This window comes from Mauremys reevesii, linkage group 24 (assembly GCF_016161935.1).
Source record: "Mauremys reevesii isolate NIE-2019 linkage group 24, ASM1616193v1, whole genome shotgun sequence".
NCBI classification, from domain to species: Eukaryota; Metazoa; Chordata; order Testudines; family Geoemydidae; genus Mauremys; species Mauremys reevesii.
The window spans coordinates 19,872,087-19,985,281 of record NC_052646.1 but is presented as its reverse complement, the minus strand read 5'-3'; the positions used below and the strand labels follow the sequence as shown (position 1 = coordinate 19,985,281).

Below are 113,195 nucleotides of genomic sequence, written 5' to 3'. Positions count from 1 at the left end.
GTAAGTGCCACCCTGTGCTGCAGTCACACCTGCATCTGGCTGTTTAGACCAGATGTCCCCAAACTGTGGGGTGCGGAGGAACATCCTGGGGGCGGGGCGGGCAGGGCCAGCCCCCAGAGGGGTGAGGAGGAAGCGACACCCAGCCCCGCTCTGCCCCCCTCTCTGCTTCCATCCCATCCCCAGCCTCAACCCCTGGCTGCAGCCCTGGTCCCGGGCGCCAGCCTCGGCACCCTTACCCCATCCACATCCCCCCCGCCCCCGGAAGTGTGGCCATATTCCCAGCCCTGGCTCGGGGGGGGGGGGGGAGGACGGGGTAAGTGGGGGATGTGACCCTGAAAAGTTTGGGGACCACTGGTTTAGACACATAGCGGGGATTCAGGGCTTTCCCCCCCCCCCCCGACCCTTCCGCTGAGCCACAAAAGTCTTCCCCCATCTCCACATGTTGCTAGGCATCATTATCTCACAAAGGTCGGGGTCCCCCTGACTAAATCTGCGGGCCACATGCAGCTGTTACAGCCGTGACCCCGTTAGAGCAGCAGAGATCGGTTCTGTGTAGAGCCATTGACGTGCAGTTCAGTGTTTAGCAGCCATTTTTGAGGTGCCCTTCAGCAGGCCTTAGAAACTTATTTTGGAGAAAATCCCAGCAACAAATCAGCCCCACATGGGAGAGGAAACTCTTACCTTCCACCCCTTCCACCTCAAACCCTCCGATCTTCTCGGTGTGCCGGGAGAAATGGAATAATCCCTGTTTGTTCCACCAGCACCCGCCCCATCTTTCCCCCCGACGAGTGCAGCCTCTGAGTGGCAGGGAAAGTGAAAGTAAAAGGCAACCGTTTATTGAAACAGCACAAAATTCACGCAGCAGCGCTGGACAGCCAGCTAGTTTAGCTAAAGGAGGCCCAGCCCTGGAACCTGCGTCCTGAACGCCACCAAACGCCGAAGCCCTAATGTTTGCAGGTGGCGCTTTATGGATTCAGGACAGGGACCTCGAGGCCTTGTCTAGACACACAGAAGTTACACGTCTTCAGCTGATGCATTTCAATTGCTTCTTAAATGCTTTCAGAGGCTCCGTGCAAGGGTTTACACTCAATCAGCTACATCGGTTTAGCAAAGAAACCTGAAGTTAAACCGCTTCAGCTCTCTTTCGTCCCTGTAAAATTCTTGCCCAGATGTTCAGCAAGGTTCCCTGGCACACAGCAGCCTTGATCTCAGTGCCTGGGTGGGACATCAGAAAATTTAAGGTGGCTCCAGGGTGTGGGGTAGGTGACTCAGTAGGGGGCGCTCTCCCCTTGCAGTCAGTGCAATGAACCAGGGCAGCGCTAGGGGTGCTGCGCTGTGGGGGGCGCTCTCCCCTGGCAGTCAGGGCTGCCCCTATTCCCCAGGGTGGCGCTAGGGGGCGCTGTGCTGCAGGGAGCAGGGTGGGGGCTCTCCCCTGGCAGGCAGGGCCTGCCCCAATACCCCGGGGTGACACTAGGGGGCGCTGTGCTGCAGGGAGCAGGGTGGGGGCTCTCCCCTGGCAGTCAGGGTGGCCCCAATGCCCTGGGGTGGCGCTAGGAGGCGCTGTGCTATGGGGGAGCAGGGTGGGGGGCTTGACAGACCTATCTGAGCACCTCTAGCAGTTAAAGCGTTACTGATTTCTGTATGTTTGCCGGCTGCTGAGCTTGGGTTTCCTGTTTGTTCTGGAAGGGGAAATGGGTGGGGACGTGTTCAGAGCTAATACTGCCCTCTGCAGGCTGCCAAACGACATAAACTCACTGGACTTGGACAGCTCAACTCAGGGCTTCCAATTTCTTTTCATCACTGAAAGGTGCAGAACTCGTGGGTGAGTTGCAGCTTCTTTTATAAGGGACGTTCCCTTTTTTGGACCCTAATGTGTCTCCATTCTGCTCCCTCCCCCAACACACGCAGAGTGTCTCTTGATTTTTTTTTTAATTATAATTGCATTTCAAAACACAAAATCCTGCAATCACAGTGCTAGCAAGTGATGCTTCCTCACCCATTGATTAGCTGCTGATGTATCATTTTGTCCTGCCTTTGGGAGTCTATTGGTTCTGCTCTTGGACATTGGCTGGCTGAGATGAAGCTGTTTGGGGAATTGGATAATATCCAAATAAACAAGAACCAGGAGTAAACATTTCAAAAGTGCTTTAGGAGCTCAGGGCTAGATTTTCAACGGTATTTAGGTGCCTGGGGATGCAGAAAGGCACCTAGTGGGGTTTTCAGAAGTGCTCCAGCAGGGTAACCACCCAACTCCCATTGATTTCCAACCCCTCTTTGCATCTTTAGGTACCTAAATAGCGATGGAAATGTTGCCCTCAGTCACTTATGAAAATAGAACGTTGGTGCCTAAGTCCCTTAGGCTTTGCTATGACCTGAATCAAACAGCCTCCATTGTCTACGTGCTTTCTCTGAGAAGTCTCCATTGTATCCAGTTCCTAGGAAAGTCCTTGGGAGCGTGAATTCCCTTTAATGGCCAATCAGCGAATCTGGCTCCTCCTTTGCAGCCTCTGAAAGGCTGGTTGTGGGTGTTCTCAATAAGGCAGCCCTCCCCAGAAACCTCCCGGAAAGGATTGTAGAGAACCTCCATGAAAGTTTCCTAGAGATCTCCATGGAGGATTCCTGGGCCATCCCTGTGCACATAAACAGCCTTTTTTGGGGAGAACCCTCTGTGTAGCTGGGACGGCCACTGGGAATCAGATACCCACTGCACCTCACTTTTCCTTCATATTAAACACAAAATATAAGAGCATGTAACCCCCACAGTTTCATCGGAATTGCATCCTCACCAGAGATGCCTTCTCCAGCGTCACGCCTGACCACAATGCTGTTCCAGGAATAGCTGGACTGCTCTGGGGTTAAAAATACCTCCTGGCTCTCAGGAAGAATGGATCCCCCGCTCACCTGCCTCCCATTCTCCTCCTCCTGCTCTTTGTCCACGGTGTCCTCCTCGTTGTTGCCTGAGGTGGCTCGGGACTCCTGGGAGGTATCCATGCTGTGTTTGGGGGTAGTGGTGGGATGGCCGCTGAGAATCGCACACAGCTCGCTGTAGAACCAGAGCGACTGTTTGCCTCCCTTGTCTTCCGGTACCTCTGCCTGCTGAAGTGCTTTGGTTTTCACACGGCACTGCTGCGTGTCCCGGGTGTAGCCTGTCTCCCCCATGTCCTGTGTAATCTTTGCGTAGATGTCGACGTTTCTTCGGCTGGATGGGAGCTCTGCCTGCATGGCCTCTTCTCCCCACACAGCAATAAGATCCACCACCTCCTGTGCTCTCCAGGCTGGGCCACGTTTGGGGTGTTGAGTCACCATGCTCGGCTGGGCTGGCGAGCTCGCCACGCCGATCAAACAGGAAACAGGAATTCAGACGTTCCTGGGGCTTTAACTGGAAAGGGACTGTTGTCTGTGTACCGGGCTGCCATGCAGCAGAGCTGAAAACGATCTCCAGAGCGGTCACAGTGGAGCATTGTGGGACACCTCCAGGAGGCCAATTCAGTGGACGTACACAACGCTGCGTCTGCACTGCCTGTCTGTCGACCCATCAACATCGAATTCATTAAGTAATTAAGTCAACGCTACAGGCGGATTAGATCGGCAGAAGAGACCTCGCAGTGTAGACACAGACATTATTAGATCAACGTAAGGCGGCTTCCTTTGACCTAACTTTGTTGTGTAGACCAGGCCTTAATTAATTAATACAACGGGAGCTTCATTGCCACTCATCAGCAGGTCTGCACCACCCTATGGAGATGGCCCAGAGGGCAGCTCACAGTCTGGAATCCAGGCCACCAGTGGGTGGGTGTGTTACTGGCTGTCCATGGGGCCCAGCTCTTATCGGGGCAGAAAAGGGAATGGAGCCAGGATCAGGGGGACACCAGAGTCCAGAGAGAGACAGGCAGTATGGGAGGGTGAAGAAACTAGGGGCTGAGGGCAGCAGAGCTGGACAGGAGCGGTCTGGGGAAGTAAAAGGGGCAGTGACATGGGGGGATGATTTGGGGCAGGTGGGGGGGTGGATTGTTTTTACGTGTGGCAATTTGCACCCCTCCCCAGGAGCAGGACAGGGTTAGGAGTAAGGAGAGGAATGATTGTGGGTTGGAAGCCAGGCCCCCACGCTCTGTCAAATGACAGGACCCCTTGTTCAAGGAGACTGAGGAGCCAAGGGGAAGCTGTGGCCGGGGCTTCGCAGAGCAGAGGGCTCCTGCCCGGGACGCTTCACTCTGAGGAGGGGTGTTTGACCAGAGAAACTCCTGTGTGTGGTGTTGGGTGAGGAGCCCTTAAGAAGGGAAACTGAGGCAGGGAGCTGTGGAGCTGCTATGCCCACAAGGGGGTGCTCAGTGGGCAGCTGGTCTGGTTACCTGGAGGCTCTGGGTGCCAGGAGAGAGCACAGAAGTTGCTGAGGGGAGTTTTGCTGGTGTTTTTGTCAACAAGGCGAGGAGAATGTCCGAGCAGTCACATCCCCTGTCCTCTTACTGCGTTCACCGCCAGCTGCAGGTAACTTCCATATGGTGCTTGTGCAAAGCTGAAGCACCGGCCTGGCTTGGTCAGTGTTGCTGACTAATTGCCAGGTGGAGTGTGACCCTGATAACGAAACACCTGCACTTTGCTCCTGCCTCTCTCTCAAGAAAGCTGGGAGCTGCTGTGGCTGCAAGGCGGAGGAAGCTCTGAGGTATCTGGGGTGGGGAGGGCACTGAGGGGCAGGGAAGGGGGCACAAGGGAGATGATGAGGAGCCCTGGAGGGCGCCTGAGGGGCCGGGTGGGGCAAACAGAGTTGTGGAGCTCTGAGGTACCGAGCTGGGGAATTATAGGGTGGGAGGAAGGACTAGGGAGATTCTCAGTTACACTCAATCCCCTTCATGCTGCTCGACGAAGCATCACTGAGATTTCAGACCCCACGTTCCTCTCCACAAACCCAGAGGCTGTTCCTGTCATTCACCAGGCCCGAAAACGAGGCATTAAGGACGTCAGAAATCTCGCACCCCGCACAGAACACACATAAAAATACAACCACCAGTTTGGGCTGTTTAATCTCCCAGAGATTTAAAACCCGGAGCTGGACTGGAGCCAGCGCGCTGGAGGCGAAAGACCCATGTCTAGGCCTGGCAGAATGTTTAGTTTTGTTTGCTTGCAAGGTTTGTTTTAAAGAGTTGATTTTATTTGTTTTGATTTCAGTTTTCTCAGTTGTGCACAATGATGGGCTTTCAGCCTGTTCACTGATTGAAATTTTCGCAGTTGCGGGAAGCCAGGGAAGGTCAGACAATCGGGGGCAGGGGGGTGTCAGACAATAATGTCAATAGACATCGAGACTCAGAAAGTTGAAACTTTGTAGCTGTTAAAACACGAACTGTCAACGCCCTGCGTCAAAACTTTGACCTTAAATCGAATTCTAATCAGCTCGTTAGCAAAGTACGGAAAATACTGCTGATCTGTCCATTTCAGTTATCGATGGCAACATTTTCCATTCCCAGCTCCCATGAGCCAGCCAACGCCCTGGAGAACACAAACCAGACAGGGGCACGTTCTCCTGGCCCTTCCTCCTATTATAGTGGCCCAGCAGCTCTGCTAGAGTTAAGGTTTAGACCAGCTTTTGGTATCTTCTAAGTGCTCTAAAATCTGCCTGGTTAATCAGACTGCTTTGAACCAGGGTGTGCCTCATGGGGGTACTGGCTAGGGTTACTGGTCCAAATTTGGTGTCATTTAAGCAAGGGATTCCCAAGATCCAGTGCTCCCCCCCCAAAAAATCCTTTTCTTAAGGATCACGGGTTCTACCAATGATTTTTGGTGCCAGACCTGATGAAGAGCTCTGTGAAGTTTGCAAGGTTGTGTCTCTTCCACCCAGAAGCTCATCCCATAGGATATTCCCTCACGCACAGAGGCGGCGAGTTTATCGGCCCATGGTGCCCGTACTCCACCAATATGAGAACACGGGGGCCCGGCTCCACCAAAGTTCGGAGCCAGGTCTTTTCCGCAGCCCCGCCTGCCACCCCCACATACCTCCCCTGGCCTGGCCACCCGGTCCCTGCCTGCCGCCCCTGGGCAATTTAAAGGGGCCTGGGGGCCCCCATTGCCACCAGCAGCAGCACAACGTGGCTAAGGCGGCTTCCTGCCCACCCACTCCGCTCCCGGAAGCAGGTGAAAGCCGCCAGCACGTCCCTGCAGCCCCGGAGGGGGCAAAGGGGGGTGTCTCCATACACTGCCCAGCCCCGAGCACTGACTCTGCGAACTGCATCCAATGGGAGCTGCGGGGGCGGCACCTGTGGGCAGCAGTGTGCAGAGACCCCTCCGGCCCCACATCTAGGAGGGGGCTGCAGGTCGCCTTTGGGAGCTGCCGAAGGTAAGTGCTGCACCCCTCACCCTCTCCCGCACCCCAACTGCCTACCCCAGCCCAGAGCCCGCACCCCTTCCCATACCCCAACCCCCTGCCCCAGCCCAGAGCCTGCACCCCAACTCCCTCCCAGACCCTGCACCCCATGTCCCGTCCTGCACCCCAAACCCCTGCCCCAGCCCAGAGCCTGCACCCCAACTCCCTCCCAGAGCCTGCACCCTGTGTCCCCTCCTGCACCCCAACCCCCTGCTGCAGCCCAGACCCTGCACCCCAACTCCCTCCCAGACCCTGCACCCCAACCCCCTGCCCCAGCCCAGAGCCTGCACCCCAACTCCCTCCCAGACCCTGCACCCCACACTCCAACTGCCTACCCCAGCCCAGAGCCCAACACCCGCACCCTCTCCCGCACCCCAATCCCCTGCCCCAGCCCAGAGCCCATCCCCTGCAACCACTCCTGCACCCCAATGCCCAAGCTGACTGGTCTGCAATTCCCTGGGTTGTTCTTATTTCCCTTTTTATAGAATGGCATTGTATTTGCCGTTTTCCAGTTCTGGAATCTCTCCCGTCTTCCATGACTTCTCAAAGATAATTGCTAATGGCTGAGATACCTCCTCAGTCAGCTCCTTGAGTGTTCTAGGATGCATTTCATCGGGCCCTGGTGATTTGAAGACACCTTGTCTAAGTCATTTTTAACATGTTCTTTTCCTATTTTAGACTCTGATCCTGCCTCATTTTCACTGACATTCACTATATTAGACGTCCCATCGCCACCAACCTTCTTGGTGAAAACCGAAGCAAAGACGTCATTAAGCACCTCTGCCATTTCCACATTTTCTGTTATGGTCTTTCCCCTCTCGTTGAGTAACGGGCCTACTCTGTCCTTGGATTTCCTCTTGCTTCTAATGCATCTGTAGAATATTTTCTTGTTACCCTTTATGTCTCTAGCTAGTTTGATCTCGTTTTGTGCCTTGGCCTTTCTAATGTTGTCCCTACAGACGTGAGTTAGTTGTTTATATTCATCTTTTGTAATTTGACCAAGTTTCCATTTTTTGTAGGACTCTTTTTTGAGTTTTAGATCATTGAAGATCTCCTGGTTAAGCCAGGTTGGTCTCTTGCCACCCTTCCTGTCTTTCCTACGCAGTGGGATAGTTTGCTCTTGTGCCCTTAATAACGTCTCTTGGAAAAACTGCCAACAGTCTTCAGTTGCTTTTCCCCTTAGACTTGCTTCCCATGGGATCTGACCTACCAGCTCCCTGAGTTTGCTACAGTCGCCTCCTTGAAATCCATTGTCTTTATTGTGCTGTTCTCCCTCCTACCATTCCCTAGAATCATGAACTCTATCATTTCATGATCACTTTCACCCAAGCCACCTTCCACTTTCAAATTCTCAACCAGTTACTCCCTCATTGTCAAAATCAAATCTAGAACAGCCTCCACCCCCAGTAGCTTTCTCCATCTTCTGAAATAAAAAATTGTCTCCAATACATTCCAAGGACTTGTTGGAGAATCTGTGCCCTGCTGTCTTATTTTCCCAACACATGTCTGGGTGGTTGAAGTCCCCCATCACCACCAAGTCCTGCGCTTTGGATGATTTTGTTAGTTCTTTAAAAAAAAGCCTCCTCCACCTCTTCTTCCTGGTTTGATGGTCTGTAGTAGACCCCTACCATGACATCACCATGTTTTTTACCCCTTTTATCCTGACCCAGAGACTTTCAACAAGTGTTTCTCTTATTTCTATCTCAACCTCAGTCCAGGCGTACATATTTTTAATATTTAAGGCAACACCTCCTCCCTTTTTTCCCTGCCTGCCCTTCCTGAGCAAGCTGCACCCTTCTATATCAACACTCCGGTCATGATATCAGTTTTCAAGTACATAAAAGATTGTTACAAGGAAGAGGGAGAAAAAATGTTCTCGTTAGCCTCTGAGGACAGGACAACAAGCAATGGGGTTAAACAGCAGCCACGGCAGATTAGGTTGGACATTAGAAACAACTTCCTGTCGGGATGGTTAGGCACTGGAATAGATTCCCTAGGGAGGCTGTGGAATCTCCATCACTGGAGGTTTTTAAGAGCAGGTTGGACAAACACCTGTCAGGGAAGGTCTAGATAATACTTAGTCCTGCCATGATGCAGGGGACTGGACGAGATGACTTCTCGAGGTCCCTTCCAGTCCTACGTCTATGCTTTGTCCAAGTAGGTTTTTATTCTGGTTATTGCCGTTTAGCAAGGGGAGGGGGATAAGTGAGGTGGGGCTGGGAAAAGGTGGGGAATAGAGGGGCGGGACGCAAGGATAGGTGACACGGAGGTGAGTGGCAGGGAAAGGGGGAGGGATGACGGGTGAAGGAGTGTGTCAGCCCCACTTAGTCTCCTCCCAGGTGTGTACCAGGATCGGGAAATGTCGGAGTCCTTCTCCTGACCACCCCTCATGTCAGCTAGGATCTGGGGGGGCCTGCACTCTAAAGGTGCCTGCCGCCCATGTGGGAGTCGGGAATTAGGAGCATTTTGATCTCAGGGTGTCGTCTGAGCCCTGTGCCTGTGCTGGGTGGTCCTTGGCTTTTACTCCCATCTTCAACACATCCCGAAAAGCAACACATACGCCAGACATCATCAGGCACCCCTCATGGCGACCTCCTGCTATCCTGGCTCCACAGAGCAGCACATCAGATGGCCCCATGGTCTACTCCTGGGAGAATTCTGCGCCAAAATCTTAAAAATATGCACAGCTCATTAATTTTGTGCACACACGGTAGCGCAGAAATCCCCCAGGAGTAACAGTCCATGCACCAGGGAAGTTAACCCGTATTAATAGTGCTTAAGGCTTGTGCACCGTGGTGATGAGGATGCAATTTTCAGCACATGTGCTGGTGGGGGCTGCAAATCTGTAAGTTGCTACATGAACAGTTTTGTTTTTTTAAGGCTACATTTACACTAACCGAAACATGCCTTTCCCTTTTCTTGTCTTGGGAAGAGGGAATCTCTTGTAGGTGCCATGGATATGGAGCTAGTCTCAGTGCTCATGAAGGGTATGGAGTCCGCCTCAGTGCTCAGGAAGGGTATGGAGTCTGTCTCAGAGCTCATGAAGGGTATAGAGTCCGTCTCAGTGCTCATGGAAGCTCTGGATCTAAGGTTGGACCCAAAGGAATTCTTCAATGGCTCCATAAAAGTGTTTGAGGAGTTCATGGATCTTTTCAAAGATAAAGGACAGGATGAAGTGGCTTCTATAGTGCAGGCGGAGCTGGATTCATTCAAATCCACCATACTCAACATCGCCATCACGGGGGAGACGGGCGCCGGGAAATCGTCCTTTATCAATGCCCTGCGGAGACTGACCGCTGAGGATGACGGGGCTGCCCCAACTGGGGTGACAGAAACGACGACGGAGCCAACTGTTTATCCCTATCCGAACCACCCCAATGTGAGGCTGTGGGACCTGCCCGGCATTGGTGCCCCGGATTTTCAGCCAAACACGTACCTGTGGCAAGTGAACTTCAAACGCTATGACTTCTTCGTGATCATCGCTTCGGAGCGCTTCAAATGCAACCATGCAGCCCTGGCCCAGGAGATCGAGAAGATGGGGAAGAGGTTCTATTTTGTGCGCTCCAAGGTGGATGAAGACTTGCGCAACGAAGAAAGGGATCATCCTAGAACGTTCAGTCAGGAGAGCGTCCTGGAGCGACTCAGGATGGACTGCAGGAAACACCTGCAAAAGGCAGGGATGAGCAACCCAGAGATTTTCCTTCTCTCCAGCTGTGAATTCACCAAGTATGATGCTCCTGCCCTGGTCAAGGCTTTGCAGGATGATCTCCAAGGTCTGCAGAGACTTGCCTTTCTGCTCAGTCTGCCAAACCTGTCTGCAGAAATCATAGAGGAGAAGAAAGCTGCCCTGAAGAAGCTGATATGGCTAATCTCTCTCGCGTCGGCTTTAGTCAATGTCATTCCTATACCAGGGCTCTCTGTTGCTTGTGATATTGGCATCCTGCTAGCATCCATGATTAGCTTCTACAAGTACTTTGGCCTAGATGACAGATCCTTGGCTAATCTGGCCAGGCAGGCTGGAATACCGATAGAGGAGCTGAAGGCCGTTATCATATCTCCCAGGGCAAAAGAAATAAACAGAGATGTTGTAATCAAACGGCTTCTAAAGGAGGAGAAGGGTTTGCCTAGATTAACTGCAAATCTACCAGTGCTTGGTCTCATGTTAACTGTGGGAATCTCTTTTTTAACCACCTACCTCATGCTGTCCAGCTTTCTCTGTGAAGTGGCTGAAGATGCCGAAAGGGTTCGGAAGACCGCTTTGAAGGAAGACAAGAAAAAGCGTAAATGAGCAGCAGACGTGTTCATGAATCAGAGACCCAACCCCAGCTGGAGATTGGGCCATCACACTCCAAAATGCGAAAAATCAAGCCGAAAAGAAGCAGCCTTTTCATTCTTTAATTTCCCGCAGCGAGTCGGGTTTCTAGGCTTTCTGTTGGACTTGTTAGGGAAGCCAAACCGTTTGTCTAAAACAGAAAAACCAACAAAATGCACCAAGATCCTCAACTGATGTAAATCAATGTAGCAACCAACCTTGCCATCAGCTGCTGTCTCTTTAGTACCCGGCCTGCACAACCGTCCAGCCAGTGCCTACAGCAGACTTTGTGCACCTTAAACAATGCCTTTGATTTGAAGAACTGAAGATGATGGCTAATTTGTGCGCTAGCAGCTGGGTTACAAATGAATAAGGGGGCTGGAACCAGGATTTCCCAGTAATGTCATTGCAAGCATTCAAAAATCACCATTCAGGCCCCTCAAAATCATACCATTTTTAAAAATGTTTGGCCTTTTTTCATTTGCCTCCTGTTTTGAGAGTTTGCTGGTCACCTTGTTCTGCTGTTCTGCACAGCCACTAGAAACTAGGGCCAGAAACTTCTTCTCTTTTAAAATAAAATCTGAGATTCTCCTGTGATCACATGACTCCAGGAAGCTTTAAAGGGAAATATCAACAATTGCAAGAATCACAAGAGTTTGCAACACTCACATATCGACTGTTGCTATCTATCGCCAGTGCAACTGCATTTATGCTGTATCAATAATTAGTGTGCTTGTTTCTTTATGATTACTGCTCATGCAGATATAGTCGTATCATGTAATAAATTCACTTATAACCTGAATTAAGCCTCTATGTAGATCATGATGACAATGGTCAGAGAGAAAAACCCAGTGGTAGGGAGTCCCATGGGTTAACTGCAGTAATTCCCAGTGGCAGGGAGTCCTGCTGGTTAACACCGCTAATGCCCAGTGGCATGGAGTCCCGTGGGTTAACCCCACTAATTCCCAGTGGGAGGGAGTCCCACTGGTTAACACTGCTACTTCCCAGTGACAGGGAGTCCCATAGGCCAAACCCACTAATTCCCAGTGGCAGGGATTCCTGTGGGTTAACCCCGCTAATTCCCAGTGGCAGGGAATCCCACTGGTTAACACTGTTACTGCCCAGTGGCAGGGAGTCCCGTGGGTTAACACTGCTACTCCCCAGTACTGTTACAAAACACTTAGGCATCACTTTAAACACAAGACTTCAGTGACTTTGCTGCTCAGGGGGTTAAAGTTCTGCAGGCCTTGAAATGCTTTGCTGAACCAGGGCGCCAAGGAAGGGGGCAGACAGTCATCCAGGGGGCGCGTCCTGTGACGAGCTTTCAGATCAGTGAGGAAATGGAAGGCGAGAGCAGCCTCGTGAGTTCGAAATGAGCCAAAGCTTTGTCTGGACTTGGGGAAAAGCCAAGGGGTGCCTTGCTAACTGGCCTGGCCTGCGTTAGGATGTTAACACCAGTGAGCTCACACACATTAACAACACCACACCTTTCCTTCTAGTGCCGACAGAGCCCTAAAGAGTGTGTGTCCCTGCTGTGTGGGATGAGCCCTGCTCTGTGTGTGTGTCTCTGTCCTTCCAGCCCCCAGCTGGAGGGGCTGAGCCCTGCAGTGTGTGTGTGTGTGTGTGAGCGTTGCCAACTTTCTAATCTCACAAAACCAAACACCCTAGTCCTGCCCCTTTCCTGAGGCCCCGTCCCCTGCCCTGTCCATCCCCCCGAGGCCCCATCCCCCACTTCCCTTGGTGTCTCACTCTCCCGCACCCCCACTCACACTCACTGGGTGGGGGCAGGGGCTTGGGGGCAAGGGGGGTGTGAGGGTGTAACGAAGTGAGGGGTTTCCTTGGGGTTTTCCAGTTGGTTGCATGCAGAGTGTCCCCGGGTGTTACTGGTTTAACGAGGGCAGGGGAGAGGGAGTTTGTGGTGACACAGGGCCAGCGACAGAACTTGGGACCCGCCGATGGCCTGGAGGACGGATACCCCAGCGCCTGGTGACCCAGAGACTCCACTCAGGAGTCGCCACCGGTTCTGGCCAGTGGGGGGACAATGGGCTGCGGGGAGAGGACCCCGGTGACCTGACCAGCCGGCTCCAGCCAGAGGGGCCAGAGGACAGAAGAGGGGAGAGGAGGCCCAGGCGACCCTGTTTCCCTGGAGAGAAGCCAATGGACAGAGGGGGCCTGGGGCAGGGGGTATCTGAGGCCCAGTTGGGAGCAGGGGGGCTCAGGGCTGGAGAGGGGGAGCAGGCAGAGCCCCCCTGGCTGCAGGGGGACTGGGATGTGCTGGGCTGAGGGAGGCCAGGCCTGAGGCCGGAGAGTTTCCGCTGCTGGGTTCAACCCTCAATAAACCTCCTGTGTTACGCTGGGGGAGAGTCGCTCCGGGCTAGAGAACAGGGCGCGGGGGGGGGGGGATCATCCCCTTCGGGGGTGAGGAGGCCTGGGGGGCCCAGAGCGAGGGGACTCCCTGGGGGGGGGCCACGGCAGAGACAGACGCGCTGAGGCTCAGAGAGGTGTGGCTCCGGGAGGTGGAGGGGCCTGACCCCAGGAGAGAGTGGACCCCCAAGACGGGCTGTTGCCCTGAAAGGGGCACCCCCCCACGGACCGCATGGGGCCAAGAGTGGGCCCGATCTGTGAGTCCGTGACAGAGAGCTCTAGCTGGGATTGCAGGCTCTGAGGTGGGGCTGGGCCTGAGGTGTTTGTACTGCAGGAGGGGGCTCTGGGCTTGGTGGGGCTCAGGGCTGGGGCAGGGGGTTGGGGCTCGGTGTGTGTGTGTGCTGCCCCCTACTAGGGGGGCTGAGCCCTGCACTGTGTATGTGTGATAACTGCACACTGTCCCCCCCGACTGCATGGCAACATTTAGAGCTGTGGCCACCTGGAGATGCGCTGGGGGGACGGGGGCGCATGCTGCAGCCAGCCTGGGGAGATGTCCCTCAGCCCCCTCCAGCGGGGCTGGAGTCTCTGGAGTGAAGAGTTATTGTGACTAAGGCATAGACCCGGCGCTGCACCTGACAGCAGGTGTCCTCATGCCACCTGTGCAAACTGAGAGCTCCCCCACTTTGAGAGCAGCTCCTGCTCTGTCCCTACCAGGCTCCAGCCCTTGGGCTCTGAGTGACGGGCTCCTGCCCACAGGCCAGGGGTGCAGCCACTCTGCTCCTGCTGCAGGTCTCCAGCCTTTCATCTCTGACCGGAGCCCAGGGTCATTCTGGGCAACTACACCAGGACTCCTGTCTCCTGGGGCTCATCGATTCCCCTCCTCCTCATTCAGCATCTGCAGGAGACCAGCAGGTGCGCTGCCAAGATGCCCAGGCTGAGGGGCCAGCAGGGCACAGACCACACCTGGCTTTGCTCTGGCTTTGTGGCCAACGTTACCTGCCCTGTCTGTTAGGCCTCTTGCTGCCTGGCCAACATCAGCACTGGGGTGAGAGGAGCGGCAGCAGCCACCCCACATGAGGCAGAGCTGACTCTGGCAGTGAGAGGGGAATTAGGGTGACCAGATGTCCCGATTTTATAGGGACAGTCCCGATTTTTGGGTCTTTTTCTTATACAGGCTCCTTTTACCCCCGACCCCTCATCCCGATTTTTCACACTTGCTGTCTGGTCATCCTAAGGGGAATACTTTGGAGAACTCTGCCAGAGCAACCCCATCCCTTGACAGCTAGATGGACCCATGGCCATGGGCGCCTCCCGTGTTGGTTTAACTGGAGCGGGTATTCCTGTGCCAGGCTGTGTGGACACTCCTATCTTGGAAGCAACGTGGCTAGAATGGAGTTAGCTAAACTGGGTTTGTTACCAGCCATAGCTGACTCCACCCTAAGCCAGGTTTATTCCAGAGTCAGACCATCCACACAGACCTGCACCAAAATACCCACATCACCACCGGGAATCCAGTTTAGCTGAACCGTCCGCATCTGTGCAGGCCAGTCTGCTCCTGCGCCCTCCCGCAGCAGAACCCCCTCCCATCTATCTGCAGCCTGTGAGCAGGTCACACCTGATCTTATCAGCTGCTGAGCTGGCCACAGAGTTAGGTGGGAAACGCCCTGATAAGACTGCTGCAGTTCTCTGTCTTCAGGAAACGGAGGCCAAGCTCTGCGAATGCGCCGCTTGGTTCACAGTGCGGCAGCGTCTGCCCAGCCCCACGGCTTCTTTGCTGTTTGCTGTGGCTCCCCACTGAACCCAGAGCTTAGGCACCTGGCCCTCAGTTTCCAAGCCCCGCGTGACACTGGCCCCACCTGCTTGAGGTATCGGCTTCCTTTCTCCTCAGCCAGGACTTCCCACAACAGCTGCTCACTGAGTGGGGAGACGAACAGTCGGGTCTGACAGAGTCCTCACGGGAACCAGAGCCGGACTACGCAGAGGAAAGCAGGATGGCCAGCCTGGCTGCCTTTCAAGCTAACGCAAAACCCATCCCTGTGGCCAGCACCACGCTCCTGCGCCTCTGCATTCAGGAGCAGCCGGAGCCTGCCTATGGCAAGCAGGTGTAAGGGGACTGTTGCCCCCTTACTAATACTCAGTGGGGGTGTTTTGGTTGCTAGCTCCCAGCACTAAAAAGGGGAGGGGTCGATGGGAAATCAGGAGCCTGAGACTGACAGTCTCCAGGAACAATGTGGAGAGGCCAGTGCTCCAGGTCAGCCTGATTGACAGGGCGGGCAGCTAATCAAGGAGTCAGGAGGCCAGGGGGGTCCCGTCCTCCCTGTGAGCAGGAATGTGCCTGGGTCAGACAGAGTGGGGCCGAGCTAAGGAGAGAGCAGGGGCCCAAGCTGAGCTGATGGGAGCGGAGCTGCAGCCCAAAAAGCCAGAGCACAGCCCAGAGAGAGCAGCCCTGCCCTGGGAGCAGAGCTGCAGCAACCAGAGCCAGAGGGGCCAGGCAAGCAGCCCAGGGAGCTGAAGGCAGAGCAGCAGCAGCAGCTGTGCTGAGGCAGAGTGGAGCTGGAGCTGGAGCCGTCTGGAGCCGGGTGCGGGGAGCAGCTGGGCAGAGCGAGAGGGACCCCGGGCAGTGGGCCCAGCGCAGGGAGACGCCTCAGCCAAGGGGCTCCACAGGCCAGACTGGAAGGGGGATCGTAACCCTGACAGGGCGGGGGTGACGCTGGGGAGAAGGGTCCTGCCACCCAGAGCCTGCGAGCGTGTGGCCACCGCCAGAGCAAGTGTCCAACCCGCAGCGTCCCTGCAGCACAGCCAGGGCCTGAGGAGCGGCCTGGGACCTACAAGGAACAGACTGTGAACTGCCCTGACGTTCCAGAGACACTGTTTGTGATGTTCCCTGCCACAGAGCGGGGTGACGTGTTTCCTTCAACCTTCCCCATTTTTCCTTATTCTTTTTTTAAATTAAGTGTTAATTAAATAACTTGTATTTGCTTTAAATTGTATGATGTGATCAGTGGGTCAGGGAGGTGCCCAGTGCAGAGAGGGTAACCTGGAGTGGGGACACCCTAGCCCCTGTCCTAGGTGACCACAGCAAGGTTGGGGGTCGAGCCCCCCAGGAATCCTGGGCCCAGTCTTGTTGGGGCTACAAGAACTCTGCCAGACAGGAGAGTCCTCAAGGGCATGGAGGCCTCTGGGTAAAGGAAGTGGGCACGAGGACTCAGATCCTTCCGCTCGCCCACTTCACTGGGGTAGTGCAGAAGTCAGGAAAGTTCCCCACAATAGCGGGACCATTCCCCCGCTTACACAGGGAAGAAAGACAGAGAGGCCCTGGATGCCATTATTTTCTGCTGGGAGATGCTCAGACACTGCAGTGATGGGCCCAGTCCAGATGAGAGAAAATGGATGTGAAATGTTGCAGCATCAGCATGGGAGCACATTACACTTGCTCTCAGCTCATGCACCTTTCTCTTTTCCTCAGCAGGATTTGACTTCCAATTTTTAAAGGCTGCCTTTCTGCCTCTGACCGCTTCTACTCTGTTGTTTAGCCATGGGAGCACATGTTTTGCCCTCTCACTATGTCTTGGGTAACATTTAATTTGAGCTTCTGTTACTCTGCTTTACACTGTACACATTTCATTTCGTGTTGCATAACTTCCTGCGGTGTATTTGAAAGACTCTGGTTTCCTGCCAGTCTATGGTGTGCTAACAAGGTGGAAAGCTACGGGGGCTGATTTAATATTTCTTTACTGGAATGAGTAAACGAAGATACTGCTTAGGGCCGTGGAAGCTGCAGGCACTTTGCTGACTCCTGCTCCCTGGGATGTGGCTGAGATGGGAGTTGACATACTCAAGCCCCTGGTGAAATTAATCAGACAAATGAATTCACATCAAGGCCCATCTCAGTACTGTCCCCACTGCGGTGTGCTTTGAAAATCTAACTCAGCACTGGCGCTTCTGGCAAAGGCCGAAATATTGAGCTGTGTTGCCTCCCACGTCAGCCACAAGAGATCAGAACCAGACTATGCAGCTCCACAGACAGCTGTGCTTCGAGCTGCCCCTCATGCACTGCTGCAAAAGACGCCACGCGGCACTGCTGAAGCAATCGGGTTGGAAAGTGCCAGGAGCTGCGTGATCATGCATTAAAATAAACAAAACGTGGCAGTGCTGCACATGAGCTGTTGTGCATGGGGCACAGATTACACGTCTGGAATTGTAAGGCCAAGATTTCAGAGAATCGCTCTCTGTTATCGCCAGGTGCAGCAGATTTAGAATTAGCATCTTATGTCGCTGAGTCACGTGTCCTGTGGCTCAGTCACCGCTGAATGGTGGAAGCACAGTTCTGTCCTGACTCTAAATCCTGCTGTTATTGGAATGGCAGGGAGGCGTCTGAGAGACTTTCTGGTACTGCTGTGGCCAGAGCAGAACTATAGCACAGTGCGTGACTGTCTTCATGTACATTTTCCAATACAAAAAGCAGCAGGATACTTTTAGTGACCATGACTTTCATGAGGACAGTGTGTGCCTCCTCTGCAACAAGCTGCAGCCACTCTGCTGCACAGAATGGCAGCTGTCTCTGCAGCCTATAGGAGCTTCTAGCTCCTAAAGGCTCCTATACCATGTAAAGGTATGGTACACAGGACACATAGCTACATGTCCCTGGCTTATACGTGGTGCAGAATGAGGTCCTGATTCCTAATGTCTTGTATCTGGTGTATTTATAGAGAGAAATCATATCTCCCCTCAGCCTTTGTTTGGTTAGGCTAAAGAAGGCAAGCTCCTTAAGTCTCCTCTCATAAGGCAGGTTTTCCATTTTTCTGATCATCCTCATAGCCCTTCTCTGCACCTGTTCCTGTTTGAATTCATCTTTCTTGAACATGGGAGACTAGATCTGCACACAGTATTCCAGATGAGGTCTCACCAGTGCCTTGCATAACGGTATCTTTGCTATCTCTACTGAAAATTCCTTGCGTGATGCTTCCTAAGATTGCATTGGCCTTTTTCATGGCTGCATCACATTGGCAGCTCATAGTCATCCTGTGATCAACCAACACACCAACTCTTTCTGCTCCTCTGTTGCTTCCAACTGATACGCCCCCAGTTTATAGCAAAAATTCTGATTAATCCCTAAGTGCATGATCTTGTACTTTGCACTATTCAATTCCAACCCATTTCTATTACTCCAGTTTTCAAAAAGAACAGGAGTACTTCTGGCACCTTAAAGACTCTCAAATTTATTTGGGCATAAGCTTTCATGGACTAAAACCTACTTCATCAGATGCATGGAGTGGAAAATACAGTAGGAAGATATATATATATATACACCCAGAGAACATGAAAAGATGAGACAAATCAGTTAAGGTGGGATATTATCAGTAGGAGAAAAAAAACTTTTGTAGTGATAATCAGGATGGCCCATTTCAAACTGTTGACAAGAAGGTGAGAGTAACAATGGGGGGAAAATTAGCATGGGGAAATAGTTTTTAGTTTGTGTAATGACCCATCCACTTCCAGTCTTTATTCAAGCCTAATTTGACGGTGTCCAGTTTGCAAATTAATTCCAGTTCTGCAGTTTCTCATTGGAGTCTGTTTTTGAAGACTTTTTGTTGAAGAATTGCCACTTTTAGGTCTGTAATTGAGTGTCCAGGGAGGTTGAGATGTTCTCTAACTGGTTTTTGTATGTTATAATTCTTGACGTCTGATTTGTGTCCATTTATTCTGTTGCGTAGAGACTGTCTGGTTTGGCCAATGTACATGGCAGAGGGGCATTGCTGGCACATGATGGCATATATCACATTGGTAGATGTGCAGATGGTGTCCCTGGAATAGATATGTGGACAGAGTTGACAAAGGGGTTTGTTGCAGGGATAGGTTCCTGGGTTAGTGTTTCTGTTGTGTGGTGCGTAGTTGCTGGTGAGTATTTGCTTCAGGTTGGGGGGCTGTCTGTAAGCAAGGACTGGCTTGTCTCCCAAGGTCTGTGAGAGTGAGGGATCGTCCTTCAGGATAGGTTGTAGATCCCTGATGATGCGCTGGAGAGGTTTTAGTTAGGTGCTGAAGGTGATGGCTAGTGGCGTTCTGTTACTTTCTTTGTTGGGCCTGTCCTGTGGTAGGTGACTTCTGGGTACTCTTCTGGCTCTGTCAATCTGTTTCTTCACTTCAGCAGGTGGCTATTGTAGTTTTAAGAATGCTTGATAGAGATCTTGTAGGTGTTTGTCTCTGTCTGAGGGATTGGAGCAAATGCGCTTGTATCTTACAGCTTGGGTGTAGACAATGGATCGTGTGATGTAATCTGGATGAAAGCTGGAGGCATGTAGGTAAGTGTAGTGGGCAGGAGGTTCCGGTATAGGGTGGTGTTTATGTGACCATCGCTTATTAGCACTGTAGTGTCCAGGAAGTGGATCTCTTGTGTGGACTGGTCCAGGCTGATCTTGATGGTGGGATGGAAATTGTTGAAATCATGGTGGAATTCCTCAAGGGTTTTCTTTTCCATGGGTCCAGATGATGAAGATGTCATCAATGTAGTGCAAGTAGAGTAGGGGCGCTAGGGGACAAGAGCTACAGATAATAAATAATGATTAAAACCAAACAGCTCCTGTTTTTTCCGTACTTCCACTGCCTCCTTCAGCGCCCGGGCCAGATACGCAAGGGGCAGAGTAAAGGTTGCATGGGCTACCATAAATATGCCTTTTCCAAACTTTGAGGGCTTGATGCTGCCACCATAAGTAATGGGCTGTTGGCGTAGGATTTTCCAGAGTAGCATTAACTAGGACCTGAAATGTTTCTTCTTCTCTACAGCAGATTGAGCACACTGGCTCTCGATGGGTTCAGTGCCACTGTCTATCACGAGAGCCTGACAGAAACGATTGCTAATGTGCAGGAGTTTTACAGACACACCCTCAACATTGCCGTCACGGGGGAGTCGGGCTCCGGGAAGTCCTCTCTCATCAACGCCATGCTGGGGCTACGTGCTTGTGATCATAGCATCATATAATCATAGAACTTAAGATCAGAAGGGACCATTATGATCATCTAGTCTGACCTCCCACAAAATGCAGGCCACATAAGCCGATCCACCCACTCCTGAAATAATTCTCTCTCTTGACTCGGCTGTTGAAGTCCCCAAATCCTGATTTAAAGACTTAAAGTAGCAGTGATCAAGGTGTTGCTGAAACCGGGATGCTTGATACTGTGATGGAGCCAGTGGCTTATCCAGATCCTGTTCTTCCAGGCGTCACGCTCTGGGGCCTGCCAGGGGTGGGCACATCCTATTTCCCTCTAGACACCTACTGTGAGCAGCTCAATTTGAGCCGATTTGAGTTCTTCATCATCGTAGGCTCCCAGCACATCTGCTCTGACCTAGCCAGGCTGGTCTGTGAGATCCAGAGAATGGGCAAGAGGTTCTACTTTGTGCACTCCAAAGCCAGCATGGACCTGGATGCTTCCAGGAGGCAGCGTCCCTCCAGCTACAACGAGGAGAGGATCCTGCAGCAGATCAGGGAGGGCTGCAGGAAAGGCCTGGGAGTGGAAGGAGTGGGTCATTCACCGGTTTTTATCATGTCCAGCTAGGAACCCAACCACTATGATTTTCCCTCCTGCGGCAAACTTTGCAGACAAAGCTGCAGTGCCTGAAGAGACACGCCTTCCTGCTTAGCCTGCCTGCTGACGCCTCGCCCACCATCAACCAGAAGAAAGCCACCCTGAAGGGGGAGATTTGGAAAACAGCCCTTTTCTCATGTCTTTTTGCTGCCTTTCCTGTCCCAGGCATCGCTTTCTTGTGCACCTTCTTCATCTTCAGGGAACACCTGTTCCGATACTACAGCAGCTTCGGTGTGGATGACAGGTCCCTCTCTGCTCTCGCCCGGCAGATTGGGAAGCCCATGGGGGAGCTGACAGTCATGATGACGTCCTTGGGAACGACCCCCATGATGGCCCTGAAGCTGTTGTTGGATTCGGTGGGGGCCGCCGTGATGGTAGCGGAATATTCGTGGAAGCGCTTCCCTCTATTTGGTGCCCTGGTGTCTGGAGGGGTGTCACTGGTTACCACGTACTTCATGCTGCAGAAGTGTTTGGCCTCAGCAGCTGATGATACCCAGCGGGTTCTGAGCAAATCTCTGGAGGCAGGAGGGGAAAACACCATGTAGGATTGGATGTCGTGTTGGATGAGCCTGCTGCTGTCTAGCAGACGTGGTCTTGGACTTCAAGCAGGAAAGCTTCATGCTTCTCCATCCAGGAGTCCCACATCCAGTCCCCATAAACCATCCAGGGGCGTCGTTGCACTTGGGTCAACATGAATGGACCGATCCCCACACTTGGGCAAATTGGCCGTCGCTCCATTGGAGTCAATGGGGCAGATCCCAGCGGGGGTCAATGGGCCGTAGTACAATACCTGGGGAGCAAACAGCTGTGCATCTCTCTCTATCGGTGTTATAGAGGGCGAACACTTTATGAGTTTCATCTGTATAAGCTTTATACAGAGTAAAACAGATTTGGGGTTTGGGATCTGAGTATCTGGGTTCTAGAGACAGGAGCAGTTTCTAAGCCATTTTCTGCTATGTCTGCAGCTTGTGGGGGACGTGGTTCAGACCTGGGTCTGTGTTTGTAGCAGGCCAGCGTGTCTGGCACAACCAGGCAGGGTACTGAAGTCCCAAGCTGCCAGGGAAAACGGGCTCAGAGGTAGTCCCAGTGCATCAGGTGGCAGTTCCCAAGGGGGTTTCCGATCGAGTTTTCAGTCACCTGGGCAAGTCACATTTCTGTCAATGATTCAGCTTTTTGCAGGCCGACATCATTGTTTATGTTAGTTTGAACGTTCCCAGGAAAGCTCAGATGTGGATTGGTGTCTCCCAAAGTCCATTGTCAGTTAAGTGTTTTTTTCATTGGGCACTTACTGAGAATTGTCCTTTCTCAAGAAGCCGACCAAATGCTTCACTGAGGCTACTTAGAATCAAACAAGTACATAGCCAATATTCATAACTTCAAATACATCCCTACAGACAGCATAATAATAACCAGCAAACTACAACCTTCCCATAGATACTTGGCCTCCTCTGTACAAGACCTGGTGCAGCCATAGGACCCTAGTTGAAACAATGATCTATATGGTTTGTGTAGGAAATCAGTTCCCAATAGGCAATTCCTTGGGTCTGCTAATTTCATCAGTGCAAAGGTATGAACTTTCTTAGGTGACCTATCTGTACTTCAATGGGTTTAGAAAGTGAGGTAACACCTGATTGCTTGCAAAAGTTGAAAGTGTCTTTGTACAACCTGATGACAAAGAGGATCTAGGATCCTTGACATGGATAATGCTAATTGCTGCCCTCGTATCTATAATAAAATTCCTATGGCAGCCCCCTACCACTGCAGATATTGTGGGTCTCCCACTGGCATCCCTGCCTAAAGGGGCTATGACGACACTCGAGGCCGGTTAGCCTCCTGACAAGTAATTTGTAGAGTATGCAGACAAATAATCTACGGGTTCTCCTATCTCTTCGGAGGCAGCCAACTCTGGAGGAGGAGAGGCTGGCCACCGGAGAGAAGAAAATGGGTCTGTCATACACAGATAGTTAAGGGTTAATGCCTCTTTTACCTGTAAAGGGTTAAGACGTTCACCTAGCCTAGCTGACACCTGACCAGAGGAACCAATGGGGGAACAAGATGTTTCAAAAGGAAGGAGAGTTTTTTCCTTTGTTCAGTTTTCAGTTTCAGCCGGAGTGAAAAAGATCAAGGAACCAGCCTCTTATCAGAGTAGTAAGTTTTAGAAAGGAATAAATAGGTCTATGTTTATTTTCTTTGTAACTTGTCTTGGTACCATTAAGGGAATTATCAAATTTGGGTATTCTTGTGCGTATTAAAGTTTTTGCCCAGGGGAACATCCTCTGTGTTTGGAATCTGTTGTCTGTGAGAGTAGCTGGTATGCTAATCTCTCCCAGAGGGTTTTGTTTTACCTTTCTTTTCTTTAATTAAAAGCCTTTTTCTTAATACCTGATTGATTTTTCCTTGTTTTGTTAGATCCAAGGAGGTTGGATCTGGATCCACCAAGAGTTGGTGGGAGAAAGGAGGGGGGATGGTTAATTTCTTCTTGTTTTAAGATCCAAGGGGTTTGGATCTGTGTTCACCAGGAAATTGGTGAAGTTTCTCAAGGCTGCCCAAGGAAGGGAGTGCTTGTGAATGGTGGCAGCGATACCAGATCTAAGCTGGTAATTAAGCTTAGAAATGTCCATTCAGGTCCCCACATCTGTACCCTAAAGTTCAGAGTGGGGGAGGAACCTTGACAGGGTCCATGGAGGCCACTGGACAGTTCGAGGGTGCTGGGCCTTGGCCTTCTCCTGGATATCCCGTTGTTGAGCCTCAAGCATCTGCTTCACTGTTTTAAACATGATTACAACTGAGTCCTCATCTCTGTGGGGAGGCGGTGACTTGGGTCTCGGCAGGTGTGAATTGTTCCGGGCGGCATCTGAAAAGAAAGGGACACGGTCCCAGGCCCCTACATGGGGTCCAAACGCATTACCCCATCAAAGGGCATGCCTACTCGAAGGTCCAGGATTATTACCTGAGTTAGGGTCATTTTGCCAGCGTTGTTACCTAGGGAATTTAGGAACACCTTGGCCTAACCCTGGGGGTCCCTCAGTCCCTCAGTCCTCACAGTGGGATTAGCTTGTGGTTCCTGAAGTATTGCAACAGGGGCTTCAAGCCGACCTATGTTAGGGCCTCCCTGAGAATATGCCTTGGCCAGTAAGGCTAATGCCTCCTTCAAAGAAGTGCTATCTGCTACATGCATGTTAACCTTTTCCTGCAAATGGGGAAGAGAGTTATCGACCAACAAACTAACGTATGGTGGCTCATCTGTTTCCTCTTTTATGTGACTGTGCCATGCTGCACTTAACTGCAGGTGAAATTGATGTGAGGACTCATTAGGTCTCTGTTTTAGGTACATACCAGCTTGCCCCAGATGCTGATTATGTTCCAATAGGGCTACTGTGTCTTTAAAAGATCTCTCTCCTACTCTAAACTCAGGTGGCAAAGTACTTCATAATGCTCGATTTACTGTGAGTTGTACGATTTTAACCCAGTCTTTCCTTGCTAAGCCAAACACTTTTGCTGTTTCTTGTACACTGTTGTGCATGCATTGCAACTGAAGAATCCTCCATCATCCCTACTTGCTTAGCTACCAGATCTAGGGTCTTAACATCTGTAACAACTGCTACAGGGCAATCAGAATTAGAATCTGAGGATTTTCTCTTCGGATCAGGATCTGGGCTTCTATCTAAGTTTGAATTTATAATTTTTATGTTTTTACTTCTCCTACCCAAATCCACATTTTTCTTATCAGAGCTATTAGAACTTTCCTCTGGAAAGAATCCTGGATGAGCAGGGTAACTTTCCATAAAACCTTTAGTTCTACACTCAAGGCATCTCCACAATGAGGCAGGACATCTTTTAGTCCATTAAGATCTGGTGTAGTAGGGTGTTTTACCAGTAGACCAGGTGATACCAGCATATACCAAGGGAGTGTAGAGGGTCCACAAAATTCTAGGGACCTAGGCAATGTTTATGATCACCCAAATGTCAATAAGTGTCCACCCAAAGGGGCTGGGTCTCCTGATCTATATGGTGCCAATGTAACATTGGGTGGAGGAGCAGGAATTGCATCCTTTACATCACTAGTTGCCTCCTCTGTGATGACACTTAACTCCACCTCCTGTGATGCCACCCTGGGACTTCCCTTTTCTATCTGCAGACTGCTAGTAGCTTCTGCACTGCTAGCTTTCTCTTTTGACTCTCCCTGTGGCTCCTGAGACTCATCTCCAACTCTGCTCCTAAAGGTACCGTACCAACCTGAACTAACTCTTTCGCCCTACTTCTAGTAACTGGCCCTGCAGGGTTTTCTATCTCCATCGGTTCCACCATGCCAGTTGGGATGGGAACCAATTCTTTGTTGTCCTTTAACACATCTTTTATTTTTTTCAACACTTTGATTCTTTCCAACAGCCGACCACGGTCTGATTTATAGCCTTCCAGCGATTTTAAGCTGGCATCCATTCACTTCTGCCAACAACGTGCTTCCTCTCCTGCTTCCTATACCTAGTACCTACACCGTTTTAACATTTTCTTTAACTTCTGCTTCTTTCAGAAAAGTCCTGACCGCTTCTTTGACACTACATGTAGCCGATTTGTTAAATCCTGAATAACCTTTCCTCCCTCATCCAAAGCTTGCTGGGCTTTCTTGAGTAACTCTAAATTGCTATTCAATTTCTTTCCCAGCGAACTACAAGCCATGAGCAGATATTTAACAGCTATTTCCTTTACCAGTTTCGGTTTTTGTTTTTTGTTTTGCTCTGTTTTTACATCAAACATCTCACTTACAAAACCCCACGGGTTACAAAGCTCAGAGATCACCTTGCTATTTCTCAGCTGTACTAAATCTCCTCCATGTTCCTGAATATTTTCTGGCAAAGTTTTCTAAAGCCAGGGTAAGCGGGTAAATCCAACAGTCTCTACTCTTGCTCTTGCCCCACTCATCTTAACACGTAACATAGAACTAATTTCAATTCTAAAACTTCACTATTGACTAGCCTATGTCATAAACGATATACACTTCCTCTTGCTTCTAATGTATTTGTAGAATGTTTTCTTGGTACCATTTATGTCTCTAGCTAGTTTGATCTCGTTTTGTGCCTTGGCCTTTCTAATTTTGTTTGTGTTAGTTGTTTATATTCATCCTTTGTGATTTGACCATGTGTCCACTTTGTAGGACTGTTTTGAGTTTTAGATCATTGAAGAGCTCCTGGTTAAGCCAGGCTGGTCTCTTGCCAGACTTCCTGTCTTTCCTATGCAGGGGGATAGTTTGCTCTTCTGCCCTTAATAACGTCTCTTTGAAAAACTGCCAACAATCTTCAATTGTTTTTCCCCTTAGACTTGCTTCCCATGGGATCTTATCTACCAACTCCCTGAGTTTGCTACAGTCGCCTTCTTGAAATCCATTGTCTTTATTGTGCTGTTCTCCCTCCTACCATTCCTTACAATCATGAACTCTATCTTCTTGTCATCACTTTCACCCAAGCCACCTTCCACTTTCAAATTCTCAACCAGTTCCTCCCTATTTGTCAAAATCAAATCTAGAACAACCTCTCCCCGGGTAGCCTTCTCCACCTTCTGAAATAAAAAAAAAATGTTTCCAATACATTCCAAGGACTTGTTGGATAATCTGTGCCCTGCTGTCTTATTTCCCAACAGATGTCTGGGTAGTTGAAGTTCCTCATCACCACCAAGTCCTGTGCTTTGGATGATTTTGTTAGTTGTTTAAAAAAAAAGCCTCATCCACCTCTTCTTCCTGGTTAGATGGTCTGCAGTAGACCCCTACCATGACATCACCTTTGGTTTTTTACCCCTTTTATCCTGACCCAGAGACTTTCAACAGGTGTGTCTCTTATTTCTATCTCAACCTCAGTCCAGGTGTACACATTTTTAATATATAAGGAAACACCTCCTCCCTTTTTTCCCTGCTTGTCCTTCCTGAGCAAGCTGTACTCTTCTATACCAATACTCCAGTCATGTGTATTATCCCACCAAGTCTCCGGGATGCCAACTATGTCATAGTTGTGTTTATTTACTAGCATTTCAAATTCTTCCTGCTTAATACTTCTCGCGTTAGTATGCAGACATCTAAGATACTGATTTGACACCCTCACCCCAGTTCTGTCTTGTCTCTCCTTTATCTCTGCTATATCAGCCCATTCTCACCCCAGATTCTGACCTTTCTCCCAGGTCTCCATGTTTTTCACATTAACATACATTAAATGTCTGGGATATTTATATACTGGTCTCCAGCTTACAATGTGCTGATGGAGCCTTTGTGGGAAACAAGACTAACCGTAACCATTTCTTTTCCCAGGGAGATGGGTGATCTCAATCCTACCTGTGATGACCTATATGCAGAATGTAGACATATTCTTCCTGGTATGTCTGTGGAACAAACTAAACAGATTGAGGCTGCTATCAAAGCAGGAAACTTCTTAGAAGCAGCTTCTGTGGTGCAGACATTCAAGAATTTGTCAGGCATTGAGTTCAATATCGCCATCACAGGAGAGTCAGGATCTGGCAAATCATCTTTGGTCAATGTCATCCGGGGCCTGGGAGATGAAGACAAAGATGAAGATGCTTCTGAAACTGGTGTGCTGAAAAACACCACAAAACCAGTACCATATTGGCATCCTATGTGTCCCATAATGATTGTCTGGGACCTGCCCTCGATTGGGACCCCAGATTTTCGGCCCGACACTTATCTGAAACAAGTGAAGTTCAGCCGCTATGATGTCTTCATCATCATCGCTTCAGAGAGGAGCAGATTCTGCCTCACTGAGCTGGCCCGGGAGCTCACCGGGATGGGAAAGAAGTCTTACTTTGTACGCTCCAAAGTGGACTTGGACCTGTTTAATGAGAAACACAAAAAAAGCTTCAATGAGGAGAAAACCCTGGAGAAAATCAGAAACGACTGCGTCAACAACCTGTCCAGAATAGGGATGAGCTCCCCGCAGGTTTTCCTTGTCTCGAATAGGGAATTTCAGAAATACGATTCTCCACAGCTGCAGAAGACTTTGCTAAAGGAACTCTACCATCACAAGCCTGAGACGATCAGGGCCACTGAAGCCCCCAGCAGCAGTGGGTAAGAAAAACCCTTTTGGTCTGTTCCTTGGTCAGATCTTTAGCGGGTGTGATACATTTATTCCTTGTTTCAAAAGAATATCAAAAGGGGGAGGGAAAACAACAAAAATAAAGACCCTGTCCTGTATTGTCTGAGGGACCAAATCCTGGAACCCAAAGGCAGACAGAATTCCCGTTGGCTGTGAAAGGAGCAGGACTGAGCCCCGTGCTCCTTACACAGGCCATCTAATAACCCTTCTGGAATAACTCTCGGTTTTCATTCACAGCCCAGACTCCGTATCCATGGCAGGATTTAGTTTGTAGACAGAGAATGTTCACTCCATATTGTTGCCCTTTTCTGACCCAAGCAGATAGTCAGAATTCAAGGCCCCGGGATATCCCAGTTTGGCACAGAAAGTGAGGATGGAGTCTGGCATCTTGTTTCTTTACAAGAAAAGCACAAAGCCCTTCTTCTCCAAATGCAGGAGAAACCGCCCCAATCCTCTTTAGCCAACACCAGATGCAAAATCTCTCTCTCAGGTTTTTTTCAGCATCATACACCCATCTCCCAGGCTGCTGCTCGACTTTATTGCTTTTTGCTGGCTCTGAGGCCTTGTCTACACTACAGAGTTTTATCATCACACAAAAAGCGCTATCATAAAAATTGGTCTTGCATGTTCATGCTACGTTCCCTCTGTCAGCAGAGTGCATCCGCACTTTGGGCTCTATCATTGATAGTGTGAGCAGTGCATTGTAGGGTACCTATCCAGCCGTGCAGCTTGACACCTTCTGCTGCTAACTCTTGCGGGAAGGCGGAGCAAATCGTGGCTCATCTCGGGACTGGACTCAATGTCCTATGATGCATTGTTTTCCATCCCAGCATTCCATGGGTTTCTGGCTTTCTTTCACAGCATTGTTTAATGACCCTTGTTTGCTGTGCACCCCAGGGATGGATCCCGCACTACTCTCCTATGCTCTGATAACTGTCATTAACACATCATGAATGGCAGTGTAGTTAATCATGTAGTTCTTAACTGAACAGGACTCCCAGTTGCCTGACCTGTTGTGTGATATGGATAAGAGCCACTTTTGATTTATTTTGGCATTCATAGAACAGTTGAACATGGTGGACCATTGCTTTTGAGTGGTGGGATCATATTGTCATGCCGGTCTGGGATGAAGAGCAGTGGCTACAGCACTTTTGGATGTGGAAAGCCACCTTCCTGAAACTGTTTAAGCTTGCCCCAGACTTGTCGTGCAAGGCCACAAGAATGAAAGCGGCCCTCTTGGTAAAGAAACATGGCAATTGCTGTGTGGAAGCTGGCGACTCCAGACTGCTACTCATCCGTCGCAAATCAATTTGAAGTGGGGAAGTCGACAGTTGGGGCCGCGTTATCACAAGTGTGTAGGGGGAAAAGCGGGGTTGATTGGGGGAAAGCAGCCACAGGTGGGGCCAGGCCCCAATCAGGCCATGGCTGACCCTATAAGAGGGCTGAGGGCCAGAGACTGAAACAGATTCTCTCTAGCTTTTTTGAGAGAGAAGGACCTGGCTGCCTGGAAGCTGAGTAGGGTACCTAGGGTGGAGCAGTGCTGGGGAAGGGCAGAGGGAGCTGAGGAGCTCCAGCCTAGCAAAACCCCAGGCTGCAGGCCGAGTTAAGGGCCCACAAAGGGTACTGGGGCTGCAGAGAGGCAGCCCAGAGACAGGCAAAGGCAGCAGGTCCTAACCCTCTTGCCGATGATGAGGGGTTTACAGACGGCAGTCGGCCCCAGGAAGCAGGGGGCTAGATGATGACTGGCAGTAGCCACTGAGGCAAGGTGGGGATAGAGGGTTGGGGGTTTATGTATACCTGCCTCTGGAAATTTCCACTACATGCATCCGATGAAGTGGGTATTCACCCATGAAAGCTCAGGCTCCAATACATCTGTTAGTCTATAAGGTGCCACAGGACTCTTTGCTGCTTTTACCATGTAACAGTGGTTCTCAACCTTTTTCTCATTTGCAGATCCCTAAAACATTTCCAATGGAGGTGCAGACGTCTTTGGAAATCTATCGTCTGTACTGTATATATAGTTGAACTCTGCTCAGTAAGTTTTCAGTCTACATTTTTCACAGACCCCTTAGACATAGTCTGCAGACCTGCAGGGGTCCACAGGTTGAGAACCACTACTGGATAAGGTCCCTCCCCGGTTTTATCCAGTTTATCCTATTCTTTTTCTTCTAGGACTGTGGTAGCACATCAACGTTTCCCTATATGAACTTACATTATCAAGGCTTTTCACTTTATCAGATGCTAGCCCCAAATTTTTCATAGCAAAGGTGTGAGCTTTTTTCCCTCTTGGATTGTAGGGTTTCTACATGGTTCAAATGGTTCAAAGCCCTTTGTCCCTCTTCAGGAACTCCACTCAAGAGGTTTGCTGGGGTCTTTAGCTTATTCCCAAATGTGAGGAGTGCTGGGGATGGTACATCTGTGAGTAGAAATTGATGAAGTCTGATATTTTCTTTGATGTAATCTTGTTTACTTACAGTGAATGTACAAAGTCCTGCTTCTGAGAACCCAGAGGGAATCAAAAACAAATGTCTATCTTACAGCCCCATGCTCCTTTTCAGCCAACACCCTCGGATGCTCTTTCGGGGTGCCCAAAACCATAAGCACGGTGTTAGCCCTATGCCTCTGCAAGAGTGTCTTAACCTTGCCTTGCAGGTAACCCTCAGTGGATTTCAGCTCCCCAGAGGCATTTCTTTGCAATGTCCAGAAATGTATCCAGAAATTACCAAGTCCACTGCCTCCCAAGAGACAGAACACACCGCAGCCTGCTAGCGCAGCTGAGGATACGCACTTCCCTTTAGCACGCAACACTGAGATGATTTATCGTACAACTGAGAATAAGCTTCTTAATAAAGAATGTAAATGTAAATAATACTAAGCAAGAGTAATAGGAACAGAATATAGTTACAGCTCAGACAAAAACAGAACCCCGACAGATTCTCCCTTTTCTTGTCTCTGGTTGTTGACGTCTGCCTGGTTCCACTCAGGATCCAATCCAGAGATCGCCCTGGGGCACCCCGACAGAGGCATATTCCTTGCGGCACCATGTGTCAGTCCTTCAAACCCCTCCTGGGCTTTGCTTTGGAGCAGCAGGCCATGGAAATCCAGCTTGGCAGCCTCACCCCAGCCTTTATTTGGGCAGCTCACACAGCCAGGTTGCTTCAGCCAGCCCAGCCCTGGCCATCCCCAGTATGAGCTCCGGGCACGAAGCCGGGCGGCCACATCTCTCCACCTGCCCTGCCCTATTTCTGCTCTCGGCGCTCAGGGGGACACTTTGATTGTCAGGGTTGGTCATTTCCACCCACCAAGCAGCCCTCGCACCTGTGGTACCTGCCCCATAAGCCTTGCCAGCCAAATCTGCAGCCGGCATCCCACCTTGGACACCAGGGTAATTACTGTGGTTGCCCAGTACATCAGCCCCCCTAGGGCGCCTGTTGCGTGCCAGGTTATCGCGACTTGGACGCAAGCACTGTAGGTGTTTTGCAGCTAGGCCTTGTCGATGCGAGTCCTGCTGGGTCCCAGTAAGCACTCGGACACGTGGCTGAGGGAGATGTTTTTACTAGGGCTGACTGGAAAGGGGAAGGCTGCAGAGACCCTAGGGTCAGAGGGTGAAACAGTTACAGAGCAGAGTGAGACGCAGTGGTTGCAGGCCGGTTCCTGTCTGGGTCCCTGGGTCAGTCCCGCCAACTGCCAGGGCTCTTCAGGCTCAGAGCCTGGGGTGCACTCGCCAGGCCAGTCTCTAGCCAGCAAACAGGAACTTGCGGGTTTCCACACCAGGCTCAGTCAGTGTCTCTCTGCCCAGCTGCTGCTGCTCGCACTCAGACCAGCCCACAGCACTGATGTCTCACACTCAGCCTGTTCCACATGCAGCTCTGGCCACAGCTCCTGGGGCTTCTCTTCTCTTCTCTGCTGCCCTGCGGCTCCCACTGCCCAGCCAGTCCCTGGGTCAGAACCTTTCCCCTTGCTGGCCCGGGGAAGGGGAAGTGCAGTGGGGAGGAGGCCGAGGGGCTGTGCAGTCCCTGCTTTGCAGATCCAGCAAAGAACTCAGCTGAACGGGAAGAAGGAGAAGAGTGAGGCCATAGGTGCCGACTCCATCGGCGCTCTGGGGTTCAAGCACCCATGGAAAAAAACACCAGCCACAGCTGTTAGGCGGGGCTGCCGATGAGCTGTTCAGCAGCTGGGAGAGGCACTTGGAAGAGGGCAGTGGATTCAGGAGAGGGGAACGGAGTTGGGACGGGATGGGGCCTCAGGGAAAGGGACAGAGGGGAGCAGGGACTTGGGGTGGAGTGGGGGTGGTGCACGCTCGGGGGAAAATAAAAGTCAGTGCCCATGAGTGAGGGCAAAAGTTTCCTCCATGCTGTTCTCCTAACCCACAGACTAAAGGAAATTAACAGTTAAGTGACTTGAAATTAGGGTGACCAGACAGAAAGTGTGAAAAATCGGGATAGGGCTGAGGGGTAATAGGAGCCTATATAAGAAAAAGCCCCAAATATCGGGACTGTCCCTATAAAATCAGGAATCTGGTCACCCTACTTGACATCACATGGTCAGATCAAATTCAGTTACTTGGAGGGAAGGTTTTGTTACAACTGCATGCAGATGTGGTTGCCCTCCCGCACAGAACCCCCTAGTGGCACATGTACACTGAAATGAAGCTTTCTTCTTTGAGCACTCTAAAAAGTTTATTTAAACTTGTGGCGGGGCAATGACTCACTGGTGCGGCGCCTCCTGCTGGTCATCCTGGGAATTAACCCTTCCAGCCCGGAGCGCCCTCTGCAGGCCAGTGTCTCGCCCACCGCTGGCCCCCATGTCCCTCCCGGACCCCGGTGCCCCTCTACATCAGGGTTCTGCCCTAGCAGTAACCCATAATCTCGGTCTCCGCACCCAGGGGAATCCCCAACCCTCTACCCCCACCTTGCCTCAGTGGCTATTGCCAGTTTCCATTTAGCCCCCTTTCACTGGAGCAGACGGCAGTCTGTAAACCACTCATCATCGGCAAGGGAGGTTGGACCAGCTGCCTCTGCCTGTCTCTGGGCTGCCCCTCTGCAGCCCCAGTGCCCTTTGTGGGCCCTTAACTAGGCCTGCAGCCCGGGGCTTTGCTAGGCTGGAGCTCCCAGCTCCCTCTGCCCTTCCCCAGCCCTGCTCCCCCCTAGGTACCCACCTCAGCTCCCAGACAGCCGGGTCCTTCTCCCTCAGATGCTAGAGAGAGTCTGTCTCTGGCCCTCAGCCCTCTTATAAGGGCCAGCTGGGCCCTGATTGAGCTGGCCACAGCTGTGGTCAGAAACCCAGTCAGCTTCCCTCAGCTGTTCTTAATCCCCTTCCCTGCTGCAACCCTCTCCAGGGCTGCTTTGAACTCCTTTTCTGTGGGAGTGGGGCAGCCGCCCCTCTACAAAACTCTAGATTATTTTATTTACTTATTGCAAGTTGTAACCAATATCTCCTTTCCTGTCAGCCCTGTGACTCTATTACATGGAAATAAGGACATCTCTTTTTGCTGGGTCTCTCTCACTTAATCAGTTCCTTGCTACTGAAGAAGTCTCAGGCACTGGTCACCTCGGTGCCTCCTGTTCCCTTCCTGTGGTATAATTTGGTCTCCTGAGGGCAGCAATGCTTTGGTCTCATTTTGGTTGTTGGGTTTCGTGTGTGGGTGCTGAGGTCTGTGAGTGGCCTGGACATACATTGGGTCGGACTAGGTGATCTGGGGCATCTCTTCTGGCCTTCAACTCTATGTCTCAATGGAAAATAATGGAAGACAGGAGAGATTGCTGAGGATTAGAAATGGGCAAATACAATGCCAATCTATAAAAAGGGAAATAAGGACAACCCAGGGAATTACAGACCAGTCAACTTAACTTCAGTTCCTGGAAGGATAATGTAGCAAATAATCAAGCAGTCAATTTGCAGAAATCTGAAAATAACAAGATCATAATTCAGTCAGCAAAAACAAATTGTATCAAACCAAGCTAATAGCTGTCTTTGACATGGTAACAGTTGTCAAGTACATAAAAGGTTGTTACAAGGAGGAGGGAGGGAGGTTGTTCTTGTTAACCTCTGAGGACAGGACAGGAAGCAATGGGCTTAAATTGCAGCAAAGGAGGTTTAGGTTGGACGTTAGGAAAAACTTTCTAACTGCCAGGGTGGTTAAACACTGGAATAGATTCCCTAGGGAGGTTGTGGAATCTCCATCACTGGAGATATTTAAGAGCAGGTTGGACAAACGCCTGTCAGGAATGGTCTAGATGGTGCTGGTCCTGCCATGAGTGCAGGAGACAGGACTTGATGACCTGTCGTGGTCCCTTCCAGTCCTATGATTCTATGACTCTGACTTTACTGACCGTGGGTTAGTAAATAGCCCATGGCAGGGGGGAGAACCCCCTAACCCTCACTGGAATTTATGTTTCTTTTCCCAGGATGATGGATGATTCAAAAACTCACTGGGCAGATTTGATTTCAAAATGGGGCAGTAAACTGCCCGGTTTGTCTGAGGAGGAAATTAAAGAATTCCAGACGGCTGCCAAAGCCGGAAACCTCTCAAAAGCCATTTATGTGGTGAAGATGTCTGATGACGTATTAAGAAATACCAAACTCAGCATCGCCATCACAGGGAACTCGGGTTCTGGGAAGTCATCTTTCATCAATGCCATAAGGAGCTTGAATGATGATGACAGAGGGGCAGCCAAGACTTGGGTGAAAGAAATGACAGACAAGCCAACTGCTTATCCCCATCACATATTCCCAAATGTCACTATGTGGGACCTTCCTGGAATTGGAACAATGAAGTGTCCAGCAGAAAAATACGTAAAAGATATGAAATTTGATCAGTATGATTTCTTCATCATCATCACAGCCGGACGCTTCACAGAGGCTGATACCAAACTTGCCAAAGAAATCAGCAGGATGGGAAAGAAGTTTTACTTTGTCCGTACCAAGGTAGATGTGGACTTGGATAATGAACAAAGAAAAAGAGATTTCAGCAAGGAGAAAACTCTACACATAATCAGAAGTGACTGCATGGAGCAGCTACAAAAAGCAGGCATCAGCTCCCCACAGGTTTTCCTGGTGTCGAGATGGCACTTTGACAAGTACGATTCTCCAGAACTCCAGGAGACTTTGGCGAATGAAATCGACACTCATAGGAGACATGTTCTTATCTGTGCCCTGCCCAGCACTTCTGAAAAAATCTTGAAAAAGAAACAGAAGGCCCTTCACGAACAGATCTGGAAACAAGCCCTGAAGTCGTGCGCTGTCGCTGCTGTTCCTCTCCCATTTCTCTCGGTTAAGTGCGATGTCGACATCTTGATGGAGAACATGAGAGAGTATTGCCAGTGCTTTGGCCTGGATGATGATTCCATCAAATCACTTGCTCGGCAGGTTGGGAAGTCTGTTGATGAGCTGAAGTCTGTGATAAAGTGCCCTCTGGTCAAAGATATAACAAGAGATGAGGTTTTTAAGCGGCTCAGAGAGGCTACAGGGGAACGTATGATGACAGTTAAATATTTTATTAGTGTGGTACCACTGATTGGTTCTGGGATAGCGGCAAAGAGATCTTACAGTGTCACCTATGAAGTGCTACATACGTATTTGGATGAAGTTGCAGAAGATACTCAACGAGTCCTGAAAAAGGCTTTGGAAGGAGCAGAGAATAACTAAGAACAATATCCCAAGGCGGAGCTTCTTCCCCAGCTTCCCAGGATAAACTGCCACAGCCATGGTCTCGTTTCTTCAATTTTATTGTCTCAAGCTTAAACAAAGCAAGACACAAAACCCATTCTCAGCTCACCCTTGCATTGTGGACTTTCACGGCTTCCCCTTCCAGGGGTCTCTGGCAGTCCTGCTGCTCCTGGTTCCTGCAGCTTCCTGCCTCTCTCTCAGCCAGTCCCTCCTCAACGGGTCTCTCTAGAGTTTGTCCACACTGTGCACTAAGCCTAGCCTTTGACTCAGGTCTGAGCCTTAGCCCCACTTCCTTCCACAGCCCAATCAGCCTGACTCGGGTCAGTGAGCACTAGGACTCTGCTGAGGGGGTGAGTCCCACTGAGTCTCAGGTCCAAGCCCTGTCATTCTGCACTGTGGAAGCAGCTCATGCTGCAGACCCCAATCAGAAGCTCTGTGTGCTGCAGTGTGGCCATCAATGGCGGGAAACAAACCCTTTTTGTTGATGTAGGAAAGTGCTACAGCTGCAGTACGGGATCACCTGGACGGCAGACATGGCCTACGGGTCTATCTGCACTACGGAGACTGTATATCAGTGTAGCTACATTGCTGTAGCTATGTTGGCATAGAAATGTAGATGCAGCCCAAGCCCATGGAAAGGGTTTTTCCATCGCTGTAGGACACCACTTCCCTGAGTGATGGTTTCTTCCGTCGCCAGAGCTGCGTCTACACTGGGGCTCAGTCGGCAGAGCCGTGTTGATTAGGGTGTGATAGATCTGGGACAAACCTACCAGTTTCTAACTCCGGGGGCCTGGCTACACTTGCAGATGTAGAGCGCTGGGAGGTAAACCAGCCTTCGGTGAGCGCAGCAGGGAAAATGCTGCCACGTGTTCACACTGTCAGCTGCGTGGCCACATTAGCAGCTCTTGCAACGCCACAAAGAGCAGTGCATTGTGGTAGCTATCCCAGCGTGCAAGTAGCTGCAACATACTTTTCAAATCGGGGGGCCTGGAGTGTGGCAAGGAGTGTGTTGTGTGTATGTGGGGGGAGAGACTGTGTGTTTTGGGGGGCAGAGAGTGTGTCAGCATGCTATCTTGTAAGTTCAGTCAGCAGCAGACCCCCCACACCTCTCTCTCTCTCACACACACACGCCTACCTAAGCAGCAGCAGTATTCCACGGTAATGGTTTGCTTTGTTCCGGAGCAGATAAGCATGCCAGCTGTCAGAAACAGAGCTTTCAAAGGGGATATCCACATGCCTGCAGTTGAGTTCAAAACAATGACCAGAGTCGCCACTTGACTTCAGGGGATTATGGGATGTTTCCAGAGGCCAATCACAGCCAGGAGTGGTGCCAGGGTTTCTGGCGCCCTAGGCAGAATTCGGGGGGCGGCATTTTGTGCGCTCCCCACAGGACGCATGGGAGCTTCCGGTTCCACTCCCATCGCGTCGCCGAAGAAGGACCCTCCGCTGAAATGCCGCAGGTGACAGCGGCTGTCATTGAGCTGCTCAGTTGCCTGCCGCTGTTTTCCACGGCACGTCAGCAGAAGGTCCTTCTTCGGCAGTGCGACGGGAGCGGAACCGGAAGCTCCCACGCGCCCCGTGGGGAGCGCACAAAATGCCACCCCCCGAATCCTGGCACCCTAGGCGATCGCCTAGGGTCGCCTAATGGCAGCGCCGGCCCTGATCACAGTGCAGTAATGCAACACGTCATCTGCACTGACACCCGGGCATTTCAGCCAGGGTGCAGGAAGCTTTATGCTTCTCATGGAGCTGGATTCCCAGGAGCGCTCCAGCTGCAGAGTCCAGGGGCTCTACGTGCCTTGCCAGTGTGGACACCTCAGGAGTTAGGGTGCCTGGGGCTGCTTTAATGCGCTCTAACTTGCAAGTGTAGCCAAGCCCTGGGGCTTCTAACTCGCTCCTGGGGCCAGACCTCTTGTTTGGCGTCCTTCCTTGGGAGGTGGGCGCTGCTGGCCACCTGCCCTAGACTCCACAACCAGTGTTGTGACCTCCAGAGCGCCCCAAGCTACTTGTCGGCAACCTCAGCATTACCATTTACCCAGCCTCTCCCCAGGGGTTGGCTGAAGTTTCTGTTCTCTGGCTGCGGTGCTGAAACCAGAGGCTGTTATTAACCCTATAACGAAGCTGTACCCTGAGCAGGGTTTGGAAGCGTCCGGCTGCTAAACCTGCATCAGAGGCTTAATGAGAATCTCACCTCTGCAATTGACAACCCTGAGCTGCGGTTTGAGCTACTGCTGATGCGTTTAATCCCTGATTTGCTTGATTGATGCTGAGTTTAGATTTGCCTGGGGGTGTCCGGGAACCACCGACCCTGCTCAGACTGAGCTGAGGTGCTGGGTTTGTAATCACAGGGTGTTTCGGGATCTCATGAGAATTAGTTTGTGTGATGCTACGAATCAACCTGTCGCTGTTGATTTGCTCAATGTTCCATACTCGGTAACCAATGTGGGTTCAATCTCACCGCTCCATGTACTCGCTGCTTGTGATCTGATCGTCATTCCAAACCTTGGAGAGGTGCATTTATCCTTCAATAAACTGCTGTAGAGTTTGATCTGACACTTTGTGCATCTGAGCTTTCTTGCTCTTAGGAAAACAGGGATTAAGGGGCTGTAGCAGGGTGGACCCCTGCTCCGGCCCTGAGGGGTTTAAAAGCGGCCTGGCAGGGTTTGAGAGCGGCTGCTCTCAAGGCTGGGCTGATTGAGGAAGTGACTGCAGGTGAGGCCACGCCCCAAACTGAGTGACAGCTGGCCCCTATAAAAGGCCAGGGAAGCCAGAAGCTCAGACAGTCTCTCTCTGCCTTCAGAGAGAGAAGGGCCTGGCTGCAGGGAACTAGACCAGGCAACTGAGTGGAGCAGGGCTGGGGAAAGGCAGAGGAGCTGGGGAGCTCCAGCCTGGAAAGCCCCAGGCTGCGGCCTAGCATTGGGCTAACAGGTACTGGGGGTTGCAGAGGGCAGCCCAGGGGTAGGCCAAGGCAGCAGGTCCAAACCCTCCTTGCTGGTGATGAGTGGCTGATACTGCAGCCTGCCCCAGGGCGTGGGGCTAGACAATGACTGGCAGTAGCCTGATACTGAGGCAAGGTGGGGATAGAGGGTGGGAGTTCCCTGAGGAGGGGAGACCCTGAGGAAAAGGGGTTACTGCCAGGGGGCAGCACCCCATGTAAAAGGGCACCGGGTCCAGGGAGGGGCACAGGGGCCAGAGGACAGGCAGATCACCAGCCTGCAGAGGGTGCTCCAGGGCTGGAACAGAGCTAATTCCCGGAGTCACCAGCAGGAGGCGCCGCAGGGGTGAGTCGGTGAGTCGGCGTCGCAGGGGTGAGTGAGGTCATCAAGTCTACAGGGGCATAAACTGGATCCGTGCTTGGACTCCAGCCCTGCAGGTTGGGTATTTGGCCTGGATATTTATATCTCGAGAAGGGGGTTGGATAATTGGTTGAGTCAGAGTTGTCATAATGAATCATAATGAAAAATATTGGTGGGGACACTAAACTTCCAGCCTCAGGGTTTAAGCCGATGGGTTGAGGGGACAGGTTGTGCCATATCTGCTATTGTGGGGTTCTTACCCTTCCTCTGGATCATCTGGTCCTGTCCATGGTCAGAGACAGGAGACTGCACTCGATGGACCTCGGGTCTGATCCAGTCTGGCACTTCCTACGTTCATTGATGACTTTGGATATCCCTGTATTTTATGCATTTATTTGATTCAAAGTGACACAAGAAGCCGCCTCTCCCTGCCTCGGAGATACCAGATGAAACACAATGCAAATATAAATGCAACAGCTTTGCCAGCTCTCATGTGTACATCACATGTCTCACAATAGCTGGTGGTTTCCTTAAAGACTCAGCTCCAGGAGTCAGGTGATGATGTGAGAATCTCAGGGGAATTTTTTCCCCAAAGTTAATATGAAGAGAAGCTGGAAAACATGATCCCTAATGGCTAAGGCTCCCCCCCTTCCCCAATCTTCTCTCTCCATGTGTGCCCACCTGCCCTGCAGGAATCCTTCTAGGAGAGAGAAGGGAGTTCAGTCTTTATGGCCTAGTCTGGCCTTGCGCCTCTGTTGATCACGCTCCCCTTCTGGAGCTGGGGATAGAACCCAGGAGTCCTGACTCCCAGCCCCTGCCCCACTCTAACCATGGAGACCACGCCAAGCAGGACTCTAACCACAGAGAGACCCCCCCCCCACCTTAGCACCATGGCAACCACAGAGACCCTGCCACAGAAGGATTGTAACCATGAGGACACCCACCATCCCCACCCCAGCAGGACATTTGCACAGCACCCCAATTTTCCAAGCCTGCAGCCTTTCCACGCACAGGCTGCAAACGCAGGCAACTCCCTGAGCCCCCCACTGCCTTCCCAGTGCCGATCCCACCCTCATTGGCTGCTTCCTCCCAGCCACAAAACCCTGGATCGGCCATTAAGCATCAGGTCATTAGGTATCTGGCTCAGCTGCTCACACGATTCCTATAGTGCTGGAAATGACTGTACATCAGACTACCAAGTGAATGGCTAGAGACCGATCTATTTTTATATTAAGACAATGTTTATGGATCCCTAAAACTAAGGAGACATGATTCATAGTTACATCAAAGTGCTCGATTCTGTTTAGTGGTAGCTGGTAAACATGTCAAATAATTAAAACAAAAAATTAAGGGCAATGAACTAATGAACACAAAGTCTGTGATTTCAAGTACATTCTAATTTAACTACCACTAATAATTGGTAAATTCAAAAGTCAGAGCTGTACTTATAAAGCCTTCTGCCCCCTCCCAAATTCAGAAGTCAAACTCCGCCTCTGCCCGGGAGCAGCCTGTGCTGATGTGTTACCCGGGCACTGGGCAGGACTGGAGGTCTGGAGGAAGGTTAGATCCTAAGCTTTGCCCCTGAAAGTGCACCAAATAAAATAATTCGATCCTCAAATTAATCGCTGGAATGGAGGGATTGCCAGACGGGGTCAGAGCCGAGGTCTGTCCACGTCAGTATCCCGTCTCTGACAGTGACCAGCACTGGAGATCCAGAGGAAGGTGCAGCAGCAGTTGTGGGAGAACCTCCCACCATATTATATCTCATTCCCCCTCTCTCATTAAGATCAATTTAAGTCCTGACCTGTTTGCCAACTGCTGTTTGGCAGGGCTGTGTTTGGAACATGTGTGAACAGCACCATCCAGTGGAATTTTATACGTTTGCATGCAATACTGCCACACACATTTTACTAGGATAATAATGACCAGCAGGTTATGAGCTCTCAAATGATACCTCACAATTTTCACTTTGTGCAAAGATCATTACAGCAGTGATTCTGTCCCAGCATCCCAGGATCACATTAGCTCTGTTGGCCACAGCGTCTCACTGGGAGCTCATGTTCAACTGATTATCCACCATGACGCTCAAATCTTTGCTCCTAGCTACACACATTGACGTTGAGCCATATTGAAACACATATTGTCTGCTTGTGCCCAGCTTGTCATGTGATCCAGATTGCTCTGTGGCAGTGACCCATCCTCTTCATTTACCACTCCACCCATCTGTGTGCCATCTGCAAATTTTATAGTGAGGATTTCATGCTTTCTTCACTGATAAAAATGTTATATAGTGTTGGTCCAAGAACTGATCCCGGTGGGGAACCTTGCTAGAAACACACCTGCTCAAAGATGATTCATAGGCAGGAATTGTAGACCAAGCTGGATGAGCAAGCATCTCAGAGAGGTGATTAAGAAAAAGCAGAAAGCCTACAAGGAGTGGAAGATGGGAGGGATTAGCAAGGAAAGCTACCTTATTGAGGTCAGAACATGTAGGGATAAAGTGAGAAAGGCCAAAAGCCATATAGAGTTGGGACCTTGAAAAGGGAATTAAAACCAATAGTAAAAGGTTCTATAGCCATATAAATAAGAAAAAAACAAAGAAAGAAGTGGGACCGCTAAACACTGAGGATGGAATTAAGGTTAAGGATCATCTAGGCATGGCCCAATATCTAAACAAATAATTTGCCTTTAGTGTCTTTAATAAGGCTAATGAGGAGCTTAGGGATAATGGTAGGATGACAAATGGGAATGAGGATATGGAGGTAGGTATTACCACATCCGAGGTAGAAGCCAAACTTGATCAACTTAGTGGGACTAAATCAGGGGGCCCAGATAATCTTCATCCAAGAATATTAAAGGAACTGGCACATGAAATTGCAAGCCTATTAGCAAGAATTTTTAATGGTGAATCTGTAAACTCAGGGGTTGTACCATACGACTGGAGAATTGCTAACATAGTTCCTATTTTTAAGAAAGAGGGGGAAAAAATGATCCGGGTAACTACAGGCCTGTTAGTTTGACATCTGTAGTATGCAAGGTCTTGGAAAAATTTTTGAAGGAGAAAGTAGTCAAGGACATTGAGGTCAGTGGTAATTGGAACAAAATACAGCATGGTTTTACAAAAGGTAGATCGTGCCAAACCAACCCGATCTCTTTCTTTGAGAAGGTAACAGATTTTTGTAGACAAAGGAAATGCAGTGGATCTAATTTACCTCGATTTCAGTAAGGCATTTGATATGGTTCCACATGGGGAATTATTAGTTAAATTGGAAAAGATGGGGATCAATATGAAAATTGAAAGGTGGATAAGGACCTGGTTAAAGAGGAGACTACAATGGGTCGTACTGAAAGGTGAACTGTCAGGCTGGAAGGAGGTTACTAGTGGAGTTCCTCAGGGATCGGTTCTGGGACCAATCATATTTAATCTTTATATTACTGACCTTGGCACAAAAAGTGGAAATGTGCTAATAAAGTTTGTGGATGACACAAAGCTGGGAGGTATTGCTAACACAGAGAAGGTCCGGGATGTCATACAGGAAGATCTGGATGACTTTGTAAACTGGAATAATAGTAATAGGATGACATTTAATAGTGAAAAGTGCAAGGTCATGCATTTAGGGATTAATAACAAGATTTTTTGTTATAAGCTGGGGACTCATCCGTTGGAAGTAACAAAGGAGGAGAAGGACCTCGGAGTATTGGTTGATCACAGGATGACTATGAGTCGGCAATGTGATATGGCTGTGTATAAAGTTAATGCAGTCTTGGGATGCATCAGGCGAGGTATTTCCAGTAAAGATAAGGAGGTGTTAGTACCATTATACAAGGCACTGGTGAGACCTCATCTGGAATACTGTGTGCAGTTCTGGTCTCTCATTTTTAAAAAGGATGAATTCAAACTGGAACAGATACAGAGAAGGGCTACTAGGATGATCCGAGGAATGGAAAACCTGAGCGGAGGTGGGAATGGAAAAAGGAGACTGAAAGAGCTTGGCTTGTTTAACCTAAACAAAAGAAGGCTGAGGGGGGATATGATTGCTCTTTATAAATATATATGAGGGATAAATAAAGTATTGAGAAATTTTGTCTCTGCATTTCGTCCTTCGGTGACATGTACCCAGCCAATATGGGATAATTGAAATCCCCCACTATTATTGAGTTTTTTATTTTGATAGCCTCTTTAATCTCTCTTAGCATTTCATTGTCACTATCACTGTCCTGGTCAGGTGGTCGATAATAGATCCCTACTGTTATATTCTTATTAGAGCATGGAATTTCTATCCATAGAGATTCTATAGAACATGTGGATTCATTTAATATTTTTACTTCATTTGATTCTACACTTTCTTTCACATATAGTGCCACTCCCCCCACCTGCACGGCCTGTTCTGTCCTTCCAATATATTTTATACCCCGGAATGATTGTGGCCCATTGATTGTCCTCACTCCACCAGGTTTCTGTGATGCCTATTATATCAATATCCTCTAGTTCTCTCATCTTATTATTTAGACTTCTAGCATTTGTGTAAAAGCACTTTAAAAACGTGTCCCTGTTTATTTGTCTGCCCTTTTCTGATGTGTTGGATTCTTTTTTATGTGAATGTTTCTCGTCTGATCTGGCCCTTACATTATCCTCTTCCATCCTCTCCTCCTGACTAAAACCTAGAGAATCTCTATCAATAGACTCTCCTCTAAGAGAAGTCTCTGTCCGATCCATGTGCTCTTCTGCGGCCATTGGCTTTCCCCCATCTCCTAGTTTAAAAACTGCTCTGCAACCTTTTTAATGTTTAGTGCCAGCAGTCTGGTTCCGCTTTGGTTTAGGTGGAGCCCATCTCTCCTGTATAGGCTCCCCCCATCCCAAAAGTTTCCCCAGTTCCTAATAAAACTAAACCCCTGCTCTCTACACCATCGTCTCATCCACGCATTGAGACTCTGAAGCTCTGCCTGCCTACCTGGCCCTGCGCGTGGAACTGGGAGCATTTCTGAGAATGCCACCATAGAGGTCCTGGATTTCAGTCTCTTTTCTAGCAGCCTAAATTTGGCCTCCAGGACGTCTCTCCTACCCTTCCCTATGTCATTGGTACCTACATGTACTACGACCACCAGCTCCTCCCCAGAACTACACATAAGTCTATCTAGATACCTCGAGAGATCCGCAACCTTCGCATCAGGCAGGCAAGTCACCATACGGTTCTCCCGGTCATCACAAACCCAGCTATCTACGTTTCTAATGATCGAATCTCCCATTACTAACACCTGCCTTTTCCTAGCAACTGGAGTTCCCTCCCCCGGAGAGGCAACCTCAGTGCGAGAGGCAACCCCAGCACCATCTGGAAGGAGGGTCCCTACTATGGGAAGGTTTCCCTCTGCTCCCATTGACTGCTCTGCTTCCCTGGGCCGTTCTTCCTCCTCAACAGTGCAGGGGCTGTCTGAGCGGAGGTGGGACACCTCTACAGTTTCCCGGAAAGCCTCATCAACATACCTCTCTGCCTCTCTTAGCTCCTCCAGTTCCGCCACCCTGGCCTCCAAAGTCCGTACACGGTCTCTGAGGGCCAGGAGCTCCTTGCACCGACTGCATACATACACCACCCGCCCACAGGGCAGGTAATCATACATGCAACACTCAGTGCAATAAACTGGATAGCCCCCACTCTGCTGCTGGGCTTCTGTCTGCATTGTCTCCTGCAGCTACCTAGGTTAATGACAGAGTTTTTGTTTAAATCAAGACGTTTTGATTATAGTTTAGTTTAAAGGCTTTAAAGAATGGCAAGTGAACCTTTCCCCCTTCCCAACTCCCTCTCAAAACTCCCTGTTAGTGGCCCCTGGTTGCTTGCTCACTGCTTTATAAAGCCCTGGCCTTCTTGATAGCCCCGCCCACTGACTAAGGCTCAACCAATGAACAGAGGCTTCTAGATTTCAAACCTTATTGACAAGCTCACAGCTTCCAACTGCCGGCCACAGCACAGGGTCCTTCAAACAAACAACCAAACAGACAGACAAACACAAGCTCAGCACACAGCAAGTAACCCCCAAACATACACACACTACAGACAGCCACTTACCCCAAGGGTCCCGTATTTGCTCCTCCTTCACCTGGAGAACTCCCTCTCGAAACTCCCTGTTAGCGGTTCCAGAGTGGGGGGCAGCATCACCAGCAGCTGGTAGTTTGGGGTGAGTTGTCCCTGGTGGGCACAGATAAGGCTCCCCCCCCCCACGATACACACACGTAGGGATTCACCCTATGCCCTGTGGGTAACCCGAACCCGACCCAGCCTGGCCTCATTCTTAGTGAGTAAAGTGTCTTAGGGGCCAGGCTCCTGGTTGTGAATGCCAAGGAGAGAGAGGAGCCTAACTCCATTAGGCCACACCCCTCTCCTCAGCATTTCCACCGCTCAGCAAGGTTGGCTTCTGCGGGTCCCATTCTCAGGCGCCCTCTCCCCGTGCACTGTAAAGATTCTCTGCTCACATCAATGCTGAGCTTTGACAGGCTGAGTCTAGCCCAGCGTGTGGCTTTTCCCAAGCGGTGCAGAGAGTCCATGGCTGAGCTGGGTGTAGATTTGAAGAATCCTGACTGTCTCTCCCCTCCCTCATGCTATAACCACTAGACCATAGTCCCCTCTCTGCGGAACCCAGGAGTCCTGACTCCCAGCTACTCTCCTGCTGTAACTGCTAGACCCAACTGCCTTCCCAGAGCTGGAACCTAGAAATCCTGACCCCTCTAGTCCACTGACCCCACTGCCCTCGCTACAGAAGTAATCCAGGGGCCCTGACCCCACTACCCAGTTCCCAGAACCCTCTCCCCCCCCACAAGAGGCGCTGAAATGCTAATGTGCCGGGGGGTGATCAACCCTCGGCTCTGCCCCAGGCCCTGCCCACACTCCACCCCTTCTGTGTAGTTTGATGCACTAACACAGAATAAAAATGTGGTCCCTGCCCCGAAGAGCTGTGACAATCTGAGTACAAGACAAGTGATGACAGACGGAGGAGCCCAAGGAAACGATAAGACAATATCAGGAAGCGTTAGCGCTGGTGAAATGTTGTGGCCAAAATGTTCTTTGTTGAAAAATGGAGATTTGGTTTGGCTGACATGATTAACGAACGCACGTGGATTTCAGCGAATTGTTTCGGTCACACCCCAAACCCCCCTACAAAAGCCAAAGAAGTTTAAATGTTTCCTTTAGCTCTTTTTCTGAGCCATCAGCAAACTGAGCAAACAATCATCTGCACAACGCCAGTCAGCGGGAAGGATGGGGGGTGGGTGGGAGGGTGTGCACCAGGCTGTTTGTAGGCATGATGGCAAAGGAGAGTGTGAAGGTAGGAGTGAAGAGGGCTCATTTGCAGGTGTGCACAAGAGCCAGTTTCTCTGGACACATTATAAATAAACAACAGCAGGCAATTTCCTAGTTCAGAAATCGGCCAGGCTGTCTTATGTTACATGTATCTTATGTAACTGTGTCTATACCATACAGTGGATGGATTCCGGTAATTTCCAGCATCTGGCCAGTAATTTCTGGTTGGATGCTGACATCTCAAGCACTTTCTCTTTTGGCATAAAGCTACTAATCTGCACCACTGAACCGTTTCAGTTTTGCTGGTGATGGCAAACCAGTTTGAAGCTCTCCCTCCACAGGCAGTGATCTGTAACATTACAGACATTCAGCAGGTCTCATGTTCCGAGCGTTAACGGCTAACGCCCCACTGCCAGCGAGGGCCACAATTTAAATGTGTGAGGGCTGCATGTTTGACTTGCCTGTGTTAAAGTATAATTAAATCAACATTGATTTTTAAACATTTCCTCAAATATCCAGGCTTTTGATACCATCTCACATGACCTTCTCAGAAGCAAACTAGGGAAATACAGCCCAGAGGAACCTATTATAAGGTGGATGTACAACTGGTTGGAATACCAATACTCAGCGATTAGTTATCAATTGTTCACTGTCAAGCTGGAAGATCAAATCAAGTGGGGTCCCATAGGGATCTGTTTTGGATCTGGGACTATTCAATATCTTCATCAATGATTTAGATAATGGCATAGAGACCATACTTATAAAGTTTGTGAACAATATCAAGCTGGGAGGGGTTGCAAGGGCTTTGGAGGATAGGATTAAAATTCAAAATGATCTGGGCAAACTGGAGAAATGGTTGGAAATAAACAGGATGGAATTCAATAAGGACAAATGCAAAGTACCACCCTTAGCAAAGAATGATCAGCTGCGCACATACAAAATAGGAAATGGCTGTCTTGGAAGAAGCACTGCAGAAGGGGGTCTGGCGTTATAGCGGATCACAAACTAAATATGGGCCAACAATGTCATACTCGTGCAAAACAAAACAAAACAAAAGCATTAGCAAGAATGTTGTGTGATTTTTCCACTCTACTCAGGGCTTCAGCTGGAGGAAAATCTAGAGGAGAGCAATACAAAATATTAATGGCCTGTGAGGAAAGAATGAAAAAAACTGGGTTTGTTTAGTCTGGAGAAGAGAAGATTGAGGAGGGACCTGATAAGTCTTCAAATACATAAAAGGCTGTTATAAATCGCAGGGTGATAAATTAATCTACTGACCCACCGAGGACAGGACAAGAAGCAATGGCTTAAATTGGAGCAAGGGAAATTTAGACATTAGGAAAAGCTTCCTCACTGTTCGGATAGTTAAGCACGGGAATAAATTGCCCAGGGAGTTGTGGAATCTCGGTCATTGGAGGTGTTTAAGAGCAGGTTAGACAAACATCTGTTAGGGATGGTCTAGATCGGGGTGGCCAACCTGAGTCTGAGAAGGAGCCAGAATTTGCCAATGTACAATGCCAAAGAGCCACAGTAATACAGCAGCAGCCCCCCATCAGCTCCCCCCCACTCCCCGCTCCCAACACCTCCCACCCACCAGCAGCCCTGCCAACCAGCGCCTCCGCCTCCCTCCCTCCCTCCCCACACGTCCCGATCAGCTGTTTCGCAGCATGCAGGAGGCTCGGGGGGGGGAGGAGGCAGGAGCGAGGGCACGGCAGGCTCAGGGGAGGGGGCGGGAAGGGGTGGAGTGGGGGCAGAGCCTGTGGCAGAGGCAGGGGTTGAGCAGTGAGCACCCCCTGGCACATTGGAAAGTTGGCACCTGTAGCTCCAGCCCCGGAGTCGGTGCCTAGACAAGGAGCCGCGTATTAACTTCTGAAGAGCCGCATGTGGCTCCGGAGCCACAGGTTGGCCACCCCTGGTCTAGATCACGGGTTCTCAAATTGGGTGTGTGTGTGACCCATCGGGGGGGTCACAAGCTGCCCAGCTCTGAAGGCAGCGCTGCCGCCAGCAGCAGCGTAGAAGTAAGGGTGGCAATGGAGCGCTACGTCTGCTGTTAAAAGTGACGCTGACAATGCTTCTTCACAACCCCAGTATTAAACAGTAACTATTGGGGGAAAAACAATAATTCTATAAAAATGTGGTTTAGTCTTAACTTAAAAGTGGTGAGGAAAGGGAAATTCATTTTAAACAATAAGGTTATAAATTTAGCATTTAAAATAATGTTAAATTTAAAAAATGTGTTTTTAATTTACAAGGGGAGGTCATACTCAGAGGCTTGCTTTGTGAAAGGGGTTGCCAATACAAAAAGTTTGAGAACCACTGGTCTGAAGGAAGGACGGAGTCGCTGGAGCAGGGGGCTGAGCTGTCGCTGTGAGATGAGGAGAGGGGTGGACGTACCCTGAGAGATCCAGCGCTGAGCTCGGTAGCCTGCGGCAGCAGCCGTGTGTGGGGCCTTCTAGCCCTGGGGATTGTCCGTGGTCTGGTGTCGTAGGGACCGTGGTCTCCAGGGCTCACTGAGGGGTAAGTGACAGCAACAGCTCAACTCCCCAGGGCAGGGCTAAAAGGGTGGGAACATTGTGCACGTCTGGGGTAAGTTGAGTGGAGTAGGCTGATATTAAAGGGCTGTTATGAAGGGGATCGGGATCAATTGTTCCCCATGGCCACTGAAGGCAGGACAAGACGCAATGGGCTTCATCTGCAGGAAAGGAGATATAAGGTTCATATTAGGAATAACTTTTGTAATTTACTGACTAAGGACAGATTTCAGAGTGCTAGCTGTGTTAGTCTGTAACAGCAAAAAGAACGAGAAGTACTTCCTGGAATCTGTTTCTAAAGGCGGTTGTGGGATCCTCATCACTGGAGGTTTTTAAGACCAGGTTGAACAAACCCCTCTCAGGGCTGGTCTAGATTTAGTTGGTCCTGACACAGCACAGGGGGTTGGACTGGACGACCTCACGAGGTCCCTTCCAGCCGGACATTGCTGTGATTCTGTGCCGGTCTCAGCAGGGTGCCTGTGCCCCGCATGGAGCTGCCTGCCCCAGTGCCCAGCCCAGCTCCAGTCCATCGTGTCCAGTCCTGTCCAGCAGCAGCTCGGCAAGCCTGTCCCAGCAGAGACCTGGTTCATCCTGGCTGTGACTCCGGTGCTAGCAGCCAGTCCCCGCCAAAGCACCTTGGCCCGATGCCGCAGAAATAGCACTGCCAGCACTGCCCGCCGTTCTGTGCATTTGTGGGCTGCTGAACTTAGACGTGCACATGCTGTCCCCACTGCACCTTGGACCCCCTCTGTGGTGAGCTCCAGGATGCCCTCTTAGGTCTCAGGCCTGCAGCCGACACCTCTCTCTGGGCAGGAACCAAAGCCGTGCTTCACCAGTGACTAGGCATCTTTCCCAGAGCAAGGCATGGTTATTTTGGAATAAAAGCCTTACAGAGAACACACATTAAATAAACAATACAAGGTCTAAACATACCAGGAGTGTCTCACCTTCCACCTGGGGGTTGGTACATCAAAGTCCTTCCAATATGCAGGAGAATTTGTTCTTCCTTGGTCAAAGGACCACGTCTATTTGTGCCTCTGTCAGTTTAATCTAGGCCTGGTCTACACTAAGAAGGGGGGGTCAAAGTATGGTACGCAAATTCAGCTATGTGAATAGCGTAGCTGAATTCGAAGTACCCTAGTTCGAACTACTCACCCATACAGACACCGCGAGATCGAAGTCCGCGGCTCCAAGGTCGACTCCGCCACCGCCGTTTGCAGTGGTGGAGTTCAGGAGTCGACCGGAGCGCGCGGGGAGTTCGAACTATCGCGTCTAGATTAGACGCGATAGTTCGAACTCCGAGAAGTCGAACTCTCCGCGTCGACCCGCCATTTATACCAAGCAAAAAGCCCTCTTGGGACTCTCAAACCCAATCTGAACCAGTTTATGCAATTCTTCCTGGGAGTGGTACATCTCCGGAGCCGATTACCTGTCCCTTCCTGGCTGGTTCCACTGCACACAACTTTTACAAGAGTGATACAGGATCACAGAGATTCAGATAACAATCATAAACTTAAGACATATTCCCGCTTTGGAGATTCCTTTGGTGTCCTACTCCCATTTGAGACCCTAGAAGGCTAGTAGTTCCCTTCCAATGTTACCTCTATGCATAGAAATAGCCCCCTCTTCCTATTCCACTGAGCACAGAGAAGGGAAATCTGCTTTAATCTCACTGCCCCATCGCAGAGGTGGCTGCATCTCAGTGCTGGGGAAACAATCTCGGTACAGTGTTCCTGGTGGCTGTTATCTAGGAAACTTGATTTCATAAGAACGTAAGAATGGCCATACTGGGTCAGACCAATGGTCCATCAAGCCCAGTATCCTATCCTCTGACAGTGGCCAATGGCAGATGCCCCAAAGTACTGACAACATTCTAGACTTGTGGGGAAAATCCTGCTTATTCCCCTCCCTGGACTTGACCAGCGGCTACTGGCAAGTAGAAATGGAGGTGCACTCCAAAGAGTTCCAGAGGTTGACAGGGAGTTGCATGAAAAAATATTTTCTTGTGTTTGTTTTAAACCTGCTACCTATTAATTTCATTTGGTGGTGCCTTGTTCTTGCATTATGAGGAGTAAATAACACTTCCTTTTTTACTTTCTCTATACCACTCATGATTTTATAGACCTATATCATATCCCCCTTTAGTCACCTCTTTTTGAAGCTGAAAAGTCCCAGTCTTTATTAATCTCTTCTCATACGGAAGCCGTTCTATATCCTTAATCATTTTTGCTCCCCTTTTCTGAACCTTTTCCAACTCCAATATATCTTTTTTGAGATGGGGTGACCACATCTGCATGCAGTATTCAAAGTGTGGGCATACCATGGATTTATGTAGAGGCAATGTGATATTTTCTGTCTTATTATCTATCCCTTTCTTGATGATTCCCAACATTCTGTTCACTTTTTTGACGGCCGCTGCACATGGAGTGGATGTTTTCAGAGAACTATCCACAATGACTCCAAGATCTTTCTTTAGCAGTAACAGCTAATTTAGACCCCATCATTGTATACATATAGTTGGGATTGTGTTTTCCAATGTGCATTAACTTGCATTTATCAACATTAAATTTCACCTTTCATTTTGTTCCCCAGTCACACAGTTCTGTGAGATCCTTTTGTAGCTCTTCGCAGTCTGCCTGGAACTTAACTATCTTGAGTAGTTTTGTATCATCTGCAAATTTTGCCACCTCACTTTTTACCCCTTTTTCCAGATCATTTATGAATATGTTGAATAGGACTGGGCCCAATACAGACCCCTGGGGGACACCACAGTTTACCTATCTTCCTTCTGAAAACTGTCCATTTATTCCTACCCTTTGTTTCCTATCTTTTAACCAGTTACCTACCCATGAGAGAACCTTCCCTCTTATCCCAGGACAGCTCGCTTTGCTTAAGAGCCTTTGGTGAGGAACCGTGTAAAAGGCTTTCTGAAAATCTAAATACACTATATCCACTGGATCCCCCTTGTTTACATGCTTGTTGACCCCCTCAGAGAATTCTAGTAGATTGGTGAGGCGTGATTTCCCTTTGCAAAAACCATGTTGACTATATCCCACCAAATTATGTTCATCTACATGTCTGAAAATTTTGTTCTTTATGGAATTTCCCTTTACGGAATCTGTGCTGAATAGACCCTGTCACAGCATAATCTCCCAAGAGCTATTTTCAATTGTTGTCTCAACCCATTTGCCAGTTTTCTCTCACTCTTTACTTTTTAACCTTTTTTCCAGTTGTAAAAACAAAAGAAAGGGAGGGGAGGTGTATTTCCCCCACAATCTGTCAGTTTCCATTCCTTTTTCGCCCCCTTTTCCAGTGGGGAAAGACCAGCTCTACCTAACTACCCAAGGTGGGCATCTGCTATAGACCACCAGACCAGGAGGATGAGGTAGGCGAGGGTTTTTTCAGACAACTAACAGACGTTTCCATATCACAGGCCGTGGTTCTAATGGGAGACTTCAGTCACCCTGATATCTGCTGGGAGAGAAATACAGCAGTGCACAGACAATCCAGGAATTTTTTGGAGTGTTGGGGACAACTTCCTGGTGCAAGTGCTGGAGGAACCAACTAGGAGTTGTGCACCTCTTGATCTGCTGCTCACAAACAGGGAAGAATTGGTAGGGGAAGTAGAAGTGGGTGGCAACTGGGGCAGCAGTGACCATGAGATGGATTGAGTTTTGGATCCTCACAAAAGGAAGAAAGGAGAGTAGTAAAATATGGATCCTGGACTTCAGAAAAGCAGACTTTGACTCCCTCAGGGAACTGATGGGCAGGATCCCTTGGGAGACTAATATGAGGGGGAAAGGAGTCCAGGAGAGCTGACTGTATTTTAAAGAAGCCTTACTGAGGTTGCAGGAACAAACCATCCTGATGTGCAGAAAGAATAGTAAATATGGCAGGCGACCAGCTTGGCTTAACAGAGAAATCTTTGGTGAGCTTAAACACAAAAAGGAAGCTTACAAGAAGTGGAAACTTGCACAGATGACTCAGGAGGAGTAGAAAAATATTGCTCGAGCGTGCAGGGGTGTCAACAGGAAGGCAAAGCACAATGGGAATTGCAGCTAGCAAGGGATGTGAAGGGTAACAAGAAGGGATTCTACAGATAGGTTATCAACAAGAAGGTGGTCAGGGAAAGTGTGGGATCCTTACTGAATGGGGGAGGCAACCTAGCGAGAGAGGATGTGGAAAAAGCTGAGGTACTCAATGCTTTTTTTGTGTCTGTCTTCACAGACAAGGTCAGCTCCCAGACGGCTGCACTGGGAAGCACAGTGTGGACAGGAAGTGAGCAGCCCTCAGTGGTGAAAGAACAGGTTAAGGACAACTTAGAAAAGCTGGACATGCACAAGTCCATAGAACCAGATCTAATGCATCCAAGGGTGCTGAGGGAGTTGGCTGATGTGATTGCAGAGCCATTGGCCATTATCCTTGATAACTCATGGAGGTCCCAGATGATCGGAAAAAGGCAAATATAGTGCCCATATTTTAAAAAGGAATAACTGGCTCTGTGGATATGGGGAAAGTGGTGGACATGATATATCTTGACTTTAACAAAACTTCTGATATGGTCTCCCACAGTATTCATGCCAGCAAGTTAAAAAGTATGGATTGGATGAATGAACTATAAGGTGGATAGAAAGCTGGCTAGATCGTTGGGCTAAACGGGTAGTGATCAGTGGCTCAGTATCTAGTTGGCAGCCAGTATCAAGCGGAGTGTCCCAGAGTTTGGTCCTGGAGCCAGTTTTGTTCAACATCTTCATTAGTGATCTGGATGGTGGGATGGATTGCACCCTCAGCAAGTTCACGGATGACACTAAGCTGGGAGGAGATGTAGATATGCTGGAGGGTAGGGAGAGGGTCCAGAGTGACCTAGACAAACTGGAGGATTGGGCCAAAAGAAATCTGATGAGGTTCAACAAGGACAAGTGCAGAGTCCTGCACTTAGGACAGAAGAATCCCATGCACTGCTACAGGCTGGGGATCGACTGGCTAAGCAGCAGTCCAGAAAGTTCCTAAATCTCTGCAGGTTATTTTAGTTATTTCAATCTTTGACCAAAGCTCCTTTCCTTGCAGCTTTGCGTACAATGAGTTATATGTCTGGGATATTTATATACTGGTCTCCAGGTTACAATGTGCTGGCGGATCCTGTGAGGGAAACAAAACTAACCGTGACCTTCTCTTTTCCCAGGAAGATGGCTGATCTCAAACCTACTGCTGGTGACCTATATGCAGAATATAGAAATATTCTTCCTGGCATCTCTGCAGAACAAACTAAACAGATCGAGGCTGCTATCAAAACAGGAAACTTCTTAGAAGCAGCTTCTGTGGTGCAGACATTCAAGAATTTGTCAGGCATTGAGTTCAATATCGCCATCACAGGGGAGTCGGGATCTGGAAAATCATCTTTGGTCAATGCCATCCGGAGCCTGGGAAATGAAGACAAAGGTGCTGCTGAGACCCGTGTGGTGGAAATGACCAAAGAACCAGTACCCTATTGGCATCCTATGTGTCCCATGATGATTGTTTGGGACCTGCCGGCGATCGGGACCCCAGATTTTCAGCCAGACGCTTATCTGAAACAAGTGAAGTTCAGCCGCTATGCTGTATTCATCATCATCGCTTCAGAGAGGAGCAGATTTTGCCACACCAAGCTGGCTCGGGAGATCCAGAAGATGGGAAAGAAGTTTTTCTTTGTACGCGCCAAAGTGGACTTGGACCTGTATAATGAGCAAAGCAAAGAGAGCTTCAATGAGGAGAGAACCCTGGATAAAATCAGAAACGACTGTGTCAACAACCTGTCCAGAGTAGGGATGAGCTCCCCACAGGTTTTCCTTGTCTCAAGTAGGGAATTTCAGAAATACGATTCTCCACAGCTGCAGAAGACTTTGCTAAAAGAGCTCTACCACCACAAGCCCGAGAGGTTCAGGAACACTGAGCCCCCCAGCAGCAGTAGGTAAGAAACCCCCCTTTGGTGTGTCCCTTGGTCACTATTTAGAAGGTGTTATATATTTATTCATTGTTTTAAAATAATATCAAGTGGGAAAAATCATCAAAAATAAAGACTCTGTCCTGTATCATCTGAGGGGCCAAATCCTGGAACCCAAAGGCAGGTAAGATTCCCGTTGGCTGTGAAAGCAGCAGGGCTGAGCCCCATACTCCTTACACAGGCCATCTAATAACCCTTCTGAAATTACTCCCGGTTTTCATTCACAGCCCAGACTCCTTATCCAAGGCAGGATTTGGTTTCTAGACAGAGAACATTCACTCGATAGTGTTGCCCCTTTGTGACCCAAGTGGATAGTCAGAGTTCAAGGCCCCAGGATGTCCCAGTTGGGTCTAGAAAATGAGGTATTTTCTTGTATTGTCTTGTATTGATGCAATTTTGTGTATTTACAAGGAATGCCCAAAGTCCTGCTCCTCCAAATGCAGGAGAAACCAGAATCAAAAGAATAGTTTCTTACCTTACAGCCACAATCCTCTTTAGCCAACTTCAGACGCAAAAACTCTCTCTTGAGCTTCTTCCAGGGCCATACACCCCCCACACAAATCGCAGCTCGGTTTTCCTGCTTTTTGCCTCTGGCTCTGAGTCTGTCTCTTGTTTGCAGTCCCACTTGTCTTTTTCACACACCCACACTCAGGTGGTCACAACATCCAGTGGAATCCTCCCCCACATGGTGCTAGTTTCTAGGCCAACTCTATTTAGACTTGTGTTAGAGGTGCCCTTGATTATCAAACAATTATCTTAAGAGAAGGGCACATTCATACATCATATTCATAACACCCACGACCACCTCTGGTTTGGCTCATCCTACTGAGGAGGCCTCGAATGGTGTCACCCAGCACCCTATCGCAAACAGAGAACAATTTTACAGATTACAAGAGCATACAAATGTAGCTATTTACATATGTGCAGAGCCCTTTTGTCAAGACAGTTTCCCATCACAAACACACAAGAATTTTATGTCTTCATATGTCTTCAGGGCTTTTCTCTCCTTTGATTCCCTTTCAGTCTGCCCATTCTGCTGGAAGGGGGGATTCATTACTGTCACAACTGTTGTATCCTTGGGGGCAGCCGGTTTAGGAAGAAATCACTTGAGGCCAGACAGCAGACAGCTAACAAAGCTACCATTTTATTTACAGACACAGAGCTCACCCAACCGGCTGAAACCAGCTGGGCTATCCCCTAATAATCTAACTCAGTTGCCATAGCAACAAAAACCATGACAACCAAATACACAACATATTCCTCCCCCCTTAATAAGAACATCCCCTAAATAAAACACACACTAGACTAGAGAAGGAGGGTAGACTGCCTCCATTCCCGGCTAAACCCTGGGGATTATTTTGCCCCATAACCGTGGGTTCGCCCTAGCTAAAGATCCAGCCGATGAGGAGGCCTTCTGTCTCTAGGTGGATTACGGCGAACTTCTGGTGTTCTTGCACCCGAAAGTACTATGGGCTCTGGGTCCGCAGCACGAATAGGTGAGGAGGTGGTATCAGCTCATGCTGGGCAAAGGGGTATCTCAGTCGCCGGCAGTAATGGAGGAGAACAGTCAGAAACAGGTGATTTGTGATTCGGTGTCTCACCAGAAGTGGTGAAGTCAGACCACTCAACTGCAGATGTGTCCTGAGGACTGGCATGACCTGGCCACAGCTGATCTACATGTCGCTGCCAGGTAAGATTCTCTGCAGTCTGGACTGTGTAGGAAACAGGTCCTGTTTGAGTGATGATTGTGGCAGGGACCCATTTAGCTCTGGAAGTATAATTCCAAGCCAAAACTGGCTGTCCCGGGCTAAAGGTTCACTCTTTTGCTCTGGGTGCCCGTCTGATAACTTGATTTTGCTGCTGATGTTGCACAATTTGTCGGGGTTCAGAAGGTTTCAGCAGATCAAAGCAAGTGCGCAGCTGTCATCCCATCATTAGAAAGGCCGGGGATGCCTTGGTCGTAGCATGAGGTGTGTTTCTGTAGGAAAGTAAGAAGGTATCCAGACACTTTTGAATGGAGTGTTGTCCCCTTGCTGATTTCAAAGCGTGTTTCATTGTCTGCACAAATCTTTCAGCTAATCCGTTGGTGGATGGATGATATGGTGCTGACGTGATGTGGTGTATCCCATTTGCCTTCATAAAATTTTGAAACTCCTGAGAGACGAACTGCGGTCCGTTGTCGCTCACAAGTTGTTCTGGCAGACCAAAATGACTAAAGAGTCCTCGTAGTTTTTGGATAGTACTCTCTGCAGTAGTGGACTGCATTATAGAGACTTCTGCCCATTTAGAATGGGCATCTACTGCCACCAAGAACATGCTTCCTTCAAGGGGGGCAGCGAAGTCAATGTGAATACGTTGCCATGGGTTTTCAGGCCAGTCCCATGGGTTTAGGGGTGCCCACTGGGGTGCATTCCTCACACCCTGACATGACATACAAGCTTTTGCCTTCTCTTCAATAGCACTGTCCAATCCAGGCCACCAAAAATAGCTTTGTGTAATTTCCTTCATGTGCACTATTCCACAGTGACCGGAATGTAGCTGTTCTAACATCTGTGATCTCAGTGGTGGTGGAATAATGACACGTCTCCCCCCCAACAAACAACCAGATTGGACCGATAACTCCATCCTCCTGGACATGTAGGTAACAAGGTCGGGTGAGACCGGAGAGGTTTGTCGAGATTTTCCATGCATCACCAGGTCCATAACTTGGGACAATACTGGGTCAACGCGAGTTGCCTTCCTTATCTGAGTAGCAGTGATGGGTGTATTCTCTACCTGTTCAAAGTAGAAGATTTCCGTTTGGGCACTATCTTGATGTTTGACCGGCAAAGGCAACCTTGAGAGGCCATCTGCATTGCCGTGCAGAGTGGATTTCCGATATTTGATTTCATATGTGTGTGCTGAAAGTAACAATGCCCAACGTTGCATAAGACTAACAGCTAATGGGGGAATGCCTGTGTAGGGTCCAAAAATTGACGTCAGAGGTTGATGGTCTGTGAGAAGAGTAAACTTTCGCCCAAACAGGTACTGATGAAACTTCCGAATTCCAAAAACAATTCCTAATGCCTCACGTTCGATTTGGGCGTAGTTAGTTTCTGCTTTGCTTAGAGTGCGTGAAGCAAAAGCAATAGGTCTCTCTTCTCCCGAAGGCATAATGTGTGACACGACTGCTCCCACTCCATAAGGGGAGGCATCGCAGGCCAATTGTAGGGGTAAGAATGGATCGAAGTGCGTTAGAACTTCAGAATTTAGCAATGCATCCTTAGCTTTGTTAAATGCAACATCACAGGCTTCAGTCCACTTCCAGGCCTTGTTCTGCCCAAGGAGCTCATGAAGTGGTTTTAGCAGTGTGGCTAACTGTGAGATGAACTTTCCATAATAGTTCAGTAGTCCTAGAAACAAGCGCAGCTGGCTTACATTTTGAGGTGGGGGAGCCTCCACAATAACTTTAACTTTTGCAGGGGCCTTATGAAGACCTGCAGAATCAATGATGTGTCCCAAATATTCAACAGAGGGCTTGAAGAATTCACACTTGTCTTTGCGAACTCGTAGGCCATACTCTTCCAGTCATTGTAGGGTAGCCTCTAAATTCTTTAAGTGATCCTCTTCATTTCTTCCAGTGACCAGGATATCATCCAGATAGCACTGAACTCCTGACAAGCCACACAAGATCTGGTCCACAGCCCTCTGGAATAGGGCGGGAGCAGACGTTATTCCAAAGGGTAGGCGACAGTATCAATAAAGCCCCTTATGAGTCACAATAGTCAACAGCTCTTGGGACTTTTCATCGACGTGCATCTGTAAATATGCTTGACTCAGATCAATCTTACTGAACTTTTGTTCCCCAGCCAGGCCTGCGAAGAGGTCATCGATGCGGGGAAGCAGGTATTGCTCTGCACACAACACTGGGTTGACAGTGACTTTAAAATCACCGCAAATCCAGAGAGAGCCATCTTTCTTCACTATTGGAACGATAGGAGTGGCCCATGAGCTATGGGTAACTGGTATTAGGACTCCATTGGTGACCAGGCGCTCCAGGTCCACTTCGACTTTCGGCCTGATGGCATATGGCACAGTTCGGGCTTTCAGATATTTTGGTGGACTGTCAGGTTTAATGTTCAATGTCACAGTGATTCCCTTCATACTTCCCAAATCATCTCCAAAAACAGCAGCATGTTTCCTTAGTATAGGGGTTAGACTGGTTTCTTCTTTAGTCATCCAGTGCACTTCTGACCAGTTCAGTTGAATCTTCCCAAGCCAAGACCTACCCATTAAGGCTGGGTAGTTACCTCTCACCACAAACAGTGGCAATTTAGCAGCCTGTCCATTGAGCTCCACCATAACATCAATAGTGCCCAACATGGGCACAGCTTCTCCCGTATTCGTCTTCAGAACAGTTTTTGTTGCCTTAAGCGGAAGATGCTGTAGCTTTTCTTTATACACAGTCTCAGAGACCTGCGAGACAGCTGCACTGGTGTCCAGTTCCATGCGTATAGGTTTGCCATCCAACAACGGGGTTACCCAGTATTCATGTGAGCCCATTGCCAAAGACAAAACATGCAGTGGCACTTCCTCTTGCGATGAGGTGTCACTTTGATCATCCTTGGTCTGCTCTAGGGTATGCAGGGTTCCTCTTTTTGTCAGCCAGACCACAGGCCTCTTTTTCTTTTGTTTACAGGCACACTCAATGTGTCCCTTTTTGCCACAGTGTTGACACACCAGGTCCTTACACCAGCATTCTGATGCCTGGTGACCCAGCTTACCACAGCGGTAACATTCTTGACTCTGCACAGTTTTGTGGGTCAGTTCTTGTGACACTTTTTGCACCCTAGGGGATGCACCGATGTATTGCGCCTCCCTTGTAGCCAGTTCCATGGAGACAGCAATATCAACAGCCTTCTGTAAGGTAAGCTGAGCCTCTGTCAGTAGGCGCTTCCGTATAGCTTCACTGTAGAGGCCACACACTAACCTGTCACGCAGGGCATCATTTACCATCTCTTTAAATTCACAGTGTTCTGCTAGCTTTTTTAAAATTGCTACAAATTGTACAACTGTTTCATCTTCCTTTTGGTCTCTTTTGTGGAACCTATATCTTTCAGCAATTACCAGTGGTTTTGGGGAAAAATGGGACCCCAGGATTTCCACAATGTCACTGTAAGATTTAGTCTCAGGCTTAACAGGGTGTAGGAAGCTGCATAACAGGGAGTAGGTTTTAGCCTCTACAACACTTAAGAATATTGAAACCTTCTTCGCTTCTGTAATGTCATTTGCAATAACAAAAAGCTCAAAACGCTCAGTATACACAGGCCACTGCTCTATATTCTCGTCAGAAGGTTCCAGTGGCCTGGTCAGAGCAGCCATGATTTTAGTTTCACTTTCACAGTCAGTGCAAACAAGCAGTATTTTTCTTTGTTTGTTCTTTACCTTGACTTCTACTTCCTTCTGTTACTGGAGCAGCACTGGGATCCCATCCATCGTCGCCACTTGTTATATCCTTGGGGGCAGCCGGTTTAGGAAGAAATCACTTGAGGCCAGACAGCTAACAAAACTACCATTTTATTTACAGACACAGAGCTCACCCAACCGGCCGAAACCGGCTGGGCTATCCCCTAATAATCTAACTCGGTTGCCATAGGAACAAAAACCATGACAACCAAATGCACAACAACAACTTTCTCAGCCTCAAATTCCACAGGTATATTCTCAGTTTTGGAGGCAGCCAGTTGGGTCAGTTGCTTATTCTTTGTGGTTCAGACACCTTGTTCTCCCCCTAGGGTCTCTGAACCCTGATTGTCTGGCCTCCTCATGGCCACACCATGCTTTCGGGCTCCTTGCTATGCCCCTGAATCTCTCTGTCTCTTGTCTGCACTCCAGCTAGTCTTTTTCACACACACAAACAATACCCAGTGGAACATTACACAACATTTTCAGAAAGCTGCTGAGGATAGAACTTGGACTCCCTGTAAATGGGTTGTGCCCAGGATCAATGGCCCCACTGTGTCATCTTGAGCCCCCTCCCCCCCCCAGTTACTGTGATACAAGGCAGCCTGCAAACATGCTGGTTTGCAACTGAGCCCCAGTCCTGCTCCATCCCCTGAGATCACACCCCTCAGGTAATTTACTTTGTCACAGGAAAAATTGCATCTTGCTGATTTCACCTTTAAGCTGGCGTGGCGTAGCCTCTCCAGCACAGCTCCCAGCTTCCACAAGTGCTCCACAAACAGCTTCCAAATGACAATGGTGCCATCAACATACACCAGGCAAGATGTGCTCCACGGGTCTGCCAGCACAACATCCGTCAGCCTTTGGAACATGCCAGGGGTACTACAGAATCCAAAAGGCATGACATTAAATTTTAAAAGGCTCTGTTTGCTGGATCATAACATTAAACAGGTTGTAGAGCAGTTTCTTAACTAAGGGCTGGGGGAAAGTTGACAAGTTCGGGGGAGCATGTGGTTCGGACAGAGACATCCCTAAGTGGAGGATCTGTTAATGGAGATTCTCTATGTTTGAGTAAAGAGGAGAGGATGGAAGATGATAAAATATGGATAGGATCCGATAAGAAAAAGTCAAATGAAAACGAGTCCCATTCAAGTACATCATTTAATGGCAGACAGCTAAAAAGTGACAATTTTAAAGTGCTTATATACAAATGCTAGAAGTCTAAATAATAAGATGGGTGAACTAGAGTGCCTCGTATTAAATTAGGATATCGATGTATCAGGCATCACAGAAACTTAGTGGAATGAGGATAATCGATGGGACACAGTAATACCAGGGTACAATATATATCAAAGGACAGAACAGGTTGTGCTGCTGGTGAGGGAGTGGCACAATGTATGAAAGAAAGCATAGAATAAAATGAAGTAAAAATCTTAAGTGAACCAAACTGAACCATAGAATCTCTATGGATAGTAATTCCATGTTCTAATAATAAAAATATAGCAGTAGGGATATATTACCGATCACCTGACCGCATGGTGATAGTGACTGTGAAATGCTCAGGGAGATTTGAAAGGCTATAAAAATGAAAAACTCAATAATAATGGGGGATTTCAACTATTCCTGTACTGATTGGGTACATATCACCTCAGGAAGAGATGCAGAGAGAAAGTTTCTTGATATCTTAAGTGACTGCTTCTTGGAGCAGCTAGTCCTGGAACCCACAAGGGAAGAGTCAATTCTTGATTTGGTCCAAGAGGTGAATAGAGCTGGACTACTTGGAAATAATGACCATAATATGATTAGATGTAATATCCCTGTGGCAGGGAAAACACCACAGTAACATTTAATTTCAGAAAGAGGAACTGCACAAAAATGAGAAAGCTAGTTAAACAGAAATTGAAAGGTAGAATGACAAAATTGAAATCCCTGTAAGCTGTGTGGAAAATTTAAAGACACCTTAATAGATGCTCAACTTGAATGTATATCCCAAAATAAAAAACATAGTAAAAGGATCAAAAAAGTTCCACTGTGGATGAGCAACAAAGTAAAAGAAGCAGTGAGAGGCAGAAAGGCATCTTTTAAAAAGAGGACATTAATTCCTATTGAGGAAAATAGAAAGGAGCATAAACTCTGGCAAGTGATGTGTAAAAATATAATTAGGAAGGAAAGTATTTGAAGAACAGCTGGACACAGACTTAAAAAGTAAAATAAAAAAAAATTCAGTACATCAGAAGCAGGAATAAACAACCAGTTGGGCCACTGGATGATCGAGATGCTAAAGGAGCACTCAAGGACGATAAGGCCATTGCAGAGAAACTAAATGAATTCTTTGCATCGGTCTTCATGGCGGAGGCTGTGAGGGAGATTCCCACACCTGAGCCATTCTTTTAGGGTGACAAACCTGAGGAACTGTCCCAGATTAAGGTGTCAATAGAGGAGGTTTTGTACCAGAACCGGGAACAGACGGGATTCATCCAAGAGTTCTAAGGGAACATGAATGTGAAATTGCAGAATGACTAACTGTGATATATAACCTGTAATTTAAATCAGCTTCTGTACCAGATGGCTGGAGGATCGCTAATGTGATGCCATTTTTTTAAAAAGGCCCAAGAGGTGATACTAGCAATTACAGGCTGCTAAGCCTGACTTCAGTACTAGGCAAACTGGATGAAACGATAGTAAACAGAATTATAAGACACAGAGATGAACACAATTTGTTGGGGAAGAGTCAACATATTGTCTGGTAAAGGGAAATCACGCCTCACCAATCTAAGAAAACTCATTGAAGGGGTCAACAAGCATGTAGACAAGGGGGATCCAGTGGATATAGTGCACTTTGATTTTCAGAAAGCCTTTGACAAGGTCCTTTAGCAAAGGCTATTAAGCAAAGTGAGCTGTCGTGGGATAACAGAGAAGATCCTGTCATGGAAAAGTAACTGCCTAAAAGACAGGAAAGAAAGGGTAGGAATAAATGGTCAGTTTTCAGAAGGGAGAGAGGTAACTAGTGGTGTCCCCCAGGGGTCTGTTCTGGGACCAGTCCTATTCAACATATTCATAAATGATCTGGATAAGGGGGCAACCAGAGAGGTGGTGAAGTTTGCAGATGATACAAAAGGACTCTAGATAGTTAAGTCCCAGGCAAACTGCAAAGAGCTGCAAAGGGATCTCTCAAAACTGAGTGACTAGGAAACAAAATTATGGATGAAATTCTGTGTTGATAGATGTAAAGTGATGCACATTGGAAAACATAATCCTAACTTTACATATACAATGATCGGGTCTAAATTAACTGTTCTATTCTAGAAAGACATCCTAGAGTCACTCTGGATAGATCTTTGAAAACATCCACTCAATGTGCAGCCGCCGTCAAAAAAGCTAACAGAATGTTGGGAATCACGAAGAAAGGAATAGATAGTAAGACATAAAATATCATATTGCCTCTATATGAATCCATTGTACGCCCACATCTTGAATACTCCATGCAGATCTGGTCACCCCATCTCAAAAAAGATATATTAGAATTGGAAACGGTTCAGAAAAGGGCAACAAAAGTTATTAGGGGTATGGAATATCTGCCATATGAAAAGAGATTAATAACACTGAGACTTTTCAGCTTGGAAAAGATATATGGGGATATGATAGAAGTCATTAAAATCATGACTGGTGTGGAGAAAGTACATCAGAAAGTGTTATTTACTCCTTCTCATAACACAAGAACTAGGGTCACCATATGAAATTATTGGGAAGCAGGTTTAAAACAAACAAAAGGAAGTATTTCTTCACACAATGCAGAGTCAACTTGTGGAACTCCTTGCCAGATGATGTTGTGAAGGCCAAGACTATAACCGGGTTCAAAAAAGAACTACATAAGTTCATGGAGGATAGGTCCATCAAAGGCTATTAGCCAGGATGGGCAGGGATGGTATCCCTAGCCTCTGTTTGTCAGAAGCTGGGCATAGGGGACAGAGGTTGGATCAGTTGATGATTACCTGCTCTGTTTATTCTCTCTGAAGCATTGGCCTCTGTCGGAAGACAGGATACAGGGCTAGATGGACTTTTGGTCTCAATCCGTATGGCCATTCTTATATTTTCACTGTGTTAATGCCATTGTCAGTCCATCATTGGAGTGCACCTCCACTACTACTTGCAGGAGCCGCTGGTCAAGTCCAGAGAGGAGAATAAGCAGGATGTTCCCTGCAAGTCTAGAGTGTTGTCTGTTTTAGGAAAGGGATGTGCATCCCTCATGTTAAAGTCATTCAACGCAAACGGAGCCTCTCCCTATCATTTCTTGCAGTTATTTGCGTCACTCTGCCGTGTGGCGGAAGGGGATCCAAGATGGTTCCAGTGTCACAGATCTCACATCTCCAGTCTCGAGCCGGTGCTCTGTCAACCCTGTGCACACCAGGTCATTGTCCCAAGTGGAGAAGACACCAAGGTAATTTCCCAACAGGTTCCAGGCTGCCTGCCGTTTCCAGGTAACAGATTCCTCCTCCTCAGCCCCAGTTCCTGCGCAAGAGCTTCTCTCTCCCACGCGTGTTTCACTCCCATGTTCAGTCTGTCACAGTGACTCCCTCTTTCCTCAGTGCTTTGCAGCACTGCTAGTACTTCAGTCACTGCCTCTGGGTACAGTCACCCCTGGGGGGATGTACCAAACCCCAAGCCCTGGTACATGACTTGGGCTTCTGCCGTCACATTGGAAACTCTCACTGGGACACAGCCCTGGGTACCTTTGCCCAAGGCCTGGGACAGCAGGAATTCATGTCAGCCTAGTGGCTGAGGTACCAGCCTGCCCTCCAGCCCTTCTGTCAGGTCCCCTTTCACTCAACTTGCTCCTCGGGGGCAGCATCACGTTCTCCCCTCATGTCTCTATTTCCCCCGAACAAGTGTCATGGCAAACTGTCTCCGCTTGACAATACTGAGGCCTTTTTTGAAACTGAGGTCGGCCTTATACTGCCTGAGGCAATCAGGCCTGATTAGGGCTTCTGGGGAGGCGTCTTCTGCTACCAGGAATTCACAGGCTAGGTGGAGGGTGTCCAGAGTAATAGCTGTTTGCCAGAGTCCCGTGACCGTGTGCTGAGTTCTGTTTGCCACTTGGTCCAGCCCATTGAAAGGTCCCAACTTCCTCTGGGCTCCTTGGGTGCCCCTGTCCCACAATCGGGAGTGTGGAATGGAAACCTGGCTACCAGAATTGGACATGTGTGTCCATTGATGTCTCCTGGGATGTTGTATGTTGGTCTGGTCTCACTGGCAGGTATAGTCTGTCGTTGTGCCGCTAATGGTCTGCAGGCAGGGGCCTGGCCCTTGTCCCCTGTCCTTGGTAGTTTCTCTACTTCCGGGAGCTACCTTGCTGAGGGCATTCCTGCCAGAAGTGCTGCCATATCTCTACCATTGGATCTCTCCCCTCCTTTGGGAGGCCTGTATATCGGAGTTCAGCTTCCAGTATCCTTCTGTTCTTCTGTTCTTTCTGGATCATAGGGCTCCCTGTCTGCTGGTAGCTGGTTAACTTCATGGTGCAGCGCTCTGACACCCTCCATCAATGAATCAGCTAATCTAACTCCCAGTTCTTGGAGGTCTGAGTCCCATGTCTGCCCAGAATCAGCAGTGACTTCCTGGTGTACCTGAGCCCTGGGAGCTGGGCCCTCTTCTCCTGTAGCCATAAGTGCTGACTCTGTGGGTGCTCCAGGGCTGGAGCTCGCATGAGAAAAAAATGAGTGGGTGCTCCTCCTCTCCTACCCCAGCGCCTCCCGCCTGCTCGCTGCCCCGCTGATCAACTCCTCCCCAGCGTCCCCCACCAGCCATGATCAGCTGTTCCCCAGCATGCAGGAGGCACTGGGAGGTAGGGGGAGGAGCGGGGACAGGGCATGCTCAGGAGTGTGGCGGAACTGGGCAGGAAGAGGCAGGGCAGGGTGGGGGCTTGGGGGAAGGGGTGGGTGGTGTGGGGGTGGGGCAGAGGCAGGAAGAGGCGGGATGGGGGGGGAGGGTGGGGGCAGGGGGTGTGTGGGGGGCAGGGCCTGGGGCGGAGCAGCGGGTTCAGCACTGCAGGAAGTTTGGGTGGGACAGCCGTGGGTTGGGCCAGGAAGACTGGGCCCTCATCGGTGCTCCAGGGCCGGGGGAGAGCTGGGGCTGCACGACTGCACATCAGGGGAGGGCACGCTAGCTTTGGGCAAGGACGAGAGGCCACTATGGGGGGGGCAGGGGGTGTGGGGCAGGGGCCAGAGACCACAGTGGGGGCTTGGAAAGGGCGGAGCTGTGGGACTAGCCTCCCCAAACCAGCCATTCACCCAATGCCCATGCCAGCAGGGCTCGCATTGACAAGGCCTAGCTGGTAAAGCACCTACAGTGTTGGCGTCCGAGCAGTGGCATAGCCAGGTTCTAACATCAGGGGCAGCGAACACATAAAAAAAGGTGCCATTCCAACCCCTTCCCCAAATCCCCAGCCCCGCCTCCTCCCCGGGCGTGCCACATTTCCCCTACACCCCCCCTCCCTCCCAGGCTTTCACACGGCAAGCCTGGGAGGGATGTGGGGGTGGCAGCGTGCTCAGGGGTGGAGGAGATGGAGTGGAGGTGAGCTGGGGCCGGGGAGCTGCCCGCAGCAGGTAACCCGGGGCGGCGCACAGGGGAAGCACTCCCTGCCCCAGCTCACCTCCTCCTCCACCTCCCTGGGCCTGAGCACGAAGCCGCCGCTTGCTTCTCCGCCCTCCCAGGCTTCCCACGTGAAGAGCTGATTTGTGGGAAGCCAGGGGGTAGGGGCAGAGAAGCAGAGCGGGGCAGCGCATTCAGGGGAGGAGGCAGAGGCGGAGTGGAGGTGAGCTGGAGCAGGGCTGAGTGGCAGGAAGCTGCCAGTGGGTGCTCTGCACCCACCAAATTTTCCCTGTGGGTGCTTCAGCCCCAGAGCAACCAGGGAGTCAGAGCCTAAGGCACCAATTTTGGAGAATGTGCTCAGGGGGAGTGGCTGCTGCCCCTGCTCCCTCCCTAGCTACGCTACTGCATCCGAGTTGTGGTAACCTGGCATGCTACAGGCACCCTGGGGATCTGATGTACTTGGGGAACAAAAGTAATTACCCTGGTGTCCAAAGTGGGATGCCGGCTGGGAGATTTGGCTGGCAAGGCTCATGGGGCAGGTACCACAGGTGCGAGGGCTGCTTGGTGGGTGGAAATGGCCAACCCTGACAATCAAAGTGTCCCCCTGAGCGCCGAGAGCAGAAATAGGGCAGGGCGGGTGGAGAGATGTGGCCGCCCGGCTTCGTGCCCGGAGCTCATACTGGGGTTGGCCAGGGCTGGGCCGGCTGAAGCAACCTGGCTGTGTGAGCTCCCCAAGTAAGTGGCTGGGGTGATGCTGCCAAGCTGGATTTCCTTGGTCTGCTGCTCCACGGCAAAGCCCAGGAGGGGTTTGAAGGACTGACACATGGTACTGCAGGGAATATGCCTCTGTCAGGGGTGCCCCCCCGGCGATCTCTGGATTGGATCCTGAGAGGAACCAGGCAGACAAGGAAAGGGAGAATCTGTCAGTGATTTGGGGTATGCCCTTTGGCACCTGGACCCAAGGCATTCCTGGACTATGATGTGGGATTTATTGGGCAGAGACCAGTTGCGGAGTCACACAGCTAGAAGAGAGACCTGGAGAGCTGGCTGCAAGGAGAGACCCAAAGCATGAAAGAGACCCGCCCTCCCCCCGCCTCAGGATTGGTGTGGAACTAGAACTAGCCTCATAGATGCTACAGGCATAGCCACTGGCTTCCTCCGGGTCAACCCAGAGCTGCCCCACCCAAAGCCCCCTGAGGACAACCCACAGCCGAACCACCGGCCCCAGCACACCGCCAAGCCGCCTCACTCCACCCCGTAGCATGGCGCAGTACGGCCCTAGCGCCAGCGCTGGGTGACACCAGCCCCAGGAGGCTCTATGCCGGTAGGAGGGGGCCTAGCCTGGGATGAGAAGGGGTGAACGGGGCCCCAGCCTCTGTTTGCCAGAAGCTGGGAACAGGCAACAGGGGATGGGTCACTTGATGATTCCCTGCTCTGTTCATTCCCTCTGAAGCATTGGCCTCTGTCGGAAGACAGAATACAGGGCTAGATGGACTTTTGGTCTCCACCCGTATGGCCATTCTTATATTCTCATGGTGTTAATGCCATCGTCAGTCTATCACTGGAGTGCACCTCCACTACTACTTGCAGGAGCCGCAGGTCAAGTCCAGGGAGGAGAATAAGCAGGACGTTCCCCACAAGTCTAGAGTGTTGTCAATCCTAGGAAAGGGATGTGCATCCCTCATGGTAACGTCATTCAACACAAACAGGGCCTCTCCCTATCATTTCTTGCAGTTATTTGCGTAACTCTGCCGTGTGGCAGAAGGGGATCCAAGATGGTTCCAGTGTCCCAGATCTCGCATCTTCAGTCTCGGGCCAGTGCTCTGTCAACCCTGTGCGCACCAGGTCATTGTTCCAAGAGAAGAGGACACCAAGGTAATTTCCCAACAGGTTCCAGGCTCCCTGCCGTTTCCCAGGTAACAGATTCCTCCTCCTCCACCCCAGCTCCTGCCCAAGAGCTTCTCTCTCCCACGCGTGTTTCACTCCCATGTTCAGTCTGTCATGGTGATTCCCTCTTTCCTCAGTGCTTCGCAGCACTGCTAGTACTTCGGTCACTGCCTCTGGGTACAGTCACCTCTGGGGGGATGTACCAAACCCCAAGCCCTGGTACATGACTTGGGCTTCTGCTTCGTATTGGAAACTCTCACTGGGACGCTATCACCTGTGTCCTGGGGGCTGGGCCCTCTTCTCCTGTAGCCATAGGTGCCGACTCCGTAGGTGCTCCAGGGCCAGAGCTCGCATGGGAAAAAAATGAGTGGGTGCTCAGCACCCACTGACAGCCAGCTCCTCCTCTCCTACCCTAGCGCCTCTCGCCCACTCGGTGCCCCGCTGAACAACTCCTCCCCCTCCCACCCCCCAGTGCCTCCCACCTGCCATGATCAGCTGTTCCCCAGCATGCAGGAGGCACTGGAGGGTAGGGGGGGAAGTGGGAACGGGGCACGCTCAGGAGAAGGGCAGAACTGGGCAGGAAGAGGCAGGGTGAGGGTGGGGAGAAGGGGTTGTGTGGGGGTGGGGCCTGGGGCAGAGCAGGGGCTTTATCACCTCAGGGGGGTTAGCGTGGGGCAGCTGTGGGTTAGGCCGGGAAGGCTAGGGCCATCCGGTGCTCCTGGGCTGGGGCTGCATGGGTGCCTGGGTCGATAAGGGCAGGGGAGAGTGCGCTAGCCTTGGGCAAGGACCAGAGGCCACAGTGGGGGGGCGACTGGGGGTGTGAGGCAGGGGCCAGCGGCCACAATGGGGGCTGGGTTCCAGTGGGTATGGAAGGGGTGGGGTCTTGGGCAGAAGGAGTCACCAAATGAAATTAATAGCCAGCAGGTTTTAAAACAAGGAAAAAGAAATATTTCTTCACACAACGCACAGTCAACCTGTGGAACTCCTTGCCAGAGGATGATGTGAAGGCCAAGACTATAACAGGCTTCAAAAAAGAACTAGATAAGTTTATGGAGGACAGGTCCATCAATGGCTATTAGCCAGGATGGGCAGGGATGGTGTCCCTGGCCTCTGTTTGCCAGAAGCTGGGCAGGGGGGACAGGAGATGGATCACTTGATGATTCCCTGTTCTGTTCATTCCCTCTGAAGCATTGGCCATTGTCAGAAGATAGGATACAGGGTTAGATGGACTTTTGGTCCCAACCCGTGTGGCCATTCTTATGTTCTCACCACGTTAATGCCATAGTCAGTCTATCATTGGAGTGCACCTCCACTTCTACTTGCCAGTAGGCCCTGGTCAAGTCCAGAGAGGAGAATAAGCAGGACGTTCCCCGCAAGTCTAGAGTGTTGTCAATCCTAGGAAAGGGATGTGTATCCCTCATGGTAATGTCATTCAACACAAACAGGGCCTCTCCCTACCATTTCTTGCAGTTATTTGCATAACTCTGCCGTGTGGCAGAAGGGGATCCAAGATGGTTCCAGTGTCCCAGATCTCGCATCTTCAGTCTCGGGCCAGTGCTCTGTCAACCCTGTGCGCACCAGGTCATTGTTCCAAGAGAAGAGGACACCAAGGTAATTTCCCAACAGGTTCCAGGCTCCCTGCCGTTTCCCAGGTAACAGATTCCTCCTCCTCCACCCCAGCTCCTGCCCAAGAGCTTCTCTCTCCCACGCGTGTTTCACTCCCATGTTCAGTCTGTCATGGTGATTCCCTCTTTCCTCAGTGCTTCGCAGCACTGCTAGTACTTCGGTCACTGCCTCTGGGTACAGTCACCTCTGGGGGGATGTACCAAACCCCAAGCCCTGGTACATGACTTGGGCTTCTGCTTCGTATTGGAAACTCTCACTGGGACGCTATCACCTGTGTCCTGGGGGCTGGGCCCTCTTCTCCTGTAGCCATAGGTGCCGACTCCGTAGGTGCTCCAGGGCCGGAGCTCGCATGGGAAAAAAATGAGTGGGTGCTCAGCACCCACTGACAGCCAGCTCCTCCTCTCCTACCCCAGCGCCTCTCGCCCACTCGGTGCCCTGCTGAACAACTCCTCCCCCTCCCACCCCCCAGTGCCTCCCACCTGCCATGATCAGCTGTTCCCCAGCATGCAGGAGGCACTGGAGGGTAGGGGGGGAAGCGGGAACAGGGCACGCCCAGAAGAAGGGCAGAACTGGGCAGGAAGAGGCAGGGCGAGGGTGGGGAGAAGGGGTTGTGTGGGGGTGGGGCCTGGGGCAGAGCAGGGGCTTTATCACCTCAGGGGGGTTAGCGTGGGGCAGCTGTGGGTTAGGCCGGGAAGGCTAGGGCCATCCGGTGCTCCTGGGCTGGGGCTGCATGGGTGCCTGGGTCGATAAGGGCAGGGGAGAGTGCGCTAGCCTTGGGCAAGGACCAGAGGCCACAGTGGGGGGGGGGCGACTGGGGGTGTGAGGCAGGGGCCAGCGGCCACAATGGGGGCTGGGTTCCAGTGGGTATGGAAGGGGTGGGGTCTTGGGCAGAAGGAGTCACCAAATGAAATTAATAGGCAGCAGGTTTTAAAACAAACAAAAAGAAATATTTCTTCACACAACACATAGTCAACCTGTGAAACTCCTTGCCAGAGGATGTTGTGAAGGCCAAGACTATAACAGGCTTCAAAAAAGAACTAGATAAGTTCATGGAGGACAGGTCCATAAAAGGCTATTAGCCAGGATGGGCAGGGATGGTGTCCCTGGCCTCTGTTTGCCAGAAGCTGGGCAGGGGGGACAGGAGATGGATCACTTGATGATTCCCTGTTCTGTTCATTCCCTCTGAAGCATTGGCCATTGTCAGAAGATAGGATACAGGGTTAGATGGACTTTTGGTCTCAACCCGTGTGGCCATTCTTATGTTCTCACCACGTTAATGCCATTGTCAGTCTATCATTGGAGTGCACCTCCACTTCTACTTGCCAGTAGGCCCTGGTCAAGTCCAGAGAGGAGAATAAGCAGGACATTCCCCGCAAGTCTAGAGTGTTGACTGTCTTAGGAAAGGGATGTGCATCCCTCATGGTAACGTCATTCAACGCAAACGGAGCCTCTCCCTATCATTTCTTGCAGTTATTTGCGTAAATCTGCCGTGTGGCGGAAGGGGATCCAAGATGGTTCCAGTGTCCCAGATCTCGCATCTTCAGTCTCGGGCCAGTGCTCTGTCAACCCTGTGCGCACCAGGTCATTGTCCCAAGTGGAGAAGAGATCAAGGTAATTTCCCAACAGGTTCCAGGCTCCCTGCCGTTTCCCAGGTAACAGATTCCTCCTCCTCAGCCCCAGTTCCTGCCCAAGAGCTTCTCTCTCCCACGCGTGTTTCACTCCCATGTTCAGTCTGGCACGGTGATTCCCTCTTTCCTCAGTGCCTTGCAGCACTGCTGGTACTTTGGTCACTGCCTCTGGGTACAGTCACCCCTGGGGGGATGTACCAAACCCCAAGCCCTGGTACATGACTTGGGCTTCTGCCATCACATTGGAAACTCTCACTGGGACACAGCCCCGGGTACTTTTTCCCAAGCCCTGTGCCAGCAGGAAATCACTTCAGCCTAGTGGCCGGGGTACCAGCCTGCCTTCCAGCCCTTCTGTCAGGTCCCCTTTCACTCATCTCGCTCCTCGGGGGCAGCATCACGTTCTCCCCTCATGTCTCTATTTCCCCCGAACAAGTGTCATGGCAAACTGTCTCTGCTTGACAATACTGAGGCCTTTCTTGAAACTGAGGTCGGCCTTATACTGCCTGAGGCAATCAGGCCTGATTAGGGCTTCTGGGGAGGCGTCTTCTGCTACCAGGAATTCACAGGCTAGATGGAGGGTGTCCAGAGTAATAGCTGTTTGCCAGAGTCCCGTGACCGTGTGCTGAGTTCTGTTTGCCACCTGGGTTCTGGTGGGTATGGAAGGGGCGGGGTCTTGGGCAGAAGGGGCGGGGCTGGGGGACTAGTCTCCCCAAGCCAGCCATTCACCCACCGCCCATGCCAGCAGGGCATTGACAAGGCCTAGCTGGTAAAGCACCTACAGTGCTTGCGTCCAAGTCGCGATAACCTGGCATGCGACAGGCGCCCTAGGGGGTCTGATGTACTGGGCAACCACAGTAATTACACGGTTGTCCAAGGTGGGATGCCGGCTGCAGATTTGGCTGGCAAGGCTCATGGGGCAGGTACCACAGGTGCGAGGGCTGCTTGGTGGGTGGAAATGACCAACCCTGACAATCAAAGTGTCCCCCTGAGTGCTGAGAGCAGAAATAGGGCAGGGCAGGTGGAGAGATGTGGCCGCCCGGCTTCGTGCCCGGAGCTCATACTGGGGTTGGCCAGGGCTGGGATGGCTGAAGCAACCTGGCTGTGTGAGCTGCCCAAGTAAATGGCTGGGGTGATGCTGCCAAGCTGGATTTCCTTGGCCTGCTGCTCCAAGGCAAAGCCCAGGAGGGGTTTGAAGGACTGACACATGGTGCCGCAAGGAATATGCCTCTGTCGGGGTGCCCCAGGGCGATCTCTGGATTGGATCCTGAGTGGAACCAAGCAGACAAGGAAAGGGAGAATCTGTCAGTGATTTAGGGTATGCCCTTTGGCACCTGGACCCAAGGCATTCCTGGACTATGATGTGGGATTTATTGGGCAGAGACCAATTTGGGAGTCACACAGCTAGAAGAGAGAGACCCAGAGAGGTCGCTGCAAGGAGAGACCCAAAGCATGGAAGAGACACCGCCCCCCCCCCCGCCTCAGGATTGGTGTGGAACTAGAACTAGCCTCATAGATACTACAGGCATAGCCACTGGCTTCCTCCGGGTCAACCCAGAGCTGCCCCACCCAAAGCCTCCTGCAGCCAACAACCCCCCAGCCGAACTACCAGCCCCAGCACCCTGCCAAGCTGTCTCAGTCCCCCCCGGAGCACGGCGCAGTACGGCTCCAGCGACAGAAACCCCCCCCCCCCAGCACTGGCAACACGAGCCCCAGCAGGCTCTATGCAGGTAGGAGGGGGCTAGGATAAGGCTACTGTGAAGAAACTAAATGAATTCTTTACATCAGTCTTCACGGCTGAGGAGGTGAAGTAGATTTCCAAACCTGAGCCATTCTTTTAAGGTGACAAATCTGAGGAACTGTCCCAGATTGAGGTGTCAATAGAGGAGGTTTTCAACCAGGACCGGGAACAGACGGTATTCACCCAAGAGTTCTGAAGGAACATGAATGTGAAATTGCAGAACTATTAACTGTGATATATTACCTGTAATTTAAATCAGCTTCTGTACCAGATGTCGGGAGGATAGCTAGTCACTGTGGATAGTTCACTGAAAGCATTCAGTCAATGTGCAGCCGCCATCAAAAAAGCAAACAGAATGATGGGAATGATTAAGAAAGGGATAGATAATAAGACAGAAAGTATCATATTGCCTCTATGTAAATCCATGATATGCCCACATCTTGAATATTGCATGCAGATCTGGTCACCCCATCTCAAAAAAGACATAGAATTGGAAACGGTTCAGAAAAGGGCAACAAAAATTATTAGGGGTACGGAATAGCTGCCATTTGAGGAGAGATTAATAACACTGGGACTTTTCAGCTTCGAAAAGAGATATGAGGATATGATAAAAGTCTATAAAATCATGGCTGTTGTGGAGAAAGTGAATAAGGAAATGTTATTTACCCCTCATAACACAAGAAGTAGGGGGTCACCAAATGAAATTTTTGGGCAGCAGGTTTAAAACAAACAAAAGGAAGTATTTCTTCACACAATGCACAGTCAACTTGTGGAACTCCTTGTCAGATGATGTTGTGAAGGCCAAGACTATAACAGGGTTCAAAAAAGAACTAGATAAGTTCATGGAGGACAGGTCCATCAAAGGCTATTAGCCAGGATGGAGTCCCTAGCCTCTGTTTGCCAGAAGCTGGGAAAGGGGATGGATTGCTTAAATATGGAGATATACCTATCTCATAGAACTGGAAGGGGCCCTGAAAGGTCATTGAGTCCAGCCCCCTGCCTTCACTAGCAGGACCAAGGACTGATTTTGCCCCAGATCCCTAAGTGGCCCCCTCAAGGATTGGGCTCACAACCCTGGGCTTAGCAGGCCAATGCTCAAACCACTGAGCTATGAGGGGGCCTACATAAGGTGAGTCTGTGCATTGAACCCAGGCCTCCCAATGTGGCAGGCGAGAATTCTACCACAGAACCACCAATGCTACTTGCTAAGTACCTGTTCTGTTCATTCCCTCTGGGGCGCCTGGCATTGGCCACTGCTGGAAGACAGGACACTGGGCTAGATGGACCTTTGGTCTGACCCAGTCTGGCCGTTCTTACATAAGGGAGTGAGGGCAAGGGTTTCTCCCTGCTAGGGTGACCATATGTCCCAGTTTGGCCAGGACAGTCCCCTTTTAAAGCCCTGTCCCTCTCTCCTGATTTTTTTCCCAAAACTAGTATTTGTCCCATTTGCCCTCCCCAACTGCTCAGTCCCCCCATCAGCCCACATGGTTTGGGGGAACATGGGGGTGGGTGCGGAGAGCTCAGACAAGCTGTGATGTCAGGCGGCTCAGGCCATCCCTTCCATGGGGGCAGAGGTGTCCTGAGGCCAGCACTGCAGGGGGCGTCTTGGGTGAGTGGCTCAGGCTAGATCCATGCTGAGTGGGCTTAGGTGAGCCCCTCACGGTATCCAGTTTCACCCTACTCCAGGCTGTTCTCCAAGTCCAAACCCACAGACTCAAGGAAATTAACATTTAAGGGACGTGAAATCGTGGTCAGGCCCTGTTCAGTTACTGGGAGGGAAGGCAGATTTCCTGTGATTTCAGAAACTTAAAAGTGAACTGTTGCAGTTTTTTCTCAGGCTTTTCCTGACAGCACAGGCACTCTAGCACCTCTCTGGGGTATCGGGACCAGCTCTGACTGCCGGGGGAGACCCCCACCCTGCTCCCTCCAGCACAGCGCCCCCTAGTGGCACATATATGCAGAAATGAAGCTTTCTCCTTTGGGCTTTCTAAAATGTTTATTTAAACTCTAGATTATTTTATTTATTTATTGCAAACTGTGACCAATATCTCTTTTCCTGCCAGCCCTGTGACTCTGTTACATGCATACAAGGACATCTCTTTTTACTGTGCCTCTCTCATTTAATCATTTCCTGTGGAACACAATAATTCAGTCTCCTGAGGGCGGCAATGCTTTGGTCTCACTTTGGTAGTTAGGTTTAGTGTGCAAGTGCTGGGGGCTGTGAGTGGCCTGTGACATACAGGGGGTCAGACTAGGTGATCGGGAGGGTCTCTTCTGGCCTCCAACTCTGTTTCTATGACTCTGACTGTTGGGAGGGAAAACCCCTAACCCTGACTGGAATTTGTGTTTCTTTTCCCAGGATAACGGAAGATTTGAAAGCTGACTGGTGTGATTTATTTTCAAAATGGAGCAGTAAACTGCCCAGTTTGTCAGAGGAGGAAACTGAAAAATTCCAGAGGGCTGTCAAAGCTGGGAACCTCTCAGAAGCCATGTCTGTGGTGAACATGTCTGAGGTCATGTTAAGAAATACCAAGCTCAACATCGCCATCACAGGGAACTCGGGCTCTGGGAAGTCGTCTTTCATCAATGCCATAAGAAGCTTGAATGATGATGACAGAGGCGCAGCTGAGACTGGGGTGACAGAAACAACAAAGGATCCAACTGCTTACCCCCATCCCATTCACCCAAATGTGATTGTGTGGGACCTTCCTGGGATCGGAACAACGAAATATCCGGCAGAAACATACCTGACCGACGTGAAGGTTTGTCGTTATGATTTCTTCATCATCATCGCAGCTGTGCGCTTCACAGAAGCTGACACCAAACTTGCCAAAGAAATCAACAGCATGGGGAAGAAGTTTTACTTTGTCCGTACCAAGGTGGATGCGGACTTGGTTAATGAACGAAGAAAAAGAGATTTCAATGAGGAGAAAACTCTAGAGGCAATCAGAAGTGACTGCATGGAGCAGCTACAAGAAGCAGGCATCAGCTCCCCACAGGTTTTCCTGGTGTCAAGATGGGACTTTGACAAGTACGATTATCCCCAACTGCAGGAGACTTTGGCAAATGACCTCAACATTCACAAGAGACACATTCTCATCTGTGCCCTGCCCAGCACCTCTGAAGAAATCTTGAAAGAGAAACAGAAGGCCCTGCAGGAACAGATCTGGAAACAAGCCCTGAAGTCGTGCGCTCTCGCCGCTGTTCCTCTCCCATTTCTCTCCGTTAAGTGCGATGTCGACATCTTGGTGGAGAACATGAGGGAGTATTGCAAGTCCTTTGGCCTGGATAATGATTCCATCAAATCACTTGCTAAACAAGTTCGGATGTCTGTTACTGAGCTGAAGTCTGTGATAAAGTCCCCTCTGGCCAAAGATATAACAAAAGAAGAGGCTTTGAAGCGGCTCAGAGAGGCTACAGGGGAACCTATAATGACAGTTAAATATTTTATCAGCATGATACCACTGATTGGCACTGGGATAGCAGCAAAGAAATCTTACAGTATCACCTATGAAGTGCTACATACGTTTTTGGATGAAGTTACAGAAGATGCTCAACGAGTCCTGAAAAAGGCTTTGGAGGGAGCAGAGAATAACCTATAAGAGTGTCCCAAGGCAGAGCTTCTCCCCAGCTTCCCAGGATAAACTGCCACAGCCCCGGTCTCCTTTCTGCAGTTTGATTGTCCCAAATGTAAACAAACCAAGAGACAAAACCATTTTTCAGCTCAGCCTTCCACTGCCGACTTTCACGGCCTCCCCTCCCAGGGGTCTCTGGCAGTCCTGCTGCTCCTGCTTCCTGGCTCTCTCTCAGCCAGCCCCTCCTCAGTGGGTCTCTCTAGGGTCTGTCCACACTGCACACTAAGCATGGACTCTGACTTGGGTTGGATCCTCAGCCCCACTTCCTTCCACAGCCAAATCAGTCAGACTCGGGTCAGTGAGCATGCAGGAGCAGGTTGTAAGACTCTGAGTCCCCCAAGCCCTGTTATTCTGCAATGTGGACGCAGCTCAAGCTGCAGACCCATATCAGAAGCTCTGTGTGCTGCAGTGCGGACGTGCCCAAGATCTGGGTCCAGCACTTCTTTCTCCACAGAGGGTTGGTCACCTCCTCCCCATGCTGTGCTGCCCAGTGCCGCAGCCTGGGAGCAGTAGCGTAGCTGGCAGGATTCAGCGGAAGCAGCCACTTCCCCTCAGGCCGGCAGGCGCGGAAGCAGCGCCTGCCGACCGGTGCTGCCAGGCACACGGCCGGAGGAGCCGCGGGGCTGCAGGCCGGCATGGAAGCTGCGCCTGCCAGCCGGTGCAGACGCAGCCGAGCGCTGGGACAGGATGCGGGGACAGGCAACAGCGCAGGAGGGAAGGTGAGCGGGGTGGTGGGGGAGGTCTGGTCTGGGGAAGTGGCCAGAGGAGGAGACAAGGGGGGGGGCTTTTTTATGGTTTTTGCTCCCCCTATGCTGAAAACCTGGCTACGCCACTGTCTGGGAGCTGACCTTGTTCGCGAATACAGAGGCAAAAAAAAGCATTGAGTACATGAGCTTTTTCCACATCCTCTGTCACTAGGTTGCCTCCCCCATTCAGCAAGGGGCCCACACTTTCTTTGACTTTCTTCTTGTTGCCAACATACCTGTAGAAACCCTTCTTGTTACTCCTAACATTTCTTGCCAGCTGCAACTCCAAGTGTGATTTGGCCTTCCTGATTTCACTCCTGCAGCCTGAGCAATATTTTTATACTCCTCTCTGGTCATTTGTCCAATCTTCCACTTCTTGTGAGCTTCTTTGTTGTGTTTAAGATCAGCAAGGATTTCAGTGTTAAGCCAAGCTGGTCGCCTGCCATATTTACTATTCTTCCTACGCATCGGGATGGTTTGCTCCTGCAACCTCAATAAGGATTCTTTAAAATACAGCCAGCTCTCCTGGACTCCTCCCCCCCCCCATGTTATTCTCCCAGGTGATCCTGCCCATCAGTTCCCCAAGGGAATCAGTCTGCTTTTCTGAAGTCCAGGGTCCGTATTCTGCTGCTCTCCTTTCTTCCTTGTGTCAGGATCCTGAACTCGACCATCTCATGGTCACTGCCTCCCAGGTTCCCATCCACTTTTGCTTCCCCTACTAATTCTTCCCAATTTGCGAGCAGCAGGTCAAGAAGAGCTCTGCCCCTAGTTGGTTCCTCCAGCACTTGCACCAGGAAATTGTCCCCTACACTTTCCAAAAACTTCCTGGATTGTCTGTGCACTGCTGTATTGCTCTCCTCGGAGATATCAGGGTGATTGAAGTCTCCCATGAGAACCAGGGCCTGTGATCTAGTAACTACTGTTAGCTGCCTGAAGAAAGCCTCGTCCACCTCATCCCCCTGGTCTGGTGGTCTATAGCAGACTCTCACCACCACATCACCCTTGTTTCTCACTCTGGGGCTCCAAAACCATCCCTGGGGCCAGACCTCTTGTCTGGGATCCTTCCTTGGGAGGTGGGCGCTGCTGGCCGCCTGCCATAAAGCCAGTGCTGGGACCTCCTGAGCTTAGAGTTACTGTATTTCAGTTTTCTAAAAGGAGCACGCTGCCAGAGGGATGGGGGAGGGGAGAAGGGGAGGAGAGGGGGAGGGGGAGGAAAGGTACAGTTGGGGGAGCTGGAGGAGTACATGCAGCAGAGGAACTCACTGGAGATGGTGTCACTCCCTGTCAGGGCAGTACGGCGCTGGCACAAGCCCAGGACACACCAAGAGCTGTCAGTCAGCGCCTTCCTGATGGGTCCCCTCCGCAGGGCTAGAAAACACGGCCTGGGTGAGCCAGACCCAGCTGCTCTGGCTTGCAGGGGAATGCACCGATCAGCTGTGGAGGCAGTGAGGAAGCAATCGGGGCTGTTGCTTATCGTTAGCTTGTCTGCTCTGCAAAAACCTAGGACATTTCCTGTTATTTTTTAAATCGCCCCTCACCCCCCTCCAGGCAGAGAAAGTGGCTCAGAACCCCACATTGTTTGTCGGCAACCTCACAATTCCAACACGACTGTGGAAACTCTGATCTTGTATTTTAACCTCTTGGGGAACATGTGGCAGGGAATCAAAACACACAGGCTTTGGCAAAGGAAATTCTTAACCACAGATACCAAACAGCAACCATGTGCTCTGGTTGCAAAGCTCCATCCCCGAGCCCTACAGGGATCCATATGACCCCCACAGGGTTTGGAAGCGTCTGGCTGCTAAACCTGTAATGGAGGCTTAACAGTTAATGGGAATCTCACCTCTGCAATTGACAACCCTGAGCTGAGGTTTGAGCTACTGCTGATGTGTTTAATCCCTGATTTGCTTGATTGTTGATGAGTTCAGATTTGCCTGGGTGTTCGGGAACCACCGACCCTGACTGAGCTGAGGTGCTGGGTTTGTAATCACAGGGTGTTTCGGGCTCTCGTGAGAATTAGTTCGTGTGATGCTACGAATCAACCTGTCGCTGTTGATTTGCTCTATGTTCCATACTCGGTAACCAATGTGGGTTCAATCTCACCGCTCCATGTACTCGCTGCTTGTGATCTGATCGTCATTCCAAACCTTGGAGAGGTGCATTTATCCTTCAATAAACTGCTGTAGAGTTTGATCTGACACTTTGTGCATCTGAGCTTTATTGTTCTTAGGAAAACAGGGATTAAGGGACTGCCATAAGCATACAACTAAGGATAGCATAAAATTCCTCTTTGCCCTGTAAGGGGTTAATTCCTCTTTTACCTGTAAAGGGTTAAGAAGCTCAGGTCACCTGGCTGACACCTGACCCAAAGGACCAATAAGGAGACAAGATACTTTCAAATCTTGGGGGTGGCGGGGAAGGCTTTGTCTGTGTGTTCTGTGTGCTTGCCTGAGACAGATGAAGAAGGCATGCAATCCAACTCCATTAGAATTAGCTTACTTTTATTTTGGCTTGTGATTGTCCTTGTCTAGAGGGAGGTTTTTGTCTAGAGAGAGGTTTGTCCCTGGATTTGTAACTTTAAGGTTTTGCCGAGAGGGGAGATCCTTTATGTTCTTGAGTCTTTCGTTATTCTGTAAAGTACTCGCCATTCCGATTTTACAGAGGTGATTCTTTTACCTTTTCTTTAATTAAAATTCTTCTTTTAAGAACCTGATTGAAATTTTTCATTGTTTTCAGATCCAAGGGTTTGGATCTGCATTCACCTGTACCAATTAGTGAGAATATATTCTCAAGCCTGCCCAGGAAAAGGAGTATAGGGGCTTGGGGGTTTATTTGGGGGAGGTAGGGCTCCAAGTGGTCCTCCCTAAATGTTTGTTTGAATCACTTGGTGGTGGCAGCAATACTTATTCCAAGGTATAAGAGAGAAATTGTGCCTTGAGGAGTTTTAACCTAAGCTGGTAGAAATAAACTCAGGGGGTATTTATGTGGGTCCCCACATCTGTACCCTAAAGTTCAGAGTGGGGAGAGAACCCTGACAGGGGTATAAACTGGATCCGTGCTTGGACTCCAGCCCTGCAGGTTGGGTATTTGGATTTGATATTTATATCTCGGGAAGGGGGTCAGATGATTGGTTGGGTATCAGGAAGAGCCAGAGGTGTCATAATGAATCATAATAAAAAATATCGGTGGGTCTATTAAACCTCCAGCTTCAGGGTTTAAGCTCATCTCTAACTCTTAGAGACAAAGGCAGGGCACAGGGGGAGATTATTCCACATCTGATGCTGTGGGGTTCTCACCCTTCCTCTGGATCATCTGGTCCCATCCATAGTCAGAGATGGGAGACTGCACTCGATGGACCTCGGATCTGATCCAGTCGGAAACTTCCTACGTTCTGATTCTGAATGTGGATATCCCTGTATTTTATTCTTTTATTTGATTCAAAATGACACAAGAAGCCGCCTCTCCCTGCCTCGGAGCTACCAAATGGAACATCATATATACACAGTCACATAATTAGGGCATTCACTGCACCTTAGTGGAGGGAAGAGCTGTGAAATCTGGGAACCAAGCACACGTGGAGAATGAAGAGATGGAGTTACTGTTGTTACTCTTAGGAGGACCCCAAATTCTACAGTGATGGGCACTGATGTAAGAACCTAGATACATCGATGGGCGTGTATGGGGATGGAGCAAGAGAAGCCAGCATTTACTTTCCTTCCCTAATCTCGGTATTTGTTGCCTTTGGGTTTGCAATCACCGCGCTTGTGGAAACAGAGTTCTGGTTTAATAAAGGTACTGTAGTGGGGCGGACTGCCCCGCTCCCTGTGAGAATGCGCTGCAGTAGGCCAGGGCGCAGACAGGGCTTATTGTGAGCCAATCAGAGAGGGGCTTATTGTGAGCCAATTAGGGCCCAGTTTGGAGACAGCCAATCAGGGTCAGGGTCAGACATATAAAAAGGCTGCCCAGAGCAGGAGCAGTCAGTCTGTCCCAGGCCTTCGACAGGGGAAGGTCAGTCTCCAAGGGAGAAGACTAGCACCACGGACAGCGCAGTGCGGGCCAGGCTCGGGGAGGCTAGGGAGCTTGAACCCGTAGCCTGCCAGGCTGCAGGCCCTGAAGGGAAGGGCCTAGCGGGTGCAAGGGGCCGTAGGGGAAGCGGCCCAGGGAAACAGACAGCGGAAGGGGAGAGAAGGACAGTGAGGCTGACGCCAGAGGGTCCCTGGACCGGGACCCAGAGTAGTGGTCGGGCCTGGGTTCCCCTCCCCCCCTTCGCTCCTTGCAGTGCACCCAGCCATTGGCCGTAGGGAGCGGCCATATTTTTACGCCAGATCCCTGACAGGAGGGATTGGACTCAAAGGGCGGTTGGACCTAGTGACTGAGGTGTGGGACTGCTGATCACCGACCCCCGGAAGGGGGCGCAGATGGACTAAGGGGCACTGCTGGAGGGCAGTGGCCTCGAAGAGGATGCCTCCGAGCACACAACAACAACGCGGGTCCAGAGACAACGACAAAGGACAGAACGACGGACGGGACACCGCCAGGAGGAGGCGCTCCACTGGAAAGAGCTAATTCCCAGAGTCACCAGCAGGAGGCGCCAGGTGGTGAGTCCCAACCCGTTACAGGTACATTTAACACCCGCCTCTTCCTGCAGCTCTTTGGGCCTCCCTCTCGCTTGAGATATGGGGATCTCCCCGGTTTCCCCAATAGCGCTCTGCAGTGGAAAGAGCCCTTAGCGTAACCACTGGACACGGCGGGGGTTGTGTCCCCCAGAACAAACGAGCTGCCAGACACCTCGCCGGCTTCATCATCCAGGGAGATTTCAGATGCAGCTCCCCTTAGAGTCCTCTGCTGGGATATCGTGTCCACATGTTCAAAAGGGGTGTTGAAAAATTGGAAAGAGTTCCAAAAAAGAGCTACAGGGATGGTTCAGGGTCCGGAAAACCTTCCTGACATGGAAAGCACGATCGGTTTAGATTATCCAAGAGAAGGCTAAGAGGTGACTTGATTCTGATCTGTAAGAAGTTATGTGGGGAGAATACTGGTGATATTAGAGGAATCTCTGGTGGGTCAGACAAAGACAGAACCAGATCCAGAGTTTGGAAGCTGAAGCTAGACAAATTCAAACTAAAAATAAATCCCCACCTCTCCCATCTAGATTTGCCCCAGGGACATGGTGTGTCAGGGACTTGAGTGTAACATGGGGCCTGGGCTGGGGAGGGAAGGAGCCGGAACTGCCACAATCCAGGATTTTGTAGCTGTGTGGGGAGGAGAGAAGCAGCACCAGGAAGGAAATGGGGGGCTGCCCTGTGCATGGACAGGCTGCAGACTTGGAATGCTGGGGGTGCTGTGGAAAGGTGGGTGCAGTCCTGCCATGGTGTGGGGTGTCTCTCTGTGGTTACAGGCCTCCCATGGGCTGTGGGCAGTTTCTTTATAATTATAGCCTTCACATAGTGCGGATCCTCTATGTTGGAAGGTGGGTGGGAAGCTGAGAGCCTGGAGATACCCTTTCTGGAGATACCAGCCTCCTATCTTCCCTTTGCATTGAGAATATCAAAAACGTGCACCACTAAACTCTGGTTCTAATGACTTGTTTCCCATTCGTGTGTCCAGCACTCAGTGCGATGATTGTCACCAGCCGTTGGTCTTTTCCTGTAACTGCTCTAATTTCCTGAGCAGGGCGGCAGAGGTTAATTAATGGAGACACACTAGCTCATGGGGAGAAGTGGCTGAGGTCTGGAGGCTCTGCACAGGGTGCTGGATCAAACGGCTCCAGAGCAATGGGAGTTGCATCTGCTCATGCTAGGCCTGACTTTGGACCTGTGTGAAGATGCATTTTCTTTTGCTTGTTCTCAGTGCACCAGCTGTTAATTTCACCGACTGCCCCCTTGTTCTTGTATCAGGGGCTGGTGAGCAGAAGAGACTGATCAGACTTGGCTGGGCACAGAACGAGGCAGTGCTAGTGGTGAGTGGAATCAATGGAGCGGAACAGAGGGTCGCAGGGCTCCTGTAATGTCCCGGCTGTGCATGCGTGTAAGGGAGATCATAGTGCCTTCCTGTGACTGCAGCCCACACACCGGATAAGAGGCCTAATGCAGCTGCTTGTTAAGGGCATTTCCCCTTAGCACAAGTGCTACGGGCCTGTGCTTTGGAGCTGAAAGAACTGAGTGTCTTCTGCTGGCTCCCCACAAGCTTCTAATGTATTTGTAGGATGTTTTCTTGTTACCCTTTATGTCTCTAGCTAGTTTGATCTTGTTTTGTGCCTTGGCCTTTCTAATTGTGTCCCTACAGACGTGTGTTATTTGTTTATATTCATCCTTTGTAATTTGACTGAGTTTCCACTTTTTGTAGGACTCTTTTCAGTTTTAGATCATTGAAGATCCCCTGGTTAAGCCAGGCTGGTCTCTTGCCAGACTTCCTGTCTTTCCTATGCAGTGGGATAGTTTGCTCTTGTGCCCTTAATAACGTCTCTTTGAAAAACTGCCAATAGTCTTCAATTGCTTTTCCCCTTAGACTTGCTTCCCATGGGATCTGACCTACCATCTCCCTGAGTTTGCTACAGTCGCCTCCTTGAAATCCATTGTCTTTAATGTGTATTCTCCTTCCTACCGTTCCTTAGAATCATGAACTCCACCATTTCATGATCACTTTCACCCAAGCCACCTTCCACGTTCAAATTCTCAACCTGTTCCTCCCTCTTTGTCAAAATCAAATCTAGAACAGCCCCCACCCCCAGTAGCTTTCTCCATCTTCTGAAATAAAAAAATGTCTCCAATACATTCCAAGAACTTGTTGGAATATCTGTGCCCGGCTGTGTTATTTTCCTAACAGATGTCTGGGTGGTTGAAGTCTCCCATCACCACCAAGTCCTGTGCTTTGGATGATTTTGTGAGTTGTTTAAAAAAAGCCTCCTCCACCTCTTCTTCCTGGTTAGATGGTCTGTGGTAGACCCCTGCCATGACATCACCGTTGTTTTTTACCCTTTTTTTCCTGACCCAGAGACTTGCAACGAGTCTGTCTCCTATTTCCATCTCCATCTCAGTCCAAGTGTGCACATTCTTAATATATAAGGCAACACCTCCTCCCTTTTTTCCCTGCCTGTCCTTCCTGAGTAAGCTGTACTCTTCTATATCAATACTCCAGTCATGAAATAAGTTTTCAAGTACATAAAAGGTTGTTAGAAGGAGGAGGGAGGAAAAATGTTCTTGTTAGCCTCTGAGGACAGGACAACAAGCATTGGCCCCATGGTCTGCTCCTGGGAGGATTCTATGCCAAAATATTAAAAATATGCACAGCTCATTAATTTTGTGCACACACAGTAGTGCAGAATTCCCCCAGGAGTAACAGTCCATGCACCAGGGAAGTTAACCTGTATTAATAGTGTTTAAGGCTTGTGCACCGAGGAGATGAGGATGCAATTTTCAGCACACGTGCTGGTGGGGGCTGCAAATCTGTAAGTTGCTACATGCCCCAACTGGGGTGACAGAAACGACGACGGAGCCGACTGTTTATCCCTATCCGAACCATCCCAATGTGAGGCTGTGGGACCTGCCCGGCATTGGCGCCCCAGATTTTCAGCCAAACACGTACCTGCAGCAAGTGAACTTCAAACGCTATGACTTCTTCGTGATCATCACTTCGGAGCGCTTCAAATGCAACCACGCGGCCCTGGCCCGGGAGATCGAGAAGATGGGGAAGAGGTTCTATTTTGTGCGCTCCAAGGTGGATGAAGACTTGCGCAACGAAGAAAGGGATCACCCTAGAACGTTCAGTCAGGAGAGCGTCCTGGAGCGACTCAGGATGGACTGCAGGAAACACCTGCAAAAGGCAGGGATGAGCAACCCAGAGATTTTCCTTCTCTCCAGCTGTGAATTCACCAAGTATGATGCTCCTGCCCAGGTCAAGGCTTTGCAGGATGATCTCTAAGGTCTGCAGAGACTTGCTTTTCTGCTCAGTCTGCCAAACCTGTCTGCAGAAATCATAGAGGAGAAGAAAACTGCCCTGAAGAAGCTGATATGGCTAATCTCTCTCACGTCAACTTTGGTCAATGTCATTCCTATCCCGCGGCTCTCTGTTGCTTGTGATATTAGCATCCTGCTAGCATCCATGATTGGCTTCTACAAGTACTTCGGCCTAGATGACAGATCCTTGGCTAATCTGGCCAGGCAGGCTGGGAAACCGATAGCAGAGCTGAAGGCTGTTATCATATCTCCCAGGGCAGAAGATATAACCAGAGATGTTGTAATCAAACTGCTGCTAAAGGAGGAGAAGGGTTTGCCTAGATTAACTGCAAATCTACCAGTGCTTGGTCCCATGTTAACAGTGGGAATCTCTTTTTTAACCACCTACCTCATGCTGTCCAGCTTTCTCAGTGAAGTGGCTGAAGATGCCGAAAGGGTTCGGAAGACCGCTTTGAAGGAAGACAAGAAAAAGAGTAAATGAGCAGCAGACGTGTTCATGAATCAGAGACCCGACCCCAGCTGGAGATTGGGCCACCACACCCCTAAATGCAAAAAATCAAGCCGAAAGGAAGCAGCCTTTTCATTCTTTAATTTCCCGCAGTGAGTCGGGTTTCTAGGCTTTCTGTTGGACTCGTTAGGGAAGCCAAACCGTTTGTCTAAAACAGGAAAACCAACAAAATGCACCAAGATCCTCAACTGATGTAAATCAATGTAGCAACCAACCTTGCCATCAGCTGCTGTCTCTTTAGTACGCCGCCTGCACAACTGTCCAGCAGTGCCTACAGCAGACTTTGTGCACCTTAAACAATGCCTTTGATTTGAAGAAGTGAAGACGATGGCTAATTAGTGCACTAGCAGCCGAGTTACAAATGAATGAGGGATCTGCAACAAGCATTTCCCAGTAATGTCACCGCAGTCATTCAAAATCACCATTCAGGCCTCTCAAAATCATATGATTTTTAAAAAAATGTTTGGCTTTTTTTCATTTGCCTCCTGTTTTGAGGGTTTGCTGGTCACCTTGTTCTGCTGTTCTGCGCAGCCACTAGAAACTAGGGCCAGAAACTTCTTCTCTTTTAAAATAATATCTGAGATTCTCCTGTGATCACACAACTCCAGGAAGCTTTAAAGGGAAATATCAATAATTGCAAGAATCACAAGAGTTTGCAACACTCACATATCGACTGTAGCAATGCTGTGTTTTCCATCAGGTGATCCGAGGAGCAATTTAATCATATTATGGCCCCAACAGCCTGTGTGAGCCCTTGGATAATCCAGCATGTTGCTACAAGTTGGTTAAAGAAGCTAAATTCTATATCGGTGGTTTTCAACCTTTTTTTCTGGTGACCCAGTTGAAGAACATTGTTGATGCTCGTGACCCAACGGAGCTGGGGCTGAGGGGCTGAGATGTGGGAGGAGCTCAGGGTTTGGGCAGAGGGTTGTGGTGCACGGGTGAGGGCTGCAGGGTGGGCCTGGGAATGTGGGGTTCAGGGTGTGGGAGGCAGATCTGGGCTGAGGCAGGAGGTTGGGATGTGGAAGGGGGTCAGTGCTCTGGGCTGGGGGTGCAGGCTCTGGGGTGGGGCCGGAGATTAGACTTTTAACTGCCGATGGGACATTTAACAGGCTGGTACCGACCAGAACCATCGCGACCCAGTGCCTTACATTCCACGACCCAGTACTGGGTCACAACCCGCGGTTTGAAAACCACTGTTCTATACAATCTATCGCCAGTGCAACTGCATTTATGCTGTATCTATAATTAGTGTGCTTGTTTCTTTATGATTACTGCTCATGCAGATATAGTCGTATCATGTAATAAATTCACTTATAACCTGAATTAAGCCTCTATGTAGATCATGACGACAATGGTCAGAGAGAAAAAGCCAGTGGTAGAGGGTCCTGTGGGTTAACCCTGCTAATTCCCAGTGACAGGAAGTCCCGTAGGTTAACACTGCTACTCCCCAGTACTGTAACGAAACACTTAGGCATCACTTTAAACACAAGACTTCAGTGACTTTTCTGCTCAAGGGTTTAAAGTTCTGCAGGCCTTTAAATGCTTTGCTGAACCAGGGCGCCAAAGAAGGGGGCAGAAAGTCATGGAGGGGGTGCGTCCTGTGACGAGCTTTTGGATCAGTGAGGAAATGGCGAGAGCAGCCTCGTGACTTCCAAAGAAGCCAAAGCTTTGTCTGGACTAGGGGGAAAGGGCTGCCTTGCTTTAAAATGGGGGAATCTCATGGGTGATCTCAGCCAGCTGAACCGTGTCAGAGCTACAACTGGCCTGGCCTGCGTTAGGGTGTTAACACCAGTGAGCTCACACACGTTAACAACATCACACCTTTCCTTCTAGTGCAGACAGAGCCCTAAAGTGTGTGTGTCCCTGCTGTGTGGGATGAGCCCTGCTCTGTGTGTGTGTGTGTGTGTGTCCCTGCTGCCCTCTGCTGGGTATGATGTGTGTGTCTCTGCTGGGTATGATGATGATGATGTGTGTGTGTGTCTGTGTCTGTGTGTGTCCCTGCTGCCCTCTGCTGGGTATGATGTGTGTGTGTGTGTGTGTGTGTGTGTGTGTGTGTGTGTCTCTGCTGGGTATGATGATGATGAGGTGTGTGTGTGTGTGTGTGTGTCCCTGCTGCCCTCTGCTGGGTATGATGTGTGTGTGTGTGTGTCTCTCTCTGCTGGGTATGATGATGATGTGTGTGTGTGTCTGTGTCTGTGTGTGTCCCTGCTGCCTTCTGCTGGGTATGAGGTGTGTGTGTGTCTCTCTCTCTGCTGGGTATGATGATGGTGTGTGTGTGTGTGTCTGTGTGTCCCTGCTGCCCTCTGCTGGGTATGATGTGTGTGTGTGTGTGTGTGTCTGTGTGTGTCTCTGCTGGGTATGATAATGATGTGTGTCTGTGTGTGTCCCTGCTGCCCTCTGCTGGGTATGATGTGTGTGTGTGTGTGTGTGTGTGTGTGTGTGTGTGTGTGTTTGTGTTCAAGCTGCAAACTTTCTAATCTCACAAAACCGAAAACCCTAGACCTGCCTCTTCCACGAGGCCCCGCCCCTGCCCCGCCCATTCCCCCGAGGCCTCATCCCCCACTCAGTACATTCCCCTCCCCTCGGTGGCTCGCTCTCCCTCACCCTCACTCACATTCACTGGGCTGGGGCAGGGGTTGGGGTGCAGGGAGGGTGAGGGCTCTGGGATGGGGCTGGGGAGGAGGGGTTTGGGGTGTGGGAGGGGGCTATGGGTTGAGGCAGGGGTTGGGGTGCAGGAGGGGGGACAGGCGCAGGGCTGGGGGTGCGGGCTCTGGGGTGGAGCCTGGGATGAGGGGTTCAGGGTGTGGGAGGGGGCTCTGGGATGGGATAGGGATTTGGGGTGCAGGGCGGGGTGAGGGCTCCGTCTCGGGGTGCAGGCTCTGCCAGGGCAGGTAGGGGCGAGCCTGCCTTAGCCCCTCAACACCGCGGACGCTGAGCAGAGCTGCCAGGGTCCCTTTTCCACCGTGTGTGTGTGTGTGTGTGTGTGCTGCCTGCAGGAGGAGCTGAGCCCTGCCACTGTGTGTGTGTGTGTGTGTGTGTGTGTGTGTGTGTGTGTGTGTGTGTGTGTGTGTGTGTGTGTGTGTGTGTGTGTGTGTGTGTGTGATAACTACACACTGTCCCCCCTGACTGCATGGCAACATGCAGAGCTGTGTCCACCAGGAAATGCGCTGGGGGGATGGGGTGTACCTAGGCCCTGCTCTGTCCCTCCCCTGTTACCCAGCACAGCTGGGTCCCTGGGGACGAGGCCCTGCCTGGCTTCCTCAGCCAGACGCTGCTGTCACTTTCCCTGCGCGCTGGTCCAGGGAAGGGGAAGGGCCGGACTGCAGGGCGGGGCCCGGGGGAAGTTGTTTTGATCCAGCCACAGAGCAGAGCAGAGGGAAGGGAAGAAGGAGGCACACGAAGAGGGGAGCTGGCCAGAAGAGGGGGAGCCAGGAGCCCCAAAAAGGCGAGACAGCAGCTGAGACACTGAGGGCGAGGGACGGGTGAGCTGCGTGTGCCCACGGCTTGCTGCCCCGTCCCGCAGACCATCAGCCCCCCTGAGAGCAGCCCAGCCGGGGGGAAGGTAAGAGATTCCCTGCCCCCTACCCCCCTGAATTCTCCCATCCCCCCTTAGGGGCCAGCTGCCGGGCTTTGATTCCAGTGGTCTCTGGTCCTGTGCGCATGTAACGCCGACAGACCCCCGTCATCAGCGTGTGGGATGGAACCCGGGACCCCTGGAGCTTAGTGCATGAGCCTCTTCAGCATGAGCTAAAAGTCAACGGGCTGGTAGCCAAGGATGTAAAGCAGAATCAATCACCACACCCCATGGTGTGTGGGTTACACACAGAGCCAGGATGGGGGTCAGAGGAAGCTGGTGTGCTCCCCATCTTCCTGCCAGGCCTTTGGGGCCAGCCAGAGCAGCTGCAGGGCTCCCCCTGGCTCCCCCGGCCTAGAGGGCAGGGCTGGGTCTGAGCACTGCTCTGCCAGTCACAGCTGATATGTTGTCCCCATCAGGGAGCAGACTACTGGTCTGGCTCGAAAATCTCCCCGCGTACGTCCGTGTCTTCATGGGAGCTGAGATCTCCCATGGACCCCGCTTCTTCCAAGGACAGGAGAGTCCTGCCCTTAATCTACATGGGTCCAGCAAGCCGGGAATAGAACCCAGGAGTCTGGCCACCCCATTCCTGGTGTGACCCGCTACCATGGGGAGATAGTTCCCCTCATTCGATTTCCCAGCAGGAAGGGAGACGAATTTGTCAGTGTGCACAGACGCCCAAAAGGTGGGCAGGGCCAGCGAGGGGAATGGAAATTCACAGATGCTACCAGACAAAGCATTTAAGTTTCTATCTTACACGTGAGCACTTGTATCGGTAAGGGGACTGTTGCCCCCTTCCCAACATTCAGTGGGGGTGTTTTGGTTGCTAGCTCAGAGCACTAAAAGGGGGGGATCGATGGCAAATCAGGACGCTGAGACTGACACTCCCCAGGAACAATGGCAAGAGGCCAATGCTCCAGGTCAGCCTGATTGACAGGGCAGGCCGGCTAATCAAGGAGACAGAAGGCCAGGGTGGGTCCCGTCCTCCGTGTGAGCAGGAATGTGCCGGAGTCAGACAGAGTGGGGCCGAGCTAAGGAGAAAGCAGGGGCCTAAGCTGAGCTGGAGAGCAGAGCCGGGCCAGAGCTGCATCCAGAGAGCCAGAGGCACGGCCCAGGGAGAGCAGCTCCTGTGCTGGGAGCAGAGCTGCAGCCACAGAGCCAGAGACACGGCCCAGGGAGAGCAGATCCTGTGCTGGGAGCAGAGCTGCAGCCAGAGAGCCAGAGCAGATCCTGTGCTGGGAGCAGAGCTGCAGCCAGAGAGCCAGAGGCACAGCCCAGGGAGAGCAGATCCTGTGCTGGGAGCAGAGCTGCAGCCACAGAGCCAGGTGTGGTGAGCAACTGGGGCCAGCCAAGGGGGCACCTTGGTAAAAGGGCCCAGTGCAGAAAGATGCCCCAGCCAAGGGTCCATGCAGGCCAGGCTGGGAGGGGGATCTTAACCGCACGGGGAGCTGACGCTGGGAAGAAGGGTCCCACCACCCAAAGCCTGGAGGTGTGTGGTCACCACCATTGCAAGTATCTAACCGGCAGCACAGCCAGGGGCTGAGACGGAGGCCTGGGACCTACAAGGAACTGACTGCAAAGTGCTTTGATGCCCAGAGACACTGTTTGTGATGTTCCCTGCCACAGAGCAGGGTGATGTGTTTCCCTGTAACCGTTCCCATTTTTTCTTATTCTTTTCTTTAAATTAATTGTTAAGTAAACCACTTGTATTTGCTTTAAATTGTATGGAATAATCAGTGGGTCAGGGAGGTGCCCAGTGCAGAGAGGGTACCCCGGAGTGGGGACACCTTAGCCCCTGTCCTAGGTGACCACAGCATGGTTGGGGGTCTAGCCCCCCAGGAATCCTGGTCTCAGTCTTGTTGGGGCTACAAGAACTCTGCCAGACAGGAGAGTGGAAGGGGAGTCCTCAAGGGCAGGGAGGCCTCTGGGTAAAGGAAGTGGGAGCGAGGACTCAGATCCTTTCGCTAGCCCATTTCACCGGGGTAGCACAGAAGCCAGGAAAGTTCCCCACAATAGTGGGACCATTCCCCCACTTATATATAAAAGGAGAGAAAGAAACAGAGACAGGAAACAGCGAGAGACTGACACATCTCTGCTTTGCAGAATTAGCCATCGACTTCACCCCGGGCAAACTTCACTCTGACTGTTCGGTAAGTAAAAGTCTGTTGGTGCCCTAACCTGTAGACCTGGTGAAAAAAAATATTTCAGAACAAGGAGAAAGCTACTGGGGGGGGAGGCTGGTCTAGATTTGATTTTGAGAAATAGGGAAGAAGTGGTTGAGAATTTGAAAGTGGAAGACAACTTGGGTGAATGTGATCATGAAATGGTGGAGTTCATGATTCTAGGGAACGGTAGGAGGGAGAACAGCACAATAAAGACAATGGATTTCAAGAAGGTGACTTTAGCAAACTCAGGTAGTTGGTAGGACAGATCCCATGGGAAGCAAATCTAAGGGGAAAAGCAATTGAAGACCGTTGGCAGTTTTTCAGAGACATTATTAAAGGCACAAGAGCACTGCGTAGAGAAGACAGGAAGTCTGGCAAGAGACCACCCTGGCTTAACCAGGAGACTACAATGATCTAAAACTCAAAAAAAGAGTCCTGCAAAAAGTGGGAACTCGGTCAAATTACAAAGGATGAATATAAACAACTAACACTCGTCTGTAGGAACACAATTAGACAGGCCAAGGCACAAAACGAGATCAAACTAGCTAGAGACATAAAGGGTAACAAGAAAACATTCTACAGATGCATTAGAAGCAAGAGTTAGCCCAAGGACAGGATAGGGCCATTACTCCAAGAGGGGGAAAAACAATAACAGAAAATGTGGAAATGGCAGAGGTGCTTAATGACGTCTTTGTTTTAGTTTTCACCAAGAAGGTTGGTGGCAATTGGACGTCTAACGTAGTGAATGTCAGTGAAAATGAGGTAGGAAAATGAGGAGGCTAAAATAGGAAAAGAACAAGTTAAAAATTACTTAGACAAGTTAGATGTCTTCAAACCACCAGGGCCTGATGAAATGCATCCTAGAACACTCGAACTGACTGAGGAGATATCTGAGGCATTAGCGATTATCTTTGAAAAGTCACGGAAAACAGGGGCGATTCCAGAAGACTGGAAAAGAGCACATATAGTGCCTATATATAAAAAGGGAAATAGGAACAACCCAGGCAATTACAGACCAGTCAGCTTAACTTCTGTACCCGGTAAGATAATAATAATATTAATTAATAATAATTAATTATTAAAATTATTAAAATAATAATTAAGCAATCAGTTTGCAAACACCTAGAAGATAATAAAGTGATAAATAACAGTCAGCCTGGATTTGTCAAGAACAAATCATGTCAAACCAACCTGATAGCTTTCTTTGACAGGGTAACAAGCCTTGTGGATGGGGGAAGCCGCAGATATGGTATATCTTGACTTTAGTAAGGCTTTTGTTACTGTCTCGCATGACCGTCTCATAAACAAACTAGGGAAATACAACCTAGATGGAGCTTCTTATTAGGGAGGAGGGATAGCTCAGTGGTTTGAGCATTGGCCTGCTGAACCCGGGGATGTAAATTCAATCCTTGAGGGGGCCATTTAGGGAACTGGGGTAAAAATCTGTCTGGGGGTTGGACTAGATGACCTCCTGCAGTCCCTTCCAGCCCTGGTATACTATGAGGTGGGTGCATAACTGATTGCAAAATTGTTCCTAGAGAACACTTATCAGTGGTTCACAGTCATGCTGGAAGGGCATAATGAGTGGAGTCCCACCGGGATTGGGTCTGGTTCCATTCAATATCTTCATTAGTGATTTAGATAATGGCATAGAGAGCACACTTATAAAGTTTGTGGATGATACCCATCTGGGAAGGTTTGCAAATGCTTTAGATCAGGGGCGGGCAAACTTTTTGGCCTGAGGGCCGCATCGGGTTTCATAAATTGTATGGAGGGCCGGTTAGGGGAGGGGGTCATGGCCCAGCCCCCACCTCCTATCTACCACCACCCCCCCGGCCAGGACTCCTGCCCCATCCAACTGCCCCATTCCCTGATGGTCCCTCTGGGACCCCTGCCCCATCCACACACACCTGCTCCCTGTCCCCTGACTGCCCCTGGGCCCCTGCCGCCCCATCCAACCCCTCCTCTCATTCCTGACGGCCCTCCCGGGACCCCTGCCCCATCCACACCCCTTCTCCCTGTCCCCGACTGCCCCCCGAACCCCTGCCCCTCACTGCACCCTGCCACTCCACCCAACCCCCTCCTTCCTGACTATCCCCGGGACCCCTGCCCCCATTCAACCCCTGTTCCCCCAACCCCTATCCACCCCGCCCCTGACCACCACCCCGGACTCTCCTGCCTCTATCCAACCCACCCTGCTCCCTGCCTCCTTACCGTGCTGCCTGGAGCACCAGTGGCTGGCAGTGTTACAGCCGCGCCACCCGGCTGGGCCGGGACATGCCACCACCGCCACCGCGCAGCTCAGAGCACTGGGTCAGGCTGGGCTCTGCAGCTGCACTGCCCAAGGAGCTCACAGCAGAGCCTTGTGCCGGCTCCGGCAGTGGAGCGGCGAGCGAGCTGAGGCTGTGGGCGAGGGAACAGTGTGGGAGGGCCGAGCGGCGTCTCGGGCTAGAAGCTCGGGGTCTCAGCAGGACGGTCCCGCGGGTCGGATGTGGCCTGCAGGCCATAGTTTTCCCACCCCTGTTCTACACTCACTTGCTATCTTGCGTTTCTTCGGTGCTGCCATTTCTGGTGACTCGTGGTAACTATTTTTCTTTGCTTAATTTTGTTTAGTGGAGAAGCACCTTTTCTGTGACTGGCTCCATCTAGTGTTGAAACTGAGAAGTGCAACAGAGTTGAGCTCAAGCGCCATGTGCGGGCCATATTCAATTATATTTTCAGAATTTGCTGCGGGCCAATAAAAACTGACCCGTGGGCCGCAGTTTGGACACCCCTGCTTTAGATTCAAAATGATCTGAACAAACTGGATAAGTGGTCTGAAGTCAATAGGATGACATTCAATTAGGACAAATGCAAAGCACTCCACTCAGGAAGGAACAATCAGTTGCACGTGCACAGAATGGGAAATGGCTGCCTAGGAAGGAGTGCTGCAGAAAGGGATTGGGGGGTCATAGTGGATCACAAGCTAAGCATGAGTCAACAGTGTAACGCTGTTACAAAAAAAGCAAACGTCATTCTGGGCTGTATTCGCAGCAGGAGCAGGGCCGGCTTTAGGAAGTGCGGGGCCCAATTCAAACAGTTTCGATGGGGCCCCAGCAGGGATGACTAACACAAAAAAACACTTAAAAAAAACCCCTTTCATTTCTTCCATGTATTATTTACTTTCCAAGTCTATATAAATAATAACAAAATTCTATATTACAGACATTGCGTCATATATTCATTAGCTGATTTGCACTTTCATATCAGGAAAATAATTTGTTTTGATAGTTGTACAACTGATTTTCTTCACTAATGTTTATTTTATTAAAATTTATAAAATATTTCCTTATTAATATAAAATTGCCCCCTCCTTCAGCCCCAGCGCTGCCCGGCCCCGTGGAAACAAACCATCTTTCCTCAACTCCGCCCCGCCAAAACAAGGTTGGTGGGGGGGGTTGCGGGAAGAAACGGCACACATGGCATGACCAGATCATAGCAGTAAAATAGACCTGCCCCCTCCCTGCTCAGCCCCACCATCACACCCCTCTTCACCCCCTAGCCTCCCGCTGGCTTGCTGCATCCCTCCTAGTCAGTCCCCCACCCACCACTCGCCTCCTTTCACCTTCTCCCTCCCCTGCCAGAAACCCCCATGCCCGCCCCTAGAACTCCTCCTGGCTCACTGCTCGCCTCTTTGCCCACCCGCCCCTTGCCCCCTCACCTCACCCCCCACGTATAAAGCCTCATTCAAAGACCCAGGGGTCACTATGTTACTGCACATAGCAGTCAATCAATGCAGTTGTAGATAAATCTCTGCATTATACATTTTTGTATAACTTTTATATGACTTTGTATTGAACCTTGGTAATATGTTGTAGCGGGCCCCTAAGGTAGTATAATTAAGGTAAAAGAAAAATGTCTTTTTGCTAGGAGTGGAATAAGATCTTCCCCCCACTTTGTAATCAGTTGCCCTGTTGCATGAATGAGGTGTGAATGAGGAAGGTGAGGAAGGCAGCACCTCCAGACAGCTGCAACCCTTGGAGAGGGGCTGGGAGCCAGATGGAGGAGAGCTTTGCCCAGGCTGAGTGGGACGGAGTTTGGGTGCTGGGTGCAGGCTCCGGGCTGGGGCACGGGGTGGGGTGCAGGAAGGGTGGAGGGGTGCAGGCTCTGGGAGGGAATGCGGAGGGGTGGGTGCAGGCTCTGGGACAGAGTTTGGGGGCCGGAGGAGGGGGGTGCTGGGGCGGGGGAGGGGACTGCCATCACATATGGCTTCCTTCCTTCCCTGCTGCCCCTCACCATAGCCTCGGTGGGGAATGGGGCTGCCCCTTGCCCAGTGTTTGCAGGAGTGGTGGCTGGGGGGAAACCCAGTCAAACACTGGTCTTACTATTTCATTGATGGGTCACTTTAACCCCTTACACACCCTTTCCCGCCTCTCTCACCCCCCTTTTCTACTGGGCTTGTTTGATCTTTTCGGTGGAGCCAGATGAAAACCACAAACCCCAGTGAGAGCAACAGGCTGGAAGACTAGACTGAACCCACCACCCAGCCTAGTCCATCCCAGAGCCCAGGACTGAGGGCAAATGTCCCCCCACCCCCAGGCCACCTGCTTCCACTCCTGGCCTCTCCCAGCTCTGCCAGTGATTCTGTATGGCTGCATCAGGCTGGATTTCCAACCCCCGCCCCTGCTAAATTCACCCCTGTTTTGCAACCACTCTGCACCAAGAGCACCTTCCTTCCCTGCCCTAGAGCTGCTGGATGGCTAGAAAGCTGAGCTGGGCATTTGATTGATCTGGAATATTATCATGCCCCCCCTCAAAAAACCTTAATATCCACACAGCTTTGGGGGAGAATAGCCCCCCCCCCCCAGCCGGTCTAATTTATTGTTGTAGGGCAAACAAAGGAGCCATAGTTTAATGGAAATATTCAGCCCCTACAGCGGTCTTGCAGCAGGGAAAGCAGAGTTGATGGGAAAGGAACTGGTTTGGATAGGAGCCCCAGTCCCCTTCCTTTGCAAAATAATTTGGAGAGGGGAATCAGATTACTCTGTGCCTCAGTTTCCCCTCTTGTGGGGAGGGGAGATAAGTCTCAGCCTGCCGTGTTGCAGACCTTTCGCATTCTCTCCTCTTGATGTATTTGGTTTCCTCCTCCAAACCTCCCTCTCTCTCTCACCTGGAGTTCACAGCACTAAGCACCGGCTCGGGGCTTTTTCCCTGGGTTCCATTACATGATCCCGACGTTAGTTTTGAAACAGACACAGGCAGGCACCAACTCACCCTCAAACAGCAACACCACCGAAAACCACAACACCGACCCAATATTACAACCCTCCGGGCAATCACAGGGTCAGACACTCACCGCTGGAAGCCCCAGCAGCTGCTCAGGTGAGTGAGGTCCGGCGCAGAGATTCCTGTCTCCCACTGGGCCAGAAGCTCCCTCGGTGTCTCCTCCAGATGAGTGCGGGGGGTGGAGGGGAGGCCCAATTCGGGGGAATCGGGCAAATCGGCCTAAAGCCGGCCCTGAGCAGGAGTGTAGTCAGCAAGACATGAGAAGTAATTCTTACATTCTACTCCACACTGATATGGCCTCAGCGGGAGTGTTGTGTCCAGTTCTGGGCGCCGCATTTCAGGAACAATGGGGATAAATTGGAGAAAGTCCGGAGAAGAACAACAAAAATGATGAAAGGTCTAGAAAACATGAGCTAGGAGGGAAGATTGAAAAAAATGGGGTTTGTTTAGTCTGGAGAAGAGACAACTGAGAGGGGACGTGAGAACAGGCTTCAAGTACATAACAAGTTGTTACAAGGAGGAGGGAGAAAAATTGTTCTTCTTAACCTCTGAGGACAGGACAGGAAGCAATGGGTTGAAATTGCAGCAAAGGCAGTTTAGGATGAACATTAGGAAAAACATCCCAACTGTCAGGGTGGTTAAGCACTGGAATAAATCGCCCGCGAGTGCAGGGGACTGGACTAGATGACCTGTTGAGGTCCCTTCCAGTCCTATGATTCTATGACCAGAACTGGGAGAGAACCCAGCAATCCTGACAGTTTTAACTACTAGACTCCACTCACTTTTCTATGGAACCCAGGAGTCCTGACCTGCAGGCCCCCTTCCTGCCTCATGAACTAGTCGCAATGTCCTTATGGAACCTGGATTTCCAAGGCCCACCCAACCCTACTCTCCTGTGGCCCACTGTCCACTCTATGGAACCCAGGCATCCTGACTCCCTCCCCCACTTTACCACCCCAAGCCTTCCAAGGGGAGATGGTTTCCCTCATTCGATTTCCCGGCAGGAAGATTTGTCAGTGTGCACAGACGCCCAAAAGGTGGGCAGGGCCAGCGAGGGGAACCAGAACTTACAGATTCTACCAGAAAAATCATGCAAAACTGTTTAAGTTTCTACATTACACGTGAGCCCTTCTGTAAAAGGGGAGAGAGCCAGGAAATAGCGAGAGACTGGTACATCTTCTCTGCTTTGCAGAATTAGCCACTGACTTCTCCCCAGGCAAACTTTACTCTTCTGGAGCCAGCGATAGAACCCAGGAGTCCTGGCTCCCAGCCCCACTCCTCCACCATATGAAGGCTGATGAAGGCAAGAGACAGTGTGCAAACGAGATAACTGATGTGTGCGGCGGGGTCATATCAAAGGAGAAACTCTGTTAATCTCCAGTTCTCTTCCCAGTGAGTGGAAAGAGCTGCCTGAGACTGAGGGGAGGTGGGGTGAGAGAGCCGCCCGCTGCCGCATCAGAGAGGTGACTCTGACTCCTCTCCTATCTTGACTGACTCCTGACTGGGACTCCTGAATTCCCTCTCTCCCCCCTCTCGTGACAGAACGGAGACTGGGTGTGGCTGAGGCAGCTGCAGAGCCCTGGCAATGTCGTGACACCCCCCGAGGTGGGAGCTCGAAAGCACAGTGCACAGCGGTGGGGTGGGATGGGAGATGGCAGATGTTGCTGCCACAGCCTGATGATCTGAGGCAACATGAATGATACCGAGGGAGTGTGTGTGTGTGTGGGGGGGTACCACTGCTGTGTGGTGTGGCGAGGAAACCCCACCACAGTAGGCAGAGCGGTCAGTACAATTCCTCCTCCCCGTGGGGAGCCAGGAGTGAAGGTGCAGGGGCGGCAGGCCCTGATCTATGTGGCAGCAGGCACTGATCTTTCAGGAGGAGGGCACTGAAAGAATTTGGCTCTGAAGGAGGGGTAGGGGTTTGATCTTGCCTGGGGCCTGGGATGCCTCTGCTGTTAAAAATAATGCATGGCTGAAAAGTGCAGGGAGCTGGACATTGTGTATTGAGGACTGTTTGCAGTGGCAAGCTATCACTTTAAGGGGTGGGGTTTTCTGGTCCTGCTGGCAGTCTTGGGAACTCTGCAGGGAAGCGTGGGACCAGAGGCGACCTGCAAAGAAATAGCCTAGAACAAGGCTGGTGAGTTGTTTCTCGCTGCCATAGGGAGCAGCCTGCTTTGTCTCCCTCTTCTTTGTGGTTCTTGTGAGTGATCATTCTAGATTACCAGAAACAGAGTCACCTTACACTGCAACCTTCTAGCAGGATCAGCTGAGGTTTGTCTGTGACTGCTGTGGGTGGGTGCTGTGAAGGGGTCAGAGATTCGGCTACTCCAGAACTCTGGCAAATGGCTCTGAGGTTCCACCCACCATGTCAAGCAGCTCGTGCATAGAATCATAGAATCATAGGACTGGAAGGGATCTCGAGAGGTCGTCTAGTCCAGTCCCCTGCCCTCATGGCAGGACTAAGTATCATCTAGACCAGGGGTGGCCAACCTAAGCCTGAGAAGGAGCCAGAATTTAACTACTGTACATTGCCAAAGAGCCACTGTAATACGTCAGCAGCCCCTATCAGCTCTTCCCTCACCCCGCTCCCAGCGCCTCCCGCCTACCCACAGCCCCACTGATCATCGCCTCCCCCTACCTCCCCACACCTCCCAATCAGCTGTTTCGCAGCATGCAGGAGGCTCTGGGGGGGAGGGAGAAGCGAGGGCAGGGCAGGCTCAGGGGAGGGGGCGGGAAGGGGTGGAGTGGGGCAGGGCCTGTGGCAGAGCCAGGGGTTGAGCAGTGAGCACCCCCAGTCACATTAAAAAAAAAATTGGAAAGTTGGCGCCTGTAGCTCCAGCCCCGAAGTCGGTGCCTAGACAAGGAGCCGCGTATTAACTTCTGAAGAGCCGCATGTGGCTCCGGAGCCACAGGTTGCCCACCCCTGGTCTAGACCATCCCTGACAGGTGTTTGTCCAACCTGCTCTTAAAAATCTCCAGTGATGGAGATTCCACCACCTCCTTAGGGAATCTATTCCAGTGCTTAACCACCCTGATAGTTAGGAAGTTTTTCCTAATGTCCAACCTAAACCTCCCTTGCTGCCATTTAATCCCATCGCTTCATTAATAACGTCTCTTTGAAAAACTGCCAACTGTCTTCTATTGCTTTTCCCCTTAGACTTGCTTCCCATGGGATCTGACCTACCAGCTCCCTGAGTTTGCTAAAGTCGCCTCCTTGAAATCCATTGTCTTTATTGTGCTGTTCTCCCTCCTACCGTTCCCTAAAATCATGAACTCGACCATTTCATGATCACCTTCACCCAAGCTGCCTTCCACTTCCAAATTCTCAACCCGTTCCTCCCTCTTTGTCATGGCTCTGGCTTTAGGCAGCTGCTCCCCACCTTGTGGCCCAGGTACAGGCACCTCTGCCATCCCCACCTTGCATGTCCCAACTTTTACAGTCAGCCCTGCATCCTGGAGGCGACTCAGCCCCCTCTTTCCTAGCAGCTTTCTCCACCTTCTGAAATAAAAAATTGTCTCCAATGCATTCCAATCCCTCACCTGATCTCTTTCAGCTCATTCGTGATTAATCCCCCTGCTGGAGAATTGGCTGCATCATAAACCCCAGCGCCAATCTACTGCTTCCCCATCACCATGGAGGCTTCTCTTGCCGCCTGCATCCTCGCTGCTCTCCTGGCTTCGGGTGAGTGGGGTCTGTTCCTACGGGGGCTGATTTCCTAACTCCTCCATGTAACAAAAGCCCAGCACAGCCTGTTGCATGAAATGGTTTATTAAAGCAGCAGCAGAATAACAGGGGCCAGGTCTGAATGAAAACAGCCCCCAAGGAGATGCCTGGAAGTCCCAAGTTCCCGTGGCGATGAGTGAACCAATCCTGGAACTGGGAGGTAATGGTTGGAGTTGGAATCCCTGGAAACGTGGTTACATTCCCCAGCTGGCCAATGAACAAGGAGATTTTGGAAAGAGGATCTTCCACTGCGAGTTTGTCTGGAAGGAACCAGACTTGAATCAGAGTAACGAGAGCGCAAGACGCTAGGAACTGGATTTCTGTCCCATCCCCAGCTGGGGTCTGTTGCTGTAGCTGCACTGGAGTCAGCGGGGCCAGATCCCCATCTGGTGTCAATCAAACCCAGGGGAAGGCAAGGGAGGGACAAATCCAGGTGGCTCATGTTCTCTCTCCATCTCCAGGGTCCTGTCTGCAGTGTGAGGTTTGCACTGAACTAGGAACCAGCTGCTCGGGCACCGTACAGACCTGCTCCGCTGGGCTTGACTCTTGTGGCATCACTCTGATTGAACAAACATTGGGTAGGTGATATGGACCCTAACCAACATGGGTCATGGAACAGGCTGGGGAGCCAGGATGTCTGGGTCCTCTCCTTGTCTCAGCACTGGAAAGGAAGTGGGGTGCATGGGTCTGAACAGGGATTGACTGGGAGCCAGGACACCTGGGTTCTATGCCAGACCCTGTGGGCTACCTCCCCCAAGGGGACTTAGGCTCAGTATTGCGATGCCGAACCCTCAGTGGTCTCCACGAACCATCAGTGAGAGGCCCAGGCTCCCTGTCCGGTGCACAGGGAGAGGGAGGCACCTGAGGATGGGATCCAGAAAAGCCAGCATGCTGAGCAGGCAGTTACCTCATCTAGCCAATAGGAAACGCTGAGGTGAGGGGTGTAGCCTAAACCCCTTCCTCCCAGAGTTCAGTATCTAAGTCTCGGCTGCACAGATGTGCCCAGCTCTGGTTGGGAGCCACACCTGGGAACCCCTCGCTAGGAGTTGGGCGTTTGAAGCAGGTAAACCCTTCCTTGAGACACCAGCAGCTGGGACACACAACCTGGAGGTGGGAGACCCAGTTTCAAATTCCTCCTTCCACTGGATTATGGAGCGAGTCTCTCTCGAGCCTTCTTCTTGCTGCTGTTCCATTTCATATTAAATATTTCAGCTTCTTGGGAGAATTTCATTTTTACCTTCCTTCTCATTTTGAACATGTTTATTATTGAGCATTTTCATCCATTCTAGTTTACTCACTTGAGGAAAATGATGGCACGAGGGTTTCAGACAATAATTATTTAATGACAATAGGTGTTGAGATGCAAAAATGTAAATCTTTATAACCGTTAAAGCAAAAACTCTCAACAGCATGTGTCAAGTTATACAAGTTATAAATCAAACTCTAATATGTTCTCAAGCAGCATTTTTGCTACTTTGCCAGTCTGTAAATTTCAATCATCATTGATGGAACTGTTTGGTCAATTTGTAGGAGTTTGGTGAAATCAATGTTTACCAACATGTACTAAGAAAAATCTGACCCTCTCAAGCCTGTAAACACTTGAACATAAACTAGACCCTGACTTTGACATACACTGGGGGAGCTCTCTGTTGGACTACTGGGTATAAGACGGGGTGAGGGGGATATCAGAAATACCAGCTCCTCCAGCTGTGTTTTGTGTGGGGCCCAACCACGTCCCACTTCTCAGAGGCTGCCTCCTGGATCAGACGCCATATCTGAGATAGGCAGGGGAACACCTACTGCGTGGTCCTGCTGAGGCCTAACTGTGAGCTAGGTGCCAAGTGTCAGGATTTAGGCAGCTGTGTGGTTACCCACCAGCAGAAACTTAGGGAGTTTAGGCATTTACGGGGTCAGGCAGCAGCTGAGCTGGGAGCTTGAGGATTGAAACGTTGGATTTTAGTGTCCAAGGTGGAAGTTAGGTGACTAAATTGCTTTGTGGGACCTCTCTCCACTGTAAAAATGGACCATTTATTCCTGACTTTTGCGTCCTGTGTTTTAACCAGTTACCAGTCCAGGAGAGGACCTTCCATCTTCTCCCATTACAGCTTATTTTGCTTGCGAGTCTTTCATGAGGGACCTTGTGAAAGGCTGTCTGAAAGCTGAAGTACACTATAGCCACTGGCTCCCCCTTGTCCACATGCTTGTCACAACAGCACAGGGTGAGAGGGAGCCCAGGGTGGTGAATCAGAGGGCTGAGTCCTACCCCAGTTCAAGTAGCACTCCAGGGGTACAACCCATCACAGGAATCAACAAGGTCCCTCATGAAAGACTCGCAAGCAAAATAAGCTGTCATGGGAGAAGAGGGAAGGTCCTCTCCTGAACTGAATAGGATTAATTTATTACCCGGTTCACCCCTCCCTCAATGTGGAGAGGAATATGCAACAAGCCTGTGTTGACCAAGCTGAGATTTTTCTCCAGACACTTCACTCAAAGTAACACTGGTTTAGATAAAGCAAAAAACAAGTTTATTAACTACAAAAGATGGATTTTAAGTGATAAGTGACAGCAAACAGCTCAAAGCAGATTACCTAGCAAATGAACAAAACTGCAAACTACCCTAATATACTAGACTCGACACAAATTAGCAATTTCTCACCTAGCTGATAATACCAGCAGTCCATCGTGTTCTCAGACATGGGTTAGAAATCCTTTTAGCCTGGAACCAGCACTTCTCCCAGTTCAGTCTTTGCTTCCCAGGTGTTTCCAGGAGTTCTCTCAGGTGGGAAGGGAGGCCCCCTAGATGATCAAAGAATCATAGGACTGGAAGGAATCTCGAGAGGTCATCAAGTCTAGTCCCCTGCACTCATGGCAGGACCAGCATCATCTAGACCATCCGTGACAGGTGTTTGTCCAACCTGCTCTTAAAAACCTCCACTGATGGAGATTCCACAACCTCCCTGAGCAATTTATTCCAGTGTTTAACCACCCGGACAGTTAGGAAATTTTTCCTAATGTCCAACCTAAACCTCCCTTGCTGCAATTTAAGCCCATTGCTTCTTGTCCTATCCTCAGAGGTGAAGGACAGTAATTTTTCTCCCTCCTCCTTGTGACAATCCTTTGGGTACTCAAAAACTGTTATCATGTCCCCTCTCAGTCTTCTCTTTTCCAAACTAAACAAACCCAATTTTTTCAATCTTCCCTCATAGCTCATGTTTTCTAGACTTTTGATCATTTTTGTTGCTCTTCTCTGGACCTTCTCCAATTTGTCCACATCTCTCCTGAAATGTGGCGCCCAGAACTGGACACAACACTCAGCTGAGGCCTAATCAGCATGGAGAAGGTCATTCAAGACTGTATCAAAAGCCTTACTAAAGTCTAGATATACCACATCTACCACTTCCCCCCCATCCACAAGGCTTGTTACCCTGTCAAAGAAAGCTATCAGGTTGGTTTGGCACAATTTGTTCTTGACAAATCCATTCTGGCTGTTACTTATCACCTTATTTTCTTCTAGGTGTTTGCAAACTGATTGCTTAATTATTTGCTCCATTATCTTTCCAGGTACACCCATTAAACTGACTGGTCTGTAATTCCCCAGGTTGTCCTTATTTCCCTTTTTATAGGTGGACACTATATTGTCCCTCTTCTAGTCTCTGTAATGTCTCCCGTCTTCCATGACTTTTCAAAGATAATTGCTAATGGCTCAGATATCTCCTCAGTCAGCAACTTGAGTGTTCTAGGATGCATTTCATCGGGCCCTGGTGACTTGAAGACATCTAACTTGTCCAAGTTATTTTTAACTTGTTCTTTCTCTATTTCAACATCTGAACCTACCACATTTTCACTGGCATTCCCTATGTTAGACGTCCCATTGCCACCAACCTTCTTGGTGAAAACTGAAAGAAAGACATCATTAAGCACCTCTGCCATTTCCACATTTTCTGTTATTGTTTTTCCCTCTTCATTCAAAGCTCTATAAGGTGGGATTCAAAGCTATATAAGGTGGGATTTCACACCCCACCTCATATAGCTTTAATATATGTCAGGAACCCTTTGTTTCAAATTCCATTCCCAGCTCAGTTTGCTGGAAAATACAGGTACACAAAATAGAGTTCAGTGTCATGTGATCTGGTCACATGCCCTTGCTGAGTCATGGCAGCCATTATTTACAGGCTTGCTGAAACATTTACAGGAAGGCTAAGCTCTTACATAGTTCATTGTCTTTACTGATGGGCCATCAGCACTGTCAAGCTTCTCCATTGTTGCATTTGAAAGGTTAACAGTGGGGGTTACACAGAGTAAGCACATATGAAATACAGGTACATAGTCAATATTCATAACTTCAGATACAAAATGATACATGCCCAAAAATAGGATAATCACATACAGCAAATCATAACTTTTCCAATGACTCCTAATATGACTCATCTTGTACAAATTGCATCATAATTATGTCATAATTGTGCCCCATGATGAACAAGGGGTGTCGTGTCACAACCCCATCAAAGAATTCTAATAGACTGGTGAGGTGTGATTTTCCTTTACAAAAGCCATGTTGACTCTTCCCCAACATATTGTACTCATCTATTTTTCAGATGATTCTGTTCTTTACTATAGTTTCATCCAATTTTCCTGGTACTGAAATCAGACTTACCGGCTTGTATTGCCTGGATTGCCTCTGGAGCAAGGGCACCAGAGCCCTCCCAAAAGTGGGAGGCCCTGGGGCTCCTGCCTCCTGAGGCCCTGCCCCCTGAGGTCCCACCCCAACCCCTCCCCCGCAAGGGCCCACCCCCCTTTTCCCTTAGAGGCCCTGCCCTGCTTCCAGACAAGCCAGAATCTGGAGCAGAGCTGGGGAGCCTTCCACCCCCACCCAGAGTGAGGTAGGGCTGAGAGCAGCCCTCAGCCCATGTCCTCATCCCCTGGGCCCCACACCAAGGCAGAGGGAGGCTCCCCACAGCTGCCCCTATGACCCTTACCATGCCAGGCTGTGGCTTTGAGGACTCCCCCTGGCCAGAGTCAGGAAAGACCCACATGGTCAGATGTGGGGAGTCGGCACAGAGACATGGACCCTCCATCTTCACCTGCCTGGGAGGCAGGGAGAAAGGCCAGGAACTTCTCTTGGAGCCCCTGCACTTTGGGCAGGTGGAGGGTCCGCACTGGGCTCCCTGGCTGGGCTCCCCCTGGGTGCTGGCCTGGTCGGAGGGTGGGGCCTTGGGCGGAAGAGGAGGGGAAAGAGGCAAAATGCACCCTAGTGAAAAATGTATGTGCCACGTCCGTCCACTTTCAAAATTGGGAGGGCTCTGACCCCCTCTACTTCCGGCACTACTGTTCTAGAGCCTCTTTAAAAAATCACCATTACATTAGCTACCCTCTGCCATTTGGTCCAGAGGCTGGTTTAAGCAATAGGTTACATACCACAGTGAGTAGCTCTGCAATTTTATATTTGAGTTCCTTCCGAATTTCCTTCTCCTTTTCCATGCCTTAGTTTCCCCATGGGTAGAGGTAGGATAATGGCAAAGGGCCATCACCGTGCAGAGGGCATTGATGGGGTAGGAGTGGAAGGGGAATAAATCTACATCTTCTCCTCTGCAGTGGGAATGAAGCAACAGGTCATTGTCAAGGCCTGTATTTCATCAGACCGTTGTAACCTTGGACCCCTCACTATGAATTTCGGGAATGGAGTGACAATGAAGCAGGGCATCGCCTGCTGTGTGGGAGACGCCTGCAGAACCACCACTGTTACCGGTACCTCTCCTCATCTCTGTCTCTCCCCCCATCCCCGGCACCTCCTGCTGCCTAGAACCTGCCCCACGGTAACTTCCTGAGCCTGGTCCTCCTGCCCTGCAGGGGGCGCCCCATGGAATAATGCTGAGCCCCTGGCTGGGTGGGTGGAGTTTAGTGGGCGGGGCTTTAGCCTTCCACCAGGTGTGAACCCGGCTGACCCCACCCAGGGCAGGGTCCAGGGCTCCCTGCTGCAAACCCCTCCCCCGCCCCTGCTGCCCCCGGCGTCCCCGGAGCTACAGCTCCCCCTGCAGGGGGCGCCCAGGGCTAAGCTGTGCAGCCCCCAGCTGCTCTCCCTGCCCCGACGCCTCCTGGGGCTCGTCCCTCAAGCTGACTGCGTTTGCTCCGCTTCGTCCCAGTGCCCCCGGCTGACCCCAAACCCAACGGCCGGCGCTGCCCAGCCTGCGTCGCTGTCCTCTCTGCTCAGTGCAATGAAGGGATCATAGATTGTACCGGAGCTGAGACCCGATGCATTGAGATTGCTGGGACTACAACCATAGGTAACTTCCATTCATTTATTTTTGGGTTATTTTTCCTTTGTTGTTCACAGTTCAAGGAAACTGCACCTGTGTTCCCCTGCCAGGGTTCCTCAGGGCTCCCACGCTGGGCTCCTGGCTCCTCAGCACTCACTTCCCTTGGGGGGACACCTGTGTCTTTAACCCTGCTGACCAGGGGTGTAGCAAGGCGAGACTCCCTGCCGCGGTGCCTCCTGCTGGTTACACCTGGGAATTAGCTCAGTTCCAGCTCTGGGGAACCCTTCACTGGCCGGTGTCTCTCCTGCCGTCGCCTGCTTCTTCCAAATCTCCACCATGCTTCACTTCCGGCCCCACGTCCCTCCCTATCCACGGTGTCCCTTCTCTTGGGTACTGCCCCACAGTATTGTCCCACACTCGGGGGTCCTCCCCTCTCTGGAGAACCCCAATTCCCTAAGCCCACCTCACCTCAGTGACCCGCTGCCAGTCTTCATCTAGCCTCTTCCCTCAGGGGCAAACTGCGGTCTGAAATGGCCACTCATCATCAGCAAGGGGGCTGGACCTACCCCTGGCTACCCCTCTGCAGCCCTAGTCCCTCCTTGAGACCTTGGAGGCAAGGCCTCCGCCTGGGAGTCTCCCCAGCTCCTCCTGCCCTTCCCCAGCACTGCTCTGTCCAAGGTACCCCTTCTGCTAGCAGACGGCCAGTCCTTCCCTCTCTAAGGCTGGAGCGAGACTGACTGCCTGCTGGCCCTGCAGCCTTTTATAGGGCCCAACCTGGCCCTGATTGGCTGCCTCCAAGCCCTCTCCAGTTGGCTCCCAGCCGCAGCCCTCCCTAAGGGCCGCTTTTAACCCCTTCTTTCCTGGAGCGGGGTGACCGCCTTGCTACAGGGGGGTTCTTTAAGGCTACACAGTGCCCTGCCAACGCTGTGACAGCCCCAGCAAGCCAGACTGCCTAACAGGCCAGCGTGGGCGCTGCGCATTCTCTGCTGGGGGGTTGAACAGCGTCATGGCCCACGGCTGTGAGCTACCCCACAGCGCCTCCTAAGCCAGCACCTTCGTGCTGAAGGAGAGAGCATTTCAGAGAAACCAAAGATAGAAACCAATGAAAGGACCTGTAAGCTGGAAACTTTCCCTGAGGTCACCCCACCTCCAGCCTTGGGCTCTGCGAGGGTCAATCCCAGTGACTGGGGTTTTCATTGTTGTTACAAGTTAATAACAGTCTCAGAGCTCTGATGACGAGCTCAGTCGTTCCTTCCTACGACGTGGACCTTTCATCTTGGTCTCATGTCCCGGGGGTCAGCAGACAAAGGTGCCGCCTTCCCGGTGTAGCTTCACAGAGCTGTTTCTGGAGTAACCAGGGCTGGGGAACGTGCATTAACCTCACCCTAGAGATTCCCCGGGGAAAACCACTTCCCACTTCTTGTTCCCAGAGTCCATTCCTGGCTGGCACATGGTTCAGTTCAGGCCTCTGGACCCCCAGGTCTCACATCTGCCCCAAACTCCTACCCTAGGACAGGATGCTGTGCGATCTGCTGGGTAAAGATATCAGCTGGACATCAGGACACCTGGGTCCTATTTCCAGCACCGGCTCCTGTGTGATGTTGGGCCAGTGGCTTCCACTTTCTTTGTCTCTGCTTCCATGCCCACCTTTTGCCCACATAGAGTTTAATCTGTAAGCTCTTTGTGGTAGGGCATGTTTGAGTATTGGGATCCCCTGGGGTGCCAGGTGCTGCACAGACCCAGACAGAAATGGGAGACCCTTGTTGTGCCAGGCACTGACACTCATCACCTGCTTTTCCTTCCCACACAGGTGGAACAACCACATCGATGACCATGAAGGGCTGCGCTAGTGAGGATCTCTGTGCAAATACAACAGAGGCTTCGGAGTCCTTTGCAGGGATCAGTACGGATCTAACTTTCAAATGCAAAGCATCGGGCACAGCACGGGGCCCAGTTGGGCTCCTCATCCCAGCCCTCGCTGGGCTCCTTCTCATGCAGCTCCTCTCCTGATCCCCCACCCGTGCAATGGCCACACTACACTCAATAACACCCTTTCTGCCTATGTCTACCCCTCTCTGCAGCCACTGTCCCCTTCCAGGGGCTCTGGGCTCCCAGCCGGATTCGCTTCCCCTTTATTTTGTTGCACTGAATAAAACAAACCAGAGACCAAATTCTTTGGAGATTTGTAAATTTATTTGGATGGGGAACATTTTAATTCTAGTGGGTGGGCCTACTTAGTTTTAGAGGGACCCCTAGGGGTGAAATCAGGCAGCACAGGCTAGGAGTGACAATTCTCGATAAATCATCTTTTTATATCTAGGGTTGGCTGAATTTAATTTTTAGCTTTTTATATTTCAATGGATAATAGAAATCTTTATTTTTTTTAGCATTTTTTCTATTTTTATCCATTTAAATTTTCACAGTTGTGGGAAATAGTGGAGGGCCATAACGATGTAATGACAGAAGATGCTGAGATTCAAAAAGTTAAAGTTTTCTAACTGTTAAAGCACAAATTGTCAATATCATCTGACAGAATATGCAAAACTAAGAGCCTAAAATCAAACTCTAATAAATTCTCAACCAGCATTTTTCTTACTAAGCCTATCAGAAAATTTTGTGAGTTTGATGCAAATATCTATTCATTCAGTTGGGTGTGTCTGGTGAAATCGACGTTGATCAATGTTTACCAATGAAAATCTTATCCTTCCAAGCCTATTTACATCCATCACAACCAACTCCTGCCTCTTCTACTACTGGCAGCACCCTTAGAGCAGGTGAACATCAATTACAGGCCACTTCGGAAACTGTCAGCCAAGGTCTGTGAGGGAGATTTTGTAACAGAGCTGGGAAGGGTGCCCTGAGTCTGGGAAGTGCAGCTTTGAATTCCTACCCTGGGAAATAGTCTCAGGCCATCTGCAACCAGCTCCCATCGAAACACAGCCACAGCTGGAACTGGCTCAGATTTTTCCATCAAAAACTTTTGATGTTGAAAATGAAAAACTCAGTTCTTGGAGGGACATTTCCTTCTTTCTCCTTCGTTTCCCTCCAGAAAGGGAGGAATTCTGCCAGGGTGTTACAGAGCCCCGTTGAATTAGATAGGAAAAGCAACTGCAGATGAGACGAAGCAAAGCGTTTCAGTGCACACAGGGGCGGCTCTAGGTATTTTGCCGCCCCAAGCACGGCAGGCAGGCTGCCCTCGGCGGCTTGCCTGCGGGAGGTCCCTGGTCCCACGGATTCGGCTGCCTGCCTGTGGGAGTTCCGTCGAAGCCGCGGGACCAGCAGACCCTCCACAGGCATGCCGCCGAAGGCAACCTGCCTGCCGCCCTTGCGGCGACCGGCAGAGCGCCCCCCGTGGCTTGCCGCCCCAGGCACGCACTTGGCATGCTGGAGTGCACACACGGCAGCTGAACGTTGCGTAGTGGGCTGAGTCGAGCGTACACGAAAAAGCAATAGCGCTATTTTGTTTGGAGTAACCTCCTGATGGAAAGGTTTGGCGGGACCAGAACTACTGCAGAAGTTACAGGATTTTTTTCATAACAGCAACTGCTTTTGTGTGCTCCTCTGTCCAGCACCACTTTGACTGAGGCAGGTATAACATTTCTGCTGTAGCCGATAAGGCCTAGAATAGATTTTAAGGCAGATACACGGACAGGCAAAGGTGAATGCAAATGTAGGTCTCCCTGCTGTTGAGCTGGTGTCTGTTTGTCTCTAGACAAGGTAATTTCTAAAAGGAAACTGAGTGAGCAGATGCACCTTGGCTGGGTGACATTTCAGATCAGCCTCTTGTGGCAGCTTCACCAGCTTATTTACAGCTCGAATCGCTCCTCTGAAGTACCCGTGGCCAAGTACAAGTTATTATCACACAGGGGGTAGGCTAGACAATAACAGTGCCCATTTCACTCGCCCATGGAAGAGGGAAGGGTAATTGTGAAACCTTTCTGGCAGACAAGTTTACAGATGATATTGTTGCAAGAGAAAGCAGCAAAACAATTATGTAACACACACAAACGTATAACACATGTATAGGACAAGACAAACGTTGCTCCACTTACAGGACAAATGAATGAAAACAATGCATGCTAGAAAACAAACAAGGAACAAAACAATTGATTACCCTTTATTTAAATCATTCAATCAAAGTTCATTCATTTTTATATTAATTCCTTTGCCCCTTTAATTGTACTGAATTAATTGACAATGCAATTTCGATTACCTTGTGAGTACTGCTATAAAAAAGGGACAAGAGTTTAATAGTTATGTGAGGATTTAAAAAAAAACAATAGTTACCCTTTTGTTGCTTGAAAAGCAGATTACATGCTTGACCTTGAGATTTAAAAAGAGGTAAAATCATTAGTTTTACTGGACTTACTTAAGCACTTTTATTTTTAGCATTTTGGTACTTTGTTAATTATTATTTTATTTTATTTATATTTGCACCTGATTTCTTATTTTGGATGACACGGTATTTTTTACAAATGAAGTATTGTGGTTTTACAGGGCTGAGTGCCACACAATAGGTTTTATCATTCACATCAAATGATTTATTCTCTTCTTCTTTAACTCTTTGCAAAACCAGACCTGTGAGCTTTTCTTTAAAAACAGAGGGAGTGGGGAAAAGCCAGGTTGACTCCAGTGGAAACCGAAAGCAAAAGTCTAAGCTGCCCCTTTCCCAGTCAGCAAACAAAACTCTGACAGCCCTTAATTCTTGCACAGGCAAGGGAACGGCCTGTGAAGCTGTTTAGCCTGGCATCCATCCACCAGCAGCTCCAAAGCTCCTTTCTCTCCCCAACAGAAGTTGGGTCAACAGAAAATATCACCTCACCCACCTTGTCTCACTCATAAACTCTGGCATCATGTCTTAGGGTACGTCTTCACTACCCGCCGTATCGGCGGGTAGCAATTGATTTCTCGGGGATCGATATATCGCGTCTCATCTAGACGCGATATATCGATCCCCGAACGCGCTCCTGTCGACTCCGTAACTCCACCAACCCGAATGGCGGTAGCGGAGTTGACATGGAGAGCCTTGGACATCGATCCCGCGCCGTGAGGACGGTAGGTAATTCGATATAAGATACTTCGACTTCAGCTACGTTATTCACGTAGCTGAAGTTGCGTATCTTATATCGGTTTTGCCCCGTAGTGTAGACCTGCCCTTACTTTTCTCACATTTCCCCAGGTGAAAAAATGTAAGAGAAAGTAGGTGAAACCTCCCTTTCCCTCTATGTTCTACCTCTGCCGGCCACGTCCGTGCATTGGATCACTCAGACAATTCCACAAAAGGAGCTCCAGAAAAGCCTCCCCATAAAACCAGACTGTGTTGATATTGGGTAATTTTGCTTGACTCTTTGATGGCGTTTGTATGATCTGCAGTGGTTGTTTGGGTTCATAGCAGTCTATTTTCTGCATGGGAGAAAAGAGAGCAGCCCATAGGGTGGGGTCCGGTAGGGGAGTCATTAACACCTTCCAGGAATACAGAGCCCTTCCCAGGACACCCTGTGCTGAGGTGTTAGCTGGGCACTGGGCAGGACTGAATGTCTGGAGGAAGGTTAGATCCCAATTCATGTCCCTGAAGGTGTAACAATAAAATAATCATCACTGGAACATAGGGATTGGCAGACAGCGTCAAAGCCAGGGGCGGCTCTAGACATTTTGCCGCCCCAAGCACGGAGGGTCCGCTGGTCCCGCGGCTTCGGCGGACCTTCCGGTCCCGCGACTTCGGCGGACTCTCCGCAGGCAAGCCACCGAAGGCAGCCTGCCTGCTGCCCTCACAGCGACCGGCAGAGCGCCCCAGTGGCTTGCCGCCCCAGGCACGTGCTTGAAGCGCTGGTGCCTGGAGCCGCCCCTGCCCAGGATTTCTGGGGGCCTCAACTCCCAGCCTCACCCTGGTCACTCAGGACAGGGGCTAGGGTGTCCCCACCTTGGGGTTCTCTCTCTGCTCTGGGCACTTCCCTGAGCCCCAATCCCTGCTCAACTCAGCTACAACCCATTAAACA

General features: G+C 50.3%; 4 protein-coding genes, 1 long non-coding RNA gene and 2 pseudogenes across 8 annotated transcripts; 6 read left to right on the top strand and 1 right to left on the bottom strand.

Annotated features, from left to right (window-relative positions):
• Positions 1-1,759: 1,759 nt before the first annotated feature.
• On the top strand, positions 1,760-11,459 carry LOC120390140 (interferon-inducible GTPase 5-like). Of its 3 annotated transcripts, XM_039512478.1 has the most exons (3): positions 4,620-4,660; positions 9,285-9,339; positions 9,400-11,459. In XM_039512478.1, the coding sequence occupies exons 2-3, from the start codon at positions 9,306-9,308 to the stop codon at positions 10,638-10,640; spliced, it is 1,275 nt and encodes a 424-aa protein (XP_039368412.1). In that variant the 5' UTR covers positions 4,620-4,660; positions 9,285-9,305; the 3' UTR covers positions 10,641-11,459. The 3 variants fall into 3 exon arrangements, with proteins under 3 accessions (XP_039368411.1, XP_039368412.1, XP_039368410.1); XM_039512477.1 differs by lacking the exon at positions 4,620-4,660 and adding an exon at positions 1,760-1,822 and having other exon boundaries at positions 9,285-11,459; XM_039512476.1 differs by having other exon boundaries at positions 9,285-11,459.
• Positions 11,460-19,788: 8,329 nt separating this feature from the next.
• Positions 19,789-21,263, top strand: LOC120390143 (annotated as a pseudogene).
• Positions 21,264-24,646: 3,383 nt separating this feature from the next.
• LOC120390138 (interferon-inducible GTPase 5-like) lies at positions 24,647-36,647 on the top strand. Its single transcript, XM_039512475.1, has 3 exons — positions 24,647-24,832; positions 26,902-27,672; positions 34,108-36,647. Exons 2-3 carry the CDS (start codon positions 26,906-26,908, stop codon positions 35,345-35,347), a joined length of 2,007 nt encoding a protein of 668 aa, XP_039368409.1. The 5' UTR covers positions 24,647-24,832; positions 26,902-26,905; the 3' UTR covers positions 35,348-36,647.
• Positions 30,719-39,816, bottom strand: LOC120390151. Its single transcript, XR_005591023.1, has 3 exons — positions 38,925-39,816; positions 33,538-33,605; positions 30,719-31,745 (listed from the first exon to the last, which is right to left on the bottom strand). It is a non-coding gene; the product is annotated as an uncharacterized LOC120390151 (long non-coding RNA).
• A 14,893-nt stretch (positions 39,817-54,709) lies between these two features.
• On the top strand, positions 54,710-77,441 carry LOC120390102 (interferon-inducible GTPase 5-like). Its single transcript, XM_039512413.1, has 6 exons — positions 54,710-54,826; positions 64,204-64,344; positions 68,226-68,366; positions 69,849-69,989; positions 71,475-71,615; positions 75,730-77,441. The coding sequence occupies exons 1-6, from the start codon at positions 54,822-54,824 to the stop codon at positions 76,970-76,972; spliced, it is 1,812 nt and encodes a 603-aa protein (XP_039368347.1). The 5' UTR covers positions 54,710-54,821; the 3' UTR covers positions 76,973-77,441.
• A 7,238-nt stretch (positions 77,442-84,679) lies between these two features.
• On the top strand, positions 84,680-87,098 carry LOC120390101 (annotated as a pseudogene).
• A 2,258-nt stretch (positions 87,099-89,356) lies between these two features.
• Positions 89,357-109,370, top strand: LOC120390149 (phospholipase A2 inhibitor subunit gamma B-like). 2 transcript variants are annotated; one of them, XM_039512492.1, is made up of 7 exons: positions 89,357-89,779; positions 91,895-91,941; positions 100,776-100,903; positions 101,407-101,523; positions 106,538-106,690; positions 107,086-107,226; positions 109,010-109,370. In XM_039512492.1, exons 3-7 carry the CDS (start codon positions 100,855-100,857, stop codon positions 109,207-109,209), a joined length of 660 nt encoding a protein of 219 aa, XP_039368426.1. In that variant the 5' UTR covers positions 89,357-89,779; positions 91,895-91,941; positions 100,776-100,854; the 3' UTR covers positions 109,210-109,370. The 2 variants fall into 2 exon arrangements, with proteins under 2 accessions (XP_039368426.1, XP_039368427.1); XM_039512493.1 differs by lacking the exon at positions 91,895-91,941.
• Positions 109,371-113,195: the final 3,825 nt, after the last annotated feature.

Excerpts from the sequence above, each read along its gene's own strand:
- LOC120390140 (XM_039512477.1), top strand. The coding sequence starts at position 9,306 with ATGGATATGGAGCTAGTCTCAGTGCTCATGAAGGGTATGGAGTCCGCC.
- LOC120390138 (XM_039512475.1), top strand. The coding sequence starts at position 26,906 with ATGGGTGATCTCAATCCTACCTGTGATGACCTATATGCAGAATGTAGA. Across the intron at positions 27,673-34,107 it reads GAAGCCCCCAGCAGCAGTGG|GATGATGGATGATTCAAAAA; the intron begins GTAAGAAAAACC and ends TTCTTTTCCCAG.
- LOC120390102 (XM_039512413.1), top strand. Across the intron at positions 64,345-68,225 it reads CAAGTGGAGAAGACACCAAG|TTATTTGCGTAACTCTGCCG; the intron begins GTAATTTCCCAA and ends CATTTCTTGCAG. Across the intron at positions 68,367-69,848 it reads CAAGAGAAGAGGACACCAAG|TTATTTGCATAACTCTGCCG; the intron begins GTAATTTCCCAA and ends CATTTCTTGCAG.
- LOC120390149 (XM_039512493.1), top strand. The coding sequence starts at position 100,855 with ATGGAGGCTTCTCTTGCCGCCTGCATCCTCGCTGCTCTCCTGGCTTCG. Across the intron at positions 100,904-101,406 it reads CGCTGCTCTCCTGGCTTCGG|GGTCCTGTCTGCAGTGTGAG; the intron begins GTGAGTGGGGTC and ends CTCCATCTCCAG. Across the intron at positions 101,524-106,537 it reads TCTGATTGAACAAACATTGG|TGGGAATGAAGCAACAGGTC; the intron begins GTAGGTGATATG and ends TCTCCTCTGCAG.